Source organism: Canis lupus, chromosome 7 (genome assembly GCF_011100685.1).
Source record: "Canis lupus familiaris isolate Mischka breed German Shepherd chromosome 7, alternate assembly UU_Cfam_GSD_1.0, whole genome shotgun sequence".
NCBI lineage: Eukaryota > Metazoa > Chordata > Mammalia > Carnivora > Canidae > Canis > Canis lupus.
The window spans coordinates 28880746-28992784 of record NC_049228.1 but is presented as its reverse complement, the minus strand read 5'-3'; the positions used below and the strand labels follow the sequence as shown (position 1 = coordinate 28992784).

Sequence of the window (112039 nt, the reverse complement as noted above, 5' to 3'; positions counted from 1 at the left end):
TTTCTTAGGTTTTAGCTTTCCCTTAGGTGAACTTTGTTTTGAAACAGTCTACCATTGTAGTGACAGCTAGAATGAAGCCAAGGTTACGTGTTCATTTCTCCCATGGTTATTTGGGTTGTGTTCCTCCTCTAAAGATCCCTCACTGAATATCAATAGGTGGGTTAGTTCCAAGGAAGACCAGGCCAGATTTACAGGGTGGGACGACTGAAAACATGCTTATTGGTATCTTTACTCACAGAGGGCCAGAAAGTTCACTGTCATGTAGTTAAGACAGGGTGTTTTAAGCACTTATTATTTCACATGGTATGATTTCTTTTTTCTCTCCATGTCAAGAAAAATCAACCATTTAAAACCTTGTTTCCTTTACTCTTAAATCATTGTTTTTTAAAGGTGGGAGTGAAAGTTATCCAGGTCTATAAATGTCTTTTCAAAAAAGTAATATCTCTTTTTATTAGTGTATGCAAAGTTTTAAAAGAACTATAATGAAGCATGCTAACTACACGAATATTACTTTACATAGCATTTTTAATCATTGTTAAAGACAAGCCATTTGCTCATTGGTTCTTGATATTTTCCCATTTATATTCAGATTAATGAAGAACTAATAGCCTCATCTGGCTGAATTGTAGCAAGGAGTTTACATTGTGAAAGTCTCATATATAAAATTTTATTCTCTAATAGAAAAAAGGGAAATAGTAAAAATTATTAATATTTAAAATAGTTATAAAATACATTTCCCTCTCTAAATGGCTTGGTAACTTTAAGAGTCTTTCCTATGTCTTTGAATATTCAATTCTAGTAAATATCACAGCCAAAGAGTTCCAAGCGAAGTGCAATACTTTGATTCCATGTTTTAGGAATGATGCGGATAAACCTGGAAATAATTGGTGGGTTGAAAAAGTTCTTCACGTGTCCTTTGACATTATTATTTCCTTCGAAAATCTGAAAGCAAAATATGAGAAGATCTTTAATGATGATGTAATGGGTATGAAAATCTTATTGATAATTTTTTTTTGCAATTTTAGTTCAAGCTGAGGACATCGATGAACACATACATTATCAAAGATGATCTTTGGTCAATTATGAAATCACATGCCTAGCAGACATCTTTAGGGATTCCACCTCACTGGCTGGAAAAATAGAGACATTTGACATCTGACATGGTGCTGTGGAGCAGCTATGAAACCATCTCTGCCCATAGCCCCTTGGTAGCTGTGTGACTTTGGGCAGGTGACATATATTCTCTGATTCTCCATTTCCTCACCAGAAAAATGGAGATAACAAAAGTTTACCTCACCTTAAATTAAGATTTTTCAAAAAGTATGTAAATATATGACAGATGCATAGTAAGTGCCAGACAGTGGTTAGTTGTCACCAACATTTAAAGTAAAATGCAACCATGTGTTTTTACTTATTCTTTTTTGGCAAATGCCTTCTATCCTCACTTGAACTGTGTTTCATGCCTTTTTTTCCTTTTAGCATCCCCAGCAGGTTCCCCAACATTTACACACAGCAGAAGCTAAGTCACTATTTGTTTATGACAACGATGCTTACCCAGCTATAGAGACACTTTAGTACAGTGACAGATAAAACCAGCCAAACCAACCAACCGACCAACCAACCAATCAACTGACTAAACAAACATCTCAGGAACTTAAAAAGAGAGAGAAGTTCAAATTTATTCACCAAGATAAGTGCTGAGCCCAGGATGAGCATCCAGTAAAGGTTTATCCCCTTCTGTGTTGCCCCTCCTACTGGCTCCAGCCTGATTTCCCTTCCTGGAATTTTAGACTCACCACCTTAGATATGCCCCCAGGAGCATTTTAGAATCAAGGAATTAAGGACTATAATGGAGTAGTTCGTCTTGCAAGAAATTAGTTTCTTCATCAGTGAGGATAACAACTGTCTCCTGCTTAATAATATGATACACAATGCTTCATGGCTGTGGGTATTTGATCAGTCAATAATAACAAGTATACCCAAGGTAATGCTAATATGATGTTATTTCACAGTGGAGGGTTTTCTAGACCCATGTTATGGACTGCATGTTGGTGTCCCCCTCAAAATAATACATCGAAACCCTAATCTTCAGTGGGATAGTATTAGGAGGTAGAGCCTTTGGGAGGTAATTAGGATTAGAGCAGGTTGTGATGGTGGGGGCCATCCTGATGGGATTAATACAAAAAGAGGAGAAGACGTGGGATCTCTCTTCCTGCACCAAGGAAGGCCATGGGGGAACATAACCAAGGAGAGAGCCTTCATCAGGAACCCAACCATGCTGGCACCCTTCTCTAGGATTCCAGCCTTCAAAACTGTGAAAGAGAAGTGTTTGTGGCTTTCAACTATGATCATTTATTACAGCAGTGCAAGCCCACTGAGAGACAGCTCTTTACCATCTTTCTCAATCAGAGCTAATGATGGCTCATACCTCTCCCTGGTGTTTGGTTCTATTTCACAGGTGGCCCAGCCACTGCTGAAAGATAGTCCGCATGGTCTCTGTCCCCACACCAGCTACCTGCCAAGCTAGGGTTCGGACTTATTAGAGAGGAGGTGCATGTCCGCACATATTTGTCAAAGGCAAAGAGCTATTTGCAAATATAGGTACTTCTCTCATAGCAGTTTGTGAATTGCTTTGTTGTTGCCAGGACAGCACCCTATACCTTGTCCACCATGGAGGATTTCTGCCTGTAAGGCTTCCATTCCATTCCCTGGTCACTGTAGTGGATGGTGTAGCTTTTCACATACATTTCAGAGGACAGAGACTTGCAACCCTGTGTTACAATCGCAGTTATTTTCTTGATTTTGAGCAGATCAATTTGTAACCACTGTTTGTTGTTGTTTGCCTGTAAAAATGATGAGGACACATGAATAAGGCAGATATTAAATCCTTTGATTTTTTAAACCAAGGTATCAAAATGTGCAGCGCTCAAAAGCATTTCTTTTCTCTCATCCCTTATGATTTTCTATCTCCTAAAGGACTTCCCTGTTCCCTCTTCTTTGTTGTTGCAGACATATATAAACTTTTACTAGAGTATTTCATATCTTGTACAATAATGGTTTATTTGTTTATATCCCTTACTCTTTGAAGGCAAGGATCTATTGTGTTTCAATGTATAGCACACAGTTGGTATTCAGCGAATATTGCTGAATGAATAAATGAATGAATCTTGAGAAAAAAATTAGATTGCTAAATCATCTGTAAATATTATTTTCTTAAACATATTTGTTTAAATGCCATGATGATATTGCTGATGGGTTATCTGGGAAAGGATTGAATAGTATCCTCTCTAACTTATTTTAGAAAAGTCCCACTTTTCTTTCCATCACTTCTGTCAACTAGGAGGAATAGTCCAATTTCTTCTTTTCTGATATTTCAAATAAATGTAATATTTGAAATACCTGATAAAGCCGTGCCTAGGACTTGATATGGCATGATAGATATCCTGTCTCTGGCCTAACAAAATGCCTAATCACATGTTTGCTGACACATACTGGAGAAAGAGGATCAGAAAGACTGAGTTTTAGAGTAATCAGAGACAATTTTTCGCCTTTGGAGGATACATCATGCCCCATAGTCTCATTCAGTTCTATATGAAATAGTGAATATTGATGTATTTCTTTAACATCACTTATGTGTACATGTATGTATGTGTATATGTTTATACACATATATATGTATATATTCATATATTGTATGTATTTTTAAAGCAACTTGATTGAATTAAAATTATTGTATTAATTTTTTTTTGTTAATTTTGTAATATTCTCTAGTGACATTTGGTGGTTTCTTAGTGTATCACCAGGCTGAATAGTAACCAATCCAGGTTGTACTAGTGATACAGAGGCAGATATCTAGAGGGTTTTTGAAGGTATAAAAAAATTTTTATAGACATAAAAGAGGTAGAGACACCTCAGTTTGTATGTGTGCCTGCATAGTGTCTAGCCTCTCTAAAGAGACCCTATAAAGACATCTAATCTTAATAGAAGATTAAGTGAAATGGTTATAATTTAGAATTCCAGATTTGAAATAATGGCATTAAAAATTAGAATTAGTATTTCATCTTTGAAGCCATTATTATATCACAAAGACTAAAAGCAGATTATATACAGAACAAAATTTTCCAAAAAGCTGTAAAATACAAGGTAGGGTGACAAAGTTATTCTATGAATAGATCTAAAGGGTTTTCTGGGGAAAAAAAAATGGATGAGATCCTTTCTCCTTAACTTTTTCTTTTATTTTTTTATTATTTTATTTATGTAATGATATAAATGCAATGCAATATAACATTATTACTTTTATTATTTTAACTTCTTTAGGTCTCTTTTACTACTCTGCAAAATTGCAAAATGAGGTGTTTGCATGGCTTCAAATGGTGGGAGGGCCAATGACCTGTTAATCGGGAATATAGGCTTCCTGATTCTCCCACCAAACTAAGCTAAAATGATTTAATCTCTTTTGTGTTTAAATTTAAAAAGGAAAGACTAGACTGGATGCTTTGTAAACCCCTTGCCGTTCTTACATTCTGTGAGTCTGTGATGGACCAGAAATTAGTTTTGAGACACAAATGTCAGTTCCCAAGACTACCTGTATGGGGTCCATCCAAGCTCTTCTGTTTTCTCCACTACCACCACAACTCTCTTTCCATTGCTAGCAGCTTAACATAAATATAGGACCTGGGATTCTATGGAGTCCAGGGAACTAGAATGTAGGTATCTCAAGGGAGGGACATCAGAGGATAGAAAATAAGGAAGGGTTAAGTTGATTGATAGAATCATTCTGATTTTCGATGCCATTGAGATTTTTCAAGTCAGTTGAAGAGTGAAATGAAAATGAGCAAAGTATTAACCATTAGCCTAAAAGTAAGTCACTGGAATTATTCAATGGGCTAATATTAGGGGCAATATAATTCTCTGGAAGATGCTTATTAAACTTAGGCCACTGATTTACAACCCTGGTTTTGCAGCATTTTGCCATGCCTCCAACTGTCTAAAGGAAAGTCACAAAGTTCTCAAAAAAAAAAAAAATGGGAACAAAGAAATCTAAATAGCACTATTAAGAAAATGAAAAGTATTGCTAAATTTGAAAAAAGAAAGTGTTGCAATCTAAATCAATTATCACTAACATGAGTTGTTTTAATTAGGAGTTGGCAAACTACAGCCCAATGGCCATGTTGGGCCCCTTGCCTATTTCTGTAAATGAAGTTTTATTGGAACATGGCCATGCTCATTTATTTATTGTTTATAGCTGTTTTCCTGCTACAATGGCAGAGTTGAGTAGTTATGACTGAGAACGTATGGCTCACAGAGTCTAAAATATTTATTATCTGGTCTTTTGTGGAAAAATTTTCCCACCCCTGATCTAAATCAAGACTAGACCAAGAAACTCAGAAATGATTAAAAAAGAAAGAAAGAAAGAAAGAAAGAAAGAAAGAAAGAAAGAAGAAAGAAGAAAGAAAGAAAGAAAGAAAGAAAGAAAGAAAGAAAGAAAGAAAGAAAGAAAGAAAGAAACCTCTCTGAGCCAAAATCAGAGTTAAAGTTATCAAGTCAACAGATATTCTAGATTCTCAGACGTAGGATCATAATCTGCAGAAACAGATTATATTCTGATTTCCCAGGATCCCCATGTTCTCTTTAGTGAGGTCCTTTGTTTTCTTCTGGAAGACTGAGTGAACTCCATTCATAGGCATATTTTACCTTGGCTTGCCAGGCATTCACACGACCCTGGGCATTAAGACGGGCACGGAAGGGTTCCCAGTAATCTCCCCACCAAGATTTTTTAAATGAGGAGGCTGTGATTTGCTTGTTTTCTATCTTTCCACTTTCCATGCCCAGCGGCGTGGAGCATCCTGTCAAAAGAAAAATAATGTGATTAATTATGCCCCACCAGTATTCCTTGCATGGTATTTTGTACTTGCAGAGGAGACAAGAAATAATATCTCTACTAACAATAAAAACAACCATTGCCAGCAATGGATAGTTATTGCCCACATGCCAAATCCTATTTTTAGGCTCTACATGTATTACTTGATGCTCCTAATTACCTCCATTTTACAAATAGGAAAACAAAAAAAGCACAGCAAGAAAAAGGAACTTGCCTGAAGTAACACTACTAGAGGAATCAGAAACTAAATTGGAGCCCAGGAAGTCTGACACCCAAACACCATGTTCTAAATATTTAAACTCATTTTCTTCCTTCAGAGAGCTATGGAAGCTTCTGTCTTTTCTTTGAGGTAGAAAATATTCCTACACTGTCTATGTATATAACAGTATATTCTATTTCTCTGTCTTAAAAAAGCTATAAAGAAGAAGATACAGTGGACCCTTGGTCATCACGTTCAACAGTTTATTTTAAACTCTTTGAGGATGATTCCTGTTATGCACCATTGGGAATTTTGCCAACGTGTGCACTTTAATGTTAGTCCTCAGGCTGTCTGTGAACATGAGAAACATAACTGCCCATCATCATCATCACCTCTGTGATGCTTTGTTCTTGTTGGTAAATCATGCAGACATTTTCTTGAAGTGATATCTTTCTTCATGAAAAAAAAGATAAAAAAAAACCTACTGCTAATAGTGATTATATCAAGAAAATGAGGGTTTTTTTTAAAGTAATGCTTCTTGAATAGAAAATGTTTTGAATAGATTAATAGTGCTGATTATCACATTTTAGAGCAGTTTAAATCTCTGATCTGAGTAAACTACCATTTACATCATATACCACATAGAAAGAAAAAAAGTGACCCTTAAAAATCTTTGTTTTATATAGTAGAATTTTAGTATGGTCATTTATGATTACCTGGATTTATTTATACCACAGATCACATTATATCCCCTGAAAAATACCAGCTTACATAAAAAAAAGCCTGACTACCTAAATAGGGAGCCAAATGGAATGTAGAGTTTAATCAAAGTTTCAGGAAGTTTGGGGGTGCGTGGGTGGCTCAGTCAGTTAAGGCTCCAACTCTTGATTTTGGCTCAGAGTTGTGAGATAAAGCCCTGCCTCAAGCTCCACACTGAACAGGGAGTCTGCCTGAGATTCTCTCTCTCCTTCTCCTTCTGCCCCTCCCCACCAGCACATACACACATACTCTCTCTCTCTCTCGAATGAATAAATCAATCTTAAAAAAATGTTGCAAGAAGTTGGTAAGCACTTTAGATTTTTAAAGCATTCATTGAACATCTAATATATGCCAGTAATGTTGCTAGATACTTTCATTACATTAAAGTCTGAGTGACCTGTGGACTTCGGAAGAGTCAGGCCTAGTCTGAAGCTTAGTTCTTATTGAAATAGCCTGATGGAAGTTATTCTAAGCTAGGGCTTTTCCTTGGAGGGTCAGGGCACTGTCCCTGCCATCCTGGTACTGTTAAGAGATGGTACCTACCCTCTGGCTGCTAGAACCAGTCTTGGTCTAGGTCACAATGAGAGTTTACCCGAGCAGAAACTGTTTCACCAAGGTTTTTACTAGGCACCTCTGTGATTGAAGAGAACTAAAAATTCTACACATTCTTCATATCTACTAAAGCTGGATTCTCTGAGAGGCATTCAAGACATAATGCATCTTAGTTCCTTACCGTTAACCTCACAACCTTGCAGCTCCAATCGAAGAGCAGGTCTATTATAGGATCTAGTTGGAGTGATCCTAATATATCTAGCCACAATAGGTGGGTCAAAATTATTCTCTTTTATTGTAGAGGCATCTGAATTGCCATCAAAATACTAGAGGAAAAAAAGGAAAGCTTAGTTATTAAACAATTATCTATAAAGTAATTTTATAATAAAATTTCAGTTTAACTTAATATTGTCATATTAAGTTTTCATGTGGCCTGAATTAAACCTTAGTCTTAAGAAATTGGAGATACATTCAATTCAGGAAGATGGTGTACATATACTTTGCCTTGTATCTCCTGCTGAGTACAGCTACAACATAAGAAGCCTCTGAAAGGTGGAGAGAAGAAGGCAGACTGGCTAACGTCCTTGGGACTCAAGGAACAACATGGTGCTGGGCTCTCCGGGTTTTATTTTGTCTCATATATCCCAGACTGGGAATCCAGCAACCAGGAAACACCAATAAGTACAGACAAAAGAAAGTTCTAGTGAAAGCTTCCTTCCTCCAGTCACACAACCAGGAAAGACCAGTCTAGAAAGACAGAAAATTTTCAGACAATAATTGCTCTACTTCTAACTAAACATTGTAGAAAACACTTGGCTCTTCCTCCACCCAGAGCAGTAAAGGCCAAGTTGAAGAGCCTAGACTTCCATGCTCATAAAACTGTAACAAGACACCTCCAAACACTCACTGGGATTGCATCAGAGAAAGCCAAATAGGAACCCAGGATTTTCATCTCCGCCAGCTGCTAATAAGGCTCCTACCACTGTAGTACCAGTGAAGACTACCCCATTTCCACCCAACAGCAAAGAGGAGTGGTCCTCCCTCATTGGGGAAGCTGGACTTCGAAGTCTACCTGGCAGTGATGAGGTGTGCCCCTGCCCCTTTCCTCGCTGGACCAGTGTCAGAAAGATTCAGCTAAAACAGAAGAGAAGGGAAGCAAGACTGAAGACCAGAAAAATAATAAAGGCAGTGAAACAGCTAGTTCTTTGAAAAGATTAAAAAAAATAAGGCAAAAAAAAATAAGGCAAATATCTAGCAAGAATGAGAAAGTAAAATGAGAAGAGATGCACATTACTAATATCAAATTCAATAGGCAATATCGCTGTAGACTCTACAGACATCAAAAGCATAAAAGAATACTACAAACACCTCTATCCACATAAATTTAACAACTTAGAGGAAATTGATCAATTATTGTAAAGCACTATCTCAACTTATCCAGTATGAAATAGATCATTTGAACAGCCAGTAACTAGTAAAGAAATTGAATTCATAATTTAAAAGATCCTGGGGCAGCCTGGGTGGCTCAGCGGTTTAGTGCCGCCTTCAGCCCAGGCCTTGATCCTGGAGACCCAGGATTGAGTCTCACATCAGGCTCCCTGCATGGAGCCTGCTTCTCCCTCTGCCTGTGTCCGCCTCCCTCTCTCTCTTCTTTCTCTGTCTCTCTCTCTCATGAATAAATAAATAATCTAAAAAAAATATCCTGGAAAAGAAACCACTAGGCCCATGTAGTTTTACTGGTGAATTCTACAAATATTTAAAGAACACCAACTCTAGAAAATCTTTCCCAAAACACAGAAGAGCATGCTTCCCAAATCATTTTATGAAGCTAGTATTACTCTGATATCAAAACCAGAGAGTCAAAAAAAAAAAAAAAACAACAACAAAAAACCAGAGAGTACAAAAAAATAAAACTATACACCAACATTCCTCATGAATATAAGTACAAAAGTCTTTAAGCTATGAACTCTAACTGTAATCTGTGTTCTCTCCAAAACTGATTAGTAGGAAGTATAAGTTGAGATTTTCAGGATCTATTCTAAGGTATAGTGCAAATAATTTATTATTAGAGATAGCTAATAATACAGATACTAGAAAAATAGTCAATGATTTACAGGAAAAATGAAACAAATTTAAAGTTATCAGCATAATAATGGCAGACTGACTCCTTACATTCTGATAGCTCTCTTTGGAAAGGGGGTTATGAAGGAGTTTGGGACTGGTACACATGGGATATTGGGAATAATTCTGGCTGAGCCTCTGAAAGACCCAGAAAGGGATTGTCATTCCTAAGGCAGAGCAGAAAAAAAGTCTGAAAAACACACTGCCTCTGAGCATAACTGGCATTAACATTGCTATTTCCTTCAAGTCCACTGAAACAAAGAACAAAATAAAATGTAAAAGTTAGTATAATCAAAACTCTTGGAGGCCAGTTTTTAGTGTGAGCTCCTTAAAAGCACAAGACCAGATATTCTACTCTGTCCTACACCATCTGCCAACCTAAGAGTCTGGGTATTTAGTTTGATCAAAAAGTGGGCTTTTTATGGAGTTTTGGAGTCTCAGGTCAGACTTATCGCTTTAACTTGTAATACCAGACCCTCATTTTGCCACTTTCTTGCATAAGGCCCGAAGAAAGACATTTGTATTTCTCCCATCCAGAAAGGTATTTTTTTTTCCAGAAAGGTATTTTTAAAAAAGACATAGTGATAGGCATAGTCATAGTAACCTAGTGACCCCAGGGTGTGTCTTGAGATTCAGAAAGAAACGAGGCACACAGACCATCACATTCCTTGTACTGTTGCCTTTGAAGATCTGCCAGTTTGTCCGGTCAGAGCTGTATGCCACATAGAACTCCATGGTGTAGTAGGACTTCAGATACTGTTTGGCACCTTGTGTCTGGATCCCTGTGAATACGACCTCCCTCTGCATGTCTATCTGCAATATAGCAAAGCCATTAAACAGAACTGTTCTTGTCAACAAGTCACACAATTAAGTCCTTCCTTAATTCGTTGTGTAACCAGCTTTCTTTAGAACCAAAAAGTCAGCACCTAAGGTCTTAGCAAACTAATAAAATGGCTAGATACAATCCGTAGTTGAGCACAGGGTACCTGGACTTAAATCCAGCTGTATGTGACTTTTGGCAGGTAATTAGTCCTCTGTGCCTTAGTTTTTGCATCTGTGAAAAAGATATCTAGGGTATTACTAGAACTAACCTCATATGGTTCATTTTGACTATGTAAAGTACTTAGGATAGTGCCTAGAACATTGCAAGAACAACAAAGAGAAATTATTAAATCACCCTCACTTTATTATAATGGTACTGTAAATATTGTCAGGTTTATAAGATATACCTGGATCCAAGGTTTAGAGTCAAGTTCTGTTGAAGGTTTTTCTGGGATCCAAGCATTATATGACCCACCATTATTTAATCTTGCTAATTTGGGCTCCCAATAACCTAAGTCCAAAAAAAGAAAAAAATTATTTTGAATTGAAAAACAAAAACATATAACTAGCAATTTCCCAAGTAAGTTTAGTACCAGTGGAAGACCAGATCTCTGCAGGAGCTTCTACTGAATTTAAGAGACCAGACAGTTGACATAGGCCTCAGCTACTAAGTCAGTTCATGGTGATGAAATCTTCAGGTCTGCTTGGTCAGTTGTCAACTACCACCCACCTCCTTTCTTGTACAGAAGTTGTGTTTATCTTTTCTCACTTATGTTAATGTGGTTGTTGCTGAGTGTGCTTGCTTATGGGGAGGGTGTGGAAGGACTTATGGGAGCCTCATTATCCCTTGCAACTGACCTCTTGGTCCTAGGAAGGGATTTGAGGCAGAGAGAGGAAATTTAGGAGATCCTGACAGACTGGATGATCAGCAAAGTTTCTTGAATGGGTGAGTGGCTGGCACAAGAAAGAGCCCTATTAACAGGGAGAACAGTATCTGGCCATAAGACCTTGTAAATCTGACTGTAATATTACGCTTGTGATCAAACCTGGGACGAGGATGAATGGGGAAAATTTTGGAAACAGGCACATGATCATAAGAGTAAGGGATTCACTCCTTGTTCAATCCCTGCTGAGAGGTTGTACTGCTTGCATAGAGATTCTGAGGACCCCTCGCTCTTGGTCTTTCCCGGGACAGACTCTTTGGGAACATTATACACCAGAGAGGGTGACAGTGATAAAGGAGTGTCAACAGGTTTTAGTGCCTATCATATTGCTCCTTCCTCTACCAGATGAGCACCTCAAGATGGAGCTGCTTTACCATGTGGTAGAGAAAAGCCTGGAGAGGAGTCATGATCTATAGATTAAATAGGCAGGGTTGTCATGAGTTGTTTTTCAGGCTGTGTACTGCATAACTGTAGGATATGCTTCCAAAGTCTATGATGCTGCTACTTACCCAAATGCTCAGAAGCCTTGATTTGTGAATCAGCTATGATGCCAGTGCTTAGTCCCATTGGCATCTTACATTCTACAAAACAAAGCAAACCAGAACAATGAATAATTTTTGCTTAGAAAATACACATAACAAAAAAAAAAAAGAAAATACACATAACAATGTAAAAGTTCCATGGCTAGAGATTATACCCTTGGTGGGTCAGCTGGTTTCATCTACCTTGTATGGTACTGACTTAAAATATGCCTGGTTATAAAATGGTCAATGTACTAGCAAGACTGGTGCTTTAACAGAAATAGTGACATCCTAGAGGAAAACATGGAAATCCTGAAGCATTTAGTTTTAAACTGATTTCCATCAGTTTATATCTTGAAATAAACAATTTATACAACATTAAGTATTACCCCTTATAAGTCTACATTCCCAAAAGTTGACTTGAAAGTTAGAGTTATTTACATTCTGATCACAAAAGAAAATGCCAGCTACTGAGATATCTGGATATTGACACGGTACTTGTTACTTAACAGATACTTTATAAATGCTGGCTGGCTGACTTGCTTGGCTGGAGGGGTAGACAGATGGAAATGATTTCTCAAATACTGAAATGCCAAGTTCAGAGACTATCCCAGTCATTGTTGAATTCCAGGTATCTTTTCCCCTCTCTATTCTAGGAGACTGGAAAATTCTCGCATTCTCTTTCCCACGAATTTCACATCATGAAGGAAGATACTTTATATTGGTTCCCCAACTGAGAAGAATGCCTTTGGGCTGAAACATGTGATTTAAGTTTCCTAGAAGACTCATGTTTGCAGTGCAATCAGATATGGGTCAGAATAAAAGTAGTTACTGGTACACACGATGCCTCTGTCATGCAGAGTTCTCAGAGCTCAATATTTCCACTCTAAAAGTTAATAATGTTCTAGCAGGGACCCTCCTGCTAAAAATATCATGTGGCTCTTGGATGGTACCTCTGTCTATGATGAGAAATGGTGTTTGCATCCCTGCTCTCTGGTTTTCTCCAACCTCTGTGTTGAGGAGCCACCAACCAGGTTTTGATGACTTCATTTCAAGAGTTTTAAATGAACCTAAAATAGACAGTGAAGGACAACGTTAACCACCCCAAGTTAACAATATTAGTTGGCAGCTATCAAAGAATCCTAACATCCCTGCACCTCAAGAGGCTTTAGAAAAGAAATGAAAAATGATCTATTTCTCTTTAGGCAGGACCAGAGGTGTAAACGAACAGATAAAAACAAAACAGCAATACACATATACATTAGTAAAAATAAATTGCCCCAGGACCTTAAAAAAATCTCCAACACCCCTTACTAGAAAGAAACTTTCATTTATCTACATATAACATCACAAGCTAACCCCTACATAATACAGTTTCTGAGTTCTAAGTATTAAAACAACCTTGAATGACTTATCATTGGGCCTCAAGACTACTGTGCATGTTTCCTTTCTCTCCCTTTATTTCATTAGTTTTTTCTTTTTTATGAGAAAATTAAAGTCAAACATTCTTCTCCCATATTTTCAAGTTTACATATTTGGATAGAGATGCACATAAATTGTTTCAGAAAATCACTGAAAGAATGACATTTCTGAAACTTCTGATTGTCCATTCTGATATTTAATGCTTCCCATTGCCAGTTAATTCTGAAATTCTGCTGACTGTAATTCATGTCTATTTTCCAGATTGTGAGTTAAAATTAATAGCTGATGGTCATCCTCCTTTAATACCAGGAAAAGATTCTAGCCTCCCACACTCCAATACAGGTATTTAGATTTGAAGGTTTAGATGGGCCAGCCAATTCCAGCTTCTCAGTGTTTCACACAGGCTTGTGGGAAGGGGGACCCATCTGGCAATTTTACATCCAGTGAAAAGTCAGGAATAAGTCTGGCCTAATCCCCTTCATCTCTGATTTTTTAATTAAAAAATTTTTTTTTAATTTATTTACGTATGATAGTCACAGACACAGGCAGAGGGAGAAGCAGGCTCCATGCACCGGGAGCCTGATGTGGAATTCGATCCCGGGTCTCCAGGATCGCGCCCTGGGCCAAAGGCAGGCGCTAAACTGTTGCACCACCCAGGGATCCCTCCATCTCTGATTTTAACAGAGTGAGTCTTTATAGCTTTATTAGTGAGCCACAGCCTGAATGGAGCAAACAAGAATACCCTTTCCCCATCCTTAACCAAACCAGTCCCAACTGGACCTGCTGTACCTTTCAGAGGCTGACTCACATAGCAACTTCTCCATCCAAAGTACTGGCAAGGGATGCCTGTCTGCCTTCACTAGCTTCTCACAGCATTTGTGGAAGATAGGCTACTTGTGAAAAATGCAGTGTCCCTGGCACCTGCCCAAGATCTAGCAGATCAAAGTCTTTGAAAGCAAAATCTCTGCCTTAGCATTTGCATTTTAACCAGCTTCCTAGAATTTTACTATGCCTGTTACAGTTTGAGAGTCCATGGCATCTAGCACTCATACCCCTACTCACACAGAGATACACCTACAAACAACTCATTGGCACATAAAAATCCTTTGTGATTTTTTTTAAAACCTTCTCATTATTTTGTACATGAAAAGCTCTAACTACCCTTCTTATTCTTTAGCTTTTATGATCATTAAAAAATTCCCCCTCCTACCAAACAGCCTCATGAGTCAGTTTAAGATTAAGATTCCTGTAGCTGTTTGCCCAAAGATATCAGAGTGAGAGTGTGAGGAATAGAATTCAAGAATGCAAGAATCCCCAAACCCTAGGAAGTTTTTAATCTCCTTCCCAACAGAAAGCTTTCACTGCCTGAGCCGTGTGGGATTCATTTCGTAATCTGTTTAAGACCTGGCCTAAGTGACCCAGAGTGGTTTGGAAAAAACTGCCTAAGACATACCATCTTTGTAGAACTGAGTTGAGCCACACATTTAGCCTGTGTGGTGCTATAAATAGTGAATGCATTAGCTGGCTCTTTTGTACTCTGTATTTTGTTTGAGGATAAGTCTCTGCTCATGATCTCTGCCAGAACCCATGCCTGACTCTTAGGCAGTAAATGCACAGGGGGGAATGAGGGACAGTGACAGTTGCCAAGATTGCCTCCTCTAGCCATTTTTCATCAGGGACCTCTTTTTATTGTGCACTTCTTTACCAGGCAGCAGGGGCCAGACCCCTAGCTGGTGCTGTTGAGTGCCATTTTCCAGCAAGGTCTGGCCATGAAAATGAACCACATGGATGTCTCGGGAGCCGCCCATGTTCAACAGATGCAACCTCACCCACTCTTGCTCGTACATTCTCAGGCCGGGCAAGTTGTAGGTCATCCCATTGATGGCTGAAAGGACAGAGAGTTGCGATCAGTTAGAAATCTGTGTACACCAGCAGAGAGGCGAGTAAGGAGGTCTGAGGCATCCCAGCTACAACCCATCTTCCTGTCACTGTGACTACCCAGGCACAATAAGGACCCCTGTGTGTCCTGATATCAGTGAGAGGCTAAAACAGGTCCTCTTCACACTAGCCAACAGCAGTTTCCTGCAGTTTGTCACTCTCCAACCCCCACTTCACACTTCCCTTGCTCTGTATTTCACTCACTTACCCTTGATATTTACAGTGTAGATTTTCCTGTGCTACAAAAACACAAATATGAGCCAGATAAGTGACTCCAGTGGTTAGAGGAAAGAGAGTGAGGGGGTACACAAAAATCATTGCAAGGCTGCCTAAATTTAGAGATAGTTCCAGGCAAAATCAGGAAGGCAGACCACTGAGGTTCATGTTTATTCATTTGTATGATAGCTCCTCTGCCCTTTTCCCAGCTTAAATGTCAAGGGTTCTCAGGCTTCATCCACTCTCTGCTCAGTGAAACATATGTGAGAATGTATGTGTGTGTGTATGTGTGTGTGAATGAGTGTGTGTGCTTAAATCATCTGGTGAGCTTAATCACCTTAAAAAATAATACAAAATTTTAATGATATAGCTTTGGGCTCCCATGTATTTAACTGAGATTGAAGTGAGTGAAGTTTTTATTAGTGATATTGTCTAAAGTTAAAAGAACTACGATGGAATTTCAGGAACTGAGCAAGTGAATTCGGGGAGGAAGAGGAGTTGAGATCATCTTGGCACCTTCAAGGTTACACCAGGCATGAGAGCACCTATCTTCCCACTCCTAATGCCAGTCCTTACTCCCTCATCAGGGCAGGACATAGATCTCAAGTGATTATCAGGTCAGCATTGCTAAATCATTACATTAGGATATGGAATGTAGACACTCAACATAGCAGGTGCTCAGTAAACATTTGATAAATTTTTTTTTTAAAGGATGTATTCTTTTTTTTTAATTTTTATTTATTTATGATAGTCACAGAGAGAGAGAGAGAGAGGCAGAGACACAGGCAGAGGGAGAAGCAGGCTCCATGCACCAGGAGCCCGACGTGGGATTCGATCCAGGGTCTCCAGGATCGCGCCCTGGGCCAAAGGCAGGCGCCAAACCGCTGCGCCACCCAGGGATCCCAACATTTGATAAATTAAACTGAGTGATAGAATTTGTTCATTTATTCACTAATTCAGTAAACAATTACTGAGCGCATACTGCAAAAGGCCAGGTGCTGAGTTTGAAGCTGGGAACTCAGGTGGTCTGCTCCATTAAATACCCTGATAAATACTATACCATGGGGATTACCCAATTATAGAGACTTCAACTACAATGCATTTAAAACTAAACCATACTGGATGTATTTTACTCTTTCTTTGAGGAATTGGGAAGCAGTGGCTTGAGGGTTCTCAGACATTACAGGATAGCTAAGAGACCACCAGATCTGATTCTGAGGCCTATGCTTTCCCATGAGGTTGGAAGATTTCAGGAGAGTTTGCTTCCCACCCCTGAGACCAAGTGCCATGGATTAAAAAGCCTAGAAATGGTAGGAGAAGAGAAAAGGAAGTTCTGCTTGGAGTTTATCAATTAGCTTTCCACTAATTCTATTTTAGAACACCTAATAGAATCTTTTTAACCTTGTGCGATAAGCAGTCAGGGGGTAGGGTTTTAGAGCAGATCATAAATCATATTGTTTATGTCTCTACTCCAAAGTGTTGATATGGGTGAGATCAGATTGTATTCCACATGAACAGAAGTTTAATGAGAAAAGTAGAGTTAAGAAGGGCAGCCCAAGTGTAAATGGGCCAGAGGGGGCAGTATAGACCTACTTAGCCTTGGTGAATTATGGTGGCAGTGAAGTGGATGTTGTGTATGTCTTTATTATTATTATTATTATTATTATTATTGTTATTATTATTATTATTCCTTAAGCAATAGCAACTTTCTCCTTTCCTGTTACATGGAATGACTGACTGACCCCTACCCAAAGCATAGATCCTTCATGTCAGAAATCTTGCAGCTATCCCCTACATTCACCAAAATCTGAAAACAGGGCTTATCAGTTTCCATTTATTCTCTAACCCCCAAGTCATTCTCTTTGTTGTTCACCAAATCCTAAATTCTATCTTTCTCTAAAACTACTTTTAACTCAGTGGACACTTAACAGACAAAATTCCTGAATGGAGTTCAGGGTACATATGCTTTTCTCACTCCCCTGACAAATGCTCCCTTGACATGATTCTCCTATCACTCAACTACCCAGTGTTCTCTCTTGTTCTATTTTAGATGCTTCGGATGCCACCTGGGAACTTCTGAGAGCTGGTCACCATCATTCTTCTTTAGAAAGTACATATGGGTAATTACTTCTAAATAAATGATTGTTCCTTTAGTGATTAGTTCCTTTAGTGATAGTTCCTTTAGTGATCCTTTAGTGATAAATGAAAAAGTGATAATGCTTTTTGATTCATGCTACCAGCTGTGGCACACTGGCTTTTTGTTGGTTGGTCTCCCGTGCTAGCTTTCAGACCTTCTCTGGGTCCTTTATGTGCAGTGCCACCTGCCGGGTGACATTACCCCTCAGACATTTAAGGACCAGCGGTGAGTTTTAGCTCCCAATTTTTCAGAAGCACCTTTTGTCTAATTTTATGAAGACCTAGGGCAAGAATCACAGTCACCCCTTGTGATTTAGTTCAGAGATTAGATCAAAGTCAAAGGAAAATACCATGAAACTCATGAGAGTGTTTTGCTTCTGAGGATGTAAGTCTCCAAGACCTTGGGGACTGGGCTTTCTTTTTATAGTACCAGCTCTTCTTCTCATCAAAGACCATAAAAAGTAAGACGAATTCTCTTATATCCATGGGTGTGTTGCTCTTATCAAGTACTCCTTTTCGACAGATCAGAAGGGGACCTATCAAGCCAGAATGGATATCCTTTTCCTGGAAGACAGTAGATGCAAATTTCACAGATTTTCTCTTTCTCAGGATTTCCTTTGCTTTTTGGTAATCTCTGATTTATAGAGAAGAGGAAACCTCAGGGGCTCTGAATTTGAAGATTATAGATGAGTAGCTTATTAAGCATGGGTATCATCTGATTTTGTAGCACTCATAGTCCTTTATCTGATTAGTCCTTTATCTTGGCATGTCAGTAATGATAATGTTAATGACAATATCAGTACTATTATAATTACTATTTATTGAGCATCTACTCTCATAGCAAATATTTTGCTGGTAGTATCTTATTTAATTCAGACAGCAATCCTGTTTAATAAAAATAAGCTCATTTATTAAGCAAACATTACCAAGTGTTTATTGTGTGCTATCTATTGTTTTCTCATTTTTAGCTTTAGAAACTGAGGCTGAATGAGATCAAGTAATTATCTTAGGCTCACATGGTAAGTGACAGGATAGGGATTGAAATATGTCTGTGCTCTCTCTCTCTCTACCATGCCCCACATGAAGCCACCTTGATTTTGCAGTTCTTTCATAAAGAAAGAACAAAAGAAAGCTAAAACTTGCTCAAGGAAATTGCAAATAAATGTCTTCCTCTGCAAAGGTAGTCACTCTGACTGGGGTCAACCATTTCAATACTCCTCCCTCCTCTCCACTGAACACCTGCTACTCTCCCACAATCATCTGAAGACAAATAGCTATAGACTGTTACCCAATATCCTTACACATTCCTCATGGAGAGCAAGACATTTAACGAGAAATCATTTGACTCTTCCATTTGGTGGACTCAGGTCATAAGGTTAGGGAAATGACAAAAACTTTCAATCAATATACCTACCGGGTTTACTGCTGAGTAGTAGGCCCACGCCCGACAGGCAGAGCCAGGATTTTCTGGCCCAGATCGTGTGGTGGCATGCCATACATACGTATAACTGCTATTTGGCTGAACAGCATTATCTTCCTTAAACCATTCAGGAGAGTCATCTTCATAAGTCTTTCCCTCTGATGATTTTTCATAGGAAAGCCCATGGGCATGAAGAGAGTATGGTCTGGATGCTAAATTTTTAAAACGAACCTAGAAAAAAGAATGATCCACAAATGGACTTAAGTTCAACAAAAATCCAAATTAAAAAAAAATGGTCATATTATAAGCAAAAGTGGATGGTTAGTTAGAGACTTATATCTATATACAGTAAGATATATTAATTGCATACAAGTACAAAGTAACATATACATTATGTCATCTAGTTTTTACAACTGTGAGTCAGATAGGGCCCAAGCAGCTTACCCTAGAAACCCCAAACATGTTTGTTCTTTGGCTCAAAACAAAAGTATTGACATTAGGCACAAATGAAATGATCACAGCAGGTGCTGCAGATTTGAAGGTGAATGAGCTTTGGATCTTGCTCACAATATGCTTTCAACCTCCTGATGAAGACACCTACACATGTGGATTCAAGTTATAAATATAGAGACCAAAAGTGTGTAAACAAAGTATGAATGGGGTTAGATGGGGATGCTTGAAAGGAGCAATTGGGTTGAATGTGCAGGAGAGGTTGTGTAGTAAAAACGGTTTCTTAGGGAAAACAGATTTGGCCCTTACAGAATGAATAGGAGCTCAGCAAAGGCCGAAATAAAATCATGAGATCATTTTTTTTTCTTTTTTTTGAGACCATTTTTTTTCTTGAAGATTATCAAATTACTTGGCAAGCAGTCTCTGAAGAGAAATGTAATTATTTGTTAATTTTGGAAAATAAATTACCTATAGCCCTCTTGCCCCTTTCGCTGCTACAACCCTCTGGTGCTTGTGAAAATTCCTCTGATGATCTTAGCAATGCTCAAAAGATGACTTACTTGGATGACATCATCCACTTCAGCTCTAATAACGGGACCAAGAATGCCGAGATGCTCTTCATACTCCCCCAAAGGATCACGTTTGGTAAAAGTGCTATCAAGGTACTTTCGAAAGACTACTTTCTTGTATACGGTGTTCTCTTGAGCATGTATATGGTCATCGACATCTTCACTAAAATAATTAAGAATGGTATTTATTTAAAAGAACAAATGAAAGACCATTCCAAGAATTAGGGGAATTATCCCTGTTTTGGGTATAGTATCTAGCATGAATATTTAATCAATACTTGAGGAACAAATGAATGAGAATATAATGAGTAAAAACTTAAACCAGTAAATATCCTTCAGATCCTAGTTCGCATATCATTGCTTAGGTTGTTTTCCTTTAGACTAGGTCAAATCTCTCTATATCATTCTTTAAGTTTCCATAGTATTGTCAGAGTATATATAGTATATTCTTGTAGTATTTTTATATTTCTCTAGTATATATGGTAAATTATATGTCATTTATTTGTGATATTATCTATTAAAATCTGACTCTGATACTAGAGTGAAAGCCCCATGAGGTCAGGAATCATACCTAGTTTGCTCACTGTTTTATTTCTAGTACCTCACAAGTTACCTGGCACATAGTAGGTACTTGATAGATTTTTGTTTAATGCGTTAATGAATGACAATTGTCACCCCTGTGAAGGTCACTAGATGGCAGTTTGTACTCTGAAAGTAGTCATTCTCAAATTTGCTTTGTTAAATCAGATTATTCCTTGTGTAATTCACCAGCCCTGTCTGGGGCCAGAGCACATCATATTTTCTCACTGACTCTTAAATTTCTCAAGCCTATGGAAGCAGGCCAAAAGCTCCTCCATTAGTCTCATAGTATTTTTTATGCACCAGGAGAATCCCATTCTGCCTTCCTTCCAGTCTTCCTGGACCACTGGCCCCATCCTTCCAGACTCTGAGCATAACATAGTTTCACAGAACACATGGGGACAAGCAAAGCCACTTTGACTGCCATAAACATGGGTTGCATATCTGGAATGGTATATAAGATTTTGAAGGAATTGGTTCCATTCCTTTCCACTTTGGAAAGGCCTTGAATCTTATTCCTTTAGGGCCTCTCTTAGAAATCCCTAGATAAACTATTTATTCTCATATAACAATGGGAAAATGTGTGTGTGTGTGTTTTATTATTGTATTTTAGAGGAAGAAGAACAGAGGAAGAGGGAGAGAGAGAGAATCTTAAGCAGGCTCCATGCCCAGTGTGGAGCCTGACATAGCCCTGAAATCATGACCTGAACTGAAATCAAGAGTTGGAAGCTTAACTGACTAAGCCACCCAGGCACCCTGAAAATGTGTTTTAAACTAACAGTTCTTATATGGAAATGCCAGGATGCAGATTAATGAAATAATTTCTGTAAGCCATACCATGCATTGTGTCTCCTTACTCTAATTACACTTTGGTTTTTGATTTTTAGTGTAACTGTTAGCTTCTGTAAAAGCTGTGTACTATAGTTAGACAGTTTAAGCATGGTCACCACATTGTGTCCCAGAGAACCTGTAGCTGGCTAAACTTTGCCCCTTGTCCCTCTCTCTCTTCTTTCTTTATATTGTTATCCAAGAATACAGAGTCCAGCCCATTATGGCTTTCCATCGTTAAGCAGAATTGAATTGAAAACTCTTTTAAAAATGTATATGGATTCCTTAGAAACCCTCTGTTGTAAGTTAGGACACTTACAAACTTGCATGAACTCCTTCAACTCTATGGTTGAAGGGTGGCTGGAACCCTGCAACGTTAAATCTGAAGAGGATCTTGGGGGCCATTTGGTGTAACACCTTTATTTAAAAAATGAAAGTAACAAGGTCCAGGAAAGGAACTGACATATTCCAGGAAACAAGGAATGGCTTAGAACTTTTGAAGTGTTTCTCATTGATCTTTGGATAAACACCAAAATTCTTCCCATGGCCTACAAAACCTAATGGCATTTGGTCTTTGCAGAGCTAGTGCTTTCTTAGCACTCACTCTCTTCTTGAGCTCCAACTACACATGCTTGAGGACTTCCTTCTTCCACAGGGCCTCATCATGCTTTTCTCTCTGTCTAGACTGTTCTCTCCTCTCTACTTCTTGCCTGGCTCACTCCTATTCATCTTCTGATCGTAGGTCAAATGCCACTTCTTCAGGGTCAGATTCCTCAAGTCTCATATCGCCATGTATCTACCTTTCCTTCTCGGTCTTTAGCTAGTTATATTTTACACTTATTTACACTTATTTATATGAGCAATAAATTCATATCCACCCACCCAACTAGACACAAATTCCATGGGGACAGGAGTCATGTATATTTACATTCTCTTTTAGAGTCTCAGCACTTAGCACAATGCTTAGGAGAGAATAAGCATTCATTAAAGAGTTATTAAATGAGTGATTCTATTAGCCAAGTTAAAACTCAAGTTCAAAAGAAAACTTGTCATTTAATGATTGTCTCAGTTGAGGGCATAAACTTGCTTTTTGTTTCTAAACTGGTTTGTATCCTTGGCCTCTGATACTGGAACCTCATGTAATTTGAATTAAACATCACTAAGATGCTGTATACTTTATGTTGATGAGTAAACAATTTTAAAATGTGTTTTGGTAAACAAATGCAAAAGGAGATTTCTACATCACAAATTTTGATTTGAAGCCAACTTCAATGAAATTGTGTTGAGTAGCAGGTAGCTATGGATAGGTTGGGTTCTGCATTGAGGCAAGAAAAGGGAGTAGAAACGTGTGGTGAAAGGAGGAGAAGAGAGAGCTTCTTAAACTATAGAATATCATAGACTTCTTACAGCTATTGTTCTTATACTGTCCAAATGTCACCTAATGTAGGGAAGTTCAACTGGAATTGACAAAGGAAATTCTATAGGACAAATTCCAATAGGGGACCTAAATTATACTTAGTATAATTTACCCAGAATTATTTCCTTGGACTGTAGCAATCTTTTTAGCAGTAGTGGAAAATGAGAATATAAAAGGAGGAAATTTGGTCAAACCTTTGAGCAAATTTTGAATAATCCCAGTATAGTTCTTCAGCAGCAATGTAATAATATTTTCTGTTTCCATTGTTGCTGCGGAGGTACCATGCTGCAATGTTGTCAGGATTTCTGGAAGAGTTAATGTCTGTCCTAGTGTCAGTTTGGTAAGGGTCATCATAAGTCACATAACCAATTTCAGCAGAGTATTCTTCACTGCTCTCTTCCTTCTGCCTTGGAATAATCTCAATATAATCTCCATCATTTGCACTGAGACCTACTACAACTGGTGGATTAAGTTCCTCTGGTGGAAAAGCATTATTTAGGGTAGGAGATGGTGTGAGAGATGGCACCTGACCAAGGTCTGGATAAGGCAAAGTCTGACCAAATTCTGGAAGAAGAATTGATGGACTAGATTCAGAGGTGTAGGATGTCTGATCAAGGTCTAGGGGAAGTGATGTCTGCCTGAGATCAGGAGGAAGGGCTGTTTGACTAATGTCTGGAGAGAGAGTTGCCTGGCTGAGGTCTGGGGAAAGGAGAATCTGATCAAAGTCTGGAGAAAGGATCGTCTGGCCAAAGTCTGGAGAAAAGGTTGTCTGGTCGAGGTCTGGAGAAAGCGTTGTTTGGTCAAAGTCTGGAGAAAGGGTTGTCTTACTGAGGTCTGGAGAAAGGGTTGTCTGGCTGAGGTCTGGAGAAAAGGTTGTCTGGTCAAGGTCTGGAGAAAAGGTTGTCTGGTCGAGGTCTGGAGAAAGCGTTGTTTGGTCAAAGTCTGGAGAAAGGGTTGTCTTACTGAGGTCTGGAGAAAGGGTTGTCTGGCTGAGGTCTGGAGAAAAGGTTGTCTGGTCAAGGTCTGGAGAAAAGGTTGTCTGGTCGAGGTCTGGAGAAAGCGTTGTTTGGTCAAAGTCTGGAGAAAGGGTTGTCTTGCTGAGGTCTGGAGAAAGGGTTGTCTGGCTGCGGTCTGGAGAAAAGGTTGTCTGGTCGAGGTCTGGAGAAAAGGTTGTCTGGTCGAGGTCTGGAGAAAGTGTTGTTTGGTCAAAGTCTGGAAAAAGGATTGTCTTGCTGAGGTCTGGAGAAAGGGTTGTCTGGCTGAGGTCTGGAGAAAAGGTTGTCTGGTCGAGATCTGGAGAAAAGGTTGTCTGGTCGAGGTCTGGAGAAAGTGTTGTTTGGTCAAAGTCTGGAAAAAGGGTTGTCTTGCTGAGGTCTGGAGAAAGGGTTGTCTGGCTGAGGTCTGAAGAAAAGGCTGTCTGGTCGAGGTCTGGAGAAAAGGTTGTCTGGTCGAGGTCTGGAGAAAGCGTTGTTTGGTCAAAGTCTGGAAAAAGGGTTGCCTTGCTGAGGTCTGGAGAAAGGGTTGTCTGGCTGAGGTCTGGAGAAAAGGTTGTCTGGTCGAGGTCTGGAGAAAAGGTTGTCTGGTCGAGGTCTGGAGAAAGTGTTGTTTGGTCAAAGTCTGGAGAAAGGGTGGTCTTACTGAGGTCTGGAGAAAGGGTTGTCTGGCTGAGGTCTGGAGAAAAGGTTGTCTGGTCGAGGTCTGGAGAAAGCATTGTTTGGTCAAAGTCTGGAGAGAGGGTGGTCTGGCTGAGGTCTGCAGAAAAGGTTGTCTGGTCAAGGTCTGGAGAAAAGGTTGTCTGGTCGAGGTCTGGAGAAAGTGTTGTTTGGTCGAAGTCTGGAGAAAGGGTTGTCTTGCTGAGGTCTGGAAAAAGGGTTGTTTGGTCGAGATCTGCAGAGATGGTTGCCTGCCAGGCTTCAGGTTCCAAGGAGGGGAACATTTGACCAATGTCAGTAGGGAAGGGCTCGTGTCTTAGGTCATAGTCCTGCATCTGGCCAGGCTCTGGGGGAGACGTGTGACTAGAGTCCACAGTGGAGTGCATTGAATTAGAGTCTTGAATAGGGAATGTTTGATAGTGTTCTTCTGGGAGTACTGTCTGATACAGATCTAAAGGGGAGCTTGTTTGACTGGTGTCATTTGGGGGATTCTGATTATGGTCAGGAAGTGAGGCTAACAGGGTAAGATTCATAGAGGGGAATGTCTGATTGAGGCCTGCAGGAAAAGATCTTCCATTGGATTTATGGAGTAATGATGAATGATCAAGTCTCCTGTCTGAAAATGTGGTATTGGCCTTTCCTCTTAGAGGATGGAAGCTCCTTGGAGATAGAGGAATAGGGTGTGCAAGCTTCTGTTCTTTTTTCTTTTTTCGTGTCTTAATGAGAAAAAGGCTTTTCTTCAATCCACCATTTCCTCTGTCCCATTTTACTTGTAGAGTTTTATTTCTAACTCCAGAAAATTTTGGGTAACCACTCTGCTTTCTGTGCTTGTTTGAGAGTGGGATGCTTTCTCCCCAAGACTTTGATGTATTCTGGGGGCTGTCCAACAGCTTATCAACAGCCATGTCTTCAGCATCTGGGACTATTTCATAACTACCTTTCTCAGAAACAAGATGCCATTTCCCATTCAAAATCTTAGATGGATTATTTTGTTTTAAAAGTAACAGATCATTGGGAAGGTCTTTCCAGGGTCCTATTCTGGAAGGAGAAGAGTTGCCTTGGCTTAAATGTCTCCCAGGTTTAGGTGCTGAAAATCCCACCTGGGAGAACTTGTGCTTTGCTGTGTGCTCTCCTCCCTTATGCCTAGCATGTTCTTGATTCCTGAATCCTTCTGCATCAAGTGGAAGTAATTTTACCCCTGTGATATCTGACTGCAGAGGATCCTCCATAGAATCTTCAGAATAAGGGCTGGAATGCTCTGCCGTGGAATGGTTGAGAACTGAGTTCTTGTCTAAGCCAATGTGTCCCAGAGGGGGACCAGCTGTGGTGGCTTCTGGGTGAGGAAGAGTTTTCTGAGGTTTTGCAAAGTTATAGACAATAAGCCTGCTAAAATTACGTAAGGAAGAAGAATTGGAATTAAGAGCTGTATCGGTATTTGGAGGATAGAATTCAGAATTGTTCTCCAGAGCTAGGGCAGTAAGATTAAACTCATCTTCCTCTTGATTAAGTGATGAATTTCTGAATGACCTAATTCCTAACCATGAAGCCAGGTTGTTCTGGTAATCATAGTCAGCATCATTCTCATCACCATTGTCTTCTGGGGAATCACGCATTTTCCGGGTAGTCATGACTGTAGGTGCTAGAGATTCATATATAATCTCATAGGAGTCTTCATAATCATCCCGGATACACTTAACATCCCTGAATCTCAGCCTTAGGTTTTTGCTTCTTGGACTGGAATTTATTGTAGTTAACATCCAAGTTCCTGCAGAACAGAGACAGAGAAAACAGAGAGTGCTAAATCCAGAAAAATATATAGAAACCCTACAATCCATTGTGGCAGATAATTTTCAATGAACATGATCAGTTAGTGATACTCAAGTGTGGTGTAGGGGCCACTGCTGATCATGTTCTACAATGACATAAGGAGAGAAGTTGGGCGTAAGTTGTTTAGAAAACTGTTTACCAATTTGACATTGCTGTGTATCCAAGCATGGGATCAGTGCACTCATCTCATATAACAGAATATGGATCAAAAGTATTGGTCAGTGGAGATTAGGGAGAAAAGTATTAGCACAGATAGTTTAAGAGTCACTATACTTAAAAAGGATGAGTTAGGAATAAAGTGGGCTTTGAATATCATAAACGTCTTGTTTGAAAATTGGAGTAGGGGGGAGGATGATGATGTTCACTCCTATAAGTAAGAGACATCTATATATTTCTAAGCAATAAATGATTCAAGTGGGCCCAGGGAAATTTTGAATCTCTTTGAAATGGTATTATCCACTGGCATACAGACGATTTCCTGGGGAGTTTCCAATAGTTACCACTTGTTGAGTCCTAAGCACTTGGTATATATGACAATTAATGGTCAAAACAACCCTGTTAAATGTTATTGTGTTTTTGAGATGAATAAACAGAAGCTCAGTGAGGTCAAGTAACATGTCCAAGGTTACACAGATACTGAGTGTCAGAGCACATCTGAGGAACTCCAAAGCCCATGTGCTTTCCATGCTTTCCACTGCTGTCTGTGAGTCCAGCCTCCAAGGCTCTGTATCTGATGATCACTAACCCACAGTGGCATGGCTAGCTTTAAACACTGGAAAGCTCATTTTGATAAAAGAAACACTCTTTTGTGGCTGAATGTTCATGCTTTCTCCTCTAAATCATACCTTATCTTTTTGCTGTTGTGTCTGTACTTCTCATGTAGCCTGGAGAAGAATATATGAAACCCACATTAGGGGACTGGACGCATTTAAGTAATTAATTCCCCCAAATAGAAATCATGAGAAGTATTGAAAGGAAAGCCTGTAAGGTACCAGAAAGATAAACTCAGGAACTGTGGTAGTCTGGAAAGCTGCAGCAGACTTTTATAGACCAGAGGTTCCTTTCCAACTGTCCAGGCTCTTACCAACATTATCCATTGTGACAGTCACAGATTCCCCACGCATAGGGAAGAGGGTCAAGGTGTCTTCATGTCTCTTTCCATAGATGAATGAATGCCCAGTGAAGTGAATGGTCAAAATGTCATCCTGGGTCCCTATACTGCAGAAGTGCCACTGGACAGTATCATCAAAGCAGAATCCTAGTGTGGGTATACTCTCGGGCACATAGCCATTGATAGCTGAAAGAGTAAAATCTGTTAACATACAAGCCTCTGCCAAAAAAAGGAATGTGTCTAATTATACCTAAGATTAATGTCTCAATATTAATTTGGTTGTGTCAAAGCAGTAATTATGATAAACTTCACCAGGTCTAACATGTGACTAGAAGGTCAAACTCAGAACTCAGACATCCCAAATGAGAACTTATTTTCCTAAGTTCTCCCTTGGCTAAGGGAAAAATATTAGGATAAAGACAAAGCCTTTCATTCTTGTTGACTTATTCATTCATTTGTCAAGTGTATATCAAATGCCCTGTTTTCCACATTTTGCTTTTAAAGATATTCTAGAGCGTCTGCCTTGGGCTCAGGTCATGATCCTGGGGTCCTGGGATAGAGTCCCTGCTTCTCCCTCTGCCTATGTCTCTGCCTCTCTTTCTGTGACTCTCATGAATAAATAAATAAAATCTTTAAAAAAAGATATTCTAAACATCAACTTAGAATATTATTTAGAATAATTCTTCCTGGAAGAAAAGCATAATATAAGAAATTCATATTGACATATTAGTGAATAAGAAGTAATGTCCCTAAAAGGCATGCATATTTAGCACAATTTTTTATTGTTCCTTCTTTACATTGAGATAATCTATAGTTTTCATTCAAGTACTGAGTTCACACATTTTCATTATCTTTCAAAAGCAGTATCTTTACTTAGGTTTTAAGCATGGTAATAAAATCACAGGTTTAATTTCTATGAGGGCAAGGCCCACATCAGCCCAGGTTACCACTCCAGCCCTGATAATAGTACAATGTCTGGCACTAGTGAACACTTAAATATTTACTGAATAACTTCCTGACATAATACGCTTGTAGTTTGTATTATATTCAGGAGACTCTTCTAAATGGTCCATAGCTGTATGGTCTAGTACTGTAGCCACTAATTACAAGTGGCTATTGAGCACTTGAAATGTGGACAAACTGGATTGAGATGTGCTGTAAGTGTAAAATACACACCAGATTTCAGAGACCTAGTATGAAATAAAAAAGGAAATCTCATCAATTTTTATATTGGTTTATATTAAAATGATAATATTTGGGATATATTTCTCTTTAATTATTCATATAGCTACTAGAAATTTTTAAATTATATTTGTGGCTCACACATAATTTCTAATGGGTAGTACTAGACCAAAACTATGACAGATTCACTGCCAAAAATGAAATTATGCAAAGAAAGCTGAATAACTCCCCATTTGGAATTATTTTCATGGCACATGCCAGTTCTGATAATTCCAATAATTCATCTGAAACTATATGAATAAACTATGGCGAAGTCCTCCTCATATCTATGATTACCTATTAGAGAAAGTGATCATAATGACTCTTGACTGAGGAACAGTGGTGGAGACACTGACCACTGTGGCAAAGTTTGCTTCTAGCTGGTTTACTGAAATTTCTCTCAGTCTTCTCATAGCATTGGCTTTTGGTGCTGAAATTGAAAACCACAGCAAATGCCTCAACTTTGGCTCATGGAATTCCTTCTGTTCTGAACTTCTTACTGCTCACTTCAAACCTCTTCATGGCTTGGCTTTTTAAGATTCTTGGCTCCCCATATGCATATTGCCTTAGTTTGATTTGGCCATCCACCTTTGGATTACTTACTTTCTTTCTGCCCTGGCCATAAAGACTGTTCACCTTGCACCCAGTCTAAAACTCCCATATACTGCTGACCAAAGCCTATAGCCCCTTTCCTTACCACCCCCACCTCTCACTCTGTTCCTTTAGAGTGGATATGCCAAGAGCATGTACATATACGTATATGCACATTTGGAGCATGAGACCAAGAAGCTTTCCTAAGGAGAACAAGCTTTTGGCCATTTGCTTAACAGGGTTGCTATCACCCAGGAACTTCATCATCAAATCCCTGGATTGTAATTGAGGATGAGAGATGAGTGGATTCTAATCCATGTCTCTGCCTTTATGCACAGTCATACTTTTAAGCATGGGAGTGAAAACATGATGGACAAAAACAGTGATTTGACTTACTGCTCATGATGTTTGATTCATAAAACTTGGGGTCATCACGTTTCACCTTATCAGGATTTTCACAGAATTTGTTGATATTGTCCTCAATGTACCAGCTCTTGTTCTCATCAAACACAGCAAACACAGCCTGCTGCTCAATGTCTGCTGCCCTCTGGAGGAAAAACGTGCTGTGTTCAGTAATTAATGTTACAGTTGATACTAACCCACAATACTGAGTTCTCAGAAACCAAAGAGGCACAGTCTTGGGGACACTGAAGCCACAAATTCAGGCATTTATGAGAGAGAGCCAATTTTGTACAGAGCCTTTTTTTTGTACAGAGCCTTTGTTAGAACCAATGTAATATGCAAAGACAAACAGAGCAGATCAGAAAACACCCTAATAGAAAAATTTCTTCTCCTCATGGCAGCCGTAATTGTTATCTCTGTAAGTGGATACATTTTAACCTGAATAATGGACTAGATGTGCTCCAAATAGTTGCAAAGGATAGAGCAGAAGGTTGTAATAGGAAAGCTTTCTATCTCTCCCTGTTTCCTTTCTTAGCTCAAGAAATGAAAGTCTTCCAAATACCCATTTCTGATGTTTCTAGGAATAGATTTATTTTGTATGCCTTAGGATGAACTTCTTTGATTATAGCTTTGCCTTAATGGGAATTTTAAGTTAATAATATAAGACTATTATTCTCCAATGAAGATCCATATCTTTGTTCACTTTTTTTTCTCTATGATTTAGTCTCACTAGAGGTGGACCATTGCCTGGGTTCAACTTCATCAGATGCTATGTTCCCAAATTGTTATCTCTCTGGTGCAGGTCTCTTAAAAATAACAAGGGTTGGTAGAAAGCTTTACACTTTTACCAGGTGGTATCTCGCTGAGCCCCAAAATAACCCTGTAAAATTTGTTTAGGAGGGCATTACCCATTTGATAAAAGGAAGAAATTTAAAAAAGGCTAAGTGATTTGCTGATCACACAGCAGAAGACCTGGAATTTCACACCAAGACAAAATATGGTGTCACATGATAGAACTGCCTTCTAGAGTAAGAATCTAGATGAAAATAGACAAGAAAAAAAAAAGAGCCCAAAGGAATAAATGTTGTCAGATTTTCACTGAAGAGGACAACATAATATTTTCTGTTCTCTAGAAGAAGCCTCATTATTTAGCAAGGAGATCTAATCTGTTCCAGCCAGAAGTTCTCAGAGTTTCTGAAAGTTTATTTCATGGATGGAATACCTGTATGCCTCGCTTATCCAGGGATCTGCTCTTACAAATTAGAAGTAGCCCAATCAGCCCAGAGGCAATGTCCCTTGTGACGTCCACATTACTGTAGTATGGTCTCGTTAAGCACTGTGCATCATTTTCTGTGGGTTCATCAGACTCTAGGATGTTCCACTTATAAGTATAGGTTTCCCCTGGTTGAACTGCTCTGATCATGGTGTTATTGTCTGAAAGAAAATAGAGTCAAAATTGTTTCCATTTTCAAAATTATTACATTAAACAAATAGACAAACAGGGGGTTCTCATTAAAACCAATTAATATTAGGAAAGGAATATTCTTTTTATATTAAGCTCCACTTAACAGAACCCTGGATTACATGTCGCCATTAGAGATTGCTCCACTAGAGGCCGCTATGGCCGCTATGGCAGCCATGGGACTAAGAATTTACTTCCAAGCACTAAGTAAACTAAACCCCTGAAGTGAGCAGGGTTTGGTTCTGACTTTTAGGATACCCTACTTGTATAGTGCCTGACTGCACAAGTTACATTACTGAGGAAAGAGGACCGTAGGAAAATATGGCATCCTCTCAGAGGTGAATAGTCTCATTCAGTAGACTCCAATTCAAACCTGAAGTGAAGGAAGAGTTGACTTCATCTTCATAAGGAGAGAAGGTCACTCCATGAGGGTAAATGCTGTAGACACGGCTGGCCATATTTTTGAACACGATCTACAAAGTTAATTCAAATTCATTATTTCTAGGACTTAAATTCAATTGTGAAAATTAACATAGGATGCTAGCTTGGCATATTCACTTGTTGGAGGGTGCGTGTGTGCGTGTGCGCAAACTTGTTCTGTTCCTCTCAGCAGCAACCTCTTCCCATCACCTGGCAGAAACTTGTGAGACAGTTTTGAGTCTCACTTTTGAGACTCACCTGGTAAGGTGGAAAATGGAAAGAGAATCCTTCCCTTAGGAGTGACATTTTCCTCACAATATATCACTCTTTCCAAACTGATCCCCGTGCCCCATCCCCTCTCCTCTCAGCTTGGACCACATCTGTCTTCAGATGTGTCTGTTCCTTCTCCTCTTTAGAACATGATCCCCTTCTCCAGCCTGGCAGATCTCCTAGGACAGTGTCTTGGTGCCAACTTCTGAGGGGCACACAAATAGCCAGATCCTGAATCTCCAGTGAGGTATATTTATACTTGCTAAAAAGCACCTAAAAGGGATGGGGGAAATCAGAAATGAGGGAAGGGAAAGAGGAACTGAGAAAAGCTACTTTCTATCCCTCTGTTATTTTTAAATGAACAGAATTGTCCTTGTGTGCAGATATGTTAGTTCACCCCAACAAAGGGGTGAAGGGGGAGCATCATTTACACAGGAGTCCTAGTTAGGCTCCTTAATCTTCAAAAGAGAACTTTAATCTTATCTTCTGTTGGTTGATTGCCAAAGCATTTGGATCACCCTTAATCTATAGATAACCTGCATTCTAGAATCTTGCCAAAGATTGCAACCTTTACTTCTCTGCTGCTCAGTTTTTATCAAAAGCTTGATAACATATTTTTAAGGAAAGTTGTCTGAAGAACACTTGGTGTTCTTGAATCATATCTAAATTTACCTTCATTGGATTCTAATCATGGGAGAACTACATACTTAGAGCACAATGATGAATTGTTTCTACTCAATTATGTTTACTGTTATGCTCTCAGCTATAATGACAAACATTGTTTTACAAAACTATGGGACTTACTGGTTTATTTATTAAAGAATAATTTGTTTATTTGAGAGACAAAGAGAATGTGTGTAGTGGGGCAGGGGCAGAGGGAGAGAGAGAATCTCAAGCAGACTCCCTGCTGAGCATGGAGCCAGATGAGGGCTCGGTCTCAGGACCCTGAGATTATCAAGAGCCAATATCAAGAGTCAGATGCTTAACCGACTGAGCTACCCAGGGGCCCCAGCAATTTACTTACTATACCATTGTAGGGATTATATCAAGGATTCTATGGACTATATTATACTGCATCCTCTTTTTAAGGATCCATGGGAGAAACTGGTCTTGGTATCAGGGGAAACTATGTTTTCTTTATGACTACTGTGAACCTTGCCTTGACATATTTTACTTGGCTACTAGTAAGCTTTGGACAAAATTTGTAGGCAACATGCATATGGCATGTGTTTTATTATACCTATGCATGGCTTTATTTTCTTTGTCCTCATATTATCTTTCACCTCTCTTTGGCTCTTTGTTTTTTTCCTTTATAATTTGATAAATTGTCTCAGATGCTTTGTATTATAAGGTAGGCTATAAGTCAGAGCAAATACTACATAAAAACTAGAGTTGCATTTGAATTAAAAACTATATGGACAGGGTGCCTGCGTGGCTCAGTGGTTGAGTGTCTGCCTATGGTTCAGGTCGTGGTCCTGGAGTCCTGGGATCAAGTCCCGCATCAGGCTCCCTGTGGAGAGTCTGCTTCTTCGTCTGCCTCTGTCTCTGCCTTGCTCTGTGTGTGTCTCATGAAAAAATAAATAAAATCTTTAAAAAACCTACATGGACATATTTTTTTTTAATACAAATAACCAGTACTTATAAACTGTCTTTCCTATTTAATTTCTTCCATGGTTCTATATTTCTGTTACTTACTTTGAGTGTGTCTCTGACCTGGGCTCTGATAACAGGGCCCAAGATCCCATCTTCTTTGATATTCAAATTCTCCAAACGCTTGGTGAAAGACTCATCTTGGTACTGTTTGTAGACAACCTTCTTATACTGTTTCCCAATTTGGTTTGAGAAATTATCCAAATGCAGAGATCTGTATTTTCTTAAAGTGAAATGAATTTTTTAAAAAATTAAACCATTTCCTCAACTAAAGACCCCAGTATGATGAGGAAACCCTTGTACTTAGAAGTTCTGCTCTTGGATTAGCTACAGTGCTAGTTTTCTAAAAAAAAAAAAAAAAAAAAAAAAAAAAATTCTTAATGTGGTTTGCAAAGTCCCAATATCTGCTCTCTAGTTGGAAGACTGAAAACCTCTTATCTGTCTTCTCTACCACCGATAAAGTTGTAGCATGGTTGGAAATAACTACTTAGAACTTCCTGTCACTCTGGTCACTAGAATAGACCTTAGATATCTCTGGGAAAAGGTCTACCCAAAAGAAAGGAGAGGCCATACTATGATTTTTTTCTCAAGTCTTCCTTATCACTTAATTTATGGTAACTTTATTGACTTCCCAGGTATTTCTCAATCTCTAAAAGTATGTTCCCATACCAAGAAGCTTTGACTATCTTTATTAGCCATAGTTCCACACTGTTGAGCTAGCCCTCCTACCATCCACCCAGTCCCAGTGCCAACTAAAAAACAACCACCTTCACCCATCTTCTGTAGCTACTGTGATAAAAGATTTGGGGCAGCAACATGAAACACTTTTCCTCCTGGTCCTCTTTATTGTCTTAGTTTGTAAAAATGGAAGTTCCATGATGGAATTTACCCATTTTTGTGCATTTATTTTGCACAATAAAAAGCACACACTGGGGGATCCCTGGGTGGCTCAGTGGTTTAGCGCCTGCCTTCAGCCCAGGGTGTGATCCTGGAGTCCTGGGATTGAGTCCCGTGTCGGGCTTCCTGCATGGAGCCTGCTTCTGCCTCTCTCTCTCTCTCCCTGTGTCTCTCATGAATGCATGAATGAATAAATAAAATTAAAAAAAAAAAAAAGCACACACTGTTGCCAGAGTCCTGGAATCTTATCTCAGTTCTGTCAATTATTGTTACATAATCCTGAGCAAGTTCCTCTTTTGCTCTTTTTCTCAATTAAATTTTTTGAATAGCAAATACGTTCAAATGATTTTGATTGCAGTAGAAAGCTCTCATTCACACAGTATATACCCCACCTCTTTGACCTTCCTGATGTTCCCTGAAGTTCCTAAATATTCACTTGCATTAATTTCATATGTATAATTCCATCATATTTAGCATCTTTATGCATAAATATGCAAATATGACTTGCAAATATAAATATTCTTATACTCTCATTCCTTTTACAAAAAGCATTTTGACTTTTTTTGCATTTTTGAGAATGCATTTTTGAGGTGATTTTGACAAATAAAAATTGTATGTATTTAAGAAGTACAACATGGTTATTTATATATGTATATATGTGATCATCATTTAAGCTAATTAACACTTCCATCAACTCATCTCATTACTATTTTCTTTTTTGTGATGAGAACAGTTAAGATCTAATGTTTAACAAATTTCAAGTATACAATATTAACTATAGTCACCATGCTGCTTAATTAGTTCCACATATAAGTGAGATTATGCAGTATTTGTCATTTTGTGTCTAGAATATGTCTTAGCATGATATCCTACAGTTTCATCCAGGTTGTTTTAAATGACAGGCTTTCCTTCTTTTTTAAGGCTGAGTAATATTCCATAGTGTGTGTGTGTGTGTGTGTGTGTGTGTGTGTGTGTGTGTTGTGTGATATATTTTCTTTATCCATTCATCCATCAACAGACACTCAGGTTGTTTCCATATCTTAGCTATCGTGAATAATGCTGCAATGGACATGGGAGTGCAAATATCTCTTTAAAATATTGATTTCATTTCCTTTGGATATATATTCAGAAGTGGGATTGCTGGATCATATGGTACTTCTACTTTTAATTTTTGGAGGAGCCTTCTTACTATTTTTCCATAATGGCTATTCCAATTTATATTCTCGCCAACAGTGTACAGAGTTCCATTTTCTTCATACTCTCATCAACCCTGGCTACCTCTTTTTTATAGTAGCCATCCTCATAGGTATGAAGTGATAATCTCACTGTGGATATGATTTGTATTTCTCTAATGACTAGTGATGTTGAATAAGTATTCATATACCCATTTGCTATTTGTGTCTTCTTTGGAAAAATGCCAATTTAGGTACTTTGATCATTTTTAAAAATTTATTTTATTATTTAAAAAAATTTATTTTAAGTAATCTCTACACCCAATATGGGGCTTGAACTCACAACCCCAGGATCAAGGGTCCCATGCTCCACCTACTGAGCCAGTCAGGCACCCACCTTTTCCTATTTTTAAATCAGGTAGGGTCTTTTTGGTATTGAGTTTTTTAATATATTTTAGGTTTCAACAGCTTATTAAAGATATGGTTTGTAAATATTTTATCTCATTCCATAGGTTGCTTTTTTTTTGTTTTATTGATTGTTTCTTTTGCTGTCCAGAAGCTTTTTAGTTTGATGTAGGCCCACTTGTTTATTTCTGTTTTTGTTGCCTGTGCTTTTTGTGTTTTGGCTTCTTTGGTCTAAGTGTCTGTTTTTATGCCATCATTATACTATTTGATTTCTATAGCTTTGTAATATAGTTTGAAATAAAAAGTGTGATGGCTCCAGCTTTGCTCTTCTTGTTCAAGATTGTTTTGGCTATTCAGGATCTTTTGTGATTTCAAATGAGTTTTAGAATTGTTTTTTCTATTTTTCTGAAAAATGCCATTGGAATTTTTAAGGGATTGTATTGACTCTGTAGATCACTTTGATTAATATGAATATTTTAACAAAATTAGTTCTTCCAATCCATTAACATAGAACATTTTTCTTTTTGGTTGTTTCCTCTTCAATATCTTTCATCAGAATTTTATAGTTTTTGTTTTTGTTGTATAGATCTTTTACCTCCTTGGTTAAATTTTTTCCTAAGTGTTATTATTTTTAATTCTATTGGAATGGGCTTGTTTTCTTCATTTCTGTTTTGGATAGATTGCTATTAATTTAATAAGTGCAGCTGATTTTTATAAGTTTAATTCATATCCTGCAACTTACTGCATTATTTTATTAGTTATAATAGATTTTTGGTGGAATCCTAAGGGTTTTCTATATATAAAATCGTATTATCTGCAAAGAGAGACAATTTTACTTTTTCCTTACCAATTTGGATATCTTTTATTTCTTTTTCTTGCCTGATTGCTGTGGCTAGGATTTCTAGCACTATGTTGACTAAAAATGGTAGGCACTCTTGTCTTGTTCCTGACCTTAGAGAAAAAGCTTTCTTTGAATATGATGCTGGTTTGGGTTTGTCATATATGGCCTTTATTGTATACATTTCTTCTGTACCTAACTTGTTAAGAGTTTTTTTTATCAAGATAAGTGTTGAATTTTGTCAATTGTTTCTTCTGCATCACCTGGGTTGCTATTATACTTTTATCCTTCATTTTGTTGATATTATATATTATGTTTATTGATTTGTACATGGTGAAAAATCCATACATCCTAGGGATAACCTCACTTGATCATGGTGTATGATCATTTTAATCTGCTATATACTAATACTTTGGTGATTTTTGCATCTGTGTTCAACAAGGATATTGAGCTGTCATTTTCTTTTTTTGTATTCTCCTTATCTGGCTTTGGCTTGAGGAAAATGCTGGCTTTGTAAAATAAGTTTGGAAGTGTTGTCTCCTCTTCAATATTTTGGAAGAATTTGTAGCTTAGTATTAATTCTTTAAATGTTTGGTATAATTCATCTGTGAAGCCATGTGATACTGGGCTTTTCTTTGTTCAGAGGCTTTTGATCACTGATTCAATCTTCTTACTTGTTACTGGTCAGTTCAGATGTTCTATTTCTTTATGATTCAGTCTTCCTTGGGTGTATATTTCTAGGAAATTATCCATTTATTTTAGACTATCCAATATGTTGGCATATCATCATTATAGTAGTCTCTCAGGATCCTTTGCATCTCTGTGGTATCAATTGTAATGTCTCCTCTTTCAGTTATAATTTTAATTATTTGAGTCCTCTCTTTCCTTGGTTAGTTTAGCTAAAGGTTTGTCCGTTTGGTTTATCTTTTCAAAAAAAACTAACTATCAGTTATGTTGATCTTTTCTATTTTTTTTTTCCAGTGTCTACCTCATTTATTTTTCCTCTAATCTTTATTTCATTCCTTCTGCTAACTGGGCTTAATCTGCAGCCCCTGTCCAACTCCTTGAAATACTTTGAAGTCCTTTGAGGTATAAAGTTAGGTTATTTGAGAACTTTCTTTGTTTTTTAATGTAGGCATTTATTTTTATAAACTTCTCTCATAACTGTTTTTGCTGTATTCCTAAGTTTTTGTATGTTGTGTTTCCATTTTCATTTGTCTCATGATATTTTTTTTTTAATTTCCCACTAGATTTCTTTTTGACCATTATGGAAAGTGTGTTTAATTTCCACATATTTGTTAATTTTCCAATTTTCTTTCTGTTACTGATTTCCAGTTTCATACCACTGTGGTCAGAAAAGATATTTGATATGATTTTGGTAAGACTTATTTTGTGACCTAACATATGATGTATCCTAGAGAATATTTCATGTATGGTTGCAAAGAATATGTATTCTGCTGCTGTTAGATGGATTGTTCTTTACATGTCTATTAGGTCTAATTGGTCTATAGAGTTATTCAATTCCACTATTTCCTTATTGATTTTATGTCTAGATGATTTATCTATTGTTTAAAGTGAGGTATTTAATTTGCCACTTTTATTGTATTGTTGTATATTTCTCCATTCAGTTCTCTTAATATCTGCTTCATATATTTAGGTGGTCCAATGTTAGGGGGTATATATATTTTTAATTGTTATAACCTCTTGATAAATTAAACCCTTTATCATATCGTGACAGTTTGACTTAAAGTCTATTTTGTCTTATATAATTATAGCCACTTCTCCTTTGGTTACCATTTGCATGGAAATTTTTTTTTTTATCATTTTACTTTTAACAAATGTGTATCCTTAAAGCTAAAGTGAGGGGATCCCTGGGTGGCGCAGCGGTTTGGCGCCTGCCTGTGGCCCAGGGTGCAATCCTGGAGACCTGGGATCGAATCCCATGTTAGGCTCCCAGTGTGTGGAGCCTGCTTTTCCCTCTGCCTATGTCTCTGCCTCTCTCTCTCTCTGTGTGTGACTATCATAAAAAAAAAAAAAGCTAAAGTGAGTCTCTTGTAGGCAGTACATTATTAGATCTTAGTTTTTATCCATCTGGCTACTCTTATCTTTTTATTGGAGAATTTAATCCATTTATATTTAGAATAAGCATTGATAGGTAAGGATTTACTATTGATATTTTGTTGTTTTCTGACTTTCTTGTAGTTCTTTTGTTTCTTTCTTCCTCTGTTGCTATATTTCCTGTGATTTGCTGATTTTTTTGTACTTATATGTTTTTATTCTTTTATCTTCTGTGTACCTACTAGACGTAGAAATATTTGCTTTGTGGGTGCCATGAGGCTTACATCAAACGTCTAAAAGTTCTAACAATTTATTTTAAGCTGATGACAACTTAAATTCAACTGTATAAACATTTCTACATACTATTACTTACTATTCCCTCCCAATTTGTGCTATTGATGTAGCACTTTATATCTTTGTATATCCATTAACAAAGTATTTAACCTGGTGATTTTAATGCTTTTGTCTTTAGACTTTTATTTTAAAGCTTTTTTAAAATTTTAAATAGAGTTAAAAGTCATTATGCACCACCATTACAGAGAGTATTCTGAATTTGACTATATATTTAGCTTTACCAGAAATTTTTATACTTTCATGTTGTTACTTAGTGTCCTTTCAACTTAAAGAACTCTCTTTAGCATTTCTTGTAAGGCAGGCTAGTGATGCTTAATTCTCTCAGCTTTTCTTTGTCTTGGAATGTCTCTATCTCTCCACTTCTGAAGAACAGCTTTGATTGATATAGTATTATTTGTTGGCAGATCATTCTTTTTTTCCTTTCAGCAACTTGAGTATATCCCACACTTTCCTAGCTTACAAGGTTTCTTCTGAGAAATCTCGATAGCATTATAGGGGTCCCCTTGTATATGACGAGTTCTTTATCTCTTGCTTCTTTCGGGATTCTCTCTTTGACTTTTGACAATTTGATAATCATATATCTCAGGATAATATTTGGGTAGATCTTGCTTGAAGTCCTTTGAGGTTCATGAATATGTTTATCTATAACCCTCCCAAGATTGGGGAAGTTTTTAGTTATTATCTTAATTTAATTTAATTTATTCATGAGAGACACAGAAAGAGGCAGAGACATAGGTAGAGGGAGAAGCAGGTTCCTTGCAGGGAGTCAGATGTGAGACTTGATCCCTGGACCGCGGGGTCACACTCTGAGCCAAAGGCAGAGCCTCAACTGCTGAGCTACCCAGGTGTTCCAGTCACTATCTTCATATAAGCTTTCTGCTCCTTCATTTCTTCTCCTTTAGGGACTCTCATCATGCATATATTCATTCTTTTGATGGTATCCTATGGGTAATATAAGCTTTCTTCACTCTCTTCCATTTTTTTCCTTTTTGTCTTTGTAACTGAATAATTTCTCATTATTTATTTTTCTGAAATTTTCTTCTGCATGATCCAGTCTGCTATTGAAGCTTTCTATTGAATTTTTAAGTTCTGTCATTATATCCTTCTGTTCTAGGTTCTCTGTTTAGTTATTTTTGATGGTTTTTATTATTTATTACACTTATTTTATTTATGTATTGTTTTCCTGATTTCATTTCATTGCCTATCTGTTCTCCTGCACCTCACTAAACTTCTTTAAGATGATTATTTTAAATTTTTCATGAGAGAATTTGTAGATTTTTATTTCTTTCACATTGATTACTTGAGTTTTATTAGTTTCCTTTGTAGTGCCATATTTGCCTGACTTTTTGTGATTCGTGTAGCCTTGTGTTCATGTACATTTGAAGGTTCAAACGCTTTCTTTCAGTATTACTGACTAATTTTGTCAGGTAGAGTCTCCTGTTAAGTCTCTGGGCTGCTGGGATTACTTCTGTGATTACAGTTGAATGAAGCTGGAACCAGGTCATGTAGCTGCTTCTGAGCCTGTAGTGGCATCTGTGGTTGGCAGGCCTTTTACCAGGGGCTCAGGTGGGCATGGACCCTATCTGGTCTCTGGGCTGATGGGACTGCCTCTAGGACATTGGTCAGTAAAGCTAGTGTTGGGATAGTGGCTTATTTCAAAGTCTAAAGTTGAGTCTGCAAATGGCAGCATTGTTATTTTTTTTGATGGGTGTGGCTCCTATTTGGTCCTTGAGAAGGCTCCCACCAGGCCATTGAGTATGTCCCTGGGTGGGCAAGACTGCAGTTGGCAGAGTTGGAGCTGGGTTACAGTGATGCTTCAAGATCTGCAGTGGGACTAAGGTCTGCAGACCAGCTTCCTGGGGCATAGATGGTTGTGGCTCCCTCAAAGTCTCTTAGCTGTCAGGACTATTCCAGGGCTGAAGCTGGTTACAGGGCCACTTTAAGATCTATACTCAGACCAAAATCTGTAGGCCACCCTCTAGGGTCACAGACAGGTGTGACTTCTCTCGGGTCCTTTGGCAAATGGAGCTGGTGTCAAGACCAAGGCCAAGTGGGGCTATACCTGAGTCCACGATGCGACAAGGCTGTTTCCAAGTTTGTAGCTGGGAGCACCATCAATGAATCTACCACCTGAGCATGAGATGCCTTCTCAAAATATCCTTCTTTTGTCTTGGCTCCCACTGGGAAGATCTTGAAGTTTCTCAAATTCCTACCTCAACCCTAAAGCTCTCACAGAAGTACTTCTCTTTGTGGATAGCTGTCAGATTACTATTGCTGTGTGGGGAGATGAGCAGGAGATCTCCTATTCTACCATTTTTTCCTCCCTTGAATTCTTAATCTAATAATGTATCTTGGAGAACTTTTTTTTTTTTTTAACACTTGGAGAACTTTTTATATTAATACACAGAGGGCATTTACATCCTTTCTTGAAAACAGATACATAGTATTCCATCATATAGATGTGCCATAATTTATTAAACTAATTTCCTATTGATGGATATTTTAGGTTATTTCCAATCTTTTGCTACTACTAACAGTGCAGCAGTGAATATCCAGTACATACATCATTTCACATGTGAATAAGTATATCTATATAGTAAATTCCCAGAGTAAGATTGTTGGGTCAGAGGACATATGCATTTATAATTGTGATACATATTTTCAAAAACATCCTCTAGAATAGCTGTACCAAACTACTCTTCCACCAACAATGTATGATAGTGCTGTTTCCTACAGCCTTGTCAACAGATTATATCATCTGGATTTGTGAGTCTGAGAGGTAGAAAATAGTATCTCAGTGTAGTTTAATTTGCACTTCTCTTATCATGAGTGAGCTCAAATATTTTTCAAGTGTCAAGAGTTATTTGAATTTCTAAATTTCTTACTCTCTCATATCTTTTTAATCTTTTTTTTTATATCTTTTTAATCTAAAAAATAAATAAAAGCTGTTTCTAACTTGGAGAGTTAAAGTAACACTCATAGAAAATATTTCACACAGTGCTTGGCAATAGCAAGCATCCGACAAGTGGTAGCTGCTATTTCTATTACTACTTCTACTACTACTGTCATTATTGTTACTACTACTATTACTACTCTTATGCTGCTGAGTTCCCTTGGTGAGTTTAGAGTAATTCCAGATTGGTTTGGACAAAAAGACTTGAATCCAATACATATATACTCTTCAGAGCTATCAACTCATGGCATTTCATGCCATGAACCTATGACCCCTGAACCTTCACACAGTGATAAGAACCCCAAAACTCACTTGTCCATATTTGCTGGTATTACAGGTGCATAGTCCCAAATGACTTCTTCTGCAGCAATGAAGTATTCCCACCTCTTCATGTACCGCCTCTGGTCACGAGTCAGTTTCTTAGGATTCCTGGTTTTCTTTGCACAGTTTTTAATGTCTATGTAAGCCTGCATCCCAGCTGAATTAGAATACAAAGGCAGTGAAGGAATTTGAGAGAAGAAATTATAGCTGACCAAAATGCCTATCTTTTAAAAAAAGGTATGGAGGGTTTAAATAATACCTTTATTGTTAAGAAAAGGTAATGCTCAGACAAATTCTGAACATTTTGGTCTGCAGCTCTTCTGGTGCAGTACAGAAAGGGGCAAGAATAAAAAGCAAAGGAAAGAGAGGATGGGTTAGAGAAAAAACTTGAAAAGACTTTCTTTGTTTCCTTCAGGAAAAGAAGTATAATTTCAAGATCCTTAAAATCTTATGACTTAGGCCTTGTTGATTTCTCATTTTTCCTGTCATCTGTCCCTTTATTTGTAAAATGGAGATAATGATAGTACATACTGTGCAAAATTGTTGTTAAAAATTAAATAAGTAGGGATGCCTGTGTGGCTCAGCAGTTGGGCATCTGCCTTTGGCTCAGGTCATGATCCCGGGGTCCTGGGATCGAGTCCCACATCAGGTCCCTGTGGGCAGCCTGCTTCTCCCTCTGCCTATATTTCTGCCCCTCTCTGTGTGTGTGTTTCTCATGTGTAAATAAATAAAATCTTCTTTGAAAATTAAGTAAGTTAATATAAAAAGCATTTAATGTCAATAATGTTACTGTTGTTGTTGTTGTTTTATTGTTATTGGGGACTCTATCTTCCAGGTATGTATGGTGACAATTTCAAAATTTTGACTGCTCAGTGTGAATAGGAAACAAAATAGTCCCATCAAACCGTCTCTTTCTTATGTGTCTGGCTTTTATATACATTGTTTTATAAGAAAATAATTTCCTATAGTGATACCATTTACTTACATTTTGGCCTCCTTTTACCCAGACCTTCTTCCCAACAGTTTTAAAGCAACAATGTGTAATAGAACAATTAGTTATTTTGTTTACATGATCCCACATAACAACCTGGGCTGATTTTCTTTTTCCCACCAAAATTTACTGATGTTCTTTAAAGCTCACTCCTCAGCTAGTTAAATATTATGTGTTTTTTTTTTCCATTCAAAATCCATCCATTGGGTTGCTCTTTATTCCAGGTTTTGTGTTCGTCTTTTTACAAAAAAGAATCTTTTCAGGTTAAATCTTTTGCACTTTCAGTAACTTTGTGCCTCCATCAATTTGCAGACGTTTGATTTGTTCTAGCACTTAGATTTTTTTTCTTTAGCTGAATACTAAAGCCCATGGAAGAATATCTCTATGTATGTATTTGTTTCCTTCCTTTTTTTCTCCTTTTGAGGAAGTAGACCCTTCTTCAGCTTTTGCTTCACTTTAAAAATTTTTTGTCAATTTCCCCACTTCCTCCATCCCAACGAATGTTTTATAAGTCTAAGTGCAGAAGAACTAAATTCTGTTCTCAGGACTAAGGTATGTGTCTCTGGAGCATGAATGGCTTGAAAGGGCAAAGGAGAATGGGGGAGTTAGTGTTTGGGTAGAAGAGATCCTATATTCACAAGTAAAACTGTTGGAGGAATTTCTTACCTTGAAAATGTCTTGTGATGAGAGAAGATATGATCCACCTTCCCTGTGGGCTCATAGTCATGTTTGCAGTAGTGGATGTAGCACTGACAAGGGTGATGGCTGAGATCTTATGATGATTCTGCTCCAAGACCTGGCCATTGAAATGAATGGAGAACAGTTCTGGCCCAGAGCTCATTCCAATCAGATGCCAGCTAATGTGGTCATGGGCACAAACTGTGATATCTGACAGGGAGAGATGGGGAGTGAAACAGGCAGTCAGCACTTTATAATAAAAAATTCAAAAAATAAAAATAAAATAAAATAAAATAAAAAATTCACTCACTAGACATGTATTGAACACCTGCTATGCATCAGGCATTGTTTCTGGGGGTATAGACACTCCAACTGTGGTTCCTGCCCTAGCAAAGTAGACATCTGAGTGACGGGAAAACAAGCAGTCATAACTCATTGCAATGACTGGGACTCTAGAGGTAAGAATAGAGCCCAGAGATGAGGAAATCTAATTCAAAAACACAAGGATTGCTAAGGGATTAGGCCAGGGAGGAAACCAAGTAGGTAACCAATCATCCTGGTTTACCTGGGACTGAGGAGTTTCCCAGGATGCAGGACGTCCTGCAGGGAAAGCCTGGGGTATTGGTCACTCTAGAATCAATTTAGGTTCAGCTGGAGGGAATTACCAGAGCCCTCAGTAAGGCTGAGTTCAGGGGCCTAATCCTCTCAGCTGGATAGAGGTCAAAGCTCTGCCTAAGGGAAAGATGTGAAGATGCTTTAATAATTTTTGATTGCTTCTATAACCACTTGTTGATTGTTTAAGTGACAAGGCAATGAATTATTCTGTGGAATATAGCCTCTCCTTAAATGCAATGGACAAGTCTTCATTATGCTAGGCCACTGGGAGCATTTCATGGATGAAATAATGAAAACTGAGGACAAAAGTTGAGTTCTGCTCCTTTTGTGTGCTCACAGTTACTGGGAAAATGTTAATTTGCTCTGTAGGAGATTCCAACCCTAGCTTCCATCCTTGGCTTGAGTTTCAAATTTCAGATCCATAATCACTAGATACTACATTATGGGGCTGAGAATCAGTTCCATACCCATAGAGAGGCTGAGGGGCTTGTATTTTTTAAGAGACCACTCTAGGGATTCCTAGATGGTGGGTGAGAACAAGAAGTTAGAAACTTTGAACAAGAAACTAGAAGGTAGGAGGCTTTGATGAAAGTATTTACCTACCCCAAAGAAGTGCTTATGCTGAATTAAGCACTTAATATATCTGTATTAGCATTTATTTTTTTAAAAGACTTTATTTACTTATTCATGAGAGACAGAGAGAGAGAGAGAGAGAGAGAGAGAGTGAGAGAGGCAGAGACACAGGCAGAGGGAGAAGCAGGCTCCATGCAGGGAGCTGGACTTGGGACTCCATCCCGGGTCTCCAGGATCACAACCTGGGCTGAAGGTGGTGCTAAACCGCTGAGCCACCCAGGCTGCCTGTATTAGCATTTATTGCATTTATTTAATTTACCTGCTCCATAACGTAATTGCACAGTATTAACTTTTCTGTTCTACTAACAATGGCCCCCAATCCTGCCTCTCTTAAAGCCCCAACTACTCTTTTTTTACTATAAACTCATAATCTCTATGCCCTGACCAAATTATTAATTTTTTGCATATGGCTTGCCTTTGTTTGACTTCTATAAGTTTACAGAAATGATTCACTCTGCCAGGACACAGATACAAGGTCTCCTTGACCACTCCCCTCTAAAGATTATAGCACTGGCAATGCTATTTTATATGTAAAAAATTCCTAAACACTCTCTGCTCCAGGGTAAATGGTCAATCCATTTTTGTAAATAGTCACATTGAGACAATAAGCTTCCAAGGATCACACTAAGCGAAGATGGAACAAGGCTGGAACTCAGATCTAAGACAGAAGTCAATTAACTAATTTTTGGAACTCTGAACAATCAAAACCAGAGTCATCTGAACACATTTATAATAACCCAGGTGGGAAGATAGCGCCAAATCAAATAGAATACAGTTTAAAAGCAATGTCCAGACCTCAACTTTTGACAAGTTTTGTTTTCCGTAAGTAAAGCCACTTGTGATTTTCATATACAGAGAATGACCTCTGAGAAGCTTAGTGTTTTGAAGTATGGAATTATTTAATAAAATAATGTTTTCATTTTCCCCTTATTTTCCTCAGGATCTTTGGTTCTAAGTCGTTTCTATCAGAGGTGGAAGGAGTCTGGATGGGAGTTAGTTTTGTCGTTTTTCTTGCTCTTAACAGCTATGATTTTGCTTTTCCAAAAGAGCCTCTATGCAAATGGAAAGAGAGAACATCCTACATGCCATTGGATATTATTCATCCATCACCTTTTGAAATGCTCATAGTATTTTTGTAGGTGGGATATTTCTCCTAATCTATTAATCTTCACTCTAAATGTCTTCCTTGTATTCTTTCTGCTGATCCTTCCTGCTAGGGATTGACCTTGAATTTGTATTTTGTAGAGTTTCCTCTATGGAAGAAGCCATGACCACCATGTAGCAGGGACCAAAGAACTCACTGAAGGAGACTGAACTACTATCTTGGACGTCTTCCTGGAGGCACAGGGTAAGGTGAAACCTGCTCAGATTCCTACATCCAATATATTAAGCTACACAGTCTTTCTCTTAGGTAACTTCCACTTGTCTGTTGAAGTTGTTGGATAAACAAACAAACAAACAAACAAAAAACAGATGATGAAATCTTGAGAACCACTGAAGTGGATTACATTATCTTTCTGATTAGGAGTTGAAAAATAGTATGAATTTGGTCAACTTCTGTAGAGCTTTGAGGAAAACAATGGGACCAAAGGCACCGACGATTTTGTTGTGGTTGGATAGCGTGCAGCCCACATATTACCTGGCATTGTCCCATTCACATAGCCATTGACTGTGTACATTAAAGATGATGACTGGCTCCAGCTCTTGCTTTCATCAAACACAGCAAACATCAGCACATGTTGTTTGTCAAACATCTTCTGAATCCCATTCTCAGTGAGGGTGCCTATGAAAGAAAAGATGTACTTTTTAATAGCATCCCAGACAGAAGACTCTCACTACGAATTCCCAGATAGCAAAAAATTTAAGGCAAGCAGCCAATCATAATGGTAACTTTAAGAAGTTCTTATTTTAAAAATAGCATCTTGGGGCCCCTTCATGACTCAGTTGGTTCAGCAGTCAATTCTTGATTTCGACTCAGGTCATGATCTCAGGGTCATGAGACTGAGCCCTCCGTTGAGCTCCACACTCAGCATGAAATCTGCTTGAGATTCTTGCTCTGCTTCTGTCCCTCCCCCACTAGTGTGCGCACACACTCTGCCTCTGAAATAAATAAATAAATCTTTTAAAAATAGCATTTTTAACAAGTAATAATGATTGGGGGCTTACTAAAATCCTGGTACCACAGTAAGTATTTTCTCTGACACCTTATAGGCTCGAGGAATGGGGATTTGAAGGTAAACTTAATCAGGCACAAGGAAAAAAACATTTGGTGACTGTCAAGGCTTTAGTGAAAGTGTTCATTTCCTCTAGTGTCAACAGGCCAATAAACAGGTACTTAAGTTCAGCTGGCAAAGTATACTCCAAGTTTCATACAGCCATCTTGCTTGTGCATGTGATGAGGCACTAGAGAATTTGTTGAGGTCAAGATTAATCCATTCTCACAGCTGACAAAGGCAGCTGACAGTAAATGAAAGTAAAATAGGACCTTTTTATAAATTTGAATTTTTTTCAGTGCCATCACAGCATCTTTTATATAGCAGGCAATGAAAACGTGTATTTCTGTACTGAACAAAAGAATTAGGAATGTATGTATATATGGTGTGTGTGTGTATGTGTAGACAGATGGTGAATCCACCACATTATTTCCCACAGTGTAGTATATCATGGTTGTTTGTTGTTTTAATGAAAGACAGGCTGAATTATTCGGGGGTAAAATGAAAATTCATGCTTGCTCCTAGGCCCAGCCAATGAATTTTTTTTATAAAGTCAATCAAATATGTTTGAAATCTGTCCACCCAAACTGTCCAGTGTTCTTATTTATAAGAAAAGAAGCTTGAGTTTTGAGTGTTTGTATACCAAATTACCAACCCAAACCTCAATTATGTTAGTCAAAGTTCTAAGTACACTCAGCAACGTATAGGCTACTGTATAATTTCAAAAAGACTTGGCCTTGAGGTAAGTGTTACAGATTATACGGGCATGGTATCAGAACATATTCTCAGGGATTTACCTGGGGAGTCTTCCAGGACTGAGACAGAGGAAAGATTAAAAGAAATAGGAAGATTCCAACCTTTAAATATCAATCTCAAGTGAGGATCCAGTTTCCGCACTCCTCCCTTTGTTTGATTTATAGAAAGGTTCCAAAATTCTCCTAAGTCTCATTCCATTATAGTATGTCTTACCATTTCAATTTTAGTTTTTGGTCTTTTTTTTTTTTTTTTACCTTTCTTACAAATAAGCAGAGGCCCAATCAGCCCAGAGTTGAAGTCCTGTATCAAATTGTCATAGGAGTAATAGATGTGTGTAAGGCATGGAGGGTCATTGTGTGTGGGCCCGCTGTCCTCACTGATATGCCATTCATAGGTGTATTCCTGTCCTGGAGCTATGGCATCATCCATCTTCTCCATAGGGAATGTGTGGTCAGAGTAAGAAGCACCTGGAGAAAAAGAGCCATTAAAACATCTGGACAGTTACTGGGGATGACTTTTTCACCATCCTTAAATTTAGAGGAACATATGATCTCTATAGAGGTATATATACTTTCTGTAGTAAACTTTCACTTTTAAGGAAGATTCACATATACCCACTTCTGTGTCTTTGCAATTATGAAAGCTTTGGTCCATGGTGATCTGAAGTGAATAAGAAAGCTACTAGTATATTTGTTAAAGTTTAGGAAGTTAATTTTCCAGGGTATCTAAATTATTATTATTTAAATATAATCAGAGATCTGAATCACCTTTGATTAGTAAATCATCTCAGAATAAGAGGATGAGGATGGGTTCTATTTCTATTTTTCTCTATGATGCTTGACAAGACATCTTCTATTAGCATGGGATGTGAGTACACTCAGAGCTGTTCCTATATTGTTTTGTCTTTCTTCTGTATTTCATATCTTTCTCACCTCTACCACTTTCAGCCCTATTTTATCACTTTATCACACCTCCATCTTCTGAGCATCCCAACTGTGCCCAGCTTGGAGTCCAGCTCGTTTAATTAGGTGAATTTCACTATCATCAGCAGGTGCTGGTATTTCTCTTGGAGATGCATTTATCTTTGTTTGGGACAACAGCTTGATAAATTTGACATGGAAAGGGTGATCATCAGAGTGGAGACATGGGCAGCCAATAAGGATCAGAAAAAAGGGCTCAAATGTTTTACACGATGGGGTGAAAGGCTCATGGAAACTATTCTTACTGAAGTGACTGTGCTTTTTGAAACCAAATGATTAATTTCTTTGCTCCCATTCTCTTTCCCTCTTCTTCTCTTTATTCCTCCCTTCCTCTCTCTTTTTTTCTGCCCCCTCCCTCTCTTCCTTTCATCATCTTTATTGAAGTGTAAGTTGCATACAATAAAACCCACCAACTTTAAGTAGAATGTTTGCTTAACTTTGACAAATGTGTACAGATGTATAACTACCATCACAATGAAGGTGCAGAACAGTTCTTTCACTCTGAGAAGCTGCCTCGTACCACTTCCAGTCATCCCTTCCCCCACTCTCTGGGCCCAGCTGCTGCAGATCTGCTTTCTGCCACTATATTCCTCTTTCCTATAAGGTCCTATAAGTGGAACAATACATTATATACCTTCTTCTGTTTGTTAGTGTTAGTTAGGATGGTATATCTTTTTTTATCTTTTACTTTTCCTGTCTTTGTCTTTAAAATGGATTTCTCAAATTCAGCATAGAGTAAGGTCTATGCTGAATTGTCTTCTGGCCGCATTGTTTCTAGTGATGTTTGCTGTCATTCTGTTTTTTGTTTACCCAGTCTTACAACCCATCTCTTCATTATAGTGTTCTTCTCATATGCTTATAATTATTGATATAGTTGAGTTTAAGTCTACCATCTTGCTCTTGTCTTTATTCCTTTTTCTTTTCTTTTTTGCTTTATTTTAGATTATTTCTTTTTAGCTAGCTCCACTTTTATTTTATTAGCTTTGCTTTGTTTTATTAGTGGTCCCCTTCAGTTTACAAGATACGACTTTAACTTATCAGAGTCTATCTTCAAATAATACTATACCATTTCACTCATAAGACACTTGTAATGGTATATTTCCATTTCCTCCCTCCTAGCCTCTTTGCTTTTGTATTATGCATACAATTTATTTCTGTATATACAATACACCTAATACTAATTTGTTATCATTTTTGCTTTAAAGTAGAGATAATTATCTTTTTAAGAGATAAAAGGAGGAAATATTTTATCTGTATTTACCCATTTATGGAGCTTTTTATTCCTTCTTGTGGATCCAAATATCTTTTTAATATCATTTTTTTTCCTGACTGAAAGACTTGCTTTAACATGTTTTACTGGTGTGCTAGTGAGAAATTATTTCTTCTTTCTATGCCCAAGATAGTCTTTATTTTTTCTTCATTTTAAATGGATATTTTTGCTTGGTTTAGAATACTAAGTGGACAAATTATCCTTCCCCACTCCATACCAGTACTTTAAAGAAACCCCTAAATGTCTTCTGGCTGCATTGTTTCTACTGATGTTTGCTGTCATTCTGATTTTTGTTTCTGTGTCTTTTTTCATCACAGGTCTTTAGTAACTTGATTATGATGTGCCTTGGCATGGTTTTCTTCATGTTTCTTCTTTTTGTTTTTTTCAAGCCTTTGTAGGTTTATAGATGTCATCACATTTGGAGATTTTTCAGCCATGATTTCTTCACATATTTCTTCTGTTCCTCTCCATTCTAGGATTCCAATTACACATATGTGACATCACTTGATATTGTCGCATAGATTACTGATGCTTTGTTCATTTTGTTCAGTCTTTTTTATCTTCAAAATTCATTCAGATAGTTTCTATTGCTATATATAATATTCTCTAATGTTTTCTTTTACAGGGCTGTTAATTTCATCCGGCGTACTTCCCACTTCAGCTATTATATTCATTTGTGGAGTTTCCATTTATGTGTTTTTATGTCTTCTCTCTCCTCATCATGCTCTAGAGCATATGGAGAATGCTTATAATAGTTGTCTTAATGTCTTTGCCTGCCAGTTCCACCATTTCTTTTATCTCTGATTCTATTTCTATTGATTACTTAATTTCTTCTTGATTATGGGTAGTACTTTTTCTGCTTCTTTTAATGCTTGTTAATTTTTATTAACATTGTGAGTTTTACATGTTGATTGCTGGATTTTGTTGCATTCTTGTAACTAGTATTGAATTTTATGCTGGCACATAGTTTAGAGACACGGAATTGATTTAATACTTTCAAGTCTTTTTTTTAAGGCTTTGTCACCTTTTGAGTAGTATGCAGTCTAGATCAATTTTATCCAACTCCTGTGCCTTCTGTTGATTCTACCTCTACTCATTGCCCATTTATTAGGAGGTCTTCCCACATTTGATGATGGGAACATAAACTATTTTTATGTCTGTGGTCTAGGGACTGTTCTGCCTGTTTCTTCCTTTCTTTCAATACTTTCCTCATATGCATGTGCAGATCACCGCTTAGTTGAAGACTCAATAGGACATCTGTGTAGATTCTCAAAAACGCTTTCTCTGTGTCTGTACCATCCTCTTCAGGATTCTGTCCTACAAATCCAGCCACTTTGGCCTACCAAAAGCCTAAACTATGTTTCCTTAACTCAAAAGACTGTTGACCCTTATTGTGCTATGCCCTGAAAACCCTCTCCATGCAGTGAGCTTGGGTACACCTAGGACCTACTTCATTTGTTATTCTTCTCCCATGGAGCATTCTCTCATACTCTCTGTTGTTCAGTGTCTGAAAACTACTCTTTCATATATTTTGTCTGTCTAGTTGTTAAGCAAAGGGGTGAATCTGATACCTCATTTCCAGAAGCCAAAGTCTGAGATGCTAAATTTCTATATAGAATATTTTATATTGCAGCAATGTCAGCTACTCTTGTCTAATTGCACATCATCAGGAAAGTCTAATCCACTCACAAGCACTCATGTGAGCTTGAATGCCATCAGCATATGCTCGGGCTCTCCAGATGGGAGTGAGAAATAGGGCACATGCATCCATCATCAATGAGGCAGAAGATTAAATCAGGTTACTATTTTCTCAACATAAATCCAACTGTGTTAACTCTTTCTGAAAAACTTCAGGAGCATTGCCTTACCCATAGGATAAAGTTCAAGTTTGTTGCTATGGCAGTTGAAGTCATTCATAAGTTTTCCCAGTCTTCCCATCCAGTGTCATCTCCCTCCATACCTTTTATCTGTGCACATTTTGTACTCTAATGGTGACCTATTACCACCAAAATATATCCTAAGTTTGCATTCTTCTCTGTAGCTCTAATACCATCACCCTAGGATAAAACTAGACTCCAAAATTAGCCTATTAACTGGTCACTGGGGTTCTGGTACAAAAAGTACTCTCTTAACCCATTTCCCAACTTGTATACAATGATCCCTTAAAACTCCAGATCTTACTTTGCCATATTCCTGCTTAAAATCTTGACAATAGCTTCTTCTTTCACAAAATTCTGAAGATGGACCATAAGTCCATGTATAATCTACCCCTGTTTCTTGCTCCATTCTCATGGTATGTGACTTTCCCCCTTGTTTACTATGTATCACACTCTTGGGCCACCTTTTAGTTCCTCCAAACAAGCCAAATTCCATCCTGCTTTAGGGTCTTTACAGATATGACTCCTGTTTAGAATGTTCTTCCTCGCTGTCTTCCTTTGGATAAATGTGTGCTCATCCTTTAGATGTCACCTTAAATGTAAGCCTACTGCTTTTCTGATCTCTAATTGTGCTACATTTTGTTCTTTTACAGCACCCATCATAATTTATAATTAAATATATGTGGCCCTATATGATTGATTTTGTTTTCTCCTAATAGATCATAGCTATTTGCAACATACACATTTCTGTCACCAGAATGTGAGCAACTCAAAGGCAGGTGCTGGATTGTATTTGTGTTAATATCTCTGGTCCTTTCATAGTGCCTAGCATGGAGAAAGTGCTTACTGAGTGTTTATTGAATTCCTAAGATTTAAGGTCCTATAGGTTAGAATCAAGGTTATCAAGTCCTAGCTTACAGGTGTTTTGTTAGGATTGCATGGTATTACAAATAATTAAACGCCAACATTAACATTATGGAAATATTATGTAAGAATCTGAGTTGCTATCTTCTCTAAAACAGCAACAATAACTAAAATGTGGAGGTCTTACGACACCGGACCAAATTCCTGCATAGAATTTGCCTGCCCTGAGTCCTGGCTATCCTCTTGAGATAGGACAGTGGCTCTGTGATTCCCAGTCCGTAAAGGACACATTTTTTTTCCCACTGAATTAGCCTCCTGACTGCTATAGAGATCTGAGTTGTGACCCTTGTGCTAGTGAAAAGCTTAACATAGGATTCCGTTGTATCTTTTTTCCCCTCACAGATAGTTTGGCACTGATAACCAGTATTTACTATAGGCTGAACTTTCACTCTGATGATCAAAGGATCTGCATATTAAAATCATTACGAGTTGAGAAATGTTAAAAGATTGACAACTTCCTGAGAGAAATATTATTTCAGTCTAAATTGAAAAGAAAAAAAAGAATTTATAAGGAAGAATCTCTGCTAATAAACAGGAAGAATTATCTCTGGAAAGTTACAAAATAGCTTTGGAAGCAAAGAACAAACAGATCTGATAAGAATAGTTGCCCTCTCAGGTCAAACTTTGTCTATTGACTGGACCTGGTATAGCAAGTTGTTGACTAAAGTTATCTCGAATCAAGCATGATGGCTTTTAGTGTTTCCTGCTTCTTGGTCTCATGAAGTTAGAAAATGATGTTCCTGGACATGCTTCCACTGTTCCAACTGTTAAAACATCACAGGAAATTCCTATAGTAGAAAGTGGCATTCTTTCCATTGCCTTCATAAGCTCTCAAAAAGACAAAATGTGATATTCTTTGTAGGGTGAGAGATAACTTTGAAGTTCTTTCTCTTTCTCTGGATAAGTGCATGCTAATAATCCTTCAGACATCAGCCTAAATGCCAGTTTAATATATATATATATATATATATATATATATATATATATATATATATATTAGTACATATATAATAGTATTCCTAAATACATATAATATTCATTATAACTTTTAATTAAATATTTGTGAGATTTTGTAATAAATGATACTTTCTCCAATTAGGTTGTGGGAGAGGCCAGAGTTGAAATTTCTTGGTTGTATCATTGTATCACTTGCTGACTGTGTGAATTTGGGAGTTTCTTAACCTCCCTTTTAGCCTCACTTTTCTTATTTGTAACAATATATCTCTAGCAATAACATTATTGTTTTTGATGGGTTATGAGGAGTAAAAAACATATATAAAATGCCTGGCTCGGGATCCCTGCCTTTGGCCCAGGGCGTGATCCTGGAGACCCGGGATCGAATCCCACATCGGGCTCCCGGTGCATGGAGCCTGCTTCTCCCTCTGCCTGTGTCTCTGCCTCTCTCTCTCTCTGTATCTGTCATAAATAAATAAAATATTTTTTAAAAAATGCCTGGCTCCAAACCAATGCTATGGCAGCCAGTCACAATATATTTTAGTATGTTGACTATTTTCTTTCTCAGTCACTTTGCAATTGATACAGCCTCTTTCCTTTGTGTTTTACCTCTGATAAGATGGGTCTAAGTGTCCTTGAGTTCTCTCAACACGTGAGAAAGATTAGAGGTGCTGACATATCTACTCTAAATGTGGTAAAAACTGGTAATAAGATCGGTAATTGCTCACAATCACCAGCAAAATTAATAAATTTCAGAGCAAGGGGGGAAAATAATGTGTAGGCTCTACTTTCTAATCCACTCCTCAGTTCCTCAGTTCAGAAATCATCATCATCACCATCATCATCATCATCATGTTCCAGGCTCTGTGGGAGGTCCTGGACACAAATAGAAAGAAGTTGGTAAGACCCTGAGGGGCTCACAGCTCAGTTCACAGTAGTGTACATGCTGGTGCTTTTGTTGTGATGGGTTTCACCTCTAGATTTCTTCTAGGGCCACTTCAGTGGAGAAGCCACAGTTAGAACACATTGTGCATCATATTATGAACAAAACAATATAAATACCTAAGAATCACCTAAAAGGCTTTAATTTAACACATAGTAGATATAGCAGCGTGACTGATTTTCAGATGATATCAAATTTATTTTTAAATGGTCAGGGTTTCATATCCAGTTTTATTTGAACAAACAACAGTTTTTAAATGTTTGTCTAGGGGCGCCTGGATGGCTCAGGTTAAGTGTCTGCCTTCAGCCCAGGTCGCCATCTCAAAGTCCTGGGATCAAGGCCCGCCTCAGGCTCCCCACTTGGTGAGGAGTCTGTTTCTCCCTCTGCCCCTCCACGCCACTTGTATTCTCTCTCAAATACATTTTTAAAAATTAAGAAAATTCTGTCTAGTTGCCCAAAATACATTATTGAGAATTTCATATTCATTTGAAAAGAATAGGAATATGAAGTTACATACAAGATAAAATCTCAAATAATTGAATGAGTGGTTTTAATTAAGTTTACTATACTACGTGAAAGGTGAATTATGAGCATCTTGAAATGAATAGTAAACAAATTTGTCCATGGGGAAAGATTCTCTAATGACACTGAGTGAGGATTCTGATGAGATAATTTCAGGATAATTTTAACATTTTTATTCTTTTCACTTCAAAGTATTTAATCTTACATTTAGTCTAGAATAAAACAGGCATGTTGTATCTTTGATTTTGCAACTTTGATAATATGAGGAATGAAATACAAACCGTTACTTAGAGGAATCATTTATGAAATGCATTTTTGGTTAATCTGATTTTAACTTTGTAATCAAAATAAAAGTTTCAGGGCAGCCCGGGTGGCTCAGGTTTAGTGCCGCCTTCAGCCAAGGGCATGATCCTGGAGACCCGGGTTCGAGTCTCATGTCAGGCTCCCTGCATGGAGCCTGCTTCTCCCTCTGTCTGTGTCTCTGCCTCTCTCTCTCTCTCTCTCTCTCTGTGTGTGTCTCTCATGAATAAATAAATAAAATCTTAAAAAAAAATAAAAAATAAATTTTCAGCTCTTAACTGAAGAAAGGAGAAACAGGCAGGAAAGACTATTGTGCTAGAGCACAAGAAGTCTTTATCGGCTTCTTATGAGAGTAGATTCTTCACACAAGGGTAACCCTTTATTTTATATTTACTCAAGTCTCTTCACTTCCTGCTCAGTCAGCATTGCAATTTGTTTACTTGTCACCATAAACCAATTATTTGCCAAAAAGCTCTCAGTATTTTTTTCAAATGTAATATGTTACGTGTACAAGCTTTGGGAAAGTTACATAAAGATCCACTTTGGTCACTCATTAGGGTGCTCATTCTTGAAATCCTCGCTTGTTACTCTTTTTTTTTTTTTTTTAAACAGATCCTTTCCTCTCTAACTTAGTGAGTGTTTCAGTTTTCATTCAAAGACTCAGAGCCTTCTTTTAGAAGCTGTAATTTAGGTAATGGTCAAAGTAGAATGCTGATGTTTTCCAAGGAAACAGATTCTTCTGCACAGGGCATGCAAGTCTGCCTGTCTTTCTTTCCTTCCTTCTTTTTTTCTTTCTTTCCTTCCTTCTTTTTTTTTCTTTTATTCTTTCTTTCTTTCTTTCTTTCTTTCTTTCTTCTTTCTTTCTTTCTTCTTCTTTCTTTCTTTCTTTCTTTTTTCTTCTTTCTTTTTTCTTTCTTTCTTTCTTCTTTCTTTCTTTCTTTCTTCTTTCTTTCTTCTTCTTTCCTTCTTTCTTTCAGATTTTATTTATTTATTCAAGAGAGACATAGAAGCAGAGACATAGGCAGAGGGAGAAGCAGGTTTCCTGCAGTGAGCCCTATGTGGGACTCTATCCCACTACCCTGGGATCACAACCTGAGCCAAAGGCAGACACTCAACCACTGAGCCACCCAGGTGCCCTGCAAGTCTCTTTCGAAAGGGAGTTCACATTTTTGAGGTTTATGAGAATTATTATATCAGCCACTATAGTTTGTTTGGAGTACTTATCATATATTCAAAGAAGTGTCTGTAGAAAGCCAAAATATTCAGACAAAAAGTGAAACAAAATAAAAAAGTGTCAAAAAGTGAAACAAAATAAAAAAGTGTCAAAAATATTCAGACAAAAAGTGAAACATATCATTGCCCACATTATGTCAAGCATTAGAATGCTTTGGAAAAACCCAAAAGACTAAGTTTTCATGTAGAGAATTTGGCAACACTAGATGCAAAAAACAATCTCTGGTGTTTTTAGAAAATGCATTTATCTCTCTGTCTCTCCCCCTATCTATTTATTTCTATTTTGTTCAGATTTGGCTTGCTAGTCGACAGCTAAATATTATAAAACTAATTTTGTGTCATAATGCAACACACATATATAAGTGAAAATATAAAGAAAATAAAAGAATAATATTAAGATTCACTCTGAAACAAACCTTTAAAGTTAATTGACCAAATCAGCTACAAAATCTTATTGAAGAATAAAATTTGCTCAATGGTGCATCATTACAAACAGTTCGGTGCATGTGAGCTACAGTTTCTGAGATTTTGGCCTGAAATTGAAATGCTTAGTGATAGAAAGTATTTAAGTGATTAGGTATAGCTGTAGATATTTTATTTCCATGTTTAAAAAATATATTCCTACAGTGACACCTGGGTGGCTCAGGGGTTGAGCCTCTGCCTTTGGCCCAGGGCATGATCCTGGAGTCCCAGGATCAAGTCCCATATTGGGCTCCCTACATGGAGTTTGCTTCTCTCTCTGCCTGTGTCTCTGCCTCTCTCTCTGTGTCTCTCATGAATAAATAAATAAAATCTTAAATATATTCCTACCAAATACATGCCTAAAGGAAATGCTCTTCCGAGTATTTTTACAAATCGTGATTTGTGCAGTCTGTTGAATGGTTACTCATCTTCACCCTGTGTACTAGTGAGGTTTCTCCCAGGCACACCTGGGGAGGGGTACAACTGGTATTGGTTTGGCAACACCAAGCTACAAACCTACACCAAGCTACACCTATCATTTATGTCAGGTGCTGCCAATTTATGGATGAAAGGCCAGCATGAGACTTCCACACTGAGTGGCATCTTTCCCGGCCAGAACTCAGATTTCTAACCATCTCCTGACTAAAGCATAGCCAAGAATTTGAAAAAGCAACAAGGCTTCTGGGCAACCAAAATAGATGTTAAAAAACAAACAAACATGAATGGAAGCTCAGGGTCTTTACCCATAGACAGTACCATATACAATAATGTAGACCTTCATTTTGAATTGGTTTACTTAGACTGCACATAATTCTAACATTTGTGGTTGTTCATAAAACCTCACAGTAGATTAGAAGTAATGGCTTAGAAAGAGATTAGAGTTTTACTTCTCATCTTCTGTTTAAAGAGTCTGGGGAAGTATAACATATATCTGAAGTGATTAAAAAATATCTTAGACACTTAAACAAGTAAACCCCAAGCTATCTGGAAAATGTAATGATTCAAAATGACTCATTCCTTTGTGTCTGGATAAGTGAGGTTTTCTGCACAATTTTAGTTCATTGTGGTGTCTAAATTCTCTGAGAGAGTTTTATTTCATTCAAGTACAAATAAAATGATGAGCACTTTCCAAGGCCAAGGCCTTCCCTCAATCTAAGCTACTGGAAACAAATTTTAACGTTCGAATCATGAAGAGCCATGAAATAACCATAACAACAGTGACTAACATTGTCTACCAACCATGTGCCAAGAACTTTACATATATTATGACTAATCCCCACAATAACCTTCAGTGGGAGGAATTTCGCCCATCTCACAGATACAAAACTAAGGGTGAGTGGTAAAGAATATTTCCCAAATTTAAAGCCAGGCCATTCTGGCTTTAAAGCCAGAATTCTTTCTATGGCTATCTTTTCCTTCTAGCTGATGAGAGTAGGTCTCCAAATCCTTGGTGGGCTTAAGGATTAATTACCAGAGAAGCAGGACTGCTGTCAAGGTTGGATCATTGATTAGTTAGATCAAGCAGCCACAGAGGCAAGGACTGAATCCCGCCTTAGGCCTATCATAATGTCTCAACCTCCCACCATCCATCTCTCAAGGACCTACCTTTGCAAAAAAGGAATCTGGATCCTCATGTAGCTGGCTCAGTATATGGTTAATTGATTTCCACCCTGCCCCAAATAGTTTAAACCATAGAGGAAGGCTATCGGCCAGGGTGAGTGTCAGGCAAGAAGTGGATGCTGTATTTTGATGCAGAGAGCATGCTAAAATGAACAGAAGACGTCATACCATGAAGGGCATTCTATCTTAAATAGATAGGGCTTGCATCTCATTTCCAAAATAAAATTTCATTTCCCCACCAATTTGTATTTACCTTTCTTAGGTTTAGGAGATTAGGGGCAATGATCAGGTGACCAGTGGAAGTGGTGGGAGCATCTTAAACAATCGCTTATAGATGACTACTGGCTGTGGGGGAGTGTAAGAACAAATAAATACACAGTAGAGGAAGGGGGGATAATGTTGCAATTGTTGTTCCCTGTGCAAACAGCCCAGCTGGAGTACAAAGTCCACAAACCTTATTTCCTCCCACATTTGAAACAGAACCAGGATGTGACATTTTGGAGGTTCTTCCCTCTAGCCTTACTCTGCTGAATTCTTGATGTAGTTATCTGGAAGCCTAATAAGTAGGTTAAATGGTTGTTTGCTATTCCATTGTATGATTTTAGGAACATAGGACTCTTGCCCGTGCTGCCTCACTCAGTCTTGCCAAATTGGCTCATTAAAACGCCTGAAATTTCACAGTTAATCCTTCATTGTTTTTCCTCAAGCCAAAGATTAAGTGCTAATGCAAATACTCCTGGGAAGGGTAGTTCATCGACCTATTATCAGTTATATATACCTTAGTTGGAATGAGTTTGATTACTAATCTACACACAAAAAAAATCAATGTAAAATTCACTTTGTAACCCATAAATTATCAGATAAATATGAAGTTATCTGAACACATTTAAAAATTTATAGTGTAAAAAAAAACAAAAAAAAAATTTATAGTGTAACAATTTGAATACATTTCAATAGATGTAACAATTCAATTGAATTGTTCAATTTGAATACAATTCAATAGATGTAACAATTTGAATACATTTCAATTGAAGAATCAACTTTACCTCATGTCTAATATCTATCAAGTTTCATTATATGCTAGATACTATTCAAAGATTTCATGAAAACAAACCTACATAGGGTAGGTATGATTCTTATTCTCATTTTCAGGTGAGAGACATGAGGCACAAAGAGGTTAGGTAACTTTTCAAAAGTCACACAGCTAGTAAGTGTAAGCCATGATTTGCACTAAACTGTCTACTTCCAGAACTTGCACTGTAAACCACTTTCTTACTCAATTGCCCCCTTCAAAGATATTATGGCTGGAACATATTGGAGAAAGAGGATTTGTGAGTCATGTGAGTCCAAAGTCTTCTAAAACTGTTATTATACCAATATCTATTGCAATGTGGATACAATTTTCTTATATCAGCTCCTAAGAGAACTCCACTGTGCTTGTTGTGGTCTGAACATCAGCATAATGGAAATAATAAGAATGATGTCAACAATAGGTACTTATTGTCATGTGGCTGATGTGGTCACTTTTATCTTTGTGATCTTGGCCATTGTTGTCATCATCATTGTTGTGGTTTATTGAAGGCTTACCATGTTCCAGGATTCATATTTTATACACTACCTAAACAGTCTCATTTTAATACTCAAAGCAACCTTATAGGGTGGGTATGACCTTATTTATTTATTTATTTATTTATTTATTTATTTATTTATTTATTTCCATTCACATTTTATAGATGAAAAGACTAAAGCTCAGAGATGTTAAGCTCCTAGAACCAGAAGTGATGCAACTAGAAATTGAACCTAACTCTGCCTTCAAAGCTTATGTTCTCAACCATTTCACTTTGTTCAAAGTTTTAATAATACTTTTACTACGATGACCACCACCACTACCACAAAATACCACTTATTAAGTGTGCTTTATCTGTCGGGCTAGCCCTCTGTCAGGCTAGTCCTATGTCACTACTTCAAGCTGTGGTTTATGGGCTATATCCAGTCAGCTGCCTGTTTTTGTAAATAAAGTTTTACTGAGACATAGCCATACTCATTCACTTAGACATTGTCTGTGACTGCATTTGTATTAAAAGGTAGAGAGTTGAGTAGTTACAATGGAGATCCCAAAGCCAATCATACTTACTATCTGCCTTCTCACAGAGAATTTTGTGGACACCCTTGCCTTAAGCCACTTGGCAATGTGTATGTGTTAGTGTTCTCATTTTACAGATGAACATACTGGAATTTAGAAAGACTAGGTAATTTGCCTATCCAAGTGTTAAAGAGCAAGAACCCAGTGAAAACCTGAGGTCTAGATGACTCCAGAATTTGTTCATTTTCCTCTCTGAAACTTACAAAGGCGATAATTTTCATAATTACCTGTTGAAGGAAAGATTTCTCTAACATGTCGCTAATGATCTGGTTTTAAATGTCTGACACTGGTGTTAGAGTTGTACATTTTCCGCTGCCAGAGGAATATTAAATTACTCTTACCTTCTGAGAATTTGCTGTATTTAATTCCTTGAGGATGGATGCTTATGGGCTTGTCTGCCTTATTCTTAAAGTGAACTTTTATGATGTCTCCAACTTCAGCATATAGAGTAGGCCCAAGAAGTCCTATGGAAACAAGGATTTATAATATATCTGTGTTCATGACTATCATAGGTGAAGCTGCTAAGCACAGAGATATGCAGAGAATCCCATGAATGACAGCTGTCGTTCCTCCTGGTCCTAAGGCTGGCCTGTTTGTCTTCATTCTAGAAGGCTTTGCCAGTTCATCATCTCTACATTGCATGTGATCAGGTCAGGACAGGAAGGTAAAAATGCTTGGATTGGGCACAAAGCAAGTAAAGAGAGTGGAGGAGTTCTGACCAATGTCTACCCCCTTCTGACCTCTGTCATTTCTTGGAGATTATTGCCTTCAGTCAAGAAAAGAAAGGTGTTTATTTTCAATTATGTGGGGTGACTTGAGGAAAGGCGGCTGACTCCCTGATGTGGGAGATTTCAGAGACTCAATGAAGTGAGGGAGAAAATCCCATGGTACTCCGGCCCTGAAGCAAGTTCACAGTCCCTGACGCAAGAGTGAGCTTGATGTGTCCAAAAAACAGTAAGAAAAACAATGCAGGCAGAGTGAGAAGACATGAAGGAGGGGCTCATGTGTGGCTTTATGGGCCATAGTGAGGACTTTCAATTTTCTTCTACGTGAAGTGGGAAATCACCGGGGCTTTGTATAGCAGACAGACACGGTCTGATGTGTTTTAAAAGCTCATTCTGAAAAAAAGGTAAATCCTAGCTGCTGTGTAGAAAACAGTCTGTGTAGTGATGGGAGTGGAAACGGGAGCAGGTGGTACAGACAAGGCAGCATGAGCAGCAGTGAAGTAAGTGGTGAGAAGAGGTTGAATTCTGGACATTTTGAAGGTAGAGTCAGCTGGATTTGCTGATGGGTTGGACGTGACATGTGAGAGAGGGAAATCAAGGATGACCCTGAGGTTTTTAAATCTGAGCAATGGGGTAAACAATGTTATCAGTTACTTCAATGTGGAATACACTGGGACAGCAGTTTAGAGGTGCAGAAATCAAGAATGAAGTTTCACTTACTACAGGACAGGTATTGTGCTAAATCCTGGGGCCACATGGATAAATAAGACATTGTTCCTGTCCTCAAAGAGCACTCACTAGTTGGGGATAAATATATGGTAGGAGCTACCACTGATATGTGGGCAAAGTGCATACCAGGGCCATTTCAGAGATTGGGATTAGCTTGTACAAAGGGCCTGTGGCACTATAAAACTTGGCCTATTAAGAAAACTGACAGATGGCCACAGTGAAGGTAAAGTTTAACAGATAAGATAGAGAGGCAGAAAGTGAGGCTGAAGGCATGATCAGAGGCCCCATCATGTAGGGCCTTCTAGACCTTTTAGAGTTTTGCCTCTAAGAGTATCTGGAAGCCATTAAAGAGTTTTTAGCAGAGGTGAGACATGGATTTGGGTTTTAAACCTCTGGCTGCTTTGGTGGAGGATAAGCTGGGGAGAGCTCAGAGTGGATACTGAGAGAACAGATAAAAGGCTCCAGGGGGCAATGGTGGTGACTTAGTGTAAGGTTATAGTAATGGAAGTGACAAGAACATAATAGAGATCTACTAGGAGATCAAACTGTCAGGATTTGATGGATGGGATATGGGTGGAGGGTGACGGAGACCAAGTTGCCATGGATGGCTGGTGATGTTCTGGCTGGGGGGCTGGGTGCAGGAGGGTACCATTCTCTGAAATGATGACACTGCAGGAGAATTTTGTTTGGTGGATATCAGAGGCAGAATAATGGCCCCCCAGAATGTCCACATCGTAACTCCTGGGATCTGTGAATACACTACCTGGCATGGCCAAAGGGGCTCTGCAGATGTGATGACTAAGGTAAGGATGTTGGATGGGAGAGTTTCCTAGATTATTATCCAGGGTTGGGGGACAATATAATCAAGGGCCCTTATAAACGGGATGGGGGAGAAGCCCTCTTTCCCTACTCCTATCTTCTACCTGCAGTTTTTTTCCTTTCCCTGAACTCCCAGTCCTAGAGTTTATACTGATCTTGTGCCTGAAGCTTTTGTTTGTTTTTGTGTTAGCTCTGCACAGGACTGTGGAGGTCACAGTGTTCAATTCTCATTTTAGAGTTAGTTACAAAACCTGGGATGTGGAGGCAGGGAGGGTGGCTTGTTCAAGGTCATTCAATCACTGCGTGGCATTGCTGGGGTTAGGACTCTGGTCTCTGGACTCTTGAACCAAAGCTTTCTCTACCATCTTGCACAGAGCAAGTTCAGAACCACCCCCTTTCCTGAAATGGCTCCAATTTCTACACCATTTTTGACTCCTGGCCACATCTAACTCCACTAGCTGACCTCTCTCTTCTGGCTGGTACCTTTAGTTCTACCTCCTAATGGAAGCCCCTGCTGGCTATTCCCAGTGGGGATGCCCAAGAGCCCAAAAGAGTGCTGACTCTGTTGTCACTGTGTGCACTGCATTTTGTTGCCATGGTGGCCTTGCTCAGGTGATTTGTTTGTTGGCATCACATGGCTACAAATGCCCGGTGCCCAGGATAAGTCTCCTAAGTTATTTAACCTAATAAGACCTCTTGCTGCAATGAATAGTTTGAAGCATTTATTTGCCTCTCCTTTCTGTTCCTTTGGAATTAAGGCAAAACAAAGGGATGTTTTCATAAATGCAAACCAATTACCTTCCCACATGTGGGCAAACACATGCCTGAATGTTGCCTGTGCTTCATCAGCCTCCATCAGCCAGATGGCCTGGGACCCTCCCCACCCCTCCTCTGTGCCAGGCACTGCAGCCAGGGAAGGAGTTGCCTATCTTGAGGCCCCAGGAAGGTAGCACAGTGTGTACCCAATTTCATGCAGTTTTGGAGTTGAAAAGGACAACATGAAATCAGCTAATCCAATCCCCTGTGTTCAGGTGAATAACACATTACAGAAAACAGGGCAGCCCATTGTTGTAGCTATTTTAAAACCCCTCAGGGGCAAACATTTCATAACCTTCCTTGAGGAAATTCAGAAAGTCAACACTAGTCATTTTAAAGTCCCAGACAGGATTCTTAAAATAAGCCCAGCCCCTCCACCTGTCCACATGTGTGCAAACCTCCCCAGACAGGCACATTCAGACCCCTAGTCCTGTAAGTTCACCCCTACTCTCAGTTACAGTGACTTCTGGGCTCATACTGCAGAAGTATCACATGACTTGTTTGGGGTTCAGCTAGAATCACACAATCCAGTAGGGGAGCAAGAAATAGGGGAAAGGTGCCAATGACCTAGAACCAGGCTGGGGAATGGAGCAAGTCACAGAGTCAATGGCAGTGTTTAAACCTGGAGCTTCTTAGGCTTTACCCCAGATTTGACTCACTGTTTCAGCTACTGTAGGGATACAAAGATGAATAAAATACTACCCTTGCCTTTCAGGGATTCATAGTTAAGTAACTTTGGGAGTTTAGGAGGAAGCTGCTTAAAAATGGTATTAAAATGCCTCAGAGTTCACATAAAACAAATGTGTTATGAGATACACAGGGGTTGACAGGTGATTTTTAAGGGCACAGGGCTTAAACATAAATTTATGACCAAGGTCTACTTCTAATTAATGAGACTAAAGCCGGAAATTTCTATAAAAGGTAATCATCTCAAAGGATTTTTTTAAAGATTTTATTTATTTATTCATGAGAGACACACACAAAGAGAGAGAGAGAGAGAGAGAGAGGCAGAGGGAGAAGCAGGCTCCATGCAGGGAGCCTAACGTGGGACTCCATCCTGGGTCTCCAGGATCATGCCCTGGGCTGAAGGCGGCGATAAACTGCTGAGCCACCTGGGCTGCCCTCAAAGGATTTTGATTACAGTGGCTCTCCTCTCTAAAAACTATCAACAATTCTTCCTGTTCAGAAAATAGTCTCCAGCCTGGCACTGGCCTTTCCAGCACTTATGGTACTCAGCACAGTGCCTTACACAGCCCAGACATTGAAATTCAGTTAACTTGGTCAGAGCCACAAAAGGTAAGGCTCTCAAACACCTGCCCAATTCCTCTATTTCCCAGGCCTAATGAATATGCTTCCCAGTTCATTTTCCCTTTACCCACCTACAATTTAATTTAATGAAATAGTTAAGTATCTGTTGTACATACTAAGCTTGGAGCTGGAGCTATGAAAATGAAGAGACTCTGTTTCAGAGGACAGGAGATCCTTCAACTTTCTGCCCACAACTACAAACTCTATTTTAGTAGTAACCTTACTGTCTGTTGCCTTTTTGGCTCCTGTGAAGTATCCCTTCTACCTCAAGCTAATTCAGCCCAAACTCTGAATCATATCACTTCTTATTTTTTCTGAGTCTGGTTTCAGCAATTCTTCCTCAGACGTCATTAGCCTCCCCTTTTCTGTCAGATATTTTAGGTCACTGTATTCTTGTTTGTAAAACTCCGAAGTATTCTTAAGCCCTTCATTCCCTTCCAGAACTACCCTGTCTCTCCTCACATGTGGAGCCAAGTTTCAGAAAAGAGTTATCTATAAGTTACCCCTGCTTCCATTTTCCCCATTCACTTCCATTCACCAAGGGAGGTGGCCCTGGGGAAAGTGGGTAAAGAGAGTTTCAAGAAGAGGGATCACTAAATGTCTTAGTAATGTCAAGTGGGAAAAGAACTGGAAAGAAACTAGCGGTTCTGGCATCTCAGGGTCATGGGTGCCCTCTTTTGAGAGTGAGTTTCTCAAAAGAGGATTTCTATGAGTGGATTTCTATTAGTGAGGATTAGAGAGGGAATATATGGAGAGGAAACAATATTACAGAGAACAGAGTAGGCTGCTCATATAAGAAAGGCAAGACAGAGGAAAGGCAGGTGATGTCAAGGGGAGATTTTCTTCTACACAGGGGTTGATTTGAACATAGTTGTTGAGTTTTAACTGAAGGGAAGGCTCCAGCCAAAGACTGAAGATAAAGGGAGATCAGAGGAGGCAGGATGGAAGAGTTTGCACAGAAAGGTAGAAGGGTGAATCTGGGTGTGTTGACCAGTCTTCACTTGGTTAGTATGGAAGGATGAGTGATTACTGATCAGGGGACCCAATGGAGGAAGTTCTCTCTTCATGGCCTCTATCATTACTGTGAAATATGGTACCATATTTAAGAACCCGAAAGTCCATTCAACCTACATTCTTTGATTAAAGAAGAGATGAGGAAAGGAGTTCTGGATTGCTCAGTCTGTTAAGCATCTGACTTGGGCTCAGGTCATGATGTCAGGGTCCTGGGATGGAGCTCCACATCAGGCTCCGGGCTCAAGGCTCTGGACAGCTTCACACTCAGTGGGGAGTCTGCTTTGCCCTTTTCCTCTGCCCCTCCCTCACTCATACTTTGTCTTTCTCTCAAATAAAAAATGAGGAAAAGGGAGATATTTTTCTTTGAAAATGATAGCTGTTGTATACCTCACACTAAATAAAACAGGAGAAGAGATGGGAAAAACAGATGCAAAAGAGCCAGCCATATATGGTTCCTTGGAATGAATCCAGAGAGCTGGATAGAAGCAATAGATCATTTGTTAGGGTTCATCTACATTCAGTAAACTATACCATAAGCTCCAGGAAGGCAGGATACGTCTCTACCTTGTCCATTGTGGCATCCATAGTGCCTTCTTCAATGCCCAGCCCATAGCAGGTGCTCAACAGTAGTTGGTTTGGTGAATGAATAAAATTCAGACAAAGATTTTGTTTAGATTTTTGATCAGTGTTAAAAATAGCCAGCTTCATGGGCATGTTACTCACGGGCCAGACAGACCCCATGGTGTGATGTTTTGCTGATACTATTTTGAAATTCTCAAGAATATGAATCTAAGGCCACATATTTTCATTTTTCTTTAATTTAAATTCAATTTGCCAACATATAACACCAGTGCTTATCATATCATGTACCCACCCCAATGCCCATCCCCCAGTTACCCCATCCTCCCACCCACCTCCCCTCCAGCAACCCTCAGTTTGTTTCCCAGAGTTAAGAGTCTCTCATGATTTGTCACAGTTTCATTTTTCACTGGGCCCCACAAATTATGCAGCCCATATTGGTTAAAGACAACAAAAGCACACAGTACTAAAAAATGTCGCAAAACAGTTATTTCAGATATCCAAGAATATCAAATTATCATAGAGATTTATCTTTAAAATTAAATAATGTATGTACTTCAGGCTTACCTGAAATTTTGGATCGTGGTTTTTCTTTCTGAAAATATGGTTCATACTCTCTGTAGACAATTTTCTTAAAGGAAGTATTTGAGCTAGAAATAAAGTACAGAAATTAATTTGAAAGTCGTATATGACATCTACATCTCACATCACAAAATGAATGGATTTCTCGTATCTTCAGATAGGTAGTAGGAATAATGGTATTTTAATTGTATTTCAGAAACCAGGGTTTTACAAATATGCATAATAGGTGGGGTTAAAAAATGATTATTGATCTCTTCAAGAATATTCTGTTGTGATAATCAGTCTTTCCCAAATTTAGTCTGTCCACTAATCCTGTTACTCAGAATCTATTTTCTAAAAAAGAACCCATGATTATTGGATGAACCCAAACTTTAGGCTTAGATCATAAATGACTAAAAACATAACCAAATCCTTTATGAATAAATACATGGTCTGTTTTTTTACCCGATGAACCACATACAGATTTGAATTATTGGGGAACATTATAAAGAACCACTGATTTGTTGGACTCTATTTCTAATTGGGAAGTTGGAGAGGGCCAATGGAGTTAAAGCCCTGGGGATTCATACTGGAAATAAGCAAACAAATGAAAAAGGCAAGTCTTGGAAAATGCAAGTCACTTGTCCAGAGGAGAAACAAGGGATAAATGGCACAGCCAAGTCACAAAGAGGTGAAACCATTGCGTTCGTGGTAAAGAATTCACAGAAAGGGCAACAGGTAGAGTAGAACCCTAGAACCCTAGAGAGAAAAAAAAACATATGTTTTTATTTTCAATATCTGTTACTACATACATATAAGTGACTCAATAAGTTTCCTTAGAAAAGTTCTCAAAAACATTTATGTCAGACTTGGGATAAGAATGATAGATATGTTCCACCTCTGAAAGGCATTCTCCTGCTAATATTGGATGAAGTAAGGGGAAGGATCTTTGTTTTGTGCTAAAGTAGACTTTGACAAAGAATGGAGTGGTATATGTTGATCTCCTTATAGTGAGTATCATTCTGCTGTAGATGCAGGACACTTGATCACCAGTTCTTAGTTTAAGCAGTTAGATTTACAGGTTAGATTTTTTCACAAGAAAGTACCAGAGAGAAATGGCATGATTTGAGGTTCAAAAATATTGACAGTTGGTCTAGGTTATCATTTTATGGTTTTGGCTCAATAATTGACACTGGAAGTATTAGAATTCTGGAAACTTGACCACAGGGTGAGGGGATCAGATAACCAGTCATGGTTCCCTCTGGACTCCCCACGTGAGTTAGGCTTTTGCCCTACGTGGTTCTGCTTCCAGAATTCTGCTTGTTATTTTTAGAGTTAACTACAGAAGAACAAACTTCCAAGCATAAGCACAGAGTACTCCAGCAAAGACAACAAGCAGGTTAATGTCTGCTCATGAGCAAAAGAGATTAATGTTGGAAAGCCTGTGATTTTCTTTGGGGTTTTGGCAGTTCTCTAAGGGTGTGGGTGTGATCTAGATCATCAACTCGAAAGACAATATTTAAAATGATGTTTTTTAAAAAAGGATTTCTCCTCAAAGTAACCCAGTTAGAAAGCAATTCTTTAAGGCGCTTAATGTTATACACTACAAGACTCTTAAAATATTGCATTATTTCTGGCTGATTGCTTTGGTTTTGTAATCATAAAAGAGGAACTTGTCTTTCACAATCATTTAAACTGTGATATTAAGTTTTAAAAAATGAGTCATACTGAGAGGTTTACCAATGAAAAAATATAAATATAACTAACTGGAAATAGTGAGTAAGTCCTATAATTTATCTAATTTCTGGGAAGTCTTATTTTTATCCTTTCAATTAGGAAAAATAGTTTTCAGTTCAAAAATAGTTTTATTATTTAAGCCACCTTTTAGTTACATATGTCTGTTAATCGTGGCCTTTCCAAAGTAGCAGGGTAGACTATATCCCATGGACTAAGAATGTGAAAAAAATGAAGAGTCACATGAAGCAGAAGAAAAGGTAAAAGAACAAAAATGTTGCATGTTTATGGACTGATGGTGGTTTGAACGTCATTTGTAAGAATACAACAAAATTATGGCAACTTGGCAATTGTTATTGAACAATCTGCTTAAATAAAAGACAATGCATACATCCTTAGTTTTAGAAGATGAAGCTATGTGGAGAATGGAATAAATAATATGTAACTGGAAGTTCTATAAAAAAATACTAGGCTACTAAAATCTGGAATGGGACTTTGCAGGAGGGCTAATGAGGGGGCTGGTGCCTGGTGCTTTAGAATCAATCAATAAACTAACAATCAATCACACCAACAAAACTATTAACAAACCCTTCAAACAGCATCTAGACAACAAAACTTCCTATCTAACACACTGTATTATAAGAAATAAGAATAGCAGTTTTGTTTTAAAATGAGTAATATAGAGTTTTAAATGAGCAATATGGTAACCCCCCCCCCCTCTTTTTTTAAGCCATGGAATTGCAAAGGGAAAGCTCCCCAAAAGCTCACTCGGACACGGGACCTGCCTCACCTGGGGTTGGTGGGCTCAGGGCGGTAGTTCCAGCTGATGCCCTGAGCAGCCACGTAGAACTGCCTGAGCCGCGCCGCTTCGGCCCCCCAGCTCCCCCAGCTCCCCCAGCCCGTGCAGCTGGCGCCCAGCAGCACCAGGACCCAGAGGCGCGCGCAGCCTGGGGCCATGGCTCCTCTCGGGCTCCCGCGCGCCGCCGCCAGCCTGGGACCGCGGATCGCGCCCCGCTGCAGTGCGCCCCGGAGGCGGCGGGGGGCGGTGTCCTCCTGCCCCTCTGCTCCTCCGGGTGCCGGGCCGCGCAGCCTCCCGCCGCCGTCCCCAACCAGCGCCCTTCCAGGCAGGGGGGTGGCTAGGTCACCGCCCCCGATGGAGGAGGTAAGGGCAGAGCGAGCCGAGGAGTGAATGTGTCACCGCAGGTGGAGACAGCTCCGAGATCAGATCAGAGGCTCTCGCTGCTGCTGGCGCCGCAGTGCGCGGGGATTCCTGAGCCACAGGCCAAACCGCTCCTGCACTTCCACCTGCTGAGGCCACTGGGGCAATAGCCCCTCACCACCCACCGTAAAAACTGCCAGGGCGAAGTTCACGCTTGCAAGACCCTCTGCAATTCCCAGTGCAATGTCACCCCATGCCCTCAACTACATCAGTTTCCCTTGGTCTGGGGGAAAGGGTACTATGCTCGTTAGGGGCACGGAAACATTGGAATCTGGTGAGAAAGCAGGGAGATGAGCACCAGAACGGGGCCTACAGGCCTGGACCACTTTACTGATTTTCTACCCATGCACCGTTCTGTCTTGATGAGGGTCTGTGGCCACAAAAGTAGCAGAGCAGAGACAATCAGCAGAGCAGACTCAGTTGCACTTACTAGCTGTGCGGGCTTGGGTAAGTGACTCAACCTCTTTAGGGCTCAGTTTTGACATCTGCACAAGAGGGGGATATGAATTTTTCCCAGATGCAATTGTTGGGAGGATAAAAGGATATTGTGAGGTGTCTAATTCCAGAGCACGTAACACATGTGTATTACTATGATTATGGTTTTCTTGTGTTTCTTGGAGGATCTGGCTGTTTCACACTGCCTTAAGATCATATTATGCTATTGATAGAAAATCTGAGAATATATTGTCTGAAGCATCATTATAACTGTTCAAGATTCCCTGAATCAGGGCAGCCCGGGTGGCTCAGCAGTTTAGCGCCGCCTTCGGCCCAGGGCGTGATCCTGGAGACCCAGGATTGAGTCCCACGTCGGGCTTCCTGCATGGAGCCTGCTTCTCCCTCTGCCTGTGTCTCTGCCTCTCTCTCTCTCTGTGTCTCTCATGGATAAATAAATAAAATCTTAAAAAAAAAAAAAAAAAGATTCCCTGAATCTGCATTCCTCCAAGCTCCTGTCTTATGGTTTGTATCAATTGATTTGATACATTGCCTGGCACTTCACATGAGGTCTCCATGATGTTAGGCTCCTCCACACTCACTCCTCCCATACACAGTCTGTTTCTTCCTTTGCTGATGTTACTCTGTGGACTTAGAATATCCATCTCTTTCTCTTAACTGAACACTGCTTCAGTTCAATCAGAGTCCTACCTAGCTCCTTAATTCTGGACTCAAATAGACTATTTCCATTTTATAGATTACAACACTATTAAAATATAATACTCGTATTAATTACCCTCTATTACTTTGTGTCAGTGTTTATTGTTTCCTCAATTGGATTATAAACTGTTCAAGAGCACGAACAGTGCCTTACTCTTTCTTCTCTATCTATAATAGTTTGAAGCAATCTATAATTGGTTTGAAAGCTGATAAACCATCAGAATTCCCTGGGAGAGCTTTTACAAATTATAGATTCTGACTCAGGACATAGGACTGTTAACTATTGTCCTTTAATACCCAGCCTAGTGATAAGCAGTCAGAGATGCTATTGATGCTGTATCAGAGAAACTTTTTAGTTATTTTTTAAATTTTTATTTATTTATTTTTAAAGATTTTATTTATTTATTCATGAGAGACACACAGAGAGAGGCAGAAACATAGGCAGAGGGAGAAGCAGGCTTTCCACGGGGAGCCTGATGCGAGACTCTATCCCAGAACTCTGGGATCATGCCCTGAGCTGAAGGCAGATGCTCAACCACTAAGCCACTCGGGTGCACCTGGAGAAACTTTTTATTTTTATTTGTTTATTTATTTATTCATGAGAGACACACACAGAGAGAGAGGCAGAGACACAGGCAGAGGGAGAAGCAGGCTCCATGCAGGGAGCCCGATGTGGGACTCCATCCTGGGGCTGCAGGATCACACCCTGGGCTGAAGGCAGGCATCAAACCGCTGAGCCACCCAGGGATTCCCTAAGGAGAAACTTTTTAAAAGCAATGTGTTCCTAAATCCCAAGGTTACTACCAAAGGTCTTGCAAAATTACCGTAACTCTTAGACTGTTTTATCATTTTTATTTACATATTTACCCACATGTTATTCATTCTACATGACATGTTTATTGCAAGACAAAGGTATTGTTTGTCTATTTTTGCACCAGTTCCAGATAACTACTATGTAACTTTCAACAATCTACATATTAAACATGTGATTTAATAAATAACATCTGTTCTTCCTTATAGGACATTCAGGTGATGAAGATTTTTTCTGCTTTTCTGATTTTATTTCTTCTCTGGTTCTGTGTAGGGGCCAGTGGTATAGTATATATTTGCTGACTGATTGAAGGGTTAAGTTGTAATCAAGACAACAGTAATTATGCATTACATTGATGTAAAAAAAAAAAAAACGATGTACACAGACATTATTGAACAAAACACCAAATAATAAAGCATGGCATTTGGGAAGAATCTTTTAAATCGCACATTTAAATTTTGGTCTTGAGGTTCTTTTGAGGAGAGTGACCAGTGGAGTGAAGGTGACATGTGCCTTCCTATCTTGATTCTTGGTCTTCTATACTCTGGTGCCATCCAGAGGCTTCTCTGGAAGCCTTGCAGCAAGGGTGCAATACGCTTCATAAGCAGCAAACACTGGAGACCCCAGAAGATCTTCTAGAAATTCCCTCAAGTCACAGATACCACCTGCCTTCCAACAAATTAGAGAACGCCTTCCTCCAATCCAAAAATAAAGAGGCATTTTTATTTTTCCACAGTTTGGTCTTCTGGTAAGTCAGATGTTTCAGTCTCTGGTTAATTAGTCTGTCAAGAAAGTACAGCTGGGCAAAGCCCACAGACCACTGCAGACATTCAGTCCCGGCGTCTGAGATTTAAGGAAGAGGTGGAGCAGGAAAGGGGGGGGGGGGTGGAGAGTTTGGACTTGTGGCACAATCCCTCTGCTCTCATCCAGAACTAATCTAAAGGAAACTCCATGTCTTTTTTTTTTTTTTTTTCCTTACAAGTATTACCAGAAAACTGCAGCTAATATGCTACAGTGTAACTCAAGTCTGGCAGGAAAACTGGTGTTCAAAAATAGGATCCTGTGGAGGTTGAGTGAGGAGACCAGCAGGACAGGTCTCTGAAAATGAGACAAAAGAAATTAAAATAACTATATTTTCCTTAAAAGTAAGCAAGCTAGCTAGCTAGTTCTCAGCATATCTGTCCCTTGAGGATCAACACAATCCCTTCTGGCATCTAGGCTACTTTCCTTAGGAAACCCAGTTATCACTGAGCTTTTTGGAGGAGAGAATGCACCAGATTATTTTTGTTTTCCCAGCAAGTCACATAGGGGATTAGCTCCATAAAAGTTCGTAAAAATTTTTTCCAGTAGTATGACTTCTGGTTACCAAGCAAGGACCATGGTGTTGTTAATACCTTCAAGCAGCCATTAATGGGGATGTCATACACCCTGAAATAATTATATCTTATTAGAACATTTCTATCCTGGAGGAAATGGAAATCCTCAAATAAACTTACTTTCTATTATCAGTCTACTGACATATCTTGTCCCCTGCTGCCAACACAATTTCCTTCAAGGGTTAAAAACTTAATACATGCTTAAAATCTAACTCATAATTATATGATGAAACATCAAGTTCTAATATTCTTTCTCTTTACCCTACTGGTCCATTTCCTTCAAAAATATCTTCATAGGTAACTTACCTTAAGGGGTTGGGTCAAATGCAGCATTCGTAAAAACTCCATATGTTCCTAGATGGCTAAAGAACAGAAATACAAAGATGACCTGCCATACAGTGCTTGATCCTTGACCACAGTCCAGCACATACTTTCCGCAGAGACTGTGGATTACCACCCCACCCTGGAATTCTGCTTTAAAGGGAAACACAAACAAATGCCTAAGAAATTTTTGAGATCCCACGTAGCAGCTCTGGGTAATTTACACTGCACTTACACCCACGTGAAGTTATTGTTGACACTCTAGGTACTAGAATACCTGCTATGGCTCTTCCTGGTGAGAAGAAATCCTCAGAACATGCCCAGCTTTGATATTTGATCATCTGGCCATAGTTTTCAAAGAATGGGAGTACTGCCTCCTATGGGTGTTTTTTAATTTTCACAATTATCAAGAATTCTGCTGACACTGGGAAAGGGCTAGGGGTGCTGGATATCCCAATAGGCACTGGACACAAAAGAATTATCATACATTCCATAAAATTTTAGAATATCTATTCAATATTCCTGTAGGTGAATAACATCTGAGCCTAGAACTTAATTGCTTTAGATATAAATAATATATATTTTTGCATCTTTTAGAATACAATTGCCATGTGAGTTGAGGGAAGATTATGACAGGTTTTCCAATCCTTTACCAGAGTCATTCATCATTTAAAAAAAATCAAGTTGGTGTTGACAATGCCTCTGATGCTGTTTGAGACACTGATACGGTATTCCTAACTATTGGTCTTTATGTCCAAAGGTGCAAGTCTCTGATAACCTCATAGCATCCATTAGAGTAGTTTCTCAGCTTTAGAGTTTTATTTCTATTACACATCACTTACCCCTTTGTCTCTGCTTTGCTTTATAATTAGAGCACTTACCGATTTTTAAAAACACTATGTTTGGTTAGGATATGTTATCTGTGTATTTTACTTTAGAATTAGTAAAGGGGACATTGCAAAAGATGTGTTGCAGAAAGGGGTCATTATGTATAATCATTCTGATATATTACAGTGAATGAAAAATCCAAATTTTACCAATTTAATCATTCATGAAACATGTCTATCTTACCTGTGAGGGTTCAAAGGGCTTTCCCCATCATCTGGAATAAGCAAGAAGACACAAATGATCAGTTGAAAAGGAAAAAAAAAACTATATGCAGGAGAAAGGTCATCAGTGGTAGGAGTTATTGGGGAAAGTCAGTAAACTGATTTTCAGATGGGTTCATTGTCAAGAGTATATTAGGAACAAGCTCTCTCTGAGAGGTAGGGCCTTTGTTAGGCTAAATTAAACATTTGACAGTATGTAATCTAGAGTTTTCTCATCTTTCTTCTCTTCCCATTCAGTGACAACCTCTTCTTTTTCCTCTGGTCCTTGCCTTCAGCCTTTGGGCTACTTTTGGTTATTGTTGATATTGAGATCTTTGGTTCTTGAAACCTATTACTTTGGCACTTGTGGCTCCCTATCATTGCAACCTGTGTCACACTCCCTCCAGTCACTAATTGGGCAAGTTAATCACATAAAAAAAATCCATACCAATATAACAAGGGCTATTTTCCTTCTCTGGTAACACAAGTGACGAGAGCCTCCTATCTTAATCTAAATGATCGACTCTGAGAGTGGAAACTTTAAATATGGCAGAAGGCCTGTCAACCATCCCATGGATACATAAAAGGGGGAAAGCATCTCATGGCTAAATAAATTTAGAAAATATTCAGTCTGGGATGCCTGGGTGGCTCAGTGGCCGAGCATCTGCCTTTGGCTCAGGGCATGATCCCAGGATCTGGGATCAAGTCCCACATCAGGCTCCCTGCATGGAGCCTGCTTCCCCCTCTGCCTGTGTCCCTGACTCTCTCTCTCTCTCATGAATAAATAAATAAAATATTTTAAAAAAAGAAAATATTAGGTCAAATGAAGATGAACAAGTACATTTATTACAGGGCATTGCTGAGTCTTCAAGGTGATAATGACTATGCATTTTGATTTTGCAGGACATGTATGCAGCATTTTCCTATATTTGACCATAGAATCTTAGAAAGTTTAAAATCACCTTGGGACAGGTCAAGAAAAAGTTCCCTATTCTCCCAAATGAGCTTATTTATTATTAAAGATATTGGAGGATGGGTGGCTGCTGGTCTCTCTTCATAGTCTGGAGGATTCTCTAGCAATGTCTCAAAACTAAAGAAAGAATTTGGGGAAAATGCAGGAATAGTGTGATTCCTACATGAGAGTTGGATCTAGAGGGTTAGGAGGTCTTGCCTCTACCTTCTGGATTTGGTTAAATAAACAGAAATGTTACATGGAAGATCTGGTTGTGGCTCTTTACTCTTGAAGCAGAGTGTTACGCTGTGTCTTTTGTCCCACTCACCCATTCACAGGAAGAGTATATGAAGGAGCTTTAGAAAACCAGCCTCAATGCAATGATGACTGTGGATGGAGAGAGCTCAAAAGTATAGAACAAGAGGTTCTGTCCTTGAGCAGTTAAGAATGGGTGCTGAAAGTCCTCCGTTCACAAAAACTCCATCAGATATAACAGCCATTCTCAGTTACCTGCATTTGAGTCGTCCTAACCCCTCAGGTGCCCATAGTTACCTTCCATGAGAAATGATGAAGAGACCCATTAGCTTATGAAAAGAGGTTTCTGAGCTCATGGGCTGAGCATCTGAGGCAGACAGAGAAAGACTGTTTTAACATTTAAGAGACAGTTCGCCTCTTATACTCCTAGGCCAGAGCTCCTCCTTTGATGAAGAGTCTGGTAAACACAGCTCCCTTATAGAGGGTCTTCATCCATTGGGTCTCTTCCCTACTTCAGTCCAGCATTAGCTCCACACATTTTCATAAGAATGTACAGATGTCCTAGAGTATCACACCAGGTCATGACTAAACAGCTGCTCTTCACACCTCTAGCTTTATTTCTCATTTCCTCCACAGCATTTCTGATTCATAGGCACTAACTACCTAACACCATTGATCAATAAATAACTATCACATAAGAGAATTATGATGGAGGAGAACATGACACTTTCCAGTTAGTCCTAGAGATAACTAAGGTTACCTAGACCAGAGGTTCCCAAGTGCCAATGCACCAACTGGCCTCATCAGAATTTGGAGAGGAGGGCTTTTGAGAAACTTGGATTTCCAGGACTATGTCTATGTCTCTCTCTATGAGGATCTGTGCTTTCATAAAGGTCATTCTGATGGGCAGTCAGATTCCAAGATGACTTCTCTTGGGCTTGTTTTCTTTAAATGCAAATTTTTTCAAACAGGAACTACTGATGTTGTAGTTTCACCACTCCTCTCCAAACAATAAGAAAGAAGAAAAGAAGGAGAAGACTTTTTCCTATTTACCTTTTTGTCTGAAGCGCTTTCTTAGCAGAGCCAAGAGTGTCCCACATGTCATCAAACCTATTGCAGAAGCCACTGCTCCACCAAAGTAAGTCAGGGATTCTTGGATTGCCAATGGCCCTGCTGCAAAACAAACACACACAGGGCATAAGAACTGTGTTGCACAAAAGACCATCATTCTTCCAGAAGATGTCCCAAGAATTCTGAGATGTGAGATCAAGCATGATCATCAAAGGTCCTGGCACTGTTGACAACGTAGCAGGAGAGATCTAGAAGCCACAAAACTACCACAACAGAATGGGAAGCAGGGCCTGACTTTATTCCTAATGATTAAATATCAAACATAATGTCCAAAGGATACAGGGGAAAGACCTAATGAATGAATAAAATGATTAAAGAAGTAGAAGTTTGGGACACCTGGGTGGCTCAGTGGTTGAGCGTCTTGCCTTCAGCTCAGGGCATGATCCTAGGGTCCTGGGATCGAGAAGTATTACGCAAAGATTATAAAGAAATGAAAGGATTCATTTGACAAATCCGAGCTTTGAAAAAAAGGTGTGGTGATTGTCTATACAGTCATTGAATTTAATTCCCACTGCTCTGCAGAAGGCAAGGAGATTCTGCTTGATTTGTCACAAAATATTTATTAATGCAGGGGAAACCCAGTGATGGAAAGTAAGACCACTGTCAGAAATGCAAGAAATGAAACACTGATTTTATTATGTTCCTTCTCAAAATGACTTTCTAACCAAACGGAAAATATACCTTTGCAGGCTGGCATGGGAGTTGACCATTGGCCATTCTCTTGGCATGCTGTTCTCGCTGATCCATTAAGTAACTGGCCCTCCGGACAATGGAAGCTACAGGTTGATCCATAGCTGAAATTTCCCCAAGGATTGGAGCAGTTCATCACGCCTGGCTCAATAATATGCAGCTCAGGGCATTTGATAGCTGCAGGGAAAAAGAATGCAGGAAAAACCAACATGGAGAATGAAGGTAATAGAGATTATGGTTTCTTTTTTTTTTTTTTTTTTTTATGGTTTCGTTTGTAATCTGGCTAGTTTTGGCAGCAAGTGAGGTAGAATGTAAAAGATCAGAAAGTAGATGAGCCACTTCTGACATTCATACCAGCTCCTCCAACATCACACATTCTAAGATGTCCGCTCACTCAGAGAATAGTAGCCAAAGAACTAGGATGGGCACATAGCAACATTCAATAAATACCTACTAATGGCTTGATCAATTTACCTATAAAAATACTGTTTTCAAAATTTCACTTCTCAAAAATACTGTTCTAAAAGTTATTATTACTACCACTGATAATTAGCTGGCATGTCAGCAGGTGTTTATTAAAATAGGAATTGTTCAGCAAAGTTGCCTCTGGAAGTTTGAAGGAAGTAGAGATTGCCTCCCTCTTTTAAATTTTCCTTCAGGGAACTTCAGGTTATCGTCCCTAATTTGTAGATGGGAAACTAAAGCTTGGGAAATTAAGTTTAACTCAAATAAACATTATTGAGCAATAGTGACATTTGCAAGGCACTGTTCTGGTCTTTGTGGGGAATCCAACATGGAGGAGACATAGTACTTCACATATGGTGTGACAGCTCTGCCAGAAGTATCATGATGGCTTATCTTTTTAGTTGGACTCCAATTATGAAAATATGGAATGTTTACATTATCACATAGTTAATGGAATTGCAACTTGTATTTGCAAATTCTTATAGTTCGTTTCATGTTCGGCATGCTTGTTTTCATACATTCGGACATTTGCAGATATTTCCTCCTTTATGTCTTTGAGGCTAGGGCATTGGCTTGTGACATAGCAAGGGGAGAAGTGACATGCCTGTGGCACGTTACCTCCAACTGGGATTGGTGTAGATTTCATGGAGGAGCTGACATGGAGGTCATTGGGATTGGATGGAATTTCAACAGGCAGGTACAATTTTAAGTGTGAGTGCCAGCTAGAAGATAGCTTCAGAGCTTTCTTTGAATAGCTCTTCCCCTGTATCTTTGAACATCGGCTGCCTGTTCCTTTCCCATTACCTTGGCATGTTGGCGTTCCTGCTGTCCATTTTCCTGAAGGTCTGCATCTGAGAGCACTGTCTCCCATGAGTATGAATCCAGCTTTGCATCCAAAGTAGCAAGTGGTATTCAGACCAAAGGTTCCCAGATGGTGCCTACAGGACACTGTTCCTTGCTCTGGAGTGATGAGGGCTGGACACTGAACCTTTGAAGTAGGAGCTGACACTATGCCTGCTGTGAAAACATGATTCCATTTAGAGAGCTCCCAATAAACGGAGCATAACAGAGTCAAGACTAACATGCGATAAACCGCCTTCCACTCTCGTAATAAGGGAGGCTCTCGCAATAGCTCCTCAAGGAAGTTAAGGAAAATTGTTAATCTCAGGTATGGAAAACCAGATGAGAAAAAATACTTAAAAATATTCTTGGAGAAGAGTACCTGGGTGGCTCAGTCAGTTAAGCATTCAACTCTTGATTTCGGCTCAAGTTGTGATTTTAGGGTCATGAGATTGAGCCCTGCAATGAGCTCTGCACTGGGCATGGAGTCTGCTTAAGATTCTCTCTCTCCCTCTCCCTCTATGCCTCTTCCCACCCCAAGTGCTCATGCACTTTCTCAAAAAAAAAAAAAGTCTATCATCTATCTATCTATCTATCTATCTATCTATCTATCTATCTATCATCTATCTATCTTTCTATCACCTATCTTTCTATCCTTGGAGAGATAATTCTCTAGACCAGAGGAAGAATAGGGGATGGGGAATGATCAATGTTACCAATATTTTTAAAAAGTAATAAAAATTGAAGAGTTGGTGCAGAAATGTAAGAAATTTGGTAGAAAGCAAAATATGCATAGGCCAATTGCCTGCCCTTGCTGCTTTGTTGGGAGGTGGCACTATCTGCTGGCAGAAGGTCAGCATGAAATGTGAGGTATGCATGATGCCACTGGCTTTGCCACTAGCTTTCCATATGGCAGAAAGATGCTCAGTGACCCCTCTACACCTCAGTTCCTTGATTTGAGAAACTGGATCAGTGACTCCACCCCTTCTACTCCTCCTGGCAATGAAGCAATGGAGACTATTCAATCGACTCTGTAAAGGTCTCAGAAAAAGAGGTGAAAATTATGAAAGAAAATTTCTACTTAAAAATTAATATATCTTGGGGCACGTGGGTGGCTCAGTTGGTTAAGCATCTGCCTTTGGCTTAGGTCATGATCCAGGGTTCCTGGCATCAAACCCCATGTCAGGCTCCCTGCTCAGCAGGGAGCCTGCTTCTCCCTCTCCCTCTGCTCCTCCCCCCTGCTGTTTTTTTTTCCTCTCTCTCTCTCATAAATAGGTAAAACCTTAAAAGAATCAATATATCTTTTATTCACAAAAATAAGAAGTCCTGTCACACCTTATAAATTTTTTAAATCCATAGGCTATGTTTCCTAGATCTCAATAGATAACTCATTTTAAAATAAGAAAGGGAGCTTTCACAATAACAATATTATGATGTGTACCTGTCAAATAGTAAGAAAGAACTTATATAAGTGTTTGTTATTTTTGAAGAAATTTCTGGAAGAAGAACTGTCTCAGTGAGTGTATACTACTTTACCTTTGCAGATTGGTGCAGGTGCTGTCCATTTTCCCAAAGCTGTGCATTCAACATTATTGAATCCCTCCAGCTTAAAGCCCCTGTTACAGGAGAAATGACAGGTGGAGCCAACGCTGAATTCCTTATGAGTGTCAGAACAAGCCAGGCTTCCTCGCTCTGGAGCAAATAATTCTGGGCATCTGATGGCTGTAGAGTCAAATAAATTCTGTAACAATCTTCAAGTTTATTCAGAAGCTTGGTTTGCACTGAATTCATTCATTCATGTATTCAACAAATATGTATTGAGCACCCATTATGTCAGGTATTTTGCTAGGCAGCAGGCATTCCACAATAAATAGCACAGATCGTTTGCTACAGTGGCAGGGGGAGGGATAGTGAGCTCACAGATGAAAGTATAGGTGGAAGTTACAAAAATGAAGAAGTCAAGGTCATACTTAAAACCCACAATTTCATCCTCTTCTCTATGCACTTGTGTTTCAGAGACTGCAAGCCTCCCATGGTTCTCACTATCCTGTCTGGATGGGTGCAGTCCAGGATTCCACTCCTGCTCTTCCTCCTGCCTAGAACTACTTCCTCTTAGATATCCTGCCATCTCCTTAAACTTAGTACATCTAAAAATCAATGACCATCTTCTGCTCTAAACCATTTCCTCCACTTGGATACCCAGAATGGTTTTTTTTAATACCATAGTTCCACAGCACAAGAAAGCTGAAAGCTTCCTGGTCAAGCTAGATTAGTCCCTGGAAATTCTCTGAACTGACTTCATGTATACTTGCCTCTGTTTTTTGGCTCATGCTGCCCTAAATTTCTATTTTCACTGGAAAAAATCCTACCCATTGGATCCTGTAGGATCCAATTGAACACAGCCTCTTGTAGAGCCTCTGCTGCTCACTGCAGCCTGAAGTCTTCTCTGAACACATCAGTTTTTTGTTTGAACTCACATGCTGTCATAACATATGCCATATTTTCCCTCACCTATTGGATGGAATGCTTCTAAAACCCAAGAGCCAGGGGCACCTGTCTGGCTCAGTTGGAAGACCATGTAGTTCTTGGTCTTGGGGTTGTGAGTTTAAGCCCCACATTGGGTATAGAGATTATTTAAAATGAAAAAAAAAAACTTAAGAAAAAATCCCAAGAGCCATAAAGCTTTGTGTCTTTCACAGTTGACATTACTGGGTCTCAAGAGGTAGTACTCAGCAATCATTTGCCAAATGGACAAATAAATGAATTTTAATTTAATAACCATTTCCCTCAAAGTTTTTTTTAAAGATTTTATTTATTTATTCACAAGACACAGAGAGAGAGAGAGAGAGAGAGAGAGAGAAAGGCAGAGACACAGGCAGAGGGAGAAGCAGGCTCCATGCAGGGAGCCCGACGTGGGACTCAATCCTGGGTCTCCAGGATCAGGCCCTGGACTGAAAGCGGCGCTAAACTGCTGAGCCACTGGGGCTGCCCTCCCTCAAAATTTTTTATAAATTATTATGGTCATATATTTCTGTTAGGATCATGTGTTTGTTTCCATGAAATTCTCTGACATAAGACTATTCTTTATCATCAAATATTTGACAAACTGATTATTCTTCCTTTAAATCCAAGTTATTTATTTGAAAGCAATGCCTTGGTCAAGTCAGGCTCATTTTGTGTAGCATTTTTACCTTTAAAACAAAACAAAATAAAACCTGTTGAAGTCTTAAATAGTGCCTCATAGTAAAGTGATATTTCTGGCCTTTATATGTTGGCCCATGTGTTTTTCAGTTATAGGCTAGTCACCAAAAGATCATGACTCTTTGCATGAATCCATTCAAATAACCAAAGTAATATACTGAATTTCAGTTTAGACTGCTCACATTTTGAGTAATTAATAACTCCATGTCTGGCAGATCAATTTCATTTACCAAACATTTATTGAATATGTCTATTGATATAAGTCATAGACATTAAATCACCTCTGAACATTTTCACCAAAACAACTTTTTCAGACTCTCTCAGGATTTCATAGTTAAGCCCAAGAAAATGTATAATGTCAGTTGTAGGACAGCGAGGACCTTGTCAGCTCTTTTCAACACTGCATTCCAGGAAATAGGGTCTGGCACCTAGTAAGGGCTCTTAAATGTTTGTCAAATGAATGAATAAGTTAGTGAGCACAATTTAATTTGAGTGCATTCTAACGAATGTTTTTATGTCTGAAAGTAAACAGGAGGAGTTACTGTTTGAAAAACTTAATTCGTGTGACCTATAGCATTAAATCCACTTGGGGGCTATTGATTTGGTCTCAATATTGTTAGTCTTGTTCTGACAAGATTGTAGATACAGGTATTTGGGAGTTTTTAATTTTGTTTTTGTGGGATCCCTGGGTAGTTCAGCGGTTTAGCGCCTGCCTTCAGCCCAGGGCGTGATCCTGGAGACCCGGGATCGGGTCCCACGTTGGTCTCCCTGCATGGAGCCTGCTTCTCCCTCTGCCTGTGTCTCTGCCTCTCTCTCTCTCTCTCTCTCTCTCTCTGTGTCTCTCATGAATAAATAAATAAAATCTTAAATTTTTTTTTGTTTTTGTACATGAAAGTTTCTAACTCTCTTAGGTAATAATTAAACTTGTCCAAACAAAGGCCTCCAAATAACTTTAAAGATTTGACTTTGAATCAAGTAAGGTAGTATGTTTTCCTGACTGAGAAGCAGCCTTGATGAGGTACATAGAAGTTTATAAGGAATGACCTCTTGGATAACTTGAAAAAATAGTCATATTCTTAAGCCTACTGTAAAACTTTACCAAAACCCAAACAATTATAAGAAGAATAGAAAACAGATAACAGTTGCTTTTATCACATGCTTAGGGTTCTATTTTTATGAACTTCTAAGGCAGCGCTGTCTACTACAATGACCTTCATTGATGTTTTCCTGTAATCAGTGAGGTAAGCACATACAATTGCATGTAAATTCATGAATCATTAGGTTCACTGGTCCTTGGTCATCAACTGACAGCAGAGGGCCCAAGAACTGGTGTTCTAGCTAAAAAGGAAATATCTTTGGAACCAATCAAAAAGGAAATCTCACATTGCACTCTGAAATGGGTGACTGAGTGGTCCACCTGCTACAATGTCCTGCTAACTCAATGGCCCTCAAGCCCCTCTGATATATAGCCTAGATCCACAAAACTCTATGCAAAAATCAGTGTTCTGGGGTCAAAGCTGAAGGGTTAAAACTTATGGATTCAGGCATGTGGGAAAAGAAGAGAAATGATTTGTCTAAATCCAGAAAATAAATTTGGAGAATGAGATGAAAGCACAAGCACAAAAACTGGAGCTCAAGATCAGGCTCAGACAAGGCTGCCAGTTTTGAAGCCCACAGTCATCTCAAGTTGCCATCCACAGTCAGGATTGGCTCTTGGCCCTGGGCAGGGCTGTGGGGTGCTTGCAGGAGATAACAGGAAACAGGAGCTTTGGAGGTTATGGGTTTAACAACTATATTGGTTACATACGTGATTTAAAATTTTAGTGAGATAATTTTTGGCATTTTAAATTCTTTAGCCTTAATGCAGAATGTGGGAAAATATAGCCTATGGTAAATGTTGATGGAATAAATGAACAAGCAAATGAGAAATAAGTGGGGAAGTATGAGTCCTTGGTGTTGTCCCTCATAGTGTTCTAGATTGATGGCAGCATTCTATGTTTTCAACCTCAGAACTCCTGACCAGGGAAGAGAGTTCAGACATTAGCTCTTCCACTCCTCTCCTTTTGGAATCTAGAAAACTGAAGCCCACAGAGTGTGATGTGACTTATATGGCACAGGATTTGGGGAAGAGCAATATAGGTATTTGGGTATTAATCTAGTGTTCACTCCACAAGAAGGAATAAGCAATATTTCAGCTATTTTTTCACACAACACTAATAGATTTCTACCAACACATTCTCTTGTCTGATTGCTAGGCATTGCCATTTCTGAAGTTCATTTCAGCCCTTAGAGTAGCAGCCTGGCTGCTGGCCGGTAGAAAAGAACACACTGAGGGGATCCCTGGGTGGCGCAGCGGTTTGGCGCCTGCCTTTGGCCCAGGGCACGATCCTGGAGACCCGGAATCGAATCCCACATCAGGCTCCCGGTGCATGGAGCCTGCTTCTCCCTCTGCCTGTGTCTCTGCCTCTCTCTCTCTGTGACTATCATAAATAAATAAAAAATTTTAAAAAAAAAAAAAAAAGAAAGAAAAGAACACACTGAGACTGACCAGGGATGTTATGGACACTGCCACTGGGTGGCAGTGCAGTGTCAAAACTAGCTTAGAATCAGGGAGACCTGGGTTGGAATCCAGCTCCATACTTCCCAGCTCTTTGGCCTTTGCCTCCTATGGATCCTCTCAAATCCTCCATTACTCTTTCTTTTAAAGGGGATCATAAAAACCATGTTGTGTGGATCGGATGAGATTCTATCTATGAAATAGATAAATAAATAAATAAATAGATACTTATCACACAAGCAATAAACATTAGTTATTAGTGCTGGTTTTATTATTACTGAGTACACAGAACAATAAATTGGACCAATGATGTCGTTTGAAAGTAAATGTGAGCTGTGCATTAATTACTTCAGTAAACTTTTATTTTAGAGTACACTAAATGCTAGGGACTGTGTTAGTCAGATGTTTTTGGGGAAACAAAGATAGTAGGATCCAGCTCCTGCCTTTGAGGATCCTCCAATTCACTGTCAATAGGGTTTGTGCTCGAGTAAATTTAACCAGTAAATGATAAGTTGCATCTGAGCAAGAATTTGTCACATAGTCACTTCTGTCTACTTGCTGCAAAGGATACAAAGATGAAGAAGGTATGGTTCCTGCCCTAGAGAACTTCATAGCCCATGTGGAGGCAGAGCCAGGACAGAAGTGCACAAGTAGCCTGTGAGGTCCTCAAGGGCAGGGATGACATCCCATCCATCCCTGCATAAGCTCAGTGTGTGGGGCTTCAGTGGGGCTCACTGAAGGTGAATGTAGGAAGGAATAGTCAGTGGAAAAACACTTTATAAGGAAGTAAAAGTCCAGTGACAGCTGAGCTTTGTCACTTACTAAGGCTGTGAGTTGCAACAAGTTACTTAACCTCCCTGAGCCTCTGCTTCCTCATCTGGGAAATGGAGAGAACACCGCCTTTCCCCATTATTTCAGGATGGTGGCAAACATCAAATGTCATAGTGATATTAAAGTATATATGAAACTGAAATGTTTAAAGTTATAGGAATATTCAGAGAGCAAGACAGAAATTACTATGCTTTGTGGAGAGTGTGTTTCTTTTATCTTAAGAACAGTTTTACACGAATCCCTGGTGATTTCTCCCTCTATAATATTAGCTGAGAAGCCATAAGAAAGGAGAGATCCATGATCCTACCTTCACATGTTGGTGAGGAGCCTGTCCAATGTCCAGATGGAGTACAATCCAATATTTCTGGTCCAGATAAAGAGAATCCTTCATTACAGGTGAATCGACATGTGGACCTATAACTGGAATTTCCAAGAGGCTGGACACAGCTCATTGTTCCATTGTGAGGGCTTAGCAGAGGTGTGCAGCTCATGGCTATCATGGGTACAGTAGACAGAGGAGAGAAGGGGTCATTTTAGAACACAGTAACCTGAAATTAGTGTATATGCACACATAGGGGCAGTATTTGGTTATAAATGATTGTTTGAATTTCATGCTGTTTTATCACCAGTTAGAGGTCTTGGGCATATAAAATAGCAGCAGCTAACAGTTGATTGGCATTCTGAAACCTTCACCCACAAAAAGCTTTAGAGGCTATTCTAAAAGGGAGCTGGTGGTTTGGAAATATAGTGATGCAGCTCATTTCAGGTGTCCCTGGACAGGCATGGAAGTAGCTGCTTCCTTGACACCTTCAGAAAAAAGACCTAATGACCTTGCCAAAAAGCAGTGACAAATGATTGGAAATAGGAAAACGAAGTAAAATACTTTCTCCCCTCACAAAAGCTCTTTTCCCCAACTAAGGGGTAGAAAGAATCTGGGTCCAAATATTAGTTGTGTTCCTTACCAGCAATGTGTCTCTAGACCTTTCTGAACTTCAGTTGTTTCATCTATGAAATTGGAAAAATAATACTTCTTGCCTTGCAGGGATCCTTAGTTATATAAAATATAAGTTAATTAAATCATATGTAAAAATTAAATTTAAAAATATTTTTAAAATCATGGATACATAGTAGGCACATAATGTAACTGGCCATCTGCAAATACTCTTCCCATCAGTGTCATCCTATGACCAGCTCCAGTGACTCTACTTGTTCACTTATAAAAAAGGTAAATTAGATCTCATGGTTCTTTACCACAGTTTAAACATATGGAGTTTGAAGTGCTAGGGGACTTGCTTGGGTTGGAGGTCATGCTTTGTGACTTTGGGCAAGTCACTTAACCTCTCTGGGCCTCAGTATCTAAAATGTGGAGAATGGCATTGCACAGCTCCCCAAAATTTTTTACAAGGTTCAAAAGCAAAAACACTGTATGTAAATGTTAATAGCTGTTGAGATATCCCGGTGCCAATTAATTAAGCTATAATGCCCAGGTTCAACATGTTGACATTAAAAATGAAGACTAAAAGAATGCATGGTTTAGGGGTTTCTTCTTCACTGTTTGGTCTGATTAACTTGTGTATGGCTTTAGACCAGAGTTGGTGACAGTAGAGTTGAACCCGGGGCCATTCTTCTGTCACTGACTTGAACTGCTTGAGGTTCCAAGAGTATTTTTTATATCTTTCTCTTTCCTTCCCCCCTCCTTTTGCAGCTACATTTCCCTCAACCTGATCAACTTCTCCAAAGACTTAGTCATTTTCTGCCACTTGAAACATCTTTTATTCAGTATATGTGTGTGTGGTGGGAGAGAGGAGAGGAGACAACTCAAGAAGCTTGTAACCTGTAAAGACATATTGGGAGAGTCTTGGGGCCATGGAATCCATCTCCAGCTATTTTGTGGCCTTGCCTTTGATAGCTGGGGTGCATATCAGAGGACAACAGGGCAAAGCGGACATTGAAAGGGGAAATTGTCTGATAACATTCTCTCAGAAGTCTTACAACAGCTAGAGGGTTGCAAGCCTCATGTACCTTCCTGCCCAACCCACATTTGGGTATTTCACTTGATGCTCACCCAGCAACAATAGGGAGAAAGTTCAGTCAGAGTAAACAAAGAGCTAAAAGCAGAAGGGAACTGGAAGGTCACAGGAAGCCATGGTGAGTGTCAACCTCCTTGCTGTGAAACACCCACAGGCAGGACAGTGTGGGGCAATGAACTATAAACTCTGATTACTGTGATAGAATTCTGTGGAAGTATTTTAATCAGTGTGATCACTTTCCTCAGGGATTCTGAGTTCTTCCCTAAAGCTCCATGGACTTTGTAATATATCCAGGCTTCAGTGTAGCCAGTATTAAAGCAGAGAAGTCAAGGTCACAAGCCTCACTCTGATCTTTCCAGACCGTGCTTGCAGGGTGTACTCAACCCCAGCACCAGTGGCTTGCCATGCTCTCTGGTGCCTGGAAATGAAAAATGTCCAATTCTGTTGAATTCATTCATTCATTCCCTCATTTATTCACTGTTGACCTTACTTAACAGTGGGGTATATGTGTGTGTGTGTGTGTGTGTGTGTGTGTGTGAACACACTGGTGTGTGACCTGAATAGCAAGTGGTTTCCTCTTCATTAAAAACACGTCTACCTGCTTTCACTCAGATGTTAAAAGTCTGTACAAAGTGAAAGGCAAAGGCAAACAATGCAGAATTATCTAGTATTTTACCTATTTGATTTTATCATTAAAATTGCATATGCATCATAAAAATACTAATTGCATAGAGGGAAAAGTGAACGGGAAAAATATTGGAAGAATTCATATAAGAATGCTAACCATGCCTATTTCAGGCTGTATTTAAGAGGATTTTTTCTTTTTTTTCTTATATTTCTGTTGCTTTTATGAATGAAAATCTTGCTTCATAAAAGTGATATTGCCAGGGCACCTGGGTGGCTCAATGGTTGAGCATCTGCCTTTGGCTCAGGTCGTGTTCCTGGGGTCCTAGGATCGAGTCCCACATCAGGATCCTTGTGAGGAGCCTGCTTCTCCCTCTGCCTATGTCTCTGCCTCTCTCTGTGTGTCTCTCCTGAATGAATAAATAAAATTGTTTAAAAAATAAAAACAAAGTGATATTGGCATAAATTTAACTGAAGAATTTGGCACATTGAGTGGAGAAAGGAATGGGGAGTATAAAAAGTGTATCTGGCCTTCAGATCCCAAACACAAGTGATTAGAACCAGTTCTATTTCATAAAATATTGGCAGACTATCCTGGCTTTCTTTTTGGTCAAGTACAATGCAGATTTACATCTTGAGGCTGAATGTGCATGTTTTATTTTCTGAGGATTCTATAATCTTGCATTTAGAGAAAATCTTCCTCTTTTCATCACTCTTCACTTAGTATCCTGAGTGTATTTCTCCATTCCTACACAGAACTTGGAGGAGGTTTGCAGCCAGGCACCTATGAATTTTGCCCCTCTCATTGCACTATTATACCTGTAGGTTGCCCCCATTCTGCCATATACTCTATGGTTCCTAGGAACAAAGTGCCGGGTCAGCCTTGGGACAACCATCCTGAAGCTATTTTTTTTCTTCTGGCCTCCTTTCTAGACACTGTTTTTAGCCAAGAGAATGGTGTACCTGGTTTATGATAGAAGCCCCCAGGTTCTACAGTAGGGGCCATTCCCTATCTCCTATTGCCAAGCATTGTGCTGCTCATGTTATATGCCTGGCCACTAAAGGACCTGCATTTGGAATCAGTGAGTTACAGGATGAAAGTGTTTGTTAATTTTCCAGTCCATTTCAAGCTTCTGGTCCTTAGACAGTCACCACCACTAAAATATAGCCTTTTAAAATACAGCCTACAATTGATTACAAGATGCCAGAAAGAATTCACCTTACCTTGACATTCTGGGGGAGGAGCACTCCAGTTCCCTGTACCCGAGCATTGCAGCATGCTTGCTCCCACCAGGAGTAAGCCTTCATCACAGGTGAAGCTGCAGGTTGATTGGTACCTAAAGGCACCAAATGGGTGGGAGCAGTTCACCTGGGCCTTGTTTGGAGCCAGAAGATCCTGGCACTGCAGAGCTATGAGGTGAGGAAGTAAGAGAGTGAGGACAGAGTAATACACAAGTACTCATTGGTTTTCACCCTTTTATTCTTTCTAGTGCCAAGAATGGATATTTCTGAATGGGGTGTGTTTAAACTGGAAGATGAGAAAAGCATCCATCACAATGGCACGTGAGGGATTTTATAAGGAAAATTCTAAGCCATTGTTAAGTATTTTCGCAAGATGCATGAATTACTTTTAAAAGATTATGCTTTTGGACCCATGAATGTATGCTAAGAATGTAATCAAGATGGATATCAAAAAATCAATTCAGAGGTTTTTTTAATGAAACATTACTTGTAAGAGCAAAATATTGAAAATGAACACAAATGCCACTAATCAGAAGCTGAAAATAAATTATGGCGGGTCGATGAAAGGAATATTAAAGGTCACTAATAATGATATATTCCACCTAGATATGGGAGGTGTCTCGATGTACAACGTTCAGTGAAAAAGCAGAATAAAAATTATATATATATGCTATGATCTCAAGCATATAAAATAGAAGGTCATAGGTGTATTCTAATACATTGTTTTTTCTCATCTTAAAGATGGGAACAATAATCGTAACTATCTTATGGAGATAGACTATAAAGTCCTCAATAAATATTATCTGCTGGTAGCAGCAAGCAGCAGCAGCTATGGTGGTAATAGATAGTAACGATACTATTAAAAGTACACATAGTTGCAGACCCTGACCATCATAGCAGAAAACACCTGGAACCTGGCAAGGGAGTTATTGAGACCATATCTTGGGAAGTTTAAGAGAGTATCCAACTATCCCTGGAGTGTGATGACATTTACATGCCTGGAGACAAAAATGGCCCCAGCGATCCCTTAAGATCCCTCCCTCTCTTTTAAGCACAGCAAAGGGCCCTTCTGTGTCTTTGTCTCTCGGACAATACATTCACGACACATCCCATTCCCTCACCATCGTGGCGCATGGTCATCTACTCCCTCACTGCCTCATTTTTTTGGTTTTTCTATTTTCTTATTGCAGTAGAATACACATAGTATAAAATTTACCATGTACCACTTCACTGTTTTTTAAGTACACAGTTCACTAATAAAAAGTAACACGTCGTTGTGCAGCCGCCACCACCAGCCGGCTACAGATCATTTGTCATCACCTCACACTAAAACTCCATACTCATTAAGCAGGAACTCCTCATTTACCCTCCTCCCAGCCCCTGGCAACCACTCTTCTACTTTCTCTATGATTTTGACTACTCTAGGGACTTCATGAGTGCATTCATACCTTATCCTTATCTGTCTTTTTATGACCAGCTTGTTTCACTTAGTAGAATGTCCCTGAGGTTCATCCATGTTATTAGATATGTCAGAATCTCCTTCCTTTTTAAGGCTACATAATATTTACCGTACATATAAACCACATTTGGCTTATCCTTTCATCCACTCATGGACACATTTATGAATCCAGGGGATTCATATAAACTGCCCGGGGAGCCCAGTAAATAGCAACGTGAAATGCCAACACTGCCTTCCTGGGGCATGTCTTCTGTGTGGAGTAACCCTCATAAAAATAATCCTAGTGACTTCCCTATGCCTTTAATCTGAAAGAGCAAATATGAAAACGTGAACTATTGAAAGATGACTTTGTAAAATCAGATCACAGATATATGATATATAAGGTAATGTTATTATTATTTTACATACATTTGTAAAACTCATAGCAGTTTTAAGCTTGCTTAAACTTAAACTTGCTTGTAAAACACACATTAATTCACAACCACAAATGCTCCTATTTTACAAGAGGCCCTGAACTTCAGAGAGATCAAAAGCTTGTTGCCAGGAAATGACAGAACTAGATCAAATGCCTTGCCCATTACTCTTCTACCTTCCCACGTCATTGCTTCATGCGTCATTCCTCCTTCCTCCCAACCCCCAACTCCTTCATGCCAACCCACTATATCAACCAGCACAAGCTTCACATTGAATTCTAATATGCTGTCCTGAACATGTGCTTTACCCAGGCTTTCATCCCTAGGGCAGCACAAAGAGGGCCTGGCACTAGTAGTTCTTAGTGAATGTCTGACGAATAAATGAATGACTTCTAAATGTAGGTGTGATGCCTTTAATGAAATGAGAGATGCAGAAGGAAAGTTCCAATGTCACAGTACCTTGACAGGCAGGGGCTGGTGCTGTCCACTGTCCCAAGTCAGTACACTGGACTAGGTCAGCTCCTTCCAGCCTGAAACCCTCAGCACAATGGAAGTGACAGCTGGTGTTGTACTGAAATGCTCTCGAGGATGGGGAACAATCCATGCTTCCATGAACAGGACTCTTCAGTGGCCCACAGGCAACAGCTAAATAGAGAAAGTTGTCATCTGAAACTGGGTAATGGAAGGGCTCAGTTCCTTCTCAGGAGAGCCTTTCAAGAGATGCATCTTTCCTACCCATATTATCAGTATGTTCAGAACCCTGAATCCTCCCTTTACCATAAGGGAAACTGCCTGGATCACTGTCCTATGACCTCTTTGCCTAGATCACTCACCTGCCCTTTGATCTCAGCTTAGACTTCACCATCCTTGGGAGGCTGTTCCTGCCTACCCCAGCTGAGGGGTAGGGACTCCTCTAGTGAGCTCTAATGTCTAGTGAGTCTGCACTGTGCAGACACTACTGTACTGCTGCCCTTTGGACCACAATCTACTTGAGCTTGGGCTCAGTCATTTATACTTATATCCCAGGGCCTAGGCGGTACTTGGTACATCAAAGGTACTCTTTAAATATTTATTGGTGATATTTGTGGAATTGGATATGGAAAGAATAGATACAGAACAGGCTGGACCTTTAAGGGAAAAGCTGGAATAACATAGCTTATTGTTGACACACTATTAATTGCCTAGGCTTATGAAATGATCCTGAGTGGGCCATGTCTCTGAAACACAGGATGTCATCCTCATCAGACTTCAATTGCCAAAGTGAGTGCAGCCCAAGGGGAGTTCCTGCACAAAATTAAGCCCCGAGTGACCTCAGTTCTGATAAAGACTGGTTTCCTCATGTGCTTCCTTGATAAAGCATTTTGTCTCCAGGCTATTCCTGGGTTTTTTCATAGTATGAAGACCCCCATCAAACCCGGGGCTTAGACCTTTGCTTTTTATAGAACTGGGGCCTCTAAGAACCAAAGATCCTCTAGTGCTTCTCTCTTCCTTTACAGATGAGAAAAGTGGGGTTCAGAATTGTTATTTCCCTAAGGTCTTATATCTGGACAGTAGCAGGGCTGGGCTTGTAATCTAGGTCTTCTGGGCACTCACTGATCCAATCCTCAATTTCCCCCCTTTCTGCCTCATGAGCTGAGGGTATGAGGCAACTGTACAGAATTCAGTTTTGTGCTCTTGTGCAACTGTGAAGGGTTGCATCACAGCCTCTGCCACTGCAGTGTGCTTCCCTCCATAGTCAAAGCCGCCTCCAAAAGATCATGGGGAAGCCCCCTCTTTGTCCTAATAGCCAGTGTTCTGACTTCCTCTCAAGTAGAGGACTTGTCCCACAGCCTATATTACCAATAAGTCAGGAAGGGGAAAAAAGGCAGAAATCTAATGCCTAGTCTAATGCTAGCTACTTTACACGTGCTTAATTGTGTACTGTTTATATATTTCATTCTCACAAAAGCACCTGACAATTCTTAGCTCATTTCATGGATGAGAAAAGCATACTTCCTGGAGGTTGGGCAACCTGTTCAAGTGTCAGTCTGGAGGAGGCTATCCTGAGGTGAAGAGCCCCTGATCTTTTCACAGTGCCATAACCCTATCCCGGGTGGAAGGGGGCAACTAAAGGAAACTCCTACCCTCACAGGCTGGTGGGGGTGCAGTCCACTGGCCAGAGCGAGTGCAGTGGAGTGAGGCCCAGCCCCTCGCTTGATAACCTGGTTCACATTCAAATTTGCATCTGGAGCCATACGCAAAGGCAGCGAGGGGATGAACACAGTCCATGGTTCCTTTGCTAGGGGCTTCCAGGAGTGGACACTGCACAACTGCAGAGAAGAACCAGGGAGAGAGAGAAAGATACTAAGGAAGGAGAAAACCAGGCCCACAGTGGGGGAGCAGTGATAAAACTACCCCAGGAAATTCAGGTAGACCTAGGAAACTCTAAGAGTCTCTCCCGATATTTGTCCAGAATTGGAGGACCAGTCCACAGGGTAATCTTAATCTTTAAAGAAAAGAGTCTTCCAAGCTTTTCCCTAATGTCCTCTATTCCTTTTATCTCTATAAACCTGTCCAGGTAGGTATTCTACACAGATGTAGATGCCATCCTTTCCTTCTTGAGAGAAATTTATGAATGGAGCCATTCTGTAACTGCTTGAGTGGGGAGTGGGGCTGTGAGTTTGGGAGAAGGGAGGACTTCTAAATTTAGTTTTTAGTGAAGTCAGACTTGTTTTTCTGGTGCCTGACACCCTTTTCTTATCCCAGATGTACCCAATGTACTGAGTGGCACGTGGAAGGAGAGTCAAGTTATGACAGTTCAGGAAAACTTCTCCATAGCTGGCCACTGTCATCTGTACTCACAGCAAGAACTGGGTGCAGTGAACATTACACACCCTCAGCTGCTGGAAACTCACCTTCACACACTGGGGCTGCAGCCGTCCACATCCCTGAGGCCGTGCACTGTACCACCTCTGGCCCAACTAATGCAAATCCCTCTTCACAACTAAAGTGGCAGCTGGATTGATACTGGAATGCTTCGACAGAGTGAAGACAGTTCATGCTTCCTTGCTCAGGAGTCTTTAGGGGTGGACACTGGGTAGCTACAAACAGCCACAGAGCAATAGCATGAGCCCTTGGGTTATGCTCAGCACCTGAGAAACCTCAGGATGCTAGAGCAGCTATCTATACCTTTCCTACAGGACAAGGTGATACACTGGGCTGGTTAAATGGTATTTTTAACATAAAGGATCCAAACATCCTTATTTTTTATTTACTTTTTAGTTTTAAAAAGACTTTATTTATTCATGAGAGACAGAGACATAGGCAGAGGGAGAAGCAGGCTTCATGCAGGGAGCCTGATGTGGGACTCGATCCCAGAGTCCTTGGATTATGCCTTGAGCCAAAGGCAGATGCTCAACCACTGAGCCACCCAAGCATTCCCAGTCATTTACTTTTTAAAGAAGCAAGGTAAGGGACACCTGGGCGGTTTAGTTGCTTAAGTGACTGCCTTTGGCTCAGGTCATAATCCCAGGGTCGTGGGATGAGCCCCAAATTGGGATTGGCTCTCTGCTCTGTAGGGAGTCTACTTCTCCCTCTCCTACTGCCCCCACTCATGCTTTCTCTCTCTCTTCAATAAAGAAAATTTTTTTAAAAAAAATAAAGAAGCAAGCAAAGTAAAATGATCAAATTAATAATACTCAGCCCTAAATCCTCATTATTATACTCTGCTTTGCAGTTAACAAAGAGAGGTAGATCCCTTTGTGATGCTTTTTCTTGAGAATCAAAAATTATGCTGATTATCTCACTATAGATACAAAACATCATGAAAACCAGTATTAGTGTTATTCTCATTGATGGATAATAGTAAAAATCAGAATTCCCCATCTAGTGCAGATACTCACTACTTCTCATGCTTTTAATGGAGAAAGCTTTTTTCCCCTCTGAAATTCTAGTTATCAGTGAAGATAGAAAGAATAGACTCTACATACCTACACATCGTGGTGGCTTATTTGTCCAGGTTCCAGAAGCCAAGCATTCCAGCTTGCTGGGTCCATTCAATTCGTACCCTTCAGTGCAGTAGAAGCTGCACTCTGAATTGAAAGAGAAGTTTCCTAGAGGGTGGCTGCAGTTCATGAGCACATGCTGTGGAAGATCAAAATCCCCACACTCTCTGACTGTAGGGACAAAATATTGATTTTTTAAATTGCAGGTTTAAAGACAATGTCATGTTTTCTAGAAGTTGGAAGCTATTTGTATAACCCTCTTAACCCTGTCTTTCTAACCCAACCTGGTCATCTTTCCTTGGTTCCTTTGTATTGACTACATCTTGGGAAATCAGTCTTTCACTGGTTTTTACTTCAAGTGAGCAAAATCAGCCTTTGTTTTGCTTCCTTTATGTTTCCCTTTTACCTTTTAGGATTTTCTGAGCAAATGTTCTAATGAAATGTTTTACCCAGAGCATGTGTCTTGGGACAATTGAAGTGGGGCCAAATGACAGACCATAGAGAGAGCCAGGACTAGCCATTATTCACTGGAGAGTCTCCAACACAGTTTGCTTCCTGGCACCACTTCCAGCACAAGACCAATGGCTACAATAATATCAACAAAATAGTGGCCTCACCATATTCACATTCTGATCCATAGAATCCGGGGAAACAGGAGCAGGTGTAGTTCCCGATGGTCTCAATGCACTTCTCCTTGCTTGCTACAGGACATGTCCTGGCAGGAGGCTGCATGGATACAGAAGGATAAGAATCATGGGCATTCCCAGGAGATGTGAAGAAAAGCTGACTTTTCTTAGCCCCTCTTAGATAAGATCATGCCAGCCACATAGCAGAAAATGACAGTGTCCTTTGGTGTGCCAGCTTGGTCCCTGTGAAGGACATTGTAGGAGCCCACCAGAGCAGTGCATAGCTTCCACTTTAGGCTGAGTTTAGAGTTGCCTAAGGAGGGATTGTTATGTGTGGCACAGAGAGACAAAGAGCCACTCTTAGATGTGTAGACAGAAAAACTCCTCTATGTGGTACAAAACAGATTGTGGCTTTTTAACCAATAATGTTCTTAGAGTTGTATCATTACAGAAGCCTCCATGACAGACAAAGGTTAGGAATCAGATGTGAGGGGTCACATAAATATGATCAGGATCCTGGCTCTGCTGCCTACTATTATGCGACCTCAGGCAAGCTACTTCTCTGAGGCCAACTGGCCCAAGATCAGGGTCAAAGCCCTTGCACCTTTTGTTCATTTCAAATCTGCACCCAACACCACATGGTGGAGGGGCAGAGGAAGCAAATGAGATGCTTAAGACCTCTTCATGGTACAGGACAAACAGTCTGCTGAAGAGATGTTTCACAGGTCCAACTATGCCAGGCTTATGTGTGGGCAATATGACTGGCCAGCCAGGCCCTTCTCAATAGAAGAAGGTCTGAATGCAGAAGGGCTAGGGTTTCTTTCCTGCAAGAGACTTTTTGGGAATGTGTACACTATGCACCTGATGGAGGGTTAACATTAGAATTGATATTATGAAAGCACTGAGAATAATTTTGCTGATGAGGTCAGAACTGGGGGGCAAGGTCTGAGGCTAGACTATTTTCTGGTGATGTTCCCTCTGCACTAGGCCTTGACCACACTTGGTCCACTTTGGTCCATTACAAAAGGAAACTCATATGTCACATAGAGGATTATACTAGATCTCAACTCTGAGATGCTCTCATTCCATAAGTTATGCAGGTTCTATAGGAAAACATTCCCTGAGGCAGCCAGCAAGTTTGGTGAAGCTGCACGGGAGCACTGGGTAGGGTTCCAAGTAACAGGAAGATGCAGGAGGAGCAGTAGCCAATAGACAGAGGTTTGGTCCACATCTTCCATCCTATTCACCTTGACCCTACCAGTGTCTCCCAGCAGCAATACCTGTCTGTCCTATGCTCTGGGAGCACACAAATTCTATTCTGATTGTAACTTCCTCAGGATCTCAGAATGTTAGAAATTAGAAAACAGTCAATGGTCTGTATTCTACTCCACATCAGGGTTTCAGACAGGTTAGTAACTTTCTATAGCTTTGAATACCCAGGAAAAGACATAATGATGATTCACTGAATGAATCTTTTTTGCTAGGCTGTTCTGTGGTCTAGCAAATCCTAAAATTTAGAGAATCGGCCCAACTTAATTTATTGTTGCAGTCTACAACTGCAGACAGTTGATGCAGACAGATGATACTCTATTTATCTATTTATCGACCCACAGAGAGTCGATGGTTCCCCTATACCCTTTATGTGTTGGATGGCAAAATGTGACTCAGTGATAGTGGCTGCCTAGAGTGTTGTATTGGTGGAGATGGAAACTGGCTGTGTTCAGGCAAAATTGCAATAATTAGCCATATGCACCATTATTGCAGGTTAGAGGAGTGGGCATTGTGCATACCAGTGGTTTCTGATCCCTTTTCTTCCTTGTAATTTTTTGCAAGCTTTGTTGGGGAAGATAGTCTTGCAGATATGGATGTTGAAGGTTGAGCAGGGAGGGGAAGCAGAGGCATACTGGAGCATCTACTGGCAACCAAACTAATCTTACAGGCATAGTTTCAGGAAGACATAACCCAGGGAGTGTAGGGAGCTGATGGGGAGAACAGCAGGATGAGCAAATATTCTGGTAATGTTCATCCTGGCCTATAAAGAACAGGTTGTGATTTTTTTAAATTAATAAATTTATTTGTTTGTTCATTTGTTTATAAATTATTTACAAAATGAGACCTAACTACATGACAAAGCATTTATGGATATGTTTTCCCTCGGATAGGAGGCTTGAGTGAGGAGAGAGAGAAGTAGAGGGAAAGTGGAGGAAGACTTCTGAGGGGATGTATTTATAATTTAAAGAGTTTAGAACATACATAGCAGAGTGTGGCATCTGTAAGATGATTTACGAAAGAAGAGGCTCAGAGGACTCAGGACTATCTTGCCCGGGATGGTCAAGTCTCTCCCTAGCCACAGTGTTTGGGTGCTACATGGGGCAGAAAGAGCGCCTCTACATGAGAATCCACATCAGAAAGATGGAACTGGTTCTGGCACAGGTGCATGACTATATGAAGACCAAGCTTCCATGCATGTCTGCTTACTCAGGAACTGCTTACTTTGGTGAGAAGCAAATAAATGCACTCCCAGTTACCTCTTTCTTCCCTTTCCTCACACCTCCAGCCCCTCCCAAAGTCCAGCACACCTGAATACATGCTGTTGTTGAAGGGAATCTATAAAGCATTTGTGATTGTTGGTCATGTTTTCACATTGTCTTGTGAGAACGTAGAGCAAAGAGTACAGTAGCATATGTGGTTAATAAGCACCAACTTTGGATCATGAGTTTGAAACCAACTCCACCATCAGTCTACGTATGGCTCCTCCACCATCAAGTAGTTTAGAACCTTGAGCAGATTCCTTACTAGCCTGAGCCTTTGTCTCATCAGTGAAATGAGAGTACTAGAGGACCTGATTGATGAGGGTTCTCATGAGGACTAAATGAAACTAACACGAAATAGACTCATGACCCACAAATTAATAACAATACTTGCAACATACTGATGTGCAGTAGGTGTGAATTAGAGCTGTCTCCTGGGGGCGGGGCCAACCTACCTTTCAACTTATACCATCTCTTATACTACGGCAGAGTGGTGCAAAAAAGCTCAGGACATAAATTTAGGAGACTAAAACTTCCTGAGAGTCTATTTCATCTGTTACAAAACGAGGAAGGTGGATCAGATGATCATAAAAATGTCCTTTATGGTTTCAAAAATCCAGTTTTCTCCAATTCTGATCTTATATCCTTTCAGGTCCTCAACAGTGCTGATTATAGTTTATCCCTTGTTCTCACTTCCCTGGATTTGTGACTCAATGTTACCGACTCAGTGGTTGTATCAGTGAACGAGGGGAGGCATTTTTTTTTTTTTAAACAGACAAACTTCAGAGTAGAGAAGATCCTACCTGTATAGCATAGCGCCCGCTTCCTTTTCCAGCAGGGCTCATCATTCCACTTGCCAGGGGCCGACAAGCTCTTGATGTAGATCTCCACACAGTCCTGATTGTTCTTTTTGTTGTTGGGCTCATTTTCAGCCCAGTTCTCGGCCTCTTCGGTGAGAGGCTTTTTGGTTCCCACCCAGGTCCATTTATCATTGATCTTTCGGATCCCAATCCAGTAGTAGGAGTTGTAGTAAGGTATGACATCATTGAGGTAAGCAATTTCTTTTTTATTCTGGATGGCCACTAAATCTGTGTAGTGCTTCTGGCAGAAAATCCGGGAATAATTCCATGAATACGCTTTCGTGCTGTAATTATAGGTCCATCCTGCCACTTCTTTCTGCTTTATTAATTCTGGGTGAAGGAGAGTGAATGCCAGGTTAACATCCCTAACCAGAAGGATTTTATGAGCATAAACACACTTCTAAGTAGTCAGATGAGTTTCTGACTGGAAGAAAAATACCTAAAACATGACTATTTTATGTCTAGTCTGGTTGTTTTAAGGAAGAAGAGTAGTTTCCATCTTTTACCTAAAAAAATACACATGAAGTCAGAATAGGAAATTGTACCCTGAGGATCCTTAGTATTAAAGATTTGGAATCATGTGATAACAGAGTTGGGTCATCTAATCTTCTCCTCCTTTCATAAATGGAAGAGACATATTGAGGAATTTGCCCAATTTAAATGACACATAAAATGCCTTGGTGGCTGCTTTAAGTCTCCAGGGTCTACCTCTTCATATGGAAAATAAGACGCTTGGTGATCTGGAGCTTACCTGCTGGCCCAGATTCATCACCTGCCACATTTACCTTCTTAGCAAAACAGACTCCCACTTCTGTGCCTTTGCAATGCTCTTTCTGCTATTCTGGCTGCTGTCCCCACTTATGCCTAGTAAACTTTTCCTCCCCCTACTTTCCCTGACTTGCCCAGATAGGCTTGCTCCTCTTCCTCCAGGCTCCCACCGCACCTCATCTCTGCCTCCACCTCCCTTATAACTGGGCCCTAGAATGTCTCTTCCTGTGACATGGTCCACACCTGCTGGATTGTGAATCCTGAGAGTGGTCTGTTTTTATCTCTGGGTCCTTCACACCAAGCACAGAGCTGGGCACTTCACTGGTGTTCAGTAAAGACTTGTTGAGTTAAACACAGCATGTTTGTGGCAGAGGCAGCTTACAAATCAAATCTCCTGGTCTGCAATCTTACACTCATTCCATCTCTCTTGACTATCTCTCTTTGATAAATTATGCTATGTCCTCCTCCTGCTCACTCACTTGTTAAAATAAGGCTTACAACAAGCCTTTTGAAGAAATGTTTATCACATCAGATGAAATAAAGTATGTGACCTTCAAAAGTGTAAGGGGCACTCTGATGAAAAATATTGTCTTTGTAGCCAGTGGGAACTCATCCAGGCCAGAAAAGGCCAGATCCCATGTGAAGAAGTGTACAATGCAAGCAATCAGACCTGGAAGTGGCTCTCTTTCCTGTTTATAGTCTTTTTTGTTCCTATTCACCCCTGTCCTCTGCTGCCCATATGAAGGTCATTTGTCCCTCCTTCACTGATACCTCTATTGCATTATTTTGCCCTAAGACTATTATTTTGGTGCCACCAGGGCTGCATTATTGACTTTCACGGAGCCTAGGCAGTTTTGCCTTTTTCAGCTGCTTCCTCCATAATAAAAATCTTAAAAACTGGAACACCTGGATGGCTCAGCGATTGTCTGCATTCTGCTCAGAGCAGGATCCCAGGGTCCGGAATCGAGTTCAGCATTGGGCTTCTTGTGGGGAGCCTGCTTCTCTCTCTGCCTGTATCTCTGCCTCATTCTCTCTGTGTCTCTCATGAATAAATAAATAAAATCTTTAAAAAAATAAAATCTTAAAAACTGTATTTTATAGTTGCATTGGTATAAATATATATCCAGGGCAGCCTGGGTGGCTCCGCAGTTTAGCACCACCTTCAGCCCAGGGCCTGATCCTGGAGACCCAGGATCGAGTCCCACATCGGGCTCCCTGCATGGAGCCTGCTTCTCTCTCTGCCTGTGTCTCTGCCTCTATCTCTCTCTCTGTGTCTCTCATGAATAAATAAATAAAATCTTTATAATATATATATATATATATATATTCATTCATATTGTATAAGACATTTTTGTGGGTCCTTATCAGTAGTGTTGGCCAGTGCCTGCTGTGCCTAATGGATAATGGACCCTGGTGATGTCCATTTCAGTTTGTCTACAGTCTTTCCAGCACTAGGATGGTGTTGGGTGCATTTTTTTTTTTCTGGGCATCTGGGCGGGGACAGTATCCCCATGTCTCATAATGACTGGCTACTATCCTTAACTTCTCCTACTTGGAGAAGGTCCCCTAATTATTCAGGCCCAGATGATAGGTTAAAATTAAGTTTACCAAAAATCAGGACACTGAAGCAAAGGAGTTTGGCACTTGTGAAGATCACTCTCTGAAATCTCCAGTTCCTAATGGCTTTTAGGCAGCTGGCCTGAAACAAGAAAAGAAAACTTCCTTTTAGTATCCATGTGAAATCGATGTGGCCAAAAAAATTCTTGTTAACAATCATTATACTGAGTTAGAATCCTCCCTGTTTCCATCAGGGTGGAGGTTCAAGCCCTCTGTTACCTGCTTGCTTCTTACTGCTCTGCTTCTGAGTCTGTATTCTTTTTTTTTTATAAATTTTTTTTATTGGTGTTCAATTTGCCAACATATAGAATAAAACCCAGTGCTCATCCCATCAGGTGCCCCCCTCAGTGCCCGTCACCCAGTCACCCCCACCCCCCGTCCACCTCCCCTTCCACCACCCCTAGTTTGTTTCCCAGAGTTAGGAGTCTCTCATGTTCTGTCTCCCTTTCTGATATTCTGAACCAAGGCTGAGGACAGAATTTGCTTTTTCTTTCATTTGACAAATATTTACCAAGTAACTACTTGGTGCAACCAATATTTTCCATTTATGAAACAATTTGTAATACACACATCAGAAAAATATTGTCATTATTATTATGCAGTAATTTCCCCTGAAGAACTAGTATGCCATACTCCAAAATACTAGGAAGTTGCATGCAAACTCCCAGGCTGACCTATACTTTGATGCATAGGGCATCAATGAATTGTGCTGTGCTATATCATCTATCCTATATTACTGATCTATGTTTTGCCTTCCTGCTTGATAATTTCAGCCTGTATCCACAATACTATTCAATATTTAATATATATGCATAGTACATATATATTTTAATATATATAATAAACTTGTTCCCCTCGGATCAATTATAAGTATTATTTCTAATAAGTTCCCTTCTGTTGGGATTTCATCAAATATCTTAATATTTAAAAATATTTTTAGATAAGTTCTGGGAATGCTCGTCTTGTCCAACTCTCTCATGTTGCACATGAAAGTCCTGAAGGTTGGGGAATCTAAAATCACATATACTTTCAGAAAATTGAATCTTTCAAATTTTGATTTGTTACCTTTTTTGTAAAGAAGATTTAGTGATCAATTAGAGACTTTAAGCTTAAAATTGCATTATATTAGATTAAAATTCTATAGAGGAAGTGGAAAAGAGATAGGTATTAAAGGAAAGAAAACAAATAATAACTATAACTATAATAACAAATAATAAAAGTTCCTATTATCCAAAACTTGTTTAATATTTTTTCTTAAGTGATGAGGGTCATTAGATCACTACAGTATTTAATTCCACAGGAATAAATTTTGAGAAGTGACGTGACATTTACTTATGTTAAAAGGCTAAACTTTACAATGTATGGAACATCCCATCTTTTATTCATTTTAAAACCTAGATGGCAAAAAAAAAAAAATGTTAGCTTTCCACTTAGAAAGGTGTGAGACTTTACATAATTTTCCAGAATTCTTTCAGAGGCAATACTTTTGCTGCTGAAGAACACAATAACATAGATTTCATGAAGGGGATCCCAGTATTTACCTTTGAACCTGCACTGGGTTTCTTCACCAGTAGACTAGAGGAGAGGTGTAGTGTTTGTAATCTAGGGGTGCTCTCCCTGTCCCCTTTGGAAGTGTTTGTCTCCTTGTACATTTCTCCCTGGAACACTTCTAGGAGGTTCTCTGGCTTGAGGGTGAGCCCAAGGAAGTGTGTGAGAGGCTGATCAGGGGAGGCTGCTGTCTCCCTATCAGTGCGCAACTCCAGCCACTATCCCAAAAGAGCTGTTTTATATTTTACCTAGTTTAAAATTTGAAATATGGTTTAAACAGAATTGAGAGACAGCTTTTAAAATTTCAAGACTTTCTTTTTTTAAAGGTCTTATTTCTTTGAGACCAAGAGAGAGAAAGAATGAGAGAGAGAGAGAGAGAGAGAGAGAGAGCGCACAGGCAGGGAGAGGGGCAGAGGGAAGGGGAGAAGCAGACTCTCTGCTGAGCAGGGAGCCTGATGTGGGGCTTGATCCCAGGATCCTGGGATCATGACCTGAAACGAAGGCATGCTTAACCAAGTGAGCCACCCAGGTGCCCCAATTTCAAGGTTTTCAAGGTGGATGTTGGGTTAATAGAGTGATTCTTATTCTTGCAGGACTTTTTGATTTCTTTGAAAGCCTGAACAAAGCTATAGTCAGGACGGACCACAAGTTCAAATCTTTGTGAACTGTGAGGCAACAGAGTAAGTCACTGGCAAAGAACAAGGGTTTTGTGTGTGGGCATGGAAGATGCATGATGCCTAATAATCTTCCTCTGAGTGGCCCTTTTCCTCTGAAACCTCCTTGGGGTGGGCAGGCTTTCTCACATCTGCTCCTGTTCTACAGTGTCATCTTCAGGTCTAAGATCCTGGAGATTTAAGGACTGTTCCCCGATATTACAAAGCCAGTTAAGTGTTGAAACAAGAGGAAATGTCTCTAAGAGGAATGGCCACGTGCTTTGCTAATCTTTAATGTTTTCTGGCAGTCAACTTCAAACTGGAAGCCACTGGGAAAAAGTCTGAGACTGGGTCATTAGAATCACATCCTGAACCTGTGTAAACCTTCATTAAAGCTGCTTCACACTGTGGTTATCTTTAATTTAACTTTTCCTAAGAATTAAAAGTATAAGGTGAAGAGAAGGGCAGAGAGAAAGTGGAAGACCAAGTGTTTTTTCCCTCACTCTCACTTTGCTCGGGAAGACCTATGGATGCCAGCAGGAGTCCCATAGCTGCCAGCATTGTGGGTGGTGTACAGTTGTTGGCAGAAATGGTACCATGGAAAGGGATTCAGTCTCCTGCCCATGTTGTAGACCAGCTGTGCACTTTTAGAGGCAGAATTGATAATGTCCCTCCTTGGATCGTTTGCCTTCTGCCCTGATACTGGTTTCTCTCCTTTCTCTACAGTTTAGCTTCCTTAACTTCCTTGGCGCCCTTTACTCTCCAGCCTTCTCCCATCACCAGCCCGCAAAAGTGCTTTTGCTAACTTTACCACTGAAATCCCAATTACCAAACCCAATGAACACTTTCCCTTCTTATCTATCTTGCAGCAATAAATACTAGTGACTACTTCCTCTTATTTAAAATGCTTCCATTGGTTCTTCTCTTGACTCTTCTCTGACATCTTGAGCAATTTTGTTGAGTCTTCCTTTGAATCTACCTCAACCTTCTGCTTGCACTTGTAGAGATAGAGATTTCCCTGGATTCCTGACTCCATGACCCTATTTTTTATCACTCTTCTGCTTTCCAGAGGTCTTCTTCTGGCCATCCGTTTGCCAGATGGCCCTCAGGCATCATCTCCATTCCTGACTATCTTCCTGAGCATGCCATCTGCAATCTAAATGCAAAGCAATCAAATGAGCATACAGCCGGAGGATGCTGCTGGTAGAGGCTTTTCAAGGGCCAGATGACTTATGTCAGAATCTCAGCTATAGTAGAGAGCAGAAGTTAATGCTTAATAAATATTATATGAATGAATGAAAAATAAATGAAAGAACAATGGCAGAGGAATGACTAGAAGTAAGAGAAGTGTGTGCTGAGTAGGAAAATATAAAGATATGTGATGATTATTGCTCAGTATTTAAGGGTTATAGCAGTGGTTGTATCAAATTTAAAAATGTATTATGATTAAGCAGAAGAGCATAACAAAGCTGTGCAAAAAAATGATCTTGGTACTATGTCTCATTCTATTTGCATGTGAGAGAGACAAGGGGCATGATGGCTCACACCCTGTGTGAGGAAACAAATGAGCTGATTCATTCTCTTACACCGCGCAGGTGAGATAGAGGGATATGTGAAGAAGTGGGGAAACCAAGGATTGTTATAATAGGTGTTGTGTTTCAGGAAAGCTTGTGGGGCATCAAATAGTAGCAGCACCTCAAAGTTGGGGATGAGAAAGCAAATTTCGGTCTAACCCTCTGGAGTGAGTGTGACTCTCAGAAAGGCTCTAGCAGGGCAGCCTGGGTGGCTCAGTGGTTTAGCACCTCCTGGGGACCTGGGATCGAGTCCCATGTCAGGCTCCCTGCGTGGAGCCTGCTTCTCCCTCAGCCTGTGTCCCTGCCTCTCTCTCTCTCTCTGTGTCTCTCATGAATGAATAAATAAAATTTAAAAAAAAAAAGGTTCTAGCACTAAAGGGTGATCATATAAGGAGTTTACAGACAGTCTCATTGACCTGAGTCCTATGGCCCTGAAGTCCTTCATCAAGTGGGCTGTGTAGGGAAGACCAAGGATCTCTCTCCTTTGTCCGAACCCTTCACATCAACTTGTCATCAAAACCTATTGACTTTACCTTCTGACCAGATAGCTAGTCATTCTCCAGATTTACACTTACCGCTAAAGTACTAGTGCAGACATCATTCTTTCTTTCCTGCATATCTTTTAATTAGCCTCTCATCCTCAAGTTACCCATTTTCAATTCTTTCTCTAGAATGAAGTCAGAATGATATTTCTAACACAAAAGCCTGATCATACCACTTTACTACTGAAAATCCTACTCCTTGAGCAATAAACACAAACTCTTCAAAATGAAGAACTCTTTAAGACCCTTTGAAATGTGGATTCTTCCTTTTGTCTATCTCATCTCTTGCCATTAATTTTCAATTTATTCACTGCTTCCATACAATTCTACAATGTATTTATAACAAAACATTTTGTAGTTTCCAGAATGCGCTATATGTGCCCTATGTTCTCCTTTTATGTGTTCCTAGCTCTATAAATCCAAAAATCTCCTCCTGAAAGGAGACTTCTCTATCACCAATCCTGCCCTCTCCCACTGTCCCCACCAAGACGGGTGCTCCCTGTTATTGACTGTTCTTTCCCATTGCTTATTTCAGTAACTATTGACTTATCAATTGCCTACAATGTGTCAGATACTCTTTGAATTACTGGAGTTACAATGATGAAAACAGAAATCATTCCTGTCCTTGTGTAATATACAGTCTATTTTTTAAAGATTTTATTTATTTATTTATGAGAGACACAGAGAGAGAGAGAGAGAGAGAGACAGAGGCAGAGGGAGAAGCAGGCTCCATGCAGGGAGCCTGACATGGGACTCAATCCCGGGTCTCCAGGATCACGCCCTGGGCCGAAGGCGGCGCCAAACCGCTGAGCCACCCGGGCTGCCCTAATATACAGTCTATTGAGGAAGACAATGAAATGCCAATAAATACAAGCAGTTCATAACAAATAAACCTGGAAGCTAGTGGTAAGTGCTAGGTAGGGAATCAAAGTGGGGTTATGTGGTAGAGGGAATGCATGGTTACCTTAAGCAGGGAGCTAAAGGCAGATCTCTCTGAGGAGGTCATTTTGAACTGAAAGCAGAATGGCCAGAAAAAGCCAGCCAGGGAGAAGCAGGAAGAAGAGAATTAAAGACAAAAGGAAAATCCAATGTGAAGGCTTTGGGTGGTAGCAAAGTGTGGAGTGTTCACAGAACATGAAGCCATTAGTGTGTCTGGAATGGAATGAGCATTGGGAGGAAGAGCATGAGATGAAGCTGGTGACAGATCACTCCAGGGCTTTGAGAACTAAAACAAGGGGATGAGATTTTGTTCTAAGTGCAAAGAGGAGTCAGAGGCTGGGGGGTGTGGATTTTAGTAGAGGCAATGACGTGGTCTGATTGATGTTAAAGACTGGGAGGTCCTAGAGGTTAATTGAAAAGGTAGGTTTGATGAGGGAGCAAAAGGGAAACTGAGGGCACAGCACAAGTTAACACCTGGCACCCTGCCTCCCTCCTGGTGGGACATGTGTGACATTCTTCAGACACTCCTGGCTACCCAAGAACAAAGGGAAGGGAGAAACAAAGGGTTATCTGAGATCACAGTCCTGCAGGACAGGAGTCTCCATCAGTTTGCGACTGTCCTAATGATTTACAAGAATAAAACAATCTCCAGAAAGCTATAGATTTAATTTCCTGGAACCCTAACATCACCCTTCCCTCCATAGGGTAGAAAATTGTTTATAATCAATCATTCCTCACAACCCCAGTGCAGCTCTTTCTGCCCATGGGTCCTGTCCCTGTGCTATAATAAAAACACCCTTTTTGCAGTGAAAATATCTCAAGAATTCTTTCTTGGCCACAGGCTCTGAACAACCCCACTCCAAACCACATCAGGTGAGGGCCGGATTTTGTGAGTCTGACATAATATGTCACAAAAGAGATCTAATTGTCAGGGCTGTGAACAGAGAAGCATCCTGAGCAGATGCACCTGACAGTGATGGTTTTGATGAATTAGCGGCAGAGAGGATGTGCTGTGAAAAGGGAAGGCTACTGTACTAGTCTCAGCAGGAGTGAAAGGGGTTCTGGCTTGGGTCGGGATCAATGGGAATGCAAAGCAGGGAAGTAGATGTGAGAGTCCTGGAGGAGACAGAACTATACAAATAGCTGGTAGCAGAGTCCAGGTTTCACAAGGCATTACAACTGCCACAAACTTCCCTGAAGTTCTGGATGGTAGTGGTGGTGGCATAGCACAGATGTTAGTAGTTCCAATAATTTAAAGGGAGAAAATGAAACACAGCAAGAGAGAGACAGAGAGAGATCTCTAGGCCAACAGCAAATGAGAAATAAAGACAGGAAGGAGCCCAGGACATTAACACAAAGAATCAAAGCACATATTTACATTAGACTACCAATCGCCGTTATTTAGGTTGAAATACTAGTATTAAAAATAAAGTGGCATACCTAGTTTTCAAAAGTCCATTGGAGCATGACCGAGCTATATATCCCTACAAATATAGAGGGATCATTTTGTATTTGACTTGATAAAATTTCTGTTTGCTTTTCAAAGAAGTGAGACACCTAGAAGACAATGTAATAAATGTCGTTCATGAAACCACTATGTGCCTACTTTCCAGTATTGATCCAGGTTCTTTTCTCAGTGTTGCCCATTATGCAGTAGGTCATTTTGACTTTTGAAGATTTGATTAATAAGCTTCCACCTACAGAATTCTGAAGCTACATATTCTAAGAGCCAATAGCCAGCCCGAAGAGTGGGAACTGTGTAGCTACATTTCAAAAAACAGGTCATGGAAGGAAGAGTGAGAACTAGAAGCCACAGACCTAAAGTACTTACGGTATAAATGGAAGAGAATCCACACTTGTTATGGTATAAATGGAAGAGAATCTACATCTGCTTCTCAATCCACGAAAACTCTAACATCAGAACACGTTAGCTGCAAGTTCCCAGACAAGAGTTCTCTCTCTGAGATTCCTCTGATTGAAAACACTCCACCAGAGAATCCTTAATCTCTTTTCTTCAGGTCCTGGAGGTTAATTGAAACCACTCTGACCTTGAAGCCAGATTTACATACAGAGGGTTGAGGTTCTTGAGTCCCAAGAGCCAAATGTACTCAGGGGCAAAGGAAGAGGTCTTACTTTTGGACTATGGTAACAGTTCTACAGCTGGAGTCCTCAGCACTAGATTGCAGAGTTCCAGCCTAGCTTCAAGGTACTAGTGGAGGAGCTTCTAAGAAGAAAGCACAGGAGGCGATAGAGTTCTTAACCCAAAACCCATGTGGGGGCTGGGGAGCCCGCTGTACTTGTCCAGAAAGTAGACAAGTGTTTATGTGGACATTTGCATTTTCATCTGGGATGAAGAGCTGTACTTTCACTAGAACCTCAAAGAACCCCGTGATCCAATGGGTCAATATACTTCTGAAATAGAGGAGGATCCCAAATTAAATAGAAGGAAGAGATGACTAACTCCTGGTCCATGTAAGTTGACCAACACAATATGATATGCAAAAGATGAAACAAAAGCAATCCACATTCTTATGTCATTGGAGTTCAAACTCAGGAGACTCAAACTCATTCCTGTTCTCTTCAGAGTCTTCTCTTTTATCCCCAATAAAGAAAATCCCCATTGCAAATATTTGAAAAGTGTATGTAAAGTAAAAAGGTGGCGTGAATCACGTAGGAGTGCTACTTTCTTCTGGCATCTAGAAAGGGGCTCAAAAACAGAGACAGTTGGTTTCTTGTTAGCCACAGATTGCAGGATTTTGGACTTTGGGAGCCTGAGACTGTGGGAGATACTCCTGGTAAGTCGGGAGTAAAACCGTGTGTCTTATCTGTTAATGAGTTCAAGAATGTCTAGTTTTCCTGGGATCTTCCCTGGATCCTAAACCCCACAATGTTTTTCTTTTTCACAACAATAATAACTGGCATTTACTAAGCAGTTCCCATGTGTCAGCCTCAGATTTAAATTCTTTTCAGTGCAAACTTATTTAATCTTCACAATGACACTGTGGGGTGCTAGAATTATATCTATTTTACAGATAAAGAAACTGAGTCACTAACAGGACAGAGACTTAAGGCAGAAATGGAAGCCATATAGAGATACTCCACATGAGTCCCAGTGGACTCCTAGGGCCTAGAGAAGGAACCAGAAAGGCTGGCATGAGAACACATGCAATCATAGGTTGTCCCAGGGCACCTATTCAGCTTTGCCTTCAAGCCAGAGAGAAGAGCGATCCTAAGAAGGAATTCAAGGATTTACCAAGATTTGTGCCATGAGAGTTTCTGTAAACTCTAATAGGAAAAACAGCGGCAGTGGAGTCAGAGGATAGGGGTCTAGATCCAGACCATGTCAAGCCTAGCAGTGAGGCCATAGGTAAAATGCCTGGTCTCTATAAGGCTTAGTGGAACGTGGAAATGGCAATCTCAACACCCAAGGATATTTGGAGGGTCAATGTGGACAGCAGGCTTAGAGATGCTCACACTCTAAAGGGCTATTCAACATAAAATACCATGACTACTACTGTTCCTCCTCACTTTCTGATCCTTTACCTGCCTGACTCAGCTTCCATGCCACATCTCATCCAGTTCCCAGAATACAGAGAAATGAACTTACCATCTCCTCTGAGCCTCGGCTTCCTCTCAGCCGTCTGCCCAACCCAGACTTCTTATAGTCTTGCTGCCTCCCCTCAGTGTCAAGCTGTTTAGAAAAGCAACTTCCTAGTTCAGCAAGTTCCAGAAATTCACCGCAGCCCTTCCCACGAAGTTGGATGTGGATAACACAAGAGCAGTTGATAATACTTAGTAGCAATGGTCACCAGGAGGGCAGAAGGTCACCTACTTCCATGGGAGATGGTCTGGAGACAGGGGCAAGTGTGAATCACTCCTGGACATCCCGGGCTGTGCAGTGCAGGAATCATGCCCACACCCCCAGGAGTCAAATTTCCTCTAATTATAATACAAGCCTCAGTTT

At 39.6% G+C, this 112039-nt stretch overlaps 2 protein-coding genes across 2 annotated transcripts; both read right to left on the bottom strand.

Annotated features, from left to right (window-relative positions):
- Nucleotides 1-424: 424 nt before the first annotated feature.
- F5 (coagulation factor V) lies at nt 425-70758 on the bottom strand. Its single transcript, XM_038542596.1, has 25 exons — nt 70568-70758; nt 68050-68132; nt 61834-61956; nt 48519-48731; nt 46935-47078; nt 44036-44257; nt 42370-42535; nt 33426-33603; nt 31414-31513; nt 30801-31012; nt 29573-29723; nt 27338-27550; nt 22969-26191; nt 19942-20113; nt 18926-19162; nt 17862-18075; nt 14927-15106; nt 12753-12869; nt 11788-11859; nt 10742-10845; nt 10170-10325; nt 7573-7717; nt 5695-5846; nt 2661-2843; nt 425-942 (listed from the first exon to the last, which is right to left on the bottom strand). Exons 1-25 carry the CDS (start codon nt 70732-70734, stop codon nt 796-798), a joined length of 7074 nt encoding a protein of 2357 aa, XP_038398524.1. The 5' UTR covers nt 70735-70758; the 3' UTR covers nt 425-795.
- A 3174-nt stretch (nt 70759-73932) lies between these two features.
- SELP (selectin P) lies at nt 73933-111766 on the bottom strand. Its single transcript, NM_001287149.1, is given in 17 exon segments — nt 73933-74057; nt 74642-74697; nt 75728-75758; nt 78005-78124; nt 78764-78949; nt 80042-80254; nt 81614-81799; nt 86974-87159; nt 90545-90730; nt 92894-93079; nt 95329-95514; nt 96403-96588; nt 97035-97104; nt 97106-97143; nt 100378-100764; nt 102811-102901; nt 111683-111766. Coding segments are annotated over 16 exon segments (2310 nt in total). The 5' UTR covers nt 111686-111766; the 3' UTR covers nt 73933-74057; nt 74642.
- Nucleotides 111767-112039: the final 273 nt, after the last annotated feature.

What these genes read in the sequence shown, in the direction of transcription:
- F5 (XM_038542596.1), bottom strand. Translation starts at nt 70,734, where the DNA reads ATGGCCCCAGGCTGCGCGCGCCTCTGGGTCCTGGTGCTGCTGGGCGCC. An exon ending in CCTGAGCCCACCAACCCCAG is followed by an intron (nt 68,133 to 70,567) that starts GTGAGGCAGGTC and finishes CTTTATTTCTAG; the next exon opens with CTCAAATACTTCCTTTAAGA. An exon ending in ACTCTAAACCTTGGATCCAG is followed by an intron (nt 10,326 to 10,741) that starts GTATATCTTATA and finishes GCTATATTGCAG; the next exon opens with ATAGACATGCAGAGGGAGGT.